Here is a 114570-nt window from a genome sequence, read left to right on the forward strand (position 1 = left end):
GGGAGAAGGAGGAGGAATTAGTTTGGGAGGAAAAGGAGGGGAGGATAAGGGGAGGAGGAGGATGAGGTGGAACGGAATGAGGAGAGAGGAGGAGGAGGAGAAGAAGAAGAAAAGGAATAATGGGAGAGTCAAGAAGGGGAAGGAGAAGGAGGAAATATATAAGGAGAGTCAAGGGGGGATGGAGGAAAGGAATAATGGAAGAATTGAGGAGGAGGAGGAGGAGGAGGGAGGAGGAAAAATAAAGAGAGAATAATGGGAGAGTCAAGGAGGGGAAGGAGGAAGGGAAGAAGGTGAGAAGAGAAGCAAGGGAACGGGGTACAAGGAAGAAAGAAGAGGGAAAGATAAATGATTCCTAAAAGTAGAAAATAAGATTTTGATAAGTACCTTTTCTTGGACACTATAATGCAATGAACAGTAGACAAAAACGGAAGTGTTCGTATATTTCTCAATAATACATTTAATATACCAGTAACGCACGATCTCAATTTCAGTGCATTGAATATGCTTAAAATATAATACCACTTATAAGGGTATTTGTTTTACAATATATATCTAAGCTGAACACAAACCGTTTAACAACCGACACAGGCAAACGAGAACAAGCAAAGTAAAGAAGAAACAGTCAAAGAAATTGAATAGATGGAAATTAGCCGCTGCTTACTACTGAATGGATCAGTATTTAAGATGACAGAAGAAATATGTTCATATTTCTATAATTGTTGGCATTATACAGTAACACTAAAAGTACTGCCACAGTAATGCATCAGCCCTTAAATAATGGACCTTAATACCTCATAGAGACCATGCATGTTGGATGGACAGAAGATACAACAAACGTTGACACAGCATAAAGACGAAAATAGCCAGATGAAGACGAATATTATTTCTGCATTCTTTTAAGAAAAAAAAACAAAACGACGAATCCACCATTTACACACCAATTACCGCAGGGGAAAATAAAAGAACAAACGCTTACAACCGAACTATGATGTTGCATGTCGTTTTAAATATGCAACTAATACATTAAAGGAAGAGTCATGCACAATATAAGATAGAAGTGGATGTATGTTTCTCGTGAAAATGGTGACCAAAGAATTCATAAGCAGGCCTCGGAGTGCCGTCCTGCGGCGGAGTTAACGGTCTCGAAGGTGGTAGGTGGTGTAATCGTTGGCGTACACCTTGATGTAGTTGACCTGCATGGCTGCATCCTCTCCGTTGTTGGTATCGGGGTTCCAGGTTGGGTACCAGGCGTCCTTCGCTAGATAAAAATCCTTGGAGGCAGTTGGGGATGTGTTGAGCCATGGCTTCGCGGTGCCTTGTAATCCGTCGGCGAAATAGTTGACGCCACCAACGGCCACATTTAGAATGATGTAGAACTACAAAGAGAGCAACAGATCGGGATTGTGTTATTAAACGCTTCTGCGACAGCCAACAAAACGACATTTTTTTTTTTTTTTTGGTACTAGCACCCCGACATGATTCGCATGTGCACTTTATTCTAACTGAACCACAAGCAACGGCCTAGTTTATGCGATAGCAAACGACAACAGCCACATCGGAGCGATGGAACGCAGTGAATAGTGCAGCTTACGATTTAATGATTGTTGAATGTCGATAGTGGCACTGAGCTGCAAAATTTTTGTAATACTGGATTGAATACTGATATATGAATATGCTCGATCACCATCTTCAAAAGCAGCTTTCGACTCCTGATGCCTTAAACAAAGAAGAAACAATTTGTTGAACCCTTCTACTTTTGACAAATATCGTTAGCGAGTATCACTTAGTGTCAGAACTGTAGAAATTAGGAGTTAATGCCAAATTAGGAGTTAATGCCAAATTAGAACTTAATGCTAAATTAGAACTTAATGCCAATTACCGACATATTATTGGTGTCTGATCACTCAGTCCAAGTAGATGTTTTCTTTTGTGTTCTGTACACTTCCAAATTAATTTGGGGTGAAATCATATGCATATAGAATTTATCTCATGTTGAGATCCCAACGTGTATTTTCGAAATGAGGTCAAAATGTGCCTGAGCGTTCGATCGCAGCAGAGTTTTCATCAAGATTCCGCAAGGATCGAAAGCTCCGACCTGTTTTGACCCCATTCATTCCACCGACTCACCACTGCTGAATAAGCAGTTTTCGAATGGATACACCCTCACAGCATCTCTCTCACAAATTGCCACATTAATGCATTTGATTTTGTTGTCTTAATGTACCTAAAACGGCAGTGCTCACTAAAACTACACCTTTACTGCTCAACTATAGTTCTACTATATAGTTGTATAGTTACATGTATTTATAAAAGAATGAGATCAACAGCAGAAAGATTGTCCATTATGAATACACAAAAAATCATCTGTGCCGTTGCTTGATCGCAAATTCCCAACACTATAATTGTATCTCTTTTCAACTCATTCACCTGTACGAAAGTATAACATCGGTATGAAAGTGACAACTCTGAAGGTTGATGGATTTGATGACATTCACTTTTTATCAATATGCAGAAAGAGCAAACGCAATAAAATAAGAATGGTATTTTGATAGGCAATTTTAGAGTCATGGACGCTATCTAGGCTACAAGGCATCGTCTTATAACAGTAGGGAGCTTTAGATTTGCGACGATTGCGTTGAGAGTTCTTCTTTCTTCATGCGTCGTATTGCAAAGCAGCTTTTAAATAGATTTCGCGATGACGTAGACTATATTAGTAAAATGGCGCCAACGTTGTCTCTCGTTCGTTCATAATGACATTAAGTAGCTCTCCGCGTCGTGAATTTGAGCGGTCGCTATAAAAATGGCCCAGAAACGATGTGAAGCTCAGACGACGCGAGATCGATTTCGCTGAGTAGTCTTGCGCATCCCCATGAGCAAGCGCAGATTTTTTGTTTTTTCCTGTACGTCCTCGTCGCAAATCTGACGCTCCCTTTGTTCTGTATTTGCACTGTATTTGATTTTGACTGGAATAAATGCTTGGTGAAAAGGTGTTAAAACTTAAACCTTTTATTTTGCTCTATAACCTCTAATAAGTTTTGACAAAAACTTTATTCTTGTTTATTTCATCTGTCCAAATCAACCAAAGCTTGAATAAGAATTTTTCGTGGAGTATGTTGATTGCGTTATCATAATGTGTTTCAGAATGTTTAAATGCCTTGCCATCCATTATTTCTTTGGTTTATTATGCCTTTCCCTCAACTCTTACGTACCTCCTGGTCGAACGGTGTCAACTTATTCGGGGAGTTGGCCCACGGGTTTTCAATGCCGGGTGCCTCGGTACCAAAATCACCCAAATCCCAAAACCCTGTTGGTGGGTTCACTGTGAGAATGAGATCGTCGTCAATGTAAAATCTGGAAACGGAAGATTGAAACAAAAAAAAAAAGATGGTTGAGCAGGAAGAAAAAAATTCGAGTGGTCAGTAACTGCTTATGATTGCAAGTGTTCATAAAATTGCACAACACAACACATGTCTTCTTTCATTTTTGCTCTCTGCAATTGACACAGCGCCAGAGAAAATGTAACACACCAGATGGAATTGGGTATTATCCGAGATCCCCTTTGTAAGGGGTGATCATTTCGCACTGATAATAATGACAAGAAGAATTCAGATGTATTGACAAGGAGCTGTATCATTTTACAAATGTAGTTGTTGTTTCATTCACGAAGCCTATTCATTCATTCATTCATTCATTCATTCATTCATTCATTCGTTCGTTCGTTCATTCGTTCATTCGTTCATTCATTATAAATGATTTAATGGACATATGATACTTTCTTTAGAAATTGAATGGTCTAGTTTGAAGGAATTTATTCCGTTATTTATTCATAAACGAGATAATCCATATAATTTCAATGTCAGCTTTCCGACATTCCTCACAAAGATGGGCGCGACGGTACAAGGGTTTCCTTTATTTAGAAATATAGCGATACATCACATGAATGAAATGTTTATCAGATGATTATATTATGTCACAATTAATATGATTGTTTGACTATAATAGATACATTGTAATTTCCTGTCACCTTTTTTTTTATGACACACTTCTTATATGGATGAAATCAGGATTGTACAAAATATGTGGGTTTGTTTCAAAAGTAGCAGGTATTTGATAGATAGATGCGATATACGTCATCTGTTATTTGCAACACGCCTAAAAGAGAAAAGAATATATGAAAAATAAATCAGACATCATACCCATATGCATTATGGTCAATCAACTTACTTCAGATCAGATGGAGTCCAGTCCAAAACAAACTTGTGGAAACTGTTTCCAAACGTTTCGCCATCGGCAAGATTTCTGAAACAAACGAAACAATAACAAGGATGGTAATGACGATTATGATAATGATAGTAAAATACCTATAATAGATGGTGGTACTAATAATGATCACGCTGTTATCATTATCACCATCACCATTGTTATTATTATTAGTAGTAGTCGTATTACTAAACTACTACTACTACTACTGCTACAGTTCACGTCTACGGGGCGAAAGTATATACAGTTTGTAGAGATAATATCACATTATGTGAGTTATGTAACAGTATACAAGGATACCTCGGTAAGAATGCGTATTTCAAGAGTTCTCTTCAATGGGTTCCTCAAATTCAGTGTATTTCAAGAGTGTGAGTAGCCTTGCAAACGCTGATGTGGCCATTCCCACCTCCTACCATAGTATATGATTTATCATTGACATCTGTCTTTAATCATCAAAATCAATGGTGTTATTATTAGTAATCGCAATCAATATTGCTAGTATACAAGTAGTTATCACAGTCAACATTTTGTTGCTATATAGTGATCACAGTCAACATTGTTAATATCATCATCGTAATCGTAAGTATAAGAAAGCTCACTTGGTTGCGTGGGTCTTTGGGTAGCCATTGTACGGCCAAAAGGGTCCCCAGTGCATCGTGGAACCCACCTGATCCACGCCCACTGATGTACCAGTTGCATCACGAAGATCAGTATTACCTGTCATGTGGACGAGAATAAGAGAGATATGGAAAACAAAGTCATAAAATGTGCCATTATGATGGCAATACAAAATTCAAATTTTGAGCTGCAGTACTGATAGTTCCTACAAGTGGTCGGAGGATTCACATGACAGTACACGCCATATTGAAGTATAAAGTAAATAATCAAAGTATACTCTCTAAAAAAAAATCGAGTGAAAATTTTCACTCTTTAAGGATTGAATACAAAAATGAGTGAATTTAGAGTGAAATTGGAGTGAATTTTTAGTGAAAATGTTCATTTTCACTCGTTTTTGAGTGACGTCAAGGATCACTCCAAAATCTACGAGTGATCCCTGAGGTCACTCCAAAATGAGTGAAAATGAAAATTTTCACTCGAAATTCACTTCAATTTCACTCTAAATTCACTCTTTTTTTTGTATTCACTCCTTCAAGAGTGAATATTTTCACTCGATTTTTTTAGAGAGATCATGCAATAATATAATCAAGCAGAACAGAAACTGTTTGCTTTGAATAAAAACATAAGACGACACGAAATAAGGCAAGTCATGGAATTTTGCATTTCCAGTATCAGAGTTTTAACGAAACAGTGAGCATAAATTCATAATCGTATATGTACACAGATTAGCTGGCGTAAAGACAATATTATGCACTCACAGACATCTTTTAAGCTTGCTCATGATCACCTCTGCTATAAGTGAATCTCCTTCTTCATCTAACTAAACAAAATCCATGATAAGGCTTCAAACAAAATTTAAACGGTTTCAAAGCAATAACTTTGAAACTATATAGAGAGGGGCTTTTAGTTTTTGGATCATCTGCAAAACTAATGAATATCATTGTCTTTAACATCGCTAAATTAACAGAACAGTGGGAGAACTGTGAAGCAATGACATTATCCCTTTATTAGATTTGGATATATTGATTTCATTACTGTTTCACGAAGTCTTTATAAAGTTGATATTCCATAACTTTCTGGGGTTGCTTGTCTGATTCCAATAAGCTTTTATCGTCACATCTTTTTAATTTCTTCGTATAATATAGGAAAGTCACCCGAGTGTGACACGCATTATCATTGTATAATGATGTTGTCTGGACACTGAATCATTTTGGATCAACACTTTCGGAGGAATGGGTGATACAAAAAGAAGTAGCAGCGAAGACGCTGTGGTGCTCTCTCAGCGTTCATTTGTTGCTCATGAACTGGCACCGTGTGTTATGTTAGCCACATGTTGCTAAGAACTGTAGAACCTCCACGCCAGATAAATTGGGAATTGGAACCTGGACTTCGTGGATGAATCTGCCATTGTCAAATACAATACAAGAATGCGGTATGAGTGTCTTCCTTGTGAGAAGAAAAGCGATGAGCAATCCATCGGAGGCTTAATTCATTCATTTAACTATCTGTTTAATGATTTTTTTTTCCGTAAACAAAGTAAGCGCACATCTTCACTGATGATTACGCATTTTGTTCATAATCTTTGTATAGGCGACCCCCTGTTATAAGTAAGTCCTGCAGTTTTCTTTCGTTATATCGAAATTCCGTTACAGCCGAAGAGTAAGGTGTATAAAGATAACCTATGTAGATGATACTTTGGGGACCTGAATTTTTACTTTGTTGTAATGAGAATTTCGTTTTAACCGTTTTTGTTCTAGCTAGTGCACTGGACTCTGGTCTATACTGTGGAAGTCTCACCTCGGGCCTCCACCAGATCAATCTCTCCCGAGGCGGGCCACTCGCCGTAGGCACCATGCTTAGGGAGCAACCAGATAGCTGCGAATGAAAGGTTCACAGAAAAGTTGTTTTTGTGACTGTACATTTGTCAAAGACTCAGACTTTGTCAACTACATTTAATTACTTGATCTTAAGATGGCGTTCCAATGTATTTCGTACACGGATTTATTACCATTTCTTTTAGCATATATGCAGCCATGCATCGTTGGGGGCTACGCCCGTCAGCAGCTTGCCAGTGTGGTGCACCAGAACAGACTGCTCAACACATCTTGAGTGAGTGCCCTGATCTCCGCCCTCCTGACAACATGGACCTGACACACCCTACTCCACAGACTGTAACTTGGCTACAACAATTGAGGGACATTACTTAGCTGCTGCTGCCTCATAAGCAAGAAGAAGAAGCATATATGAGACGGGCTGCAGACAGGAGGGGTCAACGGTAATCAATTCAATTCGGTTTTCTTTCACATCTCTTTAAGAATGTACACTGAACAAACAGATTAGAAACAGAATACGAATTGGACGGTAGTTGAGCTAGGAAAACAGTAAAAGAAAAATATGGCGGATATGGCGGATATGACGGAATGAGAAAAAGGTCAGTGACCTATCAGAGGTCAAAGTCATGGGCCTGCGGATATGAACTGCAGTTTACACATTCGGACGATAACATTTGTACAACTTACAAAAATAAAAAACACATAATGTTCATGTAGACATACAGAATTTGGGAAAGAGGCAAATGAACTGAAAACATGGCAGGATGAATGATAATAGCAAAGATCAAGTAGGAAGAGTGCACGCAGTAATAATCAGAGATCCACGTGAGAAGCTGATATACCTGGCCAGATCCAGTCCCCAGTAGGCATCTTAGCCTGTACTTCAAGTCGTCCGTATTTAAAGGAGAAGGAGTCCACAGTCCTGATGCGAGCAGATTGGATGGGATTGAGATAGTTATTCCCATTGCCAACCCGTTCACAACCATACCAGGCGTTCCCTGTGCATAGGTTAGCCGGTGATGCACCTGTGTGTTGGATACAACCAATCATCACCTTAGTACCTGGCAATAGTGCTTTAATGGTACAAGTATTACCGGTATGCTACCTTCACACCATGTTCCCGGCGGCCACGGTCAATGTTTCACGCCACCATGGACAAAACGCAACAAAACGTGACCAGGCCGTAACAGGCGGTAACTAAACTCTGACGCTGTCCGCAGTGGGGCGAGAGGGAAATAGTTTGTGACCTAGCCAGACACCGTGAGAATGGCGTCTGATAGCTACGTGTTCATTGGAGTGAGGACTGGACTCTGAGGGGGGGGGGGGGGGGGGTGGGAGGAAGAAGAATGATGATTCCCCCCCCCCCCCCCTGCCCACGGCGCGCTACGTACGTTTCGGCAAACTGGACTGTTGTGGCCGCCAAGCTCCGTAGTGTAAACATATAGCATAACAATACATTTGCAAAATTTGAAAGTGCAAAGTTGTTGGGGTTTTTTTAAGAGAGATTACGGCAGAAAAAACACGAACAACGACAATAACAACATCAATGATAAATGGTTTTTTTTTTTAAATCACTAAAATTTGGTAATGAATTCATTGTGTCTGGACAACAAAAAAAAAAACTATTGTCGACATATGCCACAATCGATGGATGGATTAAAGTCCTAAAGGACCTATCTTTCCTCTTCCGCTGCAATTCTATATTTGCAGTGCAAGTGGATTACGAAAGCTCTAAATGTAAATACACGAAGACATGCTGAGACTTGCAATAGGAATAATTCAAGCCCAGAACTTTGATATGATCATGATCATGAGTGGACGCTCATGTTTAGGAACACGGAGCTCCTTCCATAATTTCCTGCTCTTTCAATCTTATACTCACCCCAAAGACTCAATGTTCCCCAAGTCAAGTAACCCTCTCCAAAGTTATCTTCCGTCAGGGTCTGGCAAAATGTAAAAAAGAACAGCAAACAATTTTAACATTATGGACCAGAGAAACAATTCAGATAGTGTGGTAGTGTACGATGATACCCGAATGTTAACTGTGCTTTTCGTTCAGATGAGTAAATTGTTATATTCAAGAAGGGATTTAGGAAGATAATACATGACATTGTCTTCCAGTCTGGTGGTAACATAAATGCAAAGTAAAAGCGAGAGAATAGACAGGATTCAACTTACAATGACTCACAAAACTGTTCCTGACTATGAGAGTAAGCGTACGTACTGTATAGGGCTTATCAACAAAGCCTTAGCAAAATGTATGATTACAATCTGTTGATATTGTGCACTTAAAGGCCAATCTATGCGACGAGGAATAGGGGAGATTTTGGCACAGCCTGTGCGGTTGCTGGTCCTTATTCGTTCGTTATTCCTAAGGTACGTTATTCTGAAGGTTCATTAGTCCGAAAAAAAAAGAGATGTTAATACAGTTTGTGCAGGTACTGTTCTTTATTCCGAAGGTTCATTGTTCTGCAACGTTCTGAAGGTTCGTTATTCCGAGGTACGTCATAATCCGAAAACGAAATAAAGTACGTAATTCTGAAGGTCCGTTAGTACACACCTTCTTTTCATTTTCGGATAGCGAACCTTCGGAATAATGAATCCTATTTCATTTTCGGATTAAAACACACACACACACACACACACACATGGGTACATTGTTTAGAAAATTGTGTGTTTTGGAATAACGAACATTCGGAATAACGAACCTTTGGAATAATGAACATCACCCATTTGTGCTACCTGTGAGTCATTGAACCCATTCGTTACGATCGCCACCGTGTTCGTACACGACAATTAAATAAAACTTGCAGCAGGTTTTTGGCTTCTTTGTTTGCTTAGGTTTTTTTTTTATGGAACCAATGAAATGAGAGCAGCACGACATCAAAGAATGTGGAAGAAGTTGTCACATGAACGAGTAATACCCCTATTCCACAGAATATCATATCTTTTTTTCCTCATAGGTCATTCGTCGGAAGGAAAGTTGCCGCCCACCGAAGTGTATCGGGTGACAGTCTGATGAATCCAACTCGTGTTGGTCATCGATCAGGTCAGTATCAGACACGCCTTCCGACGAGTGACCGATGAGAAAAAAAAATTTCTGTGGTATAGGGGCATTAGTTACGCCAGTGTGAATGTACACCCCCATACACAACGTCCTACATACAATGTGGATAACAAGTTTTGGTCACATGATTGACATCCGTTCCATAAAAATATTTGTTGCCAAACACAGAAAACCGTGGTGTTACAAAATTACAAACTTCTCAATCATAGAGGATGTGTGAAGGTCTCGAGCATAGACGATATGACAGTTATGAGACCAAATTATTTATAGGTGCGTCAAGTTAAACAGCAGGTCAAGTACAATGTATAGCGTTTCTCCTACTTGACGCCATCATCTATTACTGCTCAATGTCATTGTTTGACTGCAATAAACGCATAAAGACGAGTGCCTTGATAGCTTACGTTCTCCAAGACCTATGTGACCGATGATAATAGATTTGTTTTCAAAAGGGAAGACACATTATCAAGTAATGTCATTTTTCTTCTCTTTCTTTTTTTGTCTACTCTGTCTTCGAGTTGGACAGAAGCAGAAAGGGGGGAAAAAAGGTTTATGAGTTATAGTCAACGGAATCATGTTGACTATTAAAGAGTTTTCAAGGGACTTGTTGAGGGTGATGAGTGATGATCATGTCAATCCACGTGACATTGGTGCACAGTCCGATCATAAAGTCAGTGGGGAGGAGGGGGCTGGCCGATGTTGGACCTACCGGCTTCAAAAATAAGACGCCATCTCGAACGTAGCTGTTTGATCGATTGTTTGTGTAGTACTCGAATTCCCAGTTCTGTGAAAGATAACAGACAGGATTGGATGAATACAATAGGTTATGATTGATAGGCTCTTACGAGTACCCCTTTCACACACTCATCATCATTATGTCTTTAGTACTCCTTGCAGAACGTATCGCAATGACAAAGTTTAAATTAGGTCGTATGTATTCAGATCCTTCTGTACACATCAGCAACGGTAGAGGATCGAAAACATTGCCTACATCATTGTAATCACTCTTGTTCTAACTCCTCATTGGCTAACGCAATTCTTCCTAAAGTTGAGAATTTCCCCACAATTCCGTGGCTCAGAGGGTACTAATGCCACTGATCTCAGTAACTGATGGTCAGAAACATGCGACTGGTAAACTTTAACAACACTGAGGGCGCCGTTTAAAGAGAAAAGGCAAATTGAGTTAGTCAGTAGGTCCTACTCGTCTTGTGTCAGTTTATTGTATCGTGGGAAAGTGATAAAGATTTGTCTATTAAAAAACAAGTTTATCTCTTTGATTATAATGATAACGTAAAATTTGATTATCACTTAGGTTTATGACTATAACGGTAGTTAAACAGCAAGATGCAGAAATGTTTATCATTGTTGATTTAAGTGTGATATGCCGTTAATTTCCTAATTATGCACACCCCTCTTCTTCGCTTTCTTTTTACTTTTCTCTCCCTATCTTCCTTTCTTTCTTTTTTACTTCCTCTCTCTCTCCATCTCTCCCTCCCTTTCTCTCCCCCTCTTTTTCTTTCTTTATTATATTGTTTTGTTGTGTACATTTCATCAATGGCACGCAATTCAGCTTCTGGGCTCCTACGTACCATTCTTGTTTTTACGAAATAAACCAATATCAATCTCTCTCTCTCTCCTTCCCTCTCTCTCTCTCTCTCTCTCTCTCTGTCTGTCTACCTCTCTCTTTTTTTGTCCCAATGCCAAGAACTAGTTCTTAATAGACAAGAATGAAGAAAAAGATGATAATGACTTACTCCACCTCCCCCAGCCGTGATTTCGTGTTCCCAGATATCGAGGTTGAAATCGTCGAACTGCTCGTTGAAGATGAGACCATCGCAGGGGGCCGTGTTCATGTCACATGACGCGTCACATGGGTAGGCGCTGCACTGGAGTGGAGTGGCTGTTGAGAAAAGACAGTCATCATCGTAGTGTAATCAGCTGTCTCACACATTTAACATTTTTTACATTAAAAAAAAATCAACACAAACCATGGAGTTACCATAGTTATCATGAACTGAGCACACACAAGCTCTGAAAACGACAGGCTATGAGGTAATTCAAAGTAGGTCTATAAAGAAATTCTTTTAATGACCATAGAAGTAACAACCTGGAAGTTATTCATTGTCGTGGAAGGAGCAACGTAAGTGGGAAGAGAAAAATAATATGATAATTCAACGTGTCTGTCTGTATGTGCATTTCATTGATACTTCCACCACGTAGATATCCAGATTTTGTGTGAGCTGCGTAATATATTTTACCAGTTGTGGCCATGATATAACTTTTCAGTGGGGGAGACCGGCAGGTTTGACGACATGGAGTGAGAATTCCAGAGCGCATATTAATATCATAACCTATGTTACTTTCGCTTATTTCTCACAAAAGGTACATTGGGTGTGCAGCACCCCCTCAAGATCATTTATAGAGATCATTTGATTTGAAAAATTGGAGCGTCTGCATATACTAAGATTGCTATTCTTTTTCCACAAAAAAAAAAGCCCATTAAAGGGTTCGTGATTTCGATTCCCTCTCTTCAAAGCTTCTCTTTGTTCTCACTTGTCTTCCTTTTCCTTTTCTATTGGAGCAAGTTTTGGTTTGCAGAGGACATTTTGAAGTTTGGTTTTTTTTTCGCGAAATACTCGTTTCAAAGAATTGAGTGAAAAAATGAAACTGTAAGAAAGATAAAGAGAGAGGGGGTACAGAAGAGAGGGACCACTGACAAGAATAGTGTGATGTTTTAAGGACAAACAAATCCACGTCCTCTTTCGGTCTTTGCCACAAACGAAAAGACAAAAAAAGTTTACTCGCACTCTTTCATTACTTTGTAATTCTATTTCATTGAACAAAAGTCAAAATGCCACATTTCCCTGTAGACAAATAGGCATTCATTGCTTTGTACATGACAGAACTTTCCAGTACTGTAGTTTTCGTATCTTTTTCCTGGTTGTACAACTCTTTTCCGGAAGATCGAGACAAATAAACAGATCATTTTATTTATCGCGTCACGCTCTCAAAAGCATCGTCTAAATCCGACCTCGTTACTTTTGCCAACAAGTAGCTATTAAAGAAAACAGTTCGGCTTGTCCCAAACTTTTCGTTAGCAGCTGTTTGGGACACGGAAAAGCAGACTCTCTTCTCAACTATCTTTTGTTGTTGCTATTTTTATGACCATTTTCAAAACGAACGGTATATAACAAGTCTCCTTCCACAAAAGAGAAAACCTTCTGTAAGGGAGCATACCATTACGATTTTAACATTATAGGCCCAGATCGTTATCAAACAAATGTGTAATTACAGTAGCTCTTTAATATCAGGCTTAGCTAATAATGTCATTTGAGTTACAACTTTATAGTCTAACAAAGTCATAACCATAAAAAAAAGATATGGCAAAACAGGCTGCTTATCAGACGGTAATTTGCACTTCAGAATGAATAGTCAATACGGTGTTTATGACGATAATGACCACCCTTTGAGATATAAAAGGTGATTTAACAAAACGTGTATGAATTGGCCCATTTTATCTACGTTTGTATTACGATAAGATCTCTAAAACTGGCGAGTCATGATGAGTTGAGATCTGAGAGTTCGTAAAGCACGACATTATATTTTATTAAGTTTATTTTTGGTTAAAACAAAAGAAATTAAAAGAAAATTGGGGTTGCATGCATCCCTTCAATTTTGCAAAGGCACCTCCCCTTTGCGGAGTTCCTGGATCCGCCCTGGTGTGTGTGTGTGTGTGTGTGTGTGTGTGTGTGTGTGTGTGTGTGTGTGTGTGTGTGTGCGTGTGTGCCTTCAAATGCTCGACTGTTTTAATTTCGTTATTACGATTTATTTCTAGTGTAAACCAAGAAAGCAGGTCAATGATTGTAATATTATTTCCCCTGCATGCCTTCTGAAAGAGACATGTCAAGTGCTCTTTAATTTTGCGAGAAGCTTGAAAATATGTTGATTTTTTTATACCTTGTTAATATCGTTCTACACAATATGTAAAATTACAAGCTGCATTAATTTTCTCATCCAGCAATGACTGCTCAGACACTTCAAAAAATTCATAACTTTCGAACTGATTGCCAAGTTTTCCTCACTTATGAGAGAATGTAAATTAAGGAATTAATGAAATATTAATGATTATTGACGTAATTTGATTAGTTACTCAGATATTAATTGTTTACTTAATCTAATTATTAATTTGATATTAACTATTTACTTAATTTGATTTATCAATAAACTTATACATAACTAAATAAAAATAAATGTTCGAAGCGGAGAAGTCAGGGAGGCATGACATAGGGCTTACAATGCTACAACAACACTAAATTCAGGGAAATGATAATAATAAAACTCCTGCTTATCAGAATGATGAGGAGCCAGTAGAAAACAAAAATTAAACAAACCAACCAGACGAAAAGTCAATACGCGCTGCAAAGCATCATGGGACAATCGTGACGTCTCCTGGCCAACCACTGCACACAAAGAGCGATCGAATGATAATGTCCTAAGTTTGTCTTTTCCAACCGCTGCCACATACAAGTACCAGGATAAGTACCACCCCCTCCCCCTCCCAAAGTAAAAATCGAAAGTCGCTCTTTCCTGGTTTTGTATTGTTTTGTGCGTATTTGTGTTGTTATGTTTGTGACAGGAATATCTCCCAGGAATAATCTGATCCAGAGGCAGGTCATTACAGCTAGATAAGACAGAGAAACGCTACAGCATACGGAGTATCGTTAAGGGGCAATCATTTCATAAAGGTTTTATCCCGTTTGAGAAGTCATAATGTTTTGATGGCATATTACTTGAACTGATTATGACTTAATAAAGTTGATTCAATTTGATCAGGTTTGTGCAGTTGGTTAAATTTTCCAAAGTAATCAATTCAACTGATGGGGTTTTATATTGGATTTGGTTCTATCATACTAGGTCGAAGGTGTTGGTAAATTGTGGGTTTTGGTTTTGGTGTTGTTGATGTTGTTGTTGATGTTGTTATTTTGTTTTGTTTGTTTGTTTGTTTGTTTGTTCGGGTTTTTTCGGTCAAGACTCACAATTTTTTTTTTTTTGTTAGCTTCATTACCGTGTCGACGTATGAGGTTAACGTGATCAAACAGTTTCAGATAAAAACAACAGCAACGAAACAGGACGCATAGATACTCTACCACGATACGTCCACGTGACTCGTAGACACAGGGAGGTGGCCCTGGTACACACGTTCCCTGTCATGTGGACACGTTATTGTTCGGACAACGGAGGAGCGCTTCGCTGCCACCAAGGAGCTGTGTTTGAAGCTCCTTGCTGCCACCAATGCTGCACACTCTATCAATTTCTTTCAGCTTCCAGTCATGAATAATGACTTAAGAAGAATACGACAACTGAATGGGTTCGTCTATTGGCCTTTCAATAATGGCAGCTCCTGTTGTGAAATATGCTTTGAAACTTGAAATACAAATATATACCGTCATCACATTACTGAATGAATGATTCATATACCTCAACACGAGTACATGACATTGTGTGCGAAGTGTTCAGTAGAGTGACAGGTGTGTGCAATATGAATATCAAGATGAAAACTTACCTCAGCGTTAAACTGTTTTAAATGAAAGCTGTGACTATGGAAGGAACATACTGCTGAGAAATTTGGGCAAATTTGGACAAATTGAATATGTCAATTTTGACCAGGTGGATTTTATCAGTGTGTATATGCGGGATGTCTTTTTAAGTGTTTGCTTTTTTTCGGAGGGGGTGAGGGTCAACAGAGAATTGAAAATACGCCTTCTTTCAAATTTAGCTGGGTAATGATTTTTTATCCAAATCAAGTAATCAAGGACAAAAAAGGCCTATTACAAGTGCACGGGAAGAGGAATTTAATATAGTATATCTTGCAGGTGGGTAAGAGCCTTTATGTATTTTCAATAAAGGTTAGTGTATAAACTACGATTAAGGTATTCATTGTTCTTCAGTAAGTGAGGGAAAAGGCAAAGATTTAAACACATCTTTGTACATCTAGAGACAATATATAACTTTGAAAGCTACAGTTCCAGGCGGGAGAAAAAAAAACACACTGTGACTGTGGAATGAAGTTTACACCTTTTTCTTCAGTTGAAATAAAGGGGGCAAAGCGACATGGGAGTTAACATGAAGTTTGTGCCTGGTATTTCAGCGGCAATCCAAACTTATAAGCAATATTTCCATTTTGCCCACGATTTGACGAAAGTGTCCCTTTTTTTCCAAACAATATGACCCGAATGTTCATTTATTGGAAATGCTGCCGATTGATAATCACAACGCTCTTGAGAAGAGCGGTGCCAACACTGTTCAGGCTACCCTGGAGATATATCGGATCACAGGAATGGTGTCATTACCACCACGGTTACTGAGTATACGGTCCCTTCGGTGATTGTTATTTCCTTGAAAAGAAGAGCCTTTCTAGCAACATTGCTTACCATTCTTTTCCCTGACTGCTAGGACCAGGGCGGTGACTGCGACCGCCGCCACTGAGAGCATGAAGACGACTCCAAGTAGAGTCAGGTACATCGTGAAGCTGCTCTCCGACTTCTTCTCCGGCACCAGATTACTCTCAGACATATTTATCGACTTCGACTTAGTGTCGTACGAACTCATCTTTGATTCTCTGTATTATTTCAGCGTCGTGCACAATAAATAACGATATCAAACAGGAAATCGGTACACTCGCGTGAATCCGACAACAGTCTTAGGCGGGATTCTTGCTTCAACCTCTTTATATGATATGGTACAATATCAGTGTTCTTCTGTTTCTTCCAAAAGAAGAATTAACAAGCCTCCTTGAAGTGTCCGACTCTATGGTTCTTCGCTCGTTTCGATGGTGTAAGATGAGATTAGAATAGCTGACTGTTTGACAACTGGCGAGAAAACAATCAGCTTATATCGATATCTTTGAGACAATGTGTCGCTGTCGCTCCAGTACCCATCCACGAGCATCACGACAGAAAAGGGGCGTGTCACAGCATACACATAATGTACCTACACACCTACCTTCACCCAGTGCACAGTAACGATTTGATTAACTCAAAATGCAAACTGAACAAGATAAGGACTGGTGTAGTTTCTCAATTAAGTATAATGGATTTTATGGCCTCCTTTTAGACTCAGGTCAAGCAAACAGAAACAAGGCAGGTTTTTCGGAAATATCAGATTCTGTGAAGGTTGATGAAGAACTTATTAAGTCAAGAGAAGCCGCCATTGATATCACATGTCATATTTTGAATAAATCTTTTATCTCCGTTCTTGGTCTCAAAGATATAATGGCCCCATCGCAATTGTTTATACTTGAATGGTAATTCAAGTGATGAATCTTCTTTCCCTCTGCTGACACACAGTTTTGTTGAGGTAGCACATCAAAGTTTGTCCTTATACGATCTACTTTTGGGGGTCACCCACATCCGGGTTTCGAAAGTGTAAAACCTCATTTTTCCATGCTCACACTTTCAGGATTAACAATACACCACAGCTACTTTGCCATTCCTTCCATCACGTTCCCTATCCCCCTGGGTGGACTAACTAAACCTCGCCTAAGTCGAAAAATTGCCTAAGTCGTTGAAATGTTAACTCAGATGGCTACAATTGGCTTAATTCTTGTGTAAGTCGATGGATATTCTCATGTCTCTTTGGATTAGATCAAGCCGAGTTTGACTGCAATTGCATCATTTTGTAATCATACAAACTATATAACCACAAACATACCAAAAATCACTCAGTTGACGGAGTTCAAGACCGTTTTTGTTTCAACCACATCGGAGTTCACGTGATTTGACAAGTTCACAACGTAAACAAAAGGCAAAAGAACGCGTGCGTGGCCATGATTCACCTACGTGACTCGTTTACACGTTTGCTATCATGTGCACGCGCGAATGTGCTCTAGATAGACAAGTTACTGGATAGGTAAACATTAAATTAAGACCGAGCGCTACGAAACGACTATACCCATATCCCTGCTGTCTATGAGCACACGTGGTAACATATCTATTGATGTATTTTTATGCCTTTACACATCAACATTTCGAACAATGGTTGATCCTGACAAATAGAAAACTGCTGGAAGCTTGCCCGACATTGCAACAAATAAGTGGATTCCAAGTAATGAACTGTGTTTAAGTGGAACTAGTGAAAAGAAACGGTAATTAAGGGGTTCCCAGGAAAATGTTATCATTGTAAATCGTAATACATTTTGTAATCAAAATTAGCCTGTTGTGAATGTATGCGTAGTCATACAACCTACGAGACATGCAGCCAACGAGAAAGACAAAAAGTAAAACAGGCCCGCTAGCTGAAATAGGTTTAACAGGCCAATGAGCTATATAGACACTAGGCAAAATTACAATGTCCACGAGCTGCATAAAGCCTCGTAGTGTCATGCCGAGCTCGTGGAACCTGTTTTTGTCTAGTCTCGAACCTTCGCGCTTTGTTCTCTTTGGCCCGAATTCACGAAGGTGGTACAAATGAAACCATGGTTTAAACCATGGACAAAAACCATGGAGCGCCAAGTGTCGCACGGAATATTTCGTTACGGAATTGGTTATTTCGTCAACAAAATGACCGTTTCGTTAACGAAATTATCATTTCGTGGACGAAGTGTTCATTTAGTTCCAAAATGTTGTCATTTCGTTACAAAATAATCATTTCATCGACGAAATGACTGATTTCGTAACGAAATATTCCATGCGACACTTGGCGCTCACGGTTTTTGTCCTTGGTTTAAACCATGGTTTCATTTGTACCACCTTCGTGAATTCGGGCCATTGTGTCTAGCTAGTGGACTTTATGACTCGTGAGCTGAATGTGGGCTCTATTCGACTCGTAGGCAGTATGACTCGTGGGTGTCGAACTCGTGAAGCGCACCCAAACGATTGGAATGACGTTTCAGGCAGTTTCTATAAGAGATGTAGGGAAATGAACGAAAAGGAACAACCTCGGTATATCACGAGACTCTTAAACCGAAGGTGTGGGTTCTGATCTTGCTCGATGTATGCATTGATCAATATTGAACACGCGATTTCAAATTTTCCTTACTTGCACGAACGGTTACCTGGAGAAAGCTTCGTAATGGTCTTGATGAAAGACCCTCCCCCCCCCCCCTCACATTGTTGGGTATGCTTAGATGCGCTCATCCCCTCCCTTCTAATACCCTATCTCAGAACTGCCAGAATTACTGAGCCCCCACCGACCCCATTCATACCATTTGCGTGCTTTCCACAAGCTTTTCCTGCCTTTGAGCAGGGAGGTGAGACTCAACTCCCTGCCATGAGATCCCCCTAATAATCTTTATCAATTACTATAATGCAATGCTTCTTCTTTGAGCTCTCATTCCAACTCCCTATCTCAAGGCAAGGGGGTGGGAACAAGGAGTCAATATTTCTACTTTTCAAACTGAAATAATCCTGAATGAGAAACAAGCTTTCAAAACTAGCAGGAATATTAAGCATTCCATCACGAGATTAACATTGAATAGACTTTTCTATGCTTTTTTTAAAGATATGTTATATTACCCCCTTCTCAGATTTATCAAGAGTCCAAAAAAGAAATATAGATTAAAAAACGCTGATTCATTAAAGAGATCTGGCTTTTTATTGTTTTATTTTGTCTTATTTTGTTTTTGTTTCTTGTTTAAGTTAAATCTCAGGCCCCTTCACGGTATTAAGGAATTTGCATGCGGTCCTTATGACCAAAGAGTGGGATGGGGGTCCCTTCTTTTTGCTATTCGAGTATTACCATGAATATTACTGCCTACTTAAGATTGTCGTAATTTTTCTAGAAGCGTTACTCACTATCCTCTTTCCTCAGGGCCATGACCAAGGCGATGACGGCCACGGCTGTGACAGCGAGCAGGAGGATGATACCAAGAAGTACCAAGTACATCGTCGAGCTGCTCTTCGATTTCACCTCTGGCACCAGATCGCTCTCCGATATCCCCATCGATTTCGACTTCGAGTCGTACGCGTTCATTTTTTTTTTCTTATCTCAGTCAGCGGGGTTTGCGATGAAAGTAAAATTGGCGACACAATTTGCAATCAGCGTCGTGAAAATCTTGCTCAGCGTTTTTATGTGATGTGATCACCAATGCTTTCATTCCAGAAGAAAACTGACGATTGTCATTGAAATGCCCTACTAAAGAAGCACTCGTCTCAGGTACATGGTGCGTGGTGGTTTTATATTGGAGAATCTCACTGTTTGACAAGCAAGGAGAAAACAGAATTTCACTTGTCAAAAAAAAAAACTCCTTACGATTCAGCGCAGTCATTCCACTACACGTCGTTGAGTGTTACGACAACAGAGGGGCGTGTCATGACATCTTCAACTACCACACCCACCCACATCCCCCAAACACACACACACACACACTCACACATCCACATTCAAACACACAAGCTATAGAATGCAAATTTGTCATAATGATATTGTAATGTTTATCAAGAAAGCACAATAGACATGATGGCCTCCTTTTGTACAGTCAACAATACAGACTTGTTCGGTTTGGGGGGTTTTATAGGTTTTTTGTGTGTTAATATTTGATGCTACTTATACGTTTACACCAGGTTATGATGACAGAAGCACTTGGCAATATTCCCAAAGAAACGTGATATAAGAGAAGTGCCCATAAGTATTTCTTCTTTCCCGCACAGTTAACAAAAAATCCCAAATATAGATTTGAAAAAAAAAACACCTTATCTAACATTGATCGATCCGCAATTGTGGCATTCGATGTAATGTCTCTTTACAAACGCTCAACTCTTACATGATTGTGACATCCTAGTGATGCTGATGAAATAGTATCCATAAACAAAAGTGCAGGGGATTTTTTCCTTCCTTTAAGAATTTCATAACTTACTTTGATAATCAAACTGGTATTCGCGTGAGAGAGGGGAGTTTAATATTCTTTTAAATATTGGGAGAAGGAGTGGGGACGACGGAGAGAGAGGAAAAGACTTTCGTCTTACATTGTTTACGTCACACGGTTGGGTCTGTGGGCAATGCTCAGAAGAAGGGGGTAATTTGTCGACGAAACCTTAACTTAATGATCGGATTTGTATTTTTCCAGGCGTACATGTAATTTCTTTCTTTCTTTCTTTCTTTCTTTCTTTCTTTCTTTCTTTCTTTCTTTCTTTCTTTCTTTGCTTGTTTGCTTGTCTATTTATGTAGCAAAAATTTCGGGAGCAGCAACCCCACCCCGTTCCACGGCCAGTGTATTTTCACCCCATTCTTCTTGATGTTAACAGGTTTGTAGGATCCAGTTCGAGATCATGCAGAAAAAGAGAAAAAATAACAGTGCATTGTTAGCCGCAGTTATATTATAGGCCTATATACGTTTCTTTGTGCCCACTACGTAGACAAGGGCAAACATAATGAGGTGGTACAGATCGGATAAGACATTAGATTTGTCGTGGCAAGGGCAATTCTGAAGATGGCCTGCCGCTTACCCGAGTCAATCATTTACTGCATTTCTCACAAGTCACATCTAACTTTATAAGATAAGATACAATTTTCCATGAGAAAAGGTCCAGCTGTACCTTGATGGTACCTCCGCGTGGAGCGCTAAGTGATGGAAGATAGATAAACTCGTTTCTTCTTTTTTTTTTAGTTTGTGCTAACAGAGGGTGGTCTAAGTCCACGATCCATGGATCGGGTTGAACTAACGTTTAAATATACACCAGAGTCCACTGCGTTTCAACATGTTGTTATGAAAGAGTTTCATAATGTGCAAATTTTTTGTTTTGTAACGGTTCAAAGGACGAATTTGGACAGAGAAGTATCGCAGTGAACTCTTTCAACTTGGACTGTGCCAACAATAAGGAACTCATCCTAATCAATAATTTGCGTGCCCTCTCTGAGTGGTATGGTGAGGAATTGGCTAATTTGCTATAACGTCCCCAGAGAACGATGAACGCGATAAGTGTATATATACATATCGTAATGACGTTTGCTTTGCTGGAACTGAGTTGATTGAATGCAAAATAAAAACCAGTCAGGGCGCTACCTCACAAACTTTTCCAGTGGTTTGACTGGATGATATTGAATACATAGCTCTCGATAAGCAAAACACCCTCAACAAAATAATATGTCGTTTAAAATTCAAAAGGTGACCAAAAGACGCTGATGTCACGGCGAGGTCGATGGACAGCTTGCACATACACCAGTGCATCCTCTGTACCATGGCCTCCTTCGTATCATTGGCTAGGTATTTAGATCAAAATGAATGAAACTACCTGCTTTCCTTTTTTACAAAGCGTATGCATCTCTTTTAATGGTTTTTTTTTTCTCTCTTGGACAGCAATTCAGACATCCATTTAAGATAATTATATTTGATATGTTTGGGGTCTTGAAACTAAATTTGTAGTACGTATATTTTTTTCCTCTTCTCTGTCCCTCTCTTTCTCTTCCCCCCCCCCCCTCTCTCTCTCTCTCTCTCTCTCTCTCTTAATCTGCCTTTCCATCTATCTATCTATCTATCTATCTATCTATCTATATATATATCTATCTATCTATGTCTTATCGACAGTCCCCAGCCAAGAATGCTTTTCCAAAGTATCTGTGCGTATGTGTGTGTGTGTGTGTGTGTGTGTGTGTGTGTGTGTGTGTGTGTGTGTGTGTGTGTGTGTTGGTGTGTGTCTCCTTAGAAAAGAAATGGTTCCGTGCGTCGAATTGATACCATGCCCGGACTATCCTTCGCATTTATTTTGCTTTTGTCTTAATTGGAACATGCTTGTCAATACTGGTGGCAGAGGATTGATCTTCGAGACCCAATTTTGCCCACCCCCCCCCCCTCCTCCTCCACCCCACCCCTCAGTATATAAGGCTTGTTGCACAATTCAGTAGGGCCTATACTGCAATACATCCTCAGGTGTCTTTTTGCTCTTACGTATAGGCCTATATCAATTCAATTTGATGTCCGATGAAGTCTTTGTGCCCGTTAATACTTGTTAATTACAATATGAATGTGTAGTGGAATAAAATCTGGGGCCTGTTTCAAAAAGATTAAGCATAAGTTTAAACTTACTCTTTAGATATACATTTGCGATTGATTGCAACTTGAAATCAATAGCAAATTTGCATTTCATATACAACTTTGCGATTGATTGCAAGTTACGTTTTTTTTTTCTTGAAATCAAGCGTAAGTTTCTTTATGAAACAGACTTACGCTAAAGATTTACTGAGCTACGTTCAATAGATCGAGAGTAAGATCGATCGTAACCCTTTATGAAACAGGTCCATGGAATACCTAGTCACTGTAGCAGTAAAACAAACCTGCAGCATTTCAGTATCCAGTTCTCCAATAAATCTTTGTCTCTCCTGCCTCTCTCAAAAAGAAAAAACAACAACCAGAACCGAAAAAAAATAGAAAACCGTTTTTGAACGAATAAAATGATACAGAGAAGAGAGACGGAGAGAGAAAGAGACAATCACAAATCACAGATTAACCTACTTCCTCCACCTCCACTGGATGGGGTGGATCCACTTCCCGGGCTTTGCGTGCTCGAAACGGGCTGGTTGGTAACAGGTGAGTTGGTAGGTTGGACGGGTGCATCGGTTGGTGCAGTTGTAGTGACAGGCGCAGAAGTTGGCTCTGGGGGAAAAAGTATACATACTTACATATATATATATATATATATATATATATATATATATATATATGTGTGTGTGTGTGTGTATATATATATATATATATATATAATATAATATATATATATATATATATATATATATGTGTGTGTGTATATATATATATAATATAATATATATATATATATATATATATATATATATATATCCGTATATGTATATGTATATGTATACAGTATGCATATCAAACATGAAACGAAACAAGAATTATGTTCTCAGTTATCGCATGGCACAACTTAAGAGAAGTCTTTGCTTATCACATTGGTTAAGTATTAGATTAGAACGGCAATTCCTATTAAGACAAGTTTAACAGACAGGGTGCCTATTCCATGTTCTAACCCGCAAAAGGCAGATGTGAGAGAGGGATATATATTTTTAAATTGAAGCTGAATTAAATATAATCTAACTTTGCAGTCGTTGTTTATTGTACAAGTTTACAACTGGCACCACCATGCCTTTGTGACAGAACACTGAAACATTGGTCAGTGTGTATACACAATCATTCTGAAACACTTATCATCGAAATGTATACATTTTACAGTCCGAGACAAAAAAAAAGTACACAAGTTTGCAAGTCGTGATTCACAGTCAAATTTCAGATGAAGAAAAATGTAAGGAGCCCGACTTTACTTAAACAGTATCAAATCTTTTTTTATTTCCCTGATGTAAGATACCACTCAAGGTTCAATTTGACTTTATGAGCAGAATCGAGCCCAACGGACAGGATGATTCTAAGATTAGATATTCATATTTTTTCGTTGAATATTGATATCGTATTGCAACCTGATTATCAAATTAGATTCGGAATGGATATCATCATCTCATAGCCTAATAGCCTAATTGCATTTTTCGATGATTTAGCAACTACAATTTTCCACCCTAACCACCAATAAATCAAATTATCAAAACGAACAAATTTTTGTTTGATGTGAAGAATGTGATTTTTTTCAATTCGATCAGAATTAAAAAAGATTTGAAGAAAAATTGACTCTTTCAGGTCGATGGGACATCTGTGAGGAAATAGATATTACCTCGCCAATCCAATAGGATAATTTTGGTAGCTATCAATTCTCTTTCATGTGATATGTCTGGTTTGAAATAACTTTTTATTAGTGGAAAAATTGAGCAAAGAAAATGGGATGCTATCGGGATGGAATGAAAGATATGTTGCCAATTGAAATAGCTTTAACATATAGTGAAATTTAATCTCATATGTTTCTAAAATAAGTGTGTCAGTCAGGCAAATTCAACTTCAACCAACTTATAGACAGACACATAAACAAGAAGCTTAAAGCTATCATTTTCAACTAAAATAACTTTTCGCTATTTTTATCCTACTGGATTTCCTTTTCTTTTAGGATTACTTAACTTCCATCAAATCAAACACATAAATTAACAAAATGCTCCCGCTTAGTAAACACTATATCGATAAGAAGCAAACACAACAAGCAAGCAAACTGGACAATAATAACAAGTGTGCCATGAACCAGTTTTCTACAGTTCTCCAATTGCATGGATGCCTGGACACGGTTCTTCTATTTTATAGTCACTGAAATATGTTTTCATTTGCCAACACAAGCTGGAGTACGCCTTCACTGCAAACTTTAGGAACCTTTAATATAGAGATTGCCATGAATACATCTTGTCAAGGAGATACTGCATTGCATTATTTGAATACAATAGCTCATAAGTCTATTGACTTGTCGAGTGCATATGAGAATGCATATGAAAAAGCCCTGAAATAGTTGAGAGCAAATACTGAAGTACAGAATCATAAAGGGCACGGGTGTGTTTTTATTGCCCTGAAAGCATGCGTACCTGGCACAGCCCAGGACTGCTCCAAGAGTTGGTATCCAACTCCGTTGTAGACCACATATACCCAGTAGTACACCGTGTCACCAATCTGTGGGTTTATATCGGTTTTCTCGTGGACCCAGTAGTTTCCTTTCAAAAAAAAAACAAAGAAACGGGAAAAACAGCAAAAGTAAACAGAAAATTATACGGACAAACAGGTGGATTATTCCGTCAAAGGAGACTGAGGAGCGACATCTGAAATAACTTTGTTTTCCATCATTCAGCGGGTTTCATTACATGCTGTTATGTCGTTCAAGACAACACAAGTTCTACCAGTTTAGCATCTTCTCTTGTCAGTCCATAAACAAACAAACGAAAAGCAAGAAAACAAACAAGCCAACAAATGGATCATTACCTTTGTAATCACTGGAATACCAAACAGACAAAAAGAGTCAGGCTAGTTTAGCCTACAAAGAGGGCAGTATAAGTTCATTATCATGATTACCATGGGTAAACCAACTGTGTAATTGCATTCAAAACAAAATGTGTCTTTACGTGCTCGTTTCCAGACCTTGAGTGCGGGGAAGCTGACACACTTTTTTGCAATTTCCTGAACCCATTCATATTTTTTTTTCTTTTTTGCTCGTAATCATCAAAATTATTTCAACGGAAAGGAAGAAAATTTTAAGAAGTGACAACAGCATTTGGAAAGTTACACGAATATAAATCATGTAGGTAGAAAACAGCTCATAATAGAGAGAACTAATCACAAGCAGACGATTCTGATGCCCACGGCTTGCAAAACTCCAGGAGATTAGCATAAGATGAATCAGGATAATGGTAAAACAAACAAGTACAAACAAACAAACAAACAAACAAACATGACAGTCAAAATTCTGCAACCTTACCTGTGGGTTCGGTCACATCATAGTTGTAATCACCAGCAGCAACACCGTTTAACGGTCTATTGATGTTGTAGTGGTATGCCACAAGGGATACCCCGTCTTCATCTGAAAAAAAAAAATGAAACATGGATGGTAAATAGTTAATCTGTGTTTATCCAGTCTTGACGCCTTAACTGAGATAAATAAGCGTTTCGATGCGAATTTTCCACAGTGGTCCATCACCTAGCGCTCAAGCAAAAAATAATGATAATAATAAATGAAATAGATGAAATAGATATAAAAGAAACAAAGAAAACGATAATAATGAAGATAATGATGGTGATAATAATAATGATGATAATGAAATCAGTACCTGAATGTCCTTGTATCTCAGGTAAAGGACTACATTTTGTTTTCTATATTTTGTTTTATTGAATGTCCGATTTTATAGGCAGTGTCCCTTTGAAAATATGTGAATTATGTCCTCCACCAATGTTCCCATTGCTTTTGTCTGATGTATCTACGCGTAACGTAATAACATAATATGTTACAGTCAGTACAAAGATATGCCATCAAAGCTATATTCCTTCAAATACTAGTTTATGAGTACGGTCTGTGACGCAAAGTTTTGGCCGCTGTTGCTAGAGGCATCCTTACAAGAAGCTATTAAACAAATCAGCTGCATACAAAATCAAAGATTATGTTGTGAGCATTATTGTCACGGTTATGATACCATTGTTATTGATTTATATGTTTATTCAAGTATCGTAGTAAGATTGTATATGCCGTATAGTGTAACGTGTAGTTCTCATCATTGGAAAGCACACTGAGACGAAAACATATAATGTGTTCTGTAAGTGAATCAATTATTAGTATCATTATACAATTGTACTGATGCGGCGCATAGCAAAAAGTATGTATAGAATAAACAAGGTGAGTGACCTTATACTTTGCTGTCTCGTTTGTATCTTGACATTATAACCATTCCATTACAAAGTGGTTCGTCTTGTTTCTTCAAAACCTAGAAATTTCATGTCCTTACTCCCTTCTCTCCTAATTTCAAAATTTTAAGATGTTTCGAAATTTGGAGTATTTCTCTTTTTGAGTTAATCAACTCTGGTTTATATCTATCCATTCCTTTGATCTGAATCGGCTCTATGGTACTTCACGATCGATTTCTTATACAACTGTATATAACTGTGTATCCATCCAGTAACTTGCAGTAAGCATGCAAAGAGATTGAATGTCTGATTCAATTTCAATTTCAATTTATTTCTGCAACTTTTTCTCCAGGAATACAATGGAGAAACGAAAATACATAACACCCATCTTGGTAAAATAACATTTTCTATATAGGTTAATCATGTGTTTAAACAAGCTCATTTCTTTACAAAATACAGTAAGTTGTTGCATTTTCACTTCCATGCCATGTTCCACGTGGTTGAAAGGGACGTTACATTAATGCCCCCATTCCACAGAGATTTTGTTTTTTTTTCTCATCAGTCACTTGTTGGAAGCAAAGATTGTTGCTTCGGGCCACCCACAGAAGTTTATCGGATCACCGTCTGATAAATCCGACACTTGTAATCGTTGACTATCAGGTCAGTGTCAGACATATTCCGCGCGATCCTCTTGCCTCATGAGACCAGACATGTCTGATACTGACCAGATAGTTGACCAACACAATTCGGATTTATCAGACGGTGATCCGATACACTTCAGTGGATGGCCGGAAACAAAAATCCTTGGTTTGGACGAGTGGCCGATGAAAAAAAGGAAAAAAAATCTATGTGGAACAGGGGTAAACAATACGCAATGATTTCCTGATAAAACGACTATTGTCATGGATTTATTCGTAAAGAACAAAAATACTTCAAATATTTGTGGGCCCCTTTCAACACGACTCTCCACTTTTTCATCATTCTTTGATGTCAACTCACCTCTGATACAGAAATACATTATTGCACAACCATGAGTGCTCTTTCCCCCCCCCCAAAAAAAAGAAGAGATTATTATCATCAGGATCACTACTCATTTTCAATTTAGTATTATTACCATCTTTTTTTCATCAAGTTAACATTTGCAAGCCAAGGTAGCATAAAAACAAGCAAATTATTTGCATGGATTTCACAAAATATTCCCAACATATCACTATTAGCTTCCCGGGTGAAGGAAATTTGTATAAATCACTGTAATGAATTCTCAGACATCTTTCTCCCAGTACTCAACAAACGGAAATGTAGGGCTGTAGAAACCTAAAGAAGAGATGGAGTTAACAGCAATCTTATTCGGTTTGATCACATCTTGATTTCGCCTCTAAAAAAAAAATATATATATATATATATATATATATATATATATATATATTTATTTATTTATTTATTTATAGTATACGCCAAACTCTAGCTACCCACAGACAGGAAGACAGTTTATTGATGACTCATTGCATAATGATCAGCCACGCTCTAAGGAAAATGATTTTTTCTTTATAACGGTATACTGCAATTATACCATTCGCCATCCCTGCTCATAAAAGATGAGCGGTACATTCTACATATTGGTATAGCCACGCAGACTCGCAAAGAAATAAAAATGCGCAAAGATTGATAACATTAAAATCAAAATTACCAGACTTTACGTATTTTTTACACTCATTTGAATTAACAAAGAACTGTACTTGAGGATTATATGATTCCAGTGTCATTTGTCGGAAGAGATCGAAGAAAAAAATATTCCAGTATAATAAATGGTACAATTTCCACAACATAGGACCTACAGCTCAAAATCAAAATTTACTTTTGTTTTATATGCTTTATCGTTATGTGAAATTTAATCATATCTACTACATAAACAAGTGAAATACAGTATACTTATCGTAAACATTATGTTAGCTTCAAAATGAATTTACGAATTACTCAGATAAACGGTGTTATCAAACCGCAATCATCAAAGGCACAAATGCACCTGTGGATTTTTACTTATTTTTATTATTTTTGTTGTTGCTGTAGTTGTGTGTGCATCCAGAGAAAACTGACAGGTGTTTTTATAATTACAGCCAAATGGAACTTCATCTCTTGAACCTAATTGGTATTAGCAAGTAGCAGATGACAGAGTCAGAGATTTTCATTTCATTTCATTTCATTTATTTATTTCATTCTTTCTTTTTTTCAGCAAAACATAACGCAGAATAAATCAGGAGTAATAACATACACAACATAGGCATGTATTCAACTTTTCATGACAGATAATGGTTAACAAATAAAAGTCATACATGCATACCGGCAAAATACAAAGTTATGTTTGGAGAAAAAAAAGAGAATTGAGAGGTCCACTGAAAAGCATGCTTGTATATTGTGAACCACTCAAAGGATTCTTATGAACATATTTGTTTCCGAAGACAGGACGGAACAAGACAAGAGAAACACAACAACATGACATGACTTGACAGAAGGGTATACCATTGAAAGGAATAAAGCACAACAGAATAACAGAAAGAAAGGAAAGAAAGAAAGAAAGGACGGAAGGAAAAGCCCACACGCTGAACATCGAAGATGCTGGGTAGTGCATTTGTGTTATAATTTAACATAAACTGACCCAGTTTAAAGAAAAACAAATCTTCAATTCTTAAAATCTTATATTTACTAAATAATGGATCTGCATGGGAACGTGGTGAAACGCCACAAATAATACGAAGTGTTGTTTTTTTTATAACGTTATCTATATAGTTTATCTAATAAAGTTTGATGGGCACTTCCCCATGCTAAAATTCCGTAATTAAGATAAGGTAATATTAATGAAGAATACAACGTCAACAAGGGTGAACCATCCTTTTTGTTTAATTTCTGGATACTCACGTGGATAGGCAAAACGGATTCCCTGGGGCGACACCAGCGAGATCTGTGGAGTCTGCACCTGGTAGCTGAGTGGGTAGACGACCTGCGTAGCGTCGGCACCACCATCGTGGGCGAAGAACGCGAACGCTGCCAGCAAGGCGACGAGATGTAGCTTTCCTTCCATGTCGACAGCACACTGTTGCCTTGTGAAAATGATGTTCAGCACCTGGCTGAAAACTCTTTAATTATTAGACTTATGTAACCTCTGTTGAAGCGTGAGAAAAGGTACGCACGAAACCATCTGCTATTTGTTTTAATTTGGTTTTAATAAGTTAACTGTGTATATTATGCTCTTCATTTGTTTGAAGTAAGGTGGTGAAGATAACTTTACTGTTTACAGCAGACAACAGGCACGGCGCAAACACCGACGCTAACGCATGTTTGATTCACAGCTGATTATGTTCCCTCACCCCTTATAGGACTTTTACCATCATTTAAAAACAACAAAAGGTCATATCTTGCTTCCTTGATGTTATTAGTTGTTGTTTTTTTGTCCGCGAGGAGACTGCAAAATACAAGTTTGGCTTTTCAGCACGTCTCCTCCATTTCCTGCAACTTTAATTGTAATTCAATTTCATCTGCCTATGTGATGCGTAGTATATGTTGTTAATTTCGGGTATTTTTCTTTGTTACTTGTACTTGTTAATTGTATAGATATTGTGTTATTTATTTATTGTATTATATGTGTATGCCAATGTTTGCATTATTGGAAATGAAATAAATGAAATTAGATATCTCTCATGTAATGTGCACACAATATCTCGAAAGAATAGATGTGAATAGGGAAACTTAACCTTCTCAAGACCACCGTCCCACTGTCGTGTTGACAGTGTTTGTAAACATCTCACCCACGGAATGACAGGGTTAACAGGAAAAAGAGGAAAAGGAGAATGTAGCATACGGAGTTTGCTTCGTAGACGTTAATAAAAATTCATATCGACAATGAATAGTTGGCTACATATTTACTACTGAGTATATAGCAGTGTACCTGGTTGCCTGCCTGACGTAGCACCGTATGTTCTGTTCTAGATTTGTTAAGACTGAGGTTTGAGGTCGTCGTCTAAGTCAAGCGATTCGTTTATTGATAGCGGTCTCCTCCACCTGTATTTAAAGATTTAAATATTTGCTATGAAATATATGTCTTATTTCACATGATTATAACATTTGTAATGTGAACTCTTGTTTATATTTTCATGACTTGTGAATAATATGTTTGGTATTGTTATACTTATTTTTCAATTCAATTTAATTCAAATGATTTAATTTCCATATAAAGTAATACAAAGCAAACATTTTTATACAAGTGGAGAAATAAAACTTACTGAAACTGAAACTGATTTCATGTTTTGATGTTGTTAATTTGGTGACACGATATTTGCTCCTATGACAATTGCTCTGATCTTATTTTCTCTAAGGACTTAGGGTTAGGGTTAGGGTTGTAATGGGGTTTTTGGTTTGGTTTGATGTGAGGATTCGGATGAGGATTGAGACCGTGTCACACCTTTCTGGGCAAGCCTTGCGTGCGACTTGCGAAGAACAATTTTTACTACCCGGAGGTCTCCGTTGATGACCCGCACATGACAGTTCCCAGCACGTATCTCACCCGTAGTCGCCCGGAGTTGCGCACGCAAATCTTTTTACCCGCAACCATGTTTAGGCCCTGCCACACCTTTCCGGGCATGCTACGCGGGCTTGTTAATGTAGGTATTTTTCCAGCATACCAGACAATTTCTGAGGGCGGACAAGGATTTGGGCGAGTCAGTGCATGGTCTTAAGGCCGTGTCACACCTTTCCGGGCAAGCCTTGTGTTCGACTTGCGAAGAACAATTTTTACTACCCGGAGGTTCCTCCACATGACCCACACATGACAGTACCTAGCACGTATCTCACCCGTAGTTACCCGGGGGTGTGCACGCAAATCTTTTTTACCCGCAACCATGTTTAGGCCCTGTCACACTTTTCCGGGCAAGCTACGCGGGCTTGTTGCGTCTAGGGATTTTCCAGCATACCGAACAATTTTGAAGGCGGACAAGGATTTGGGCGAGTCAGTGCATGTGTCTTACTTGCTGGACGCATTCTACTTAAATTCTACTGGCGGGTATACTGTGTGACCTGTGTACCAGTAGCGTGGATGCCGACAACTCAGTGAAGGAATTCCTCTGAAGGAATGGCAGAAGTCCCACAGAATGTCAGTGTCTTGGCTGCGTACGGAGACTGCGAAGTACTTGCGTGGGAGTTGCCTGCGAGGTGCTGCCGCGCTAAGGGCCTCCTACTAGCGTTCTGCGTGGACCTCTTCGGGCATCCCCGCGACTCACCCGGAAAAAGTTTTGGTCATGCTCAAAACTTGGCTGCGGTTAAATCGGACTTGTGTGCGCACCTCCGGGCAACTACAGGCGACTTACGCGCTAGGTACTGTCAGGTGCGGACCAACTGCGGAGAACTCCGGATAGCAAAAGGATTTGTTTCCCTCAAGTCAAGCCGCAAAACTTCCCCATATACGGTATGACAAGGCCTTGAGCATGCTCAAAACTTGTTCCGAGTGAGTCGTGGGGGTTCGCTGGCAGAGGTACACGCAGAACAGCAATATGAGACTCTTACCGGCAGCACTTCGCAGGTAACTCCTTCGCAGGTACCTCTCAGTAACCGTAAGTCGCGTAACAGAAAACGGATCGGTTTCAAAGTTCTCACGCAGGTCACACGGAATACACGCAAGTAGAAGCTCGCAAACATTCTAGTGCGCTCGCGGAATTCTCCTGCGTGCAGGAAAATCCCTCCTCGCAACAAGCCCGCGTAGCTTGCCCGGAAATATAAATAAAATATTTCATATAACTTGTTCATCAGTGACAAGTTGTGATGGCTGTTATAAGCTACAGAAATCCTTGCATCTGATTGACTGAGAGAAAATTTGTCACAGAAATGTGGCAGTTGTCTCTGGCAACAAGTCTTATGAAACCGGACCCTGGGCATGGTATGGCGCCTTTTAGTCTCGTCACTAGTGTAATGGTCCGCAACATTGTAAATTTGATAAATCGATTGAGATATATCTTCAGTCCCTAACTTTTAATGATTAATCGCTGATTCGATACCAATGGGGTATCACGTCTCCATATTTGCATTAACATCCACAGGACGAGTTTTATTGCCAATTGAGAATCAATAGTTTTGGTTTCATTTCTTTTGGTTAGAATGAAACTAACGATGATTAATCTACATTCAGTTGTTGACACCAAATGATTTGTGGTAAGGGTTATGTCCATCAATATTTTTTCCCTTGTTAAATTGCAATCGAAGAGGAAATTGTGTCAACATAAGGATGACAGCAAGAGAATGTGGCTTGGCATGTCACAACCGAATATGATTATCTTAAAACGCATTAAATGTGAAATAACACAGAACTTGGGAAGTGGACGCTCACATGTCCCTAGTCCCTCAAGCCGTGTTTGACTGAACTATGAGCCACACGATAAACTTTATTGTCGAATCCATTAAGTGTGCTCACAATAGAGTCATTTAATTGTCGTAATGTGCTAGTACTGGTCAGAAAGAAATCAAACGAATTCACCCCGTCAACTAGTAAATTAGATGATGAAACTTGTACACAGACCCCTTTACACCAACCAAAACGAGTTAAGACAATATCATTAGGTGATACGCTATCAGCGTATCACCTATTGTGATTGTCAAAATCTCTCTTTATTAGGTGATACGCTATCAGCGTATCACCTATTGTGATTGTCAAAATCTCTCTTTATTAGGTGATCCGAGAATCCTCTCGGATCACCTTCTGTATCTGTACTGATTCTTTGTTCTTCTTCTTCTTCTTCTTCTTCTTCTTTATTTCTCCGCAAAAGTTGTGTAGAGACTAGCTCAGAAAGTGCATTGCCTATGAATGTCAAACTTATACCATATGTGTATCATGTCCCAAAGACGACATGTCAAGTAAAATCGTAGTGATCAGTCGACCGTGACGTCACTATGACGTCATTATATGAAAACACATTTTCAATCATATCTCATTAATGGAGTGGAATTTCTCAATGAAATTTACGTCACATAAATTTCAATTCAAGGGAATTCTACCCATATTTTCAGAATTCCTCGCATCGTAAAGACGTGCGCGTACGCGCGCGTTGAAATATTTGTATGCTCCAATCAAGCTCAAATTTTTTTTGCATACGTTTCAGACCATTTGGAGCATTTTTTGAAAAATTGAAAAAATTGGACGGACGCGTACGCGCGCGCACATATACGCACGTACAGCTCATATGCAACAGAAATTTCCCGATTTTTTACATTTATCGGATGTCTGAAAAGTCAAGGAATATTTCTAGCAAGTTTCAAGTCAATCCGACTCAATATGACGTCATACGGGACTGTCAAAGTTGAAATTCCGCGCGCGCGTCAATGGCGATATACAGTACAACAATGCCCCAAAACCGCCAATTTTAAATCCGATTTTACTCGTCAGGATGGACGGTGACCCCCAATTTTCTTTACATATTCTGAAAGCTGATGAGTTGTACATGTCAGTTTATGGGTTGGCGATACTGAAAAAGTGATTCAAAGATATCAAATTTCTTAATAAAGTAAAAAAAGTAAATTTTCAAAATGACGTCATCAATTTTCAAGTTTACTTGGGCGTATCTCACTTATCCTTTGCCAATTTTCACCCAGATTTCAGTATGTTGTAGCTTATTAAATGTTCTTTCATTAATGTAATTACAACATTTTGATTGGATGGCGGCATCACCTCGTAAAAATGGATTAAATGTAATCTTGTCAAATTTGACCAGTTTACGTGTTATCTCTATGGGAGAGCAGTTTTTCTGGCAGTGAAAATTGACATGACTATCTTTTTCGAGCATTAGCTCACTTATGCTTCGGTGAATTTTTCCCAGATTTTAGTATGTTGTAGCTGAGACTTTGGGCTATCGTTAATGTGCCCTCCATTTTTTCATACGAGGCCGGCATCACGTCGAAAAACTTGGTTGAAAATGGCACGTGGCTTCGATGCAGCGTCATTTTGCTTAATACACAGGGCCTATGGAGCATGAAATAGGTCATTGCATAGCGCATCCGACTCGTAATCCTAAGGTCCCTGGTTCGAGCCTCACCCTTGCCAATATTTTTTTTTTCAAACTCTTTTTTTCTTCTTTTTCTTTATTTAGTCTTAATCTCCCTTCCTATTTTTATCTTTTTCTGATTTTTTAATGCTTCTCCTTCAAATTTCTATAAAATAACATAATTTTTTCTTTATTTTTCTTTCTTTCTACTACATTCTGTGCAATAGATGAAGAACAACAATGGTTATCAATCCCATATTTTGCACATGTTTAGTTCATGTCACCTACATTATTTCATAAAATAACAACTTCTTGATCAGACACCATCTTGGGTATGTAAATTAGGGTCAAATTTCATAAATGTTTCATCCTGTATCTTGGTGAATACATGTCCTATCTTTCCAATATTTTGCACACACAAAGATCACGTTACCAGGATCATTTCACAAAATAACCATTTCTTTCTCAGATGCCATCTTGGCTGTGCAAAGTGGGGTCAATGGTCAAATATACTTTATTCTGTATCTTCGTTATAGTGTATACGGAATATGGTACCAAAGATGGCAAACCCGACTCCCTTTTTTTTAAATGAGAATCCAAACATCACACGGCCAATGTCCATAACCACAGATGAACCTTTACGGTCATGCCTATTGGGATCAGGACTCAAATCATTGACTTTCGAAGAGATCGGATCACCTAATTTGTCAGTGTTGACAAATTCCGAGTCTAGTTTCTTTTTATTCTTCTTTCTTTCTGGACAATTTTGTGTCATCAATATCTCAAGAATGACATTACGGAATAACATGACATTTTCAGGGAACATGTCTCATGACAATATCTAGCCACAATAAGGTTTTCATGACAGTAACATATCTATGACGTCGTCTAGGCGCCATTTTGTGATTTTTGGACCATGTTACATGATCGATCATAACTTCATAACTAAAGGTCATTTCTGTATCATTTTTTGTGGACATAAAGTTCAGGTCACGTTCTATCTTACTTCCTTTGATGCTAATTACCTAGGACATCATTAAGTGCGCGTAAGCGCGCGTCAAAATTTTAAAAGGCTCAAAACAACTTTCCAATGGGAAATCTCGAAGTTTCAGACAATTTTATGCGTTTCAAACAATTTTGCGCGTGCGCGTCCGTCCGCGCATTTTCGCGCGCACAGCGCGTCAGCAACATGAAAATACACTTTTTTTGACAGATTTGGATTCCTGATACTTTGAGCAACAATATCCATTGATTTCTAATCGATTCCTACAAATAACAAAGCAATGCACTTGCGTCAAAGTTCAAATTTCGCGTGCGCGTCTATGTGCAAATATAGTGAAAAAACATGTCTTTGTTTATTTCGCCATAGCTCTTTAAAACGTCAGGTGACCCTATGTTTTTATTGCATATTACAAAAGCATATAAATTGGACATGACGTTTCAAGTATCATTATTTCCATAATTACATTATGACGTCATCATATCGTCATCTGAAATCAAAAAAGTGGAATTAATTTTTTTGAGGTACTGTTTCTGACATTCATTTGCTCGTATCTCTGTTGTTTAAGCTCAATATTATCCCAAATTCAGATATGTTGTACTTTGAACATTTGCCTTTCAAGTCCATGTCATGGTTTTGAAATTTGATGACGTCATCATGCTTTAAATTGTGTTTAAAGGTAAAGACGCAAAATCGGACAAGTTTACGTGTTATGTCTATGGGAGGTGATTTTTTTAGAAACCATGCATTGACTTGACAACGTTTAAGCACCTTTATCTCAGCTGATTTTGCTTCATTTCCTCTGAAACTTATTTATGTTGTAGCTGTGACAATAAGCTGCAGTAATCATGCATTTTATTCTTTGAAATCTCCTCATGAGGTTGACAATTTTGCAATTTAAAACTGAAAATGAGAATGGAATGCGGACCAAACGATTCCTGATTCATCTTTCACGTACATAAGCTTACGTTCCTCTAATTTTCTCGTCGAGACGTATGGTCGAGTGGTTAGAGGCGTCGTCTTAGAAACGTGAGGTTGCACACGTACGGGTTCGATCCTCACAAGAGCACGAAAGAAAATAATATATTTTTTTTACTTTTTTTCTTCAATAGAGTACTACACCTTCGTCCATGTAGAAATCACGTTTGCATGTAAACACACCTATACGCACACACTCACACAGTATACCTTTGTTTTGCGTTGGAGACTGCATTACTTCGACTGCTGCAAAATTATAGTTTTGCAGGTTGGGCTTTTCAAACTGATATAGTATACTGTCACAACATGAAATTTGTTCATATTAATTCAGTAACACAATGTAGTCGTGGTTACTTTGTGCTGATTTATACATGTAACAAGCTATACATTGTAAAAAAGGTATTCAGTCTTCTGTATTGATGATTATTTGTCAATTAGTGGTTTTTGTGGAGTTTCAGATAGTGATAAAAAGTATGGATGATAAGTGCAGCGATAATTCCTATAGTTAGTTCAAAGCTGTGTTACAGATGTTTGATACATACATTTAGCATTGTGTGTGTGTATATACGTGTGTATACAGGTTGGCCATATGACACATGCTAGACAATTACTCTTAATTGATTAGCAAACGTGATCAGCTATGGAACTGAATATGGTACTAATGTATGATGTTAATGATTCTGATTAAACTGTGACGAGTTTAAAGGGATAGCGTAACTGTGTGTAAAAATAAGGCAATTATAAGGATATTTTAGGGCAATTTGATAACCATGCCTATAATAATTTCATACAGGTACTAATGCCTGCCTCATATTCAAATGATAGATCGTCATGTCAATAGCAAACTGACAACGTACGATGAATGTGTTATATATTGAACAACTGTCTTTCAAGTCCATAACGTTCCCCATATTTTCCCGTCGAGACGTGTCGCCGAGTGGTTAAAGGCGACGTCTCAGAGACGTGAGGTTGCGGGTTCGAACCCCACAAGATCACGAAACAAAATAATTAGCTACTTTACTGTTTTTTTTTCTTCAATTTTGTATTACATATTCGTCCATGTAGAAATCACGTTCGTATATAAACGCACCTATACACACACACAGACACACACACACGCCATATCCCTCTTTTTTGTGTGTTGGAGACCACATTGCTTCGACTGCAGCAACATTTTGCAGGTTGACTTTGTCAAACCGATCATAGTATGTAATGACGACGACTGAGGTGTTGTACTTTGAACAATTTTCTTTCAAGACCATGTCATTGTTTTGTAATTTGATGACGTCATTACACTGAAAATTGTGATTAAAGGCAAGGTATCAAAACCAGCCGATTATAGGTTTTATGTCTGCGGGACGTATTTTTCCCAAGTTGCCAGAAATGGCATAGCGACCTCAGTCGTTACAAGGCCGCTTTTCCGTCTAGCAATGCAATAGATGTTCACACGGCCACGTTAGTTGAGTGGGCATTGACTTTCCCCCCGTTATATCTATACATTGTTGTTGTTTTTTTGTCTTACCATTTCCGTGGATGACCCGTGGTCGAGTGGTTACAGATACGGTTTCGCATGCACGCTCAATATAACTTCAAGGTGCCTATATCACATTCTTTTCTTTGTCGATCACAGATGACTGTCATCTCATGACCACAAGCGTATCACCTAACTCGTCCTCAATGTGACGAGTTTTCATGTCTCGTTTCTTTTTATTAGGTGATACGCTATCAGCGTATCCCCTATTGTGATTGTCAAAATCTCTCTTTATTTTTTTTTATTCTTCTTTCTTTCTGGACAATTTTGTGTCGTCAATATCTCAACAATGACATTACGGAATGACATGAAATTTTCAGTCAACATGTCTCATAACAATATCTAGCCACAATAAGGTTTTCATGACAGTAACATATCTATGACGTCATCTAGGCGCCATTTTGTGATTTTCGGACCTTGTCACATGATCGATCATAACTTCATAACTAGATGTCATTTCTGCATCATTTTCGGTGGACATAAAGTTCAGGTCACGCTCTATCTTACTTTTTAACGCTAGTTACCCAGGTCTTCATTACGCGCGCCTACGCGCGCGTCAAAATTTTAAAAGGCTCAAAACGACTTCCCAATGGGAAATCTCGAAGTTTCAGACAATTTTAAGCGTTTCAAACATTTTCTCGCGTGCGCGTCCGTCCGCGCAATTTCACGCGCAGAGGGCGTAACCAACATGAAAATGCAATTTTTTTGACTGATTTGGATTCCTGATACTTTGAGTAACAATATCCACTGATTTCCGATCGATGTTGACCTATAACAAAGGAATGCACTGGCGTCAAAGTTGAAATTCCGCGCGCGCGTCTTTCTGCAAATATAGTGAAAAAACATGTCTTTGTTTATTTCGCCATAGCTCTTTAAATCGTCCGTTGACCCGATATTTCTATTGCATATTACAAAAGCATATGAATTGTAAATAACATTCCTAGTATCAATATTGCCAGGAAAACGCGATGAAGTGATCATATCGTCATTTTGAATAAAAAAAGTGGAATTGATTTTTTTGAGGTACTGTTTCTGACATTCATTTGCTCGTATCTCTGTTGTTTAAGCTCAATATTATCCCAAATTCACATATGTTGTCCTTTAAACATTTGCCTTTCAAGTCCATGTCATGGTTTTGAAATTTGATGACGTCATCATACTTTAAATTGTGATTAAAAGTAAAGATGCAAAATCGGACAAGTTTACGTGTTATGTCTATGGGAGGTGATTTTTTTTAAAAGCATGCATTGACTTAACAACGTTTAAGCACCTTTATCTCAGCTGATTTTGCTTCATTTCCTCTGAAACTTTAGTATGTTGTAGCTGAGACAATAAGCTGCAGTAATCATGCATTTTATTCTTTGAAATCTCCTCATCAGATTGACAATTTTGCAGTTTAAAACTGAAAATGAAAATGGAATGTGGACAAAACGATTCCTCATGTATCTTTCATATACATAAGTTTACGTTCCCCATATTTTCTCGTCGAGACGTATGGCCGAGTGGTTAAAGGCGCCGTCTCAGAGACGTGAGGTTGCGGGTTCGAACCCCACAAGATCACGAAACAATTTTTTTTTATTTTACTTTTTTTTCTTCAATTTGTATTATATATTCGTCCATGTAGAAATCACGTTCGTATATAAACGCACCTATACACACACACAGACACACACACACGCCATATCCCTCTTTTTTGTGTGTTGGAGACCACATTGCTTCGACTGCAGCAACATTTTGCAGGTTGACTTTGTCAAACCGATCATAGTATGTAATGACGACGACTGAGGTGTTGTACTTTGAACAATTTTCTTTCAAGACGATGTCATTGTTTTGTAATTTGATGACGTCATTACACTGAAAATTGTGATTAAAGGCAAGGTATCAAAACCAGCCGATTATAGGTTTTATGTCTGCGGGACGTATTTTTCCCAAGTTGCCAGAAATGGCATAGCGACCTCAGTCGTTACATGGCCGCTTTTCCGTCTAGCAATGCAATAGATGTTCACACGGCCACGTTAGTTGAGTGGGCATTGACTTTCCCCCTGTTATATCTATACATTGTTTTTTTTTTTTTGTCTTACCATTTCCGTGGATGACCCGTGGCCGAGTGGTTACAGAAACGGTTTCGCATGCACGCTCAATATAACTTCAAGGTGCCTATATCACATTCTTTTCTTTGTCGATCACAGATGACTGTCATCTGATGACCACAAGCGTATCACCTAACTCGTCCTCAATGTGACGAGTTTTCATGTCTCGTTCTTCTTTCTTTCTGGACAATTTTGTGTCATCAATATCTCAAGAATGACATTACGGAATAACATGACATTTTCAGGGAACATGTCTCATAACAATATCTAGCCACAATAAGGTTTTCATGACATTAACGTCTCTATGACGTCATCTAGGCGCCATTTTGTGATTTTCGGACCATGTTACATGATCGATCATAACTTCATAACTAAAGGTCATTTCTGTATCATTTTTTGTGGACATAAAGTTCAGGTCACGCTCTATCTTTCTTTCTCTGATGCTAATTACCTAGGACGTCATCTAGGACACGTAAGCGCGCGTCAAACTTTTAAAAGGCTCAAAACAACTTTCCAATGGGAAATCTCGAAGTTTCAGACAATTTTAAGCGTTTCAAACGATTTTGCGCGTGCGCGTCCGTCCGCGCGTTTTCGCGCGCACAGCGCGTCAGTAACATGAAAATGCACTTTTTTTGACTGATTTGGATTCCTGATACTTTGAGTAACAATATCCATTGATTTCTGATCGATTCTGACAAATAACAAAGGAATGCACTTGCGTCAAAGTTCAAATTTCGCCTGCGCGTCTATGTGCAAATATAGTGAAAAAACATGTCTTTGTTTATTTCGCCATAGCTCTTTAAAACGTCAGGTTACCCTATGTTTTTATTGCATATTACAAAAGCATATAAATTGGACATAACGTTTCAAGTATCATTATTTCGATAATTACATTATGACGTCATCATATCGTCATCTGAAATCAAAAAAGTGGAATTAATTTTGTTAAGGTACTGTTTCTGACATTCATTTGCTCGTATCTCTGTTGTTTAAGCTCAATATTATCCCAAATTCAGATATGTTGTACTTTGAACATTTGCCTTTTAAGTCCATGTCATGCTTTTGATATTTGATGACGTCATCATACCTTAAATTGTGATTAAAGGTAAAGACGCAAAATCGGACAAGTTTACGTGTATTGTCTATGGGAGGTGATTTTTTTTTAAACCATGCATTGACTTAACAACGTTTAAGCACCTTTATCTCAGCTGATTTTGCTTCATTTCCTCTGAAACTTTAGTATGTTGTAGCTGAGACAATAAGCTGCAGTAATCATGCATTTTATTCTTTGAAATCTCCTCATCTGATTGACAATTTTGCAGTTCAAAACTGAAAATGAAAATGGAATGTAGACAAAACGATTTCACATGTATCTTTCACATACATAAGTTTACGTTCCCCATATTTTCTCGTCGAGACGTATGGCCGAGTGGTTAAAGGCGCCGTCTCAGAGACGTGAGATTGCGGGTTCGAACCCCACAAGATCTCGAAACAATTTTTTTTATTTTACTTTTTTTTCTTCAATTTGTATTCTATATTCGTCCATGTAGAAATCACGTTCGTATATAAACGCACCTATACACACACACAGACACACACACACGCCATATCCCTCTTTTTGTGTGTTGGAGACCACATTGCTTCGACTGCAGCAACATTTTGCAGGTTGACTTTGTCAAACCGATCATAGTATGTAATGACGACGACTGAGGTGTTGTACTTTGAACAATTGTCTTTCAAGACGATGTCATCGTTTTGTAATTTGATGACGTCATTACACTGAAAATTGTGATTAAAGGCAAGGTATGAAAACCAGCCGATTATAGGTTTTATGTCTGCGGGACGTATTTTTTTCCCAAGTTGCCAGAAATGGCATAGCGACCTCAGTCGTTACAAGGCCGCTTTTCCGTCTAGCAATGCAATAGATGTTCACACGGCCACGTTAGTTGAGTGGGCATTGACTTTCCCCCTGTTATATCTATACATTATTTTTTTTTGTCTTACCATTTCCGTGGATGACCCGTGGCCGAGTGGTTACAGAAACGGTTTCGCATGCACGCTCAATATAACTTCAAGGTGCCTATATCACATTCTTTTCTTTGTCGATCACAGATGACTGTCATCTGATGACCACAAGCGTATCACCTAACTCGTCCTCAATGTGACGAGTTTTCATGTCTCGTTATTAGGTGATACGCTATCAGCGTATCACCTATTGTGATTGTCAAAATCTCTCTTTATTTCTTTTTATTCTTCTTTCTTTCTGGACAATTTTGTGTCATCAATATCTCAAGAATGACATTACGGAATAACATGACATTTTCAGGGAACATGTCTCATGACAATATCTAGCCACAATAAGGTTTTCATGACAGTAACATATCTATGACGTCGTCTAGGCGCCATTTTGTGATTTTTGGACCATGTTACATGATCGATCATAACTTCATAACTAAAGGTCATTTCTGTATCATTTTTTGTGGACATAAAGTTCAGGTCACGTTCTATCTTACTTCTTTTGATGCTAATTACCTAGGACATCATTAAGTGCGCGTAAGCGCGCGTCAAAATTTTAAAAGGCTCAAAACAACTTTCCAATGGGAAATCTCGAAGTTTCAGACAATTTTATGCGTTTCAAACAATTTTGCGCGTGCGCGTCCGTCCGCGCATTTTCGCGCGCACAGCGCGTCAGCAACATGAAAATACACTTTTTTTGACAGATTTGGATTCCTGATACTTTGAGCAACAATATCCATTGATTTCTAATCGATTCCTACAAATAACAAAGCAATGCACTTGCGTCAAAGTTCAAATTTCGCCTGCGCGTCTATGTGCAAATATAGTGAAAAAACATGTCTTTGTTTATTTCGCCATAGCTCTTTAAAACGTCAGGTGACCCTATGTTTTTATTGCATATTACAAAAGCATATAAATTGGACTTGACGTTTCAAGTATCATTATTTCCATAATTACATTATGACGTCATCATATCGTCATCTGAAATCAAAAAAGTGGAATTAATTTTTTTGAGGTACTGTTTCTGACATTCATTTGCTCGTATCTCTGTTGTTTAAGCTCAATATTATCCCAAATTCAGATATGTTGTACTTTGAACATTTGCCTTTCAAGTCCATGTCATGGTTTTGAAATTTGATGACGTCATCATGCTTTAAATTGTGTTTAAATGTAAAGACGCAAAATCGGACAAGTTTACGTGTATTGTCTATGGGAGGTGATTTTTTTAGAAACCATGCATTGACTTGACAACGTTTAAGCACCTTTATCTCAGCTGATTTTGCTTCATTTCCTCTGAAACTTATTTATGTTGTAGATGTGACAATAAGCTGCAGTAATCATGCATTTTATTCTTTGAAATCTCCTCATGAGGTTGACAATTTTGCAATTTAAAACTGAAAATGAGAATGGAATGCGGACCAAACGATTCGTGATTCATCTTTCACGTACATAAGCTTACGTTCCTCTAATTTTCTCGTCGAGACGTATGGCCGAGTGGTTAGAGGCGTCGTCTTAGAAACGTGAGGTTGCACACGTACGGGTTCGATCCTCACAAGAGCACGAAAGAAAATAATATTTTTTTTTTAACTTTTTTTCTTCAATGGAGTACTACACCTTCGTCCATGTAGAAATCACGTTTGCATGTAAACACACCTATACGCACACACTCACACAGTATACCTTTGTTTTGCGTTGGAGACTGCATTACTTCGTCTGCTGCAAAATTATAGTTTTGCAGGTTGGGCTTTTCAAACTGATACAGTATACTGTAACAAAATGAAATTTGTTCATATCAATTCAGTAACACAATGTAGTCGTGGTTACTTTGTGCTGATTTATACATGTAACAAGCTATACATTGTAAAAAAGGTATTCAGTCTTCTGTATTGATGATTATTTGTCAATTAGTGGTTTTTGTGGAGTTTCAGATAGTGATAAAAAGTATGGATGATAAGTGCAGCGATAATTCCTATAGTTAGTTCAAAGCTGTGTTACAGATGTTTGATACATACATTTACCATTGTGTGTGTGTATATACGTGTGTATACAGGTTGGCCATATGACACATTCTAGACAATTACTCTTAATTGATTAGCAAACGTGATCAGCTATGGAACTGAATATGGTACTAATGTATGATGTTAATGATTCTAATTAAACTGTGACGAGTTTAAAGGGATAGCGTAACTGTGTGTAAAAATAAGGCAATTATAAGGATATTTTAGGGCAATTTGATAACCATGCCTATAATAATTTCATACAGGTACTAATGCCTCCCTCATATTCATGTGATAGATCGTCATGTCAATAGCAAACTGACAACGTATGATGAATGTGTTATATATTGAACAACTGTCTTTCAAGTCCATAACGTTCCCCATATTTTCCCGTCGAGACGTGTCGCCGAGTGGTTAAAGGCGACGTCTCAGAGACGTGAGGTTGCGGGTTCGAACCTCACAAGATCACGAAACAAAATACTTAGCTACTTTACTGTTTTTTTTTCTTCAATTTTGTATTACATATTCGTCCATGTAGAAATCACGTTCGTATATAAACGCACCTATACACACACACAGACACACACACACGCCATATCCCTCTTTTTTGTGTGTTGGAGACCACATTGCTTCGACTGCAGCAAAATTTTGCAGGTTGACTTTGTCAAACCGATCATAGTATGTAATGACGACGACTGAGGTGTTGTACTTTGAACAATTTTCTTTCAAGACCATGTCATTGTTTTGTAATTTGATGACGTCATTACACTGAAAATTGTGATTAAAGGCAAGGTATCAAAACCAGCCGATTATAGGTTTTATGTCTGCGGGACGTATTTTTCCCAAGTTGCCAGAAATGGTATAGCGACCTCAGTCGTTACAAGGCCGCTTTTCCGTCTAGCAATGCAATAGATGTTCACACGGCCGCGTTAGTTGAGTGGGCATTGACTTTCCCCCCGTTATATCTATACATTGTTGTTGTTTTTCTGTCTTACCATTTCCGTGGATGACCCGTGGCCGAGTGGTTACAGAAACGGTTTCGCATGCACGCTCAATATAACTTCAAGGTGCCTATATCACATTCTTTTCTTTGTCGATCACAGATGACTGTCATCTGATGACCACAAGCGTATCACCTAACTCGTCCTCAATGTGACGAGTTTTCATGTCTCGTTCTTCTTTCTTTCTGGACAATTTTGTGTCATCAATATCTCAAGAATGACATTACGGAATAACATGACATTTTCAGGGAACATGTCTCATGACAATATCTAGCCACAATAAGGTTTTCATGACAGTAACATATCTATGACGTCGTCTAGGCGCCATTTTGTGATTTTTGGACCATGTTACATGATCGATCATAACTTCATAACTAAAGGTCATTTCTGTATCATTTTTTGTGGACATAAAGTTCAGGTCACGTTCTATCTTACTTCTTTTGATGCTAATTACCTAGGACATCATTAAGTGCGCGTAAGCGCGCGTCAAAATTTTAAAAGGCTCAAAACAACTTTCCAATGGGAAATCTCGAAGTTTCAGACAATTTTATGCGTTTCAAACAATTTTGCGCGTGCGTGTCCGTCCGCGCATTTTCGCGCGCACAGCGCGTCAGCAACATGAAAATACACTTTTTTTGACAGATTTGGATTCCTGATACTTTGAGCAACAATATCCATTGATTTCTAATCGATTCCTACAAATAACAAAGCAATGCACTTGCGTCAAAGTTCAAATTTCGCGTGCGCGTCTATGTGCAAATATAGTGAAAAAACATGTCTTTGTTTATTTCGCCATAGCTCTTTAAAACGTCAGGTGACCCTATGTTTTTATTGCATATTACAAAAGCATATAAATTGGACATGACGTTTCAAGTATCATTATTTCCATAATTACATTATGACGTCATCATATCGTCATCTGAAATCAAAAAAGTGGAATTAATTTTTTTGAGGTACTGTTTCTGACATTCATTTGCTCGTATCTCTGTTGTTTAAGCTCAATATTATCCCAAATTCAGATATGTTGTACTTTGAACATTTGCCTTTCAAGTCCATGTCATGGTTTTGAAATTTGATGACGTCATCATGCTTTAAATTGTGTTTAAAGGTAAAGACGCAAAATCGGACAAGTTTACGTGTTATGTCTATGGGAGGTGATTTTTTTAGAAACCATGCATTGACTTGACAACGTTTAAGCACCTTTATCTCAGCTGATTTTGCTTCATTTCCTCTGAAACTTATTTATGTTGTAGCTGTGACAATAAGCTGCAGTAATCATGCATTTTATTCTTTGAAATCTCCTCATGAGGTTGACAATTTTGCAATTTAAAACTGAAAATGAGAATGGAATGCGGACCAAACGATTCCTGATTCATCTTTCACGTACATAAGCTTACGTTCCTCTAATTTTCTCGTCGAGACGTATGGCCGAGTGGTTAGAGGCGTCGTCTTAGAAACGTGAGGTTGCACACGTACGGGTTCGATCCTCACAAGAGCACGAAAGAAAATAATATTTTTTTTTTTTACTTTTTTTCTTCAATGGAGTACTACACCTTCGTCCATGTAGAAATCACGTTTGCATGTAAACACACCTATACGCACACACTCACACAGTATACCTTTGTTTTGCGTTGGAGACTGCATTACTTCGACTGCTGCAAAATTATAGTTTTGCAGGTTGGGCTTTTCAAACTGATATAGTATACTGTAACAAAATGAAATTTGTTCATATCAATTCAGTAACACAATGTAGTCGTGGTTACTTTGTGCTGATTTATACATGTAACAAGCTATACATTGTAAAAAAGGTATTCAGTCTTCTGTATTGATGATTATTTGTCAATTAGTGGTTTTTGTGGAGTTTCAGATAGTGATAAAAAGTATGGATGATAAGTGCAGCGATAATTCCTATAGTTAGTTCAAAGCTGTGTTACAGATGTTTGATACATACATTTAGCATTGTGTGTGTGTATATACGTGTGTATACAGGTTGGCCATATGACACATTCTAGACAATTACTCTTAATTGATTAGCAAACGTGATCAGCTATGGAACTGGATATGGTACTAATGTATGATGTTAATGATTCTGATTAAACTGTGACGAGTTTAAAGGGATAGCGTAACTGTGTGTAAAAATAAGGCAATTATAAGGATATTTTAGGGCAATTTGATAACCATGCCTATAATAATTTCATACAGGTACTAATGCCTGCCTCATATTCATGTGATAGATCGTCATGTCAATAGCAAACTGACAACGTACGATGAATGTGTTATATATTGAACAACTGTCTTTCAAGTCCATAACGTTCCCCATATTTTCCCGTCGAGACGTGTCGCCGAGTGGTTAAAGGCGACGTCTCAGAGACGTGAGGTTGCGGGTTTGAACCCCACAAGATCACGAAACAAAATAATTAGCTACTTTACTGTTTTTTTTCTTCAATTTTGTATTACATATTCGTCCATGTAGAAATCACGTTCGTATATAAACGCACCTATACACACACACAGACACACACACACGCCATATCCCTCTTTTTTGTGTGTTGGAGACCACATTGCTTCGACTGCAGCAACATTTTGCAGGTTGACTTTGTCAAACCGATCATAGTATGTAATGACGACGACTGAGGTGTTGTACTTTGAACAATTTTCTTTCAAGACGATGTCATTGTTTTGTAATTTGATGACGTCATTACACTGAAAATTGTGATTAAAGGCAAGGTATCAAAACCAGCCGATTATAGGTTTTATGTCTGCGGGACGTATTTTTCCCAAGTTGCCAGAAATGGCATAGCGACCTCAGTCGTTACAAGGCCGCTTTTCCGTCTAGCAATGCAATAGATGTTCACACGGCCACGTTAGTTGAGTGGGCATTGACTTTCCCCCCGTTATATCTATACATTGTTGTTGTTTTTTTGTCTTACCATTTCCGTGGATGACCCGTGGCCGAGTGGTTACAGAAACGGTTTCGCATGCACGCTCAATATAACTTCAAGGTGCCTATATCACATTCTTTTCTTTGTCGATCACAGATGACTGTCATCTGATGACCACAAGCGTATCACCTAACTCGTCCTCAATGTGACGAGTTTTCATGTCTCGTTAGGTGATACGCTATCAGCGTATCACCTATTGTGATTGTCAAAATCTCTCTTTATTAGGTGATACGCTATCAGCGTATCACCTATTGTGATTGTCAAAATCTCTCTTTATTTCTTTTTATTCTTCTTTCTTTCTGGACAATTTTGTGTCATCAATATCTCAAGAATGACATTACGGAATAACATGACATTTTCAGGGAACATGTCTCATGACAAAATCTAGCCACAATAAGGTTTTCATGACAGTAACATATCTATGACGTCATCTAGGCGCCATTTTGTGATTTTCGGACCATGTTACATGATCGATCATAACTTCATATCTAAAGGTCATGTCTGTATCATTTTCGGCGGACATTAAGTTCAGGTCACGCTCTATCATACATTTTAATGCTAATTACCTAAGACATTATTACGCGCGCGTACGCGCGCGTCAAACTTTTAAAAGGCTCAAAACAACTTACCAATGGGAAATCTCGAAGTTTCAGACAATTTTAAGCGTTTCGCGCGTTCGCGTCCGTCCGCACATTTTCGCGCGTAGTGCGCGTAAGCAAACTGAAAATGCACATTTTTTGACAGATTTGGATTCCTGATACATTAAGTAACAATATCCATTGATTTCCGATCAATTTTGACCTATAACAAAGGAATGCGTTGGCGTCAAAGTTGAAATTTCGTGTGCGCGTCTTTGTGCAAATATAGCGAAAAACATGTCTTTGTTTATTTCGCCATAGCTCTTTAAAACGTCTGGTTACCCTATGTTTTTATTGCATATTACAAAAACATATGAATTGGAAATAACGTTTCAAGTATTAATATTTCCATAATTACATTATGACGTCATCATATCATCATCTGAAATCAAAAAAGTGGAATTAATTTTTTTGAGGTACTGTTTCTGACATTCATTTGCTCGTATCTCTGTTGTTTAAGCTCAATATTATCCCAAATTCAGATATGTTGTACTTTGAACAATTGCCTTTCAAGTCCAAGTCATGCTTTTGAAATTTGATGACGTCATCATACCTTAAATTGTGATTAAAGGTAAAGATGCAAAATCGGACAAGTTTACGTGTAATGTCTATGGGAGGTGATTTTTTTTAAACCATGCATTGACTTGACAACGTTTAAGCACATTTATCTCAGCTGATTTTGCTTCATTTCCTCTGAAACTTAAGTATGTTGTAGCTGAGACAATAAGCTTCAGTAATCATGCATTTTATTTTTTGAAATCTCATCATCAGGTTGACAATTTTGCAGTTTAAAACTGAAAATGAGAATGGAATGTGGACAAAACGATTCCCGATTCAGCTTTCACATACATAAGTTTACGTTCCTCATATTTTCTCGCCGAGACGTATGGCCGAGTGGTTAAAGGCGACGTCTCAGAGACGTGAAGTTGTGGGTTCGAACCCCACAAGATCACGAAACAAAATACTTAGCTATTTTACTTTTTTTTCAATTTTGTATTACATATTCGTCCATGTAGAAATCACGTTCGTATATAAACGCACCTATACACACACACAGACACACAGACACACACCATATCCCTCTTTTTTGTGTTGGAGACCACATTGCTTCGACTGCTGCAAAATTTTGCAGGCTGACTTTGTCAAACCGATCATAGTATGTAATGACGACGACTGAGGTGTTGTACTTTGAACAATTGTCTTTCAAGACCATGTCATTGTTTTGTACTTTGATGACGTCATCACATTGAAAATTGTGATTAAAGGCAAGGTATCAAAACCAGCCGATTATAGGCTTTATGTCTACGGCGCGTATTTTTCCCAAGTTGCCAGAAATGGCATAGCGACATCAGTCGTTACAAGGCCGCATTTCCGTCTAGCAATGCAATACATGTTCACGCGGCCACGATTGTTGAGTGGGCATTGACTTTTCCCCCTGTAATATCTATACATTTCTTTTTTCCCTTACCATTTCCGGGGATGTCCCGTGGCCGAGTGGTTAGAGAAACGGTTTTGCATGCACGCTCAATATAACTTCAAGGTGCCTATATCACATTCTTTTCTTTGTCGATCACAGATGACCGACACCTGATGACCCCAAGCGTATCACCTAACTCGTCAGCGTGACGAGTTTCATATCTCGTTTCTTTTTATTCTTCTTTCTTTCTGGACAATTTTGTGTCATCAATATCTCAAGAATGACATTACGGAATAACATGACATTTTCAGGGAACATGTCTCATAACAATATCTAGCCACAATAAGGTTTTCATGACATTAACGTCTCTATGACGTCATCTAGGCGCCATTTTGTGATTTTCGGACCATGTTACATGATCGATCATAACTTCATAACTAAAGGTCATTTCTGTATCATTTTTTGTGGACATAAAGTTCAGGTCACGCTCTATCTTTCTTTCTCTGATGCTAATTACCTAGGACGTCATCTAGGACACGTAAGCGCGCGTCAAACTTTTAAAAGGCTCAAAACAACTTTCCAATGGGAAATCTCGAAGTTTCAGACAATTTTAAGCGTTTCAAACGATTTTGCGCGTGCGCGTCCGTCCGCGCGTTTTCGCGCGCACAGCGCGTCAGTAACATGAAAATGCACTTTTTTTGACTGATTTGGATTTCTGATACTTTGAGTAACAATATCCATTGATTTCTGATCGATTCTGACAAATAACAAAGGAATGCACTTGCGTCAAAGTTCAAATTTCGCCTGCGCGTCTATGTGCAAATATAGTGAAAAAACATGTCTTTGTTTATTTCGCCATAGCTCTTTAAAACGTCAGGTTACCCTATGTTTTTATTGCATATTACAAAAGCATATAAATTGGACATAACGTTTCAAGTATCATTATTTCGATAATTACATTATGACGTCATCATATCGTCATCTGAAATCAAAAAAGTGGAATTAATTTTGTTAAGGTACTGTTTCTGACATTCATTTGCTCGTATCTCTGTTGTTTAAGCTCAATATTATCCCAAATTCAGATATGTTGTACTTTGAACATTTGCCTTTTAAGTCCATGTCATGCTTTTGATATTTGATGACGTCATCATACCTTAAATTGTGATTAAAGGTAAAGACGCAAAATCGGACAAGTTTACGTGTATTGTCTATGGGAGGTGATTTTTTTTTAAACCATGCATTGACTTAACAACGTTTAAGCACCTTTATCTCAGCTGATTTTGCTTCATTTCCTCTGAAACTTTAGTATGTTGTAGCTGAGACAATAAGCTGCAGTAATCATGCATTTTATTCTTTGAAATCTCCTCATCTGATTGACAATTTTGCAGTTCAAAACTGAAAATGAAAATGGAATGTAGACAAAACGATTTCACATGTATCTTTCACATACATAAGTTTACGTTCCCCATATTTTCTCGTCGAGACGTATGGCCGAGTGGTTAAAGGCGCCGTCTCAGAGACGTGAGATTGCGGGTTCGAACCCCACAAGATCTCGAAACAATTTTTTTTATTTTACTTTTTTTTCTTCAATTTGTATTCTATATTCGTCCATGTAGAAATCACGTTCGTATATAAACGCACCTATACACACACACAGACACACACACACGCCATATCCCTCTTTTTGTGTGTTGGAGACCACATTGCTTCGACTGCAGCAACATTTTGCAGGTTGACTTTGTCAAACCGATCATAGTATGTAATGACGACGACTGAGGTGTTGTACTTTGAACAATTGTCTTTCAAGACGATGTCATCGTTTTGTAATTTGATGACGTCATTACACTGAAAATTGTGATTAAAGGCAAGGTATGAAAACCAGCCGATTATAGGTTTTATGTCTGCGGGACGTATTTTTTTCCCAAGTTGCCAGAAATGGCATAGCGACCTCAGTCGTTACAAGGCCGCTTTTCCGTCTAGCAATGCAATAGATGTTCACACGGCCACGTTAGTTGAGTGGGCATTGACTTTCCCCCTGTTATATCTATACATTATTTTTTTTTGTCTTACCATTTCCGTGGATGACCCGTGGCCGAGTGGTTACAGAAACGGTTTCGCATGCACGCTCAATATAACTTCAAGGTGCCTATATCACATTCTTTTCTTTGTCGATCACAGATGACTGTCATCTGATGACCACAAGCGTATCACCTAACTCGTCCTCAATGTGACGAGTTTTCATGTCTCGTTAGGTGATACGCTATCAGCGTATCACCTATTGTGATTGTCAAAATCTCTCTTTATTTCTTTTTATTCTTCTTTCTTTCTGGACAATTTTGTGTCATCAATATCTCAAGAATGACATTACGGAATAACATGACATTTTCAGGGAACATGTCTCATGACAATATCTAGCCACAATAAGGTTTTCATGACAGTAACATATCTATGACGTCGTCTAGGCGCCATTTTGTGATTTTTGGACCATGTTACATGATCGATCATAACTTCATAACTAAAGGTCATTTCTGTATCATTTTTTGTGGACATAAAGTTCAGGTCACGTTCTATCTTACTTCTTTTGATGCTAATTACCTAGGACATCATTAAGTGCGCGTAAGCGCGCGTCAAAATTTTAAAAGGCTCAAAACAACTTTCCAATGGGAAATCTCGAAGTTTCAGACAATTTTATGCGTTTCAAACAATTTTGCGCGTGCGCGTCCGTCCGCGCATTTTCGCGCGCACAGCGCGTCAGCAACATGAAAATACACTTTTTTGACAGATTTGGATTCCTGATACTTTGAGCAACAATATCCATTGATTTCTAATCGATTCCTACAAATAACAAAGCAATGCACTTGCGTCAAAGTTCAAATTTCGCGTGCGCGTCTATGTGCAAATATAGTGAAAAAACATGTCTTTGTTTATTTCGCCATAGCTCTTTAAAACGTCAGGTGACCCTATGTTTTTATTGCATATTACAAAAGCATATAAATTGGACATGACGTTTCAAGTATCATTATTTCCATAATTACATTATGACGTCATCATATCGTCATCTGAAATCAAAAAAGTGGAATTAATTTTTTTGAGGTACTGTTTCTGACATTCATTTGCTCGTATCTCTGTTGTTTAAGCTCAATATTATCCCAAATTCAGATATGTTGTACTTTGAACATTTGCCTTTCAAGTCCATGTCATGGTTTTGAAATTTGATGACGTCATCATGCTTTAAATTGTGTTTAAAGGTAAAGACGCAAAATCGGACAAGTTTACGTGTTATGTCTATGGGAGGTGATTTTTTTAGAAACCATGCATTGACTTGACAACGTTTAAGCACCTTTATCTCAGCTGATTTTGCTTCATTTCCTCTGAAACTTATTTATGTTGTAGCTGTGACAATAAGCTGCAGTAATCATGCATTTTATTCTTTGAAATCTCCTCATGAGGTTGACAATTTTGCAATTTAAAACTGAAAATGAGAATGGAATGCGGACCAAACGATTCCTGATTCATCTTTCACGTACATAAGCTTACGTTCCTCTAATTTTCTCGTCGAGACGTATGGCCGAGTGGTTAGAGGCGTCGTCTTAGAAACGTGAGGTTGCACACGTACGGGTTCGATCCTCACAAGAGCACGAAAGAAAATCATTTTTTTTTTTAACTTTTTTTCTTCAATGGAGTACTACACCTTCGTCCATGTAGAAATCACGTTTGCAAGTAAACACACCTATACGCACACACTCACACAGTATACCTTTGTTTTGCGTTGGAGACTGCATTACTTCAACTGCTGGAAAATTATAGTTTTGCAGGTTGGGCTTTTCAAACTGATATAGTATACTGTAACAAAATGAAATTTGTTCATATCAATTCAGTAACACAATGTAGTCGTGGTTACTTTGTGCTGATTTATACATGTAACAAGCTATACATTGTAAAAAAGGTATTCAGTCTTCTGTATTGATGATTATTTGTCAATTAGTGGTTTTTGTGGAGTTTCAGATAGTGATAAAAAGTATGGATGATAAGTGCAGCGATAATTCCTATAGTTAGTTCAAAGCTGTATTACAGATGTTTGATACATACATTTAGCATTGTGTGTGTGTATATACGTGTGTATACAGGTTGGCCATATGACACATTCTAGACAATTACTCTTAATTGATTAGCAAACGTGATCAGCTATGGAACTGAATATGGTACTAATGTATGGTGTTAATGATTCTAATTAAACTGTGACGAGTTTAAAGGGATAGCGTAACTGTGTGTAAAAATAAGGCAATTATAAGGATATTTTAGGGCAATTTGATAACCATGCCTATAATAATTTCATACAGGTACTAATGCCTGCCTCATATTCATGTGGTAGATCGTCATGTCAATAGCAAACTGACAACGTACGATGAATGTGTTATATACTGAACAACTGTCTATCAAGTCCATAACGTTCCCCATATTTTCCCGTCGAGACGTGTCGCCGAGTGGTTAAAGGCGACGTCTCAGAGACTTGAGGTTGCGGGTTCGAACCCCACAAGATCACGAAACAAAATACTTAGCTACTTTACTGTTTTTTTTCTTCAATTTTGTATTACATATTCGTCCATGTAGAAATCACATTCGTATATAAACGCACCTATACACACACACAGACACACACACACGCCATATCCCTCTTTTTTGTGTGTTGGAGACCACATTGCTTCGACTGCAGCAAAATTTTGCAGGTTGACTTTGTCAAACCGATCATAGTATGTAATGACGACGACTGAGGTGTTGTACTTTGAACAATTTTCTTTCAAGACCATGTCATTGTTTTGTAATTTGATGACGTCATTACACTGAAAATTGTGATTAAAGGCAAGGTATCAAAACCAGCCGATTATAGGTTTTATGTCTGCGGGACGTATTTTTCCCAAGTTGCCAGAAATGGCATAGCGACCTCAGTCGTTACAAGGCCGCTTTTCCGTCTAGCAATGCAATAGATGTTCACACGGCCACGTTAGTTGAGTGGGCATTGACTTTCCCCCCGTTATATCAATACATTGTTGTTGTTTTTTTGTCTTACCATTTCCGTGGATGACCCGTGGCCGAGTGGTTACAGAAACGGTTTCGCATGCACGCTCAATATAACTTCAAGGTGCCTATATCACATTCTTTTCTTTGTCGATCACAGATGACTGTCATCTGATGACCACAAGCGTATCACCTAACTCGTCCTCAATGTGACGAGTTTTCATGTCTCGTTCTTCTTTCTTTCTGGACAATTTTGTGTCATCAATATCTCAAGAATGACATTACGGAATAACATGACATTTTCAGGGAACATGTCTCATGACAATATCTAGCCACAATAAGGTTTTCATGACAGTAACATATCTATGACGTCGTCTAGGCGCCATTTTGTGATTTTTGGACCATGTTACATGATCGATCATAACTTCATAACTAAAGGTCATTTCTGTATCATTTTTTGTGGACATAAAGTTCAGGTCACGTTCTATCTTACTTCTTTTGATGCTAATTACCTAGGACATCATTAAGTGCGCGTAAGCGCGCGTCAAAATTTTAAAAGGCTCAAAACAACTTTCCAATGGGAAATCTCGAAGTTTCAGACAATTTTATGCGTTTCAAACAATTTTGCGCGTGCGCGTCCGTCCGCGCATTTTCGCGCGCACAGCGCGTCAGCAACATGAAAATACACTTTTTTTGACAGATTTGGATTCCTGATACTTTGAGCAACAATATCCATTGATTTCTAATCGATTCCTACAAATAACAAAGCAATGCACTTGCGTCAAAGTTCAAATTTCGCCTGCGCGTCTATGTGCAAATATAGTGAAAAAACATGTCTTTGTTTATTTCGCCATAGCTCTTTAAAACGTCAGGTGACCCTATGTTTTTATTGCATATTACAAAAGCATATAAATTGGACTTGACGTTTCAAGTATCATTATTTCCATAATTACATTATGACGTCATCATATCGTCATCTGAAATCAAAAAAGTGGAATTAATTTTTTTGAGGTACTGTTTCTGACATTCATTTGCTCGTATCTCTGTTGTTTAAGCTCAATATTATCCCAAATTCAGATATGTTGTACTTTGAACATTTGCCTTTCAAGTCCATGTCATGGTTTTGAAATTTGATGACGTCATCATGCTTTAAATTGTGTTTAAAGGTAAAGACGCAAAATCGGACAAGTTTACGTGTATTGTCTATGGGAGGTGATTTTTTTAGAAACCATGCATTGACTTGACAACGTTTAAGCACCTTTATCTCAGCTGATTTTGCTTCATTTCCTCTGAAACTTATTTATGTTGTAGATGTGACAATAAGCTGCAGTAATCATGCATTTTATTCTTTGAAATCTCCTCATGAGGTTGACAATTTTGCAATTTAAAACTGAAAATGAGAATGGAATGCGGACCAAACGATTCGTGATTCATCTTTCACGTACATAAGCTTACGTTCCTCTAATTTTCTCGTCGAGACGTATGGCCGAGTGGTTAGAGGCGTCGTCTTAGAAACGTGAGGTTGCACACGTACGGGTTCGATCCTCACAAGAGCACGAAAGAAAATAATAATTTTTTTTTAACTTTTTTTCTTCAATGGAGTACTACACCTTCGTCCATGTAGAAATCACGTTTGCATGTAAACACACCTATACGCACACACTCACACAGTATACCTTTGTTTTGCGTTGGAGACTGCATTACTTCGTCTGCTGCAAAATTATAGTTTTGCAGGTTGGGCTTTTCAAACTGATACAGTATACTGTAACAAAATGAAATTTGTTCATATCAATTCAGTAACACAATGTAGTCGTGGTTACTTTGTGCTGATTTATACATGTAACAAGCTATACATTGTAAAAAAGGTATTCAGTCTTCTGTATTGATGATTATTTGTCAATTAGTGGTTTTTGTGGAGTTTCAGATAGTGATAAAAAGTATGGATGATAAGTGCAGCGATAATTCCTATAGTTAGTTCAAAGCTGTGTTACAGATGTTTGATACATACATTTAGCATTGTGTGTGTGTATATACGTGTGTATACAGGTTGGCCATATGACACATTCTAGACAATTACTCTTAATTGATTAGCAAACGTGATCAGCTATGGAACTGAATATGGTACTAATGTATGATGTTAATGATTCTAATTAAACTGTGACGAGTTTAAAGGGATAGCGTAACTGTGTGTAAAAATAAGGCAATTATAAGGATATTTTAGGGCAATTTGATAACCATGCCTATAATAATTTCATACAGGTACTAATGCCTCCCTCATATTCATGTGATAGATCGTCATGTCAATAGCAAACTGACAACGTATGATGAATGTGTTATATATTGAACAACTGTCTTTCAAGTCCATAACGTTCCCCATATTTTCCCGTCGAGACGTGTCGCCGAGTGGTTAAAGGCGACGTCTCAGAGACGTGAGGTTGCGGGTTCGAACCTCACAAGATCACGAAACAAAATACTTAGCTACTTTACTGTTTTTTTTTCTTCAATTTTGTATTACATATTCGTCCATGTAGAAATCACGTTCGTATATAAACGCACCTATACACACACACACGCCATATCCCTCTTTTTTGTGTGTTGGAGACCACATTGCTTCGACTGCAGCAAAATTTTGCAGGTTGACTTTGTCAAACCGATCATAGTATGTAATGACGACGACTGAGGTGTTGTACTTTGAACAATTTTCTTTCAAGACCATGTCATTGTTTTGTAATTTGATGACGTCATTACACTGAAAATTGTGATTAAAGGCAAGGTATCAAAACCAGCCGATTATAGGTTTTATGTCTGCGGGACGTATTTTTCCCAAGTTGCCAGAAATGGTATAGCGACCTCAGTCGTTACAAGGCCGCTTTTCCGTCTAGCAATGCAATAGATGTTCACACGGCCGCGTTAGTTGAGTGGGCATTGACTTTCCCCCCGTTATATCTATACATTGTTGTTGTTTTTCTGTCTTACCATTTCCGTGGATGACCCGTGGCCGAGTGGTTACAGAAACGGTTTCGCATGCACGCTCAATATAACTTCAAGGTGCCTATATCACATTCTTTTCTTTGTCGATCACAGATGACTGTCATCTGATGACCACAAGCGTATCACCTAACTCGTCCTCAATGTGACGAGTTTTCATGTCTCGTTATTATTGGAGTTGAATGTGCCAACGCATGAGGATTAAAATGAATACTGAAATAGACTCCGTAAGAATATTAGTAATATAAAACCATTACTATACATTGATTTCATGCCTTTTTTATTTGTTTGTTTGTGGTACTGACCGCTTAACATTCACAATAAATCATTTCACTCCATTAAGCAAAACAGTGAGAGTCGAACTTGGTAAGTTAATTCGGATTCGTTGTTACCAAATTGTGACCACATCACCATTTTGAACACTCCATAATTACATACTCATTATGCAGCTTGTATCGATTCCTCTATTTCATCCAATCTATCACCCTGCTCCAGAGGGAACATGCGTGATGGTCTACGAGGAATTTTGCTGTCCAACTCGTTTTATCGGGAACACAGAGCGTATAATATTAACATACATCTTTCTTTCTGATTTTGCTCCACAGTGTGATTTTCCATGTGTGCAACAAGTGATCAATCTGTGCTGTGGAAAAGTTTGCTGGGAATATCTTAATACCAATGTCAGACTTCTCTTCACACTCGTCAGCTCTTCGTCTGTTTTGTTTTCTCTCTATCTATCTGTCTGTCTGTTTGTATCTATCTCTTTCTTTGTCTCTCTCTCTCTCTCCCTCCCTTTTTTATGGTTTCATGTATCATGTGGACAGTCATATACCTACTTCAAATTCCAAAGGGATTTGCTAATACCACTAACCATTTGTCTATGCGGGCCTGTAATTAGGACTATAGCTCTATCTTTCCCGTCAGATGGAGTGCTTTTAATGCCCTTCATCTTGCCTTTAAAAACGTTCTCGATGTACTTACTGTGCCATTGCAGTGCCATTTGGTGAATTATTGATCTTTTATAGTGTAACCGTTTACTGTAGATATATTCTAAAGCACGACGATAGAAGTTGCACGGATTTTTATTCATCGGTCATAATAATTATTCAATGCGTGTTCTATACACCTCCCACGTACCTACATAAAAATGTCCTTTTATTGGTGATCAAGTGGAAAGAATTAATTCTATATACTAGCAAAATAAATAGCGTGATAGGCTCAATTCTATTGATGGCATGATCTACCTTTGATTCGTGACCCAAATGCGCTTGGGAGAAATAGCGAGGACACTGCTAATCATTACAATATGCAATGACCATAAAGACAATAAAAGAATAAAGTACTAGTGGTGCATATTACTGCACGGACTCACATACCGGCAGGTGAATGGAATGGAATGTTTTCAGTCTGCCAAGATGACCAGATCTTAGCAACATCAATATCACAGTTAGTAATTCCATGTCACTCAAAAAGGAAGGACATAAAAAAAATATTGATCAATTGTTTATGCTGTACAGTGGAAAATATACACAACATGCACAAGAAGGCAAGTTAAAACATTCACACGAGTACCAATATACATCTAACACACCCTATAAATATTCATCCCCTCACTAATGGACATAACCATGCACAACTGCAATAATACCGACCACCGTCGACTCAAGGGATTACTCATGTTGATTACTTCTCGACATAGAGTCCCATGTATCACACAAACATCATGTTGTTCGGAAGTTGTGCTAACAATTATACTTACACCACGGGATAAATTCACTCTTACATTATTCCAGGATGGCTTGTCAGCACAACTGCTCATTCTGAAAATTATGCATCTTATATTGATTGTGTTTTTGATACATTGCATCATCATTTTAGTAAGTGTACATTAGAAGCAGTCGTACAGTTCTTAATTCATTGCAAACTTTCACATTTGCATATTCATCAGGGATCGAGTTCATATACACTTCCATTAATTTTACTTCCTATTGTCACTGACAGCATAGCTGCATAACAGGTGCATAGTATTTACAGGTTGTGCTGCTGACAGGGTTCATCAGAACATTATATTTACAGTGCAAGTGGTAAATTGTGAGGAATGAATAGTCGGTATGATAACGCGTTAGATATGGCTGACGAAATTATCGACCTTGGCTTATTATTAGGCACAAATATTCTTTTTTTTTGTACGATGCTTTCATGTTATTTCATATCTGTCCTTATCGAGCAAAACAATGAAGAAAATTCATATTTACTTTGGCATATAAAATAAAAATGAAATTTCAATACGGTAAAGCAATGTCACTGAATCTTGTTGAATTGTGATTTCACATATATTTCATGGAAGGACTGACTAATAGTATTACCCAAACGTAGAGTGAGCTGTTAAATGCTGAGACGCAATAGATTCGATCATATTTCTTCGGTGGCTACTGTGAAAAAGGAATGTATGGACGGCTGATAACAATATACACAAGGTAATGTTTCTTGTAGATCATTACAAAGCTTGGACAGGATCACTCCAATGGACGTGCTTAATTATTTGAAAGAGGGCTTGTGCTTGGTTTTTGTTCAGGACGACAGTGGAGCTATTGATCTACCGTTAGGTTGATATGAAATGATCATGCAATATCAATTAGCCACTTCGGAGTTAGTTCAAATGCACATTGGTACTGATGATCTTTCTTTCTTTTTGTTTTTCTCAGTCGGTTTGAGGCAGTTTACTCGTTTCAGAGCCACAAAATGCATAACTTTTAGATAACAATTTATGGGATTCATTATTCCTGTCCAAACAAAGAATGAACTGTTGTAGACCAGATGGCCAGAATGATCGGTCAATTAATACCTGCAAAAACATCCATTTCATTATTTTGCATTGAATGTATTAACAATCTCTTTCTATTGATATTACCAAATACCGCTTTTGCTGTCAGGTGGATGTGCTGGCAAGCAGCATTTATAAGGATTACATGAATAATCGTTACATCACAGATGCTTATTGCTCTGAATTTAAAAACCAACATGCCCATCGGTACGAATGACCCTTTCCTGCTCATGCGCAAAGTGGAACTGCGAACTGGCTTATTTTTGATGAACAGAGTCAAAAATAGTCATAATATGCATAAAATAATTAAATAATGTTCGGGCTAGTGGTCACGCGTCCACTTTGTAATGCGGAAGTCAAAAATAGGTTAAAATGTCGGCCTTGTCATCACTTCCTATACACTTGTCGTCGAGATCGCGAGTATTTTCCACGTCGCCATCGTTGGCGACTTCGGTCTGATCACCATCATACTGTTTGTCGTCCCTCATTTCGGTGTCGACATCATCTCTGTAATTCTCATTGAAGCGATCGCTTCCCTCGTCCCCTCTCTCTTCGTCGTATTTAGCGTCATCAACCTCCTCCTCATCATCGTTGTCATCTCTGTATGTCTCATGTTGACCATCGTTTCCCTCGTCCCCTCTCTCTTCGACGTCCTCAACACCACCCTCTTCCTCATCATCGTCGTCGTCATCGATCTGAGCATAGAATATGTTCTCGTCATCGATGAGTTCATCCCCCTCGGAGATGTTGGAGACCATGTCGAGCGACGTGCGGTTGTACGATCCGTCCACCCTGTCCTTGTTGCACGTGATATGGTGATTCATGATGCTGTAACATAGTAGGTAGTCGTCCTGTGATTTGATAACAAATTCGGAAATCCCGGTTTGACACGGATAAAAACCACAACCATGTCAAATTGATAATCATTAGATTTTCCTCGAACATGTTTCCATGAATCTTCAATAAAAGTTTGCACACATTTATAGGCAAATTAATGGTCTGCTCGCAAACGTTAACTCATTATATTCCTTAGTCATTGTCACCTTCACGCAATTTGATCAATTAAACTCATTAACTATAAATGGCATCATCCTTGTTCCTTGTCATCGATATAATTTTCTTTCTTCCTACCCGTGTTACAGTACAATATTTACTTCGTGTAAAATTTCCGCTCATCTTGCTCGAAAATTATTTCTCATATTTGAATCGCATCGTTTTGGAAATTTGCTTTAACCTATGTTTCTTTTCCTCTCGCCTTCTTTGTTATCTATTATGATGTTGACATAATCATCACTATTGCATGATTATGGATATGTATTACTTTCCTTTCTTACATATGTCGTTATTGTATGTTAACTACATAATATATTTTTCTTACTTTGAAAATATTTGAAAAAGTCATCATCATGAAAATGATTAAATTTCCTCATATTTTGATGTGTCTTGTTCTTGTAATCTACTGTTCATTAAAAGCTTTAAGTCTTGGAAACACTAAAACTTATCTTGACGTGTTTTTTTTTTCCAAATTTTTTCATCTTTCAATATTGACTATTATCCTTGTACAAGAATGCATCACGGTAAACCTTTTTATTACTGAGGATGTTCAACGCTTCGTTAGATTTTCATTACCTATTTAGGTTAGTCAATATCCCATCATATTTGAGGCTTCTTTGGGTTATTTTTGTCCCAGACTTCTCAGATAAGAAGTGAGTGACAGAGTATGATACATTCTAATTAATTTTCCAGTCATGTTTTATGTTTTTGATGAATTTGAATTACCCCCATACACTCGAAACCCTGAACTACAACAAAAAATAAAAAGCAATACCCACTCGCTATCGCAAAACTTTTCAAAGCATCCTCTTTTTCTTCTTCTTCGACTTGGGGAAATCCCCACTATGTAATATGATGCTTGGTTGCGCTCGAATGCAGGTTACAAACAGTGATGAGAAAAGACATTTAAGTCAAAGAGCGGTGATTTACAAAAGAAAACAAGTTGATATTTTCAGTGCAGGGTGGACTTGAACAAGCAAGCATTAGACAGCTTTGAATTTGTATGTTTTTGCCTGGTTCCAAAGTTGTGTTTTATGCAAAGTTGTGTTATTTATGTATTCTTCTTAATCATAAATGCTACTAATGTCTTCTTAGTTTCCATGTATTCTAAGGGTTTCTTGGTAATTTATTTTCAGAAATTTACTGACTTGTCATTCTGGAATAATTATTGCAATAAGGACTGTGTAAATGCGCACTTGCGTATGTATTGCATAGTACCATGCAACGTTAGAGTCCCTGTCTCCTTTTATAAAAACTCCTCAAAATCAGGCACACCATTGATAATCATCATGCCTGTAATATACTCAGAGCTAAGCCGTTTTTTAGTTTCTGTCAAAGTTCCGTGAATAATGTGACTATCAAAACCAAACTCATGACATAAATATGCCATAGTCACGTCAGCCATGACTGAAAGGTTTATCAAAATTATCACATTAAGGCATGATATCATCATGGGATGATACGTATATCCTATTGGGACAGTACATAAATAGATGTCGCGATACTTTGCACCAAGTTACAGCCTAAAGTAACTACCCATCCGAGTGCTCAAAATTTCCACGCATCAAAAAATGATTTGTTTTAGTTCTTCATCAACCAATGATTTGCTCTTACAGGTTATTATTTTGGTTTTGATGGACAATGCCGCAATCCAAAACTTACAAAGGACTGGATCATCTGCTGATTGTCATTACGTAAGGTCTTGACTATCTGAAAGATGTCAACCACGCCCTCGGCTTCGAGTTGGTCGATGCTCATTTTGATCACGCAGAACACACCTGTACGACCGATGCCGTTCCTGATGCGGTGAGGACAGAAATTAAAGAGGTCCAATGATGATTCTATGCGTCAATTTTTGTACTATCAATTGGTCACATGGTTATCACAACTCTTCAGCGATAACATTATGGGCTTATACCATAATTGGTCAGCAAGACCATACACATTATATTTCCAGTCTGTTTCCTACAGCATTCGGATTGAAATATGAAATATAGGTCTGCTCAAGCAAATTCTTGCTTAAATGTTACATAGCGCACAATTATCGATATATTATAGATCACTACGAGTATAACGATGTTCGAACATGAAATGAAATTGCAGATCTCATAGACCTATCACTTTGTGGCAAAGACATCGTGAAAATCTAACAGGGCCATCATGAATGATACTGCAGATTAAACAAAAAGAACAAACAAAACAAATGGGGAGAAGCAAGGTCTACTACACTCAGGGCCGCAAACTAATGGTATAGGCGGTTTACTTATAATATCATCAAGAAAAAGCTATATTGATCACTTAATCATCCATTGGAGAAAAAACAACAACTTACAAGCAGTGAACAAGAATTGGACTGTCGTCATCGTCATGATTCGTTGTCACGTGATGTAAGAAGTCGAGGATGTTTTGGCAAAAGCCGTCTGACTGAACCGCGACCCAGGATGTGAACTGAAACTGCTGCACAATTCGCGTGTCCTGTAAAAACAAACAAACAAACAAACAACATCGATTTAGTAACATTAAAGGAATCAAAAGCCCCTAACTCTTCGAAACATCATACCAACCGGCCATGAGTTTTGGGATGTTGAAATAATTACATTAAATTCAAGTGGCTATATTGGCCAGATTATATGTTGGCAAATCAGGACACGCCAGACACTTGCAAACTCAGCGAGATATAGCATCAATTGATTACACATGATCAAATCAGTTGCACATAAAGTTGATTGTATTCGAGATTTATTGATTTTATGCAGCATGTTAGTTAAGGTTCCTAATTACTGGTAAGTCCAACACTTTTCAACCATACATTTCCTGCCAGTTTTTCTGATGCTTTCTACATCTACCTACGCTGATTGTATGTTTTTATTTTTTTTTATTTGATTTACCTTACTTCCGCGTTATGTTCCATCCCGTTATCGTAACACATTAACAAATGTAGATATATTCATTATGGATAAGAATGAGGAAATGATTGGAAATAGTCTATTTTAAGGCATGTCCGTATTCATTTTAATACAAAAAACTACAGCACAAGGAAATAATCGTATATTTTACTGTCGCTCTTCAATGCTTTTATTGTTACCCTTGAATGAGCTTACCCTTCGACGCTTGAGTTCCAAAGTGCGTTCAACCCAGTGGTCCGACTCGACCTTACCAAGGACATCGATGGAGAAGGGGTCGGTGATGTTGGGATTGGACTTGTCCCAGTAAATGGACGCAGACTGTTTATAACCAGAGAGGACAAAAATCATTGGAAATATTCAACGTCAACCATAACGTTGAAACGGCTTGAAAGAATGTACATTGCATGGTTAGATGTTATTCTTCGTGCCACAGCTAGCTTTCATGGCTTGGGTTAGGGAAACTAAAGTGACATTCCTTATCCCTTACCTAAAGTTTGTTTTTAGTTCAGCTAGAGTAAGGCCTGCGTGGCTTTGTTATTGTTGAATATGATGACAGTGGGCCGACTGTCACGTCACGTGGTCATCCAGGTTTATTCTATTCACACACACGCACAAAACACACGCACACAATATCTACAGGTGGGATGTACACACACCTAGACTGGTAGGACTAAATTCGACAGGCATTAGGCGCATTTGCAACTATGTAGACAGTCTTCATCACCGCTCTTCAGCCTTAACCTAAGCAGCCCCACCTCCCTGAACTATAAGAAAACAGGTGATTCAATAGGAGGCGAGATAGCATGGCTTCCAGATCATCTGCCTGCTAGTGTAGCCTAAAGAATAACGCCCTCTTACGACGTAAGATTTGAAGTAGCAGGTCGAGGTGGCGTTTGGCAAAGGCAGCGACGAAGAGGGCGCATTGTGTGGAAGGGACTGAAGTTGGCAAAGGGTATGGAAACCAAACTGGAGGGTAAGGGACTTATATTTATATAATATCGAATGGCCTCGAGGGAGATACCAGAAAATATTCTTTCAGTGTGGGCAATATTTATCTGGTATCTCCCTCAAGGCCAGTCAATATCATTACTACCTATCCCCTAGGTAAATTAGGAAAATACAGTATGGGAATACGGATATACACTATGATATAGATCAAGCTACATTTGACTACCTTTAGATCATCACCAACATGTCGAATAATTGACAAATTGTTCATCAATGTACATCATTCAACTTCAACTTCCAAGATACATATGTCTAACATGCGAACTTCAAACATCTGAACGTTTTTACACTTTATTTTTGCTTCTGTTTCAATTTCTAGAGTTGTAATAACTGATGGTCACTGTGCAGTTATTGAGCACAAATGGACTAGTCATTGTTCGACGCGTAGTGCTGCTGGAGGTGGTTGACCTTGTATGGGTTGATTTATTGGCGTTCTTCTGAGGTGTGTGTAACCGACACACAGCGACGTCCTTGAATGTCCTTTCTTTGTGGTCGACCGGAATGTTTACATGTAAAGTGATTGGCGAGACCCGGATGCTCGTGATATGCTCTAATGTCGCCTGCTGACCTCCACGACCCTGCAAAATACCAACTGAATTGCCTCGCAAAACTACCTTGTATAGGTAATAATCCCCAACATTTCTCGCTGCTATTTGAGCGTTTTATAGAGGTTGCCGTCTACAAACAGGAATACCACCAATAGAATCATGTGGAATCCATGCATCAACATCAGAATAAACTTTCAGTAGTTGAGTTCCGTTCCTTTAAATGCATTTAGAGTGTTTGGTTTTGTTGGACATATTTTTTTTCTTTTACGTCGTTGCTTTCCTCAAATTACATGCATAGCTTTAGGATAGCTTCAAGTCTCTTGAAACTTTGTTAGCATTGGCCACCAGTTCCTTCGGATCCTTGGTTTTAGGCAGCCATAATAATCATGCATTTTTGATACAGTTCGGTTGAGGACGACGAGGATGACAGTGCTAAATTCAAGACTTTTATTGGCCATTTTTGCAGGGGTATCCGCCGCATGACCTTGATACCAACCTGTTCGTCCATGACGTCATTCAGCATGACAATAGTACTGATGCGGTAGTCGTAGATGAGGCTTAGGAAGTCAACCACGGTACTCGGTAAGGTCATCTGCGTTGTGATTATCCTCTCACGCTCCCTATAAGCCTGGCCAAGCAAAAGTAATAATTACATCACTGCTGACACCACCATACCAGCAATACGACTACCTTTTATGATGATGATAATGAGAGTGATGATAACAATGATAATAGTGATAACAAGGGTGTTTCTAGAGGACTAACAACGATATCAATAATGACGATGATGATGATAATAATATTGATAAAAACAATCATTATCATTATCATTATTATCGTCATCATCATCATTATAAGAAGAAGAAAATAGAATTACACAAAAAAATGTTTACAGAAAATTAATGTATATCACGAGACAATGACAATGCCAGTAAATAGACTAATAATGACGTTTGAAATAACAATGATAGTGTTATAAAGCTTGATTTGACTGGGGTATGTATAAGTGTAGGCACTGTTTATTAGTAAAATATTTCCAAATCTTAAACATTAATCTTCCATGTCACAATTAAAAATCAACTGAGCCACACGAATGCCATAGACTAAAGTGTAGAAATCGAAATTTACAAGAAATACTGAAGATTTGAAGCGTGTGAAAATATCACGAAAAGTCTAAAGTAAATTCAGTATGTACTATAACTAAAACAAAGCCTCGTGTTGACTTACGGATATAATACACCCTGTTTCTATAGACAATGCTGAATTCATATGTCAAGAATAGGGGAAGAAAATGCATGGGACTACGCATTCAAATGCAAGGCCCCAGGAGACGAGATCGAAAGCAGAAGTTTGAGCTTCAATTATATCCTATTTCATGGGTTCTCCCAGGAAGCAATAAAATTGTTAATAAGGAAGCAGTAATTATAGGACAGAAACTCTTAACTCCAATCTGAAGGACATTGGTATGAGGAAATTGCCGAAGTGCATCATGACTGCATGTAGCCACGAGAATTGAACGCGTGTGAAAGTACCAGTGTGTCTAAACGTGTGCTAGCGGATGCATAACAGTTATGTATATATGTATGTGTTCATGTAATTTACTATTTCTTTTCATTATTTTCGTTCTAGGGTTAGGCCCTGTGTGATTTGATAGTCATCGTATCTGTATCTCCCCAAACAGGATGAGTGGTATAAAGGAAAGTGCTAGAGGAGTGTGACGGCAAAGTTATTTATTACCTGACAGAAGGTGGCGTTGATGTACTGCGTCGAAGAATCGTAACTGGTAGTCATCAGTAGAGGGCGATGTTTATCCACTTGTCAAGAAATACAGGAAAGGGCCAAAGCGGGATTAACATTGCAACTCGTTTTAAGTTTTCACAACATTCATTTTTTTTTTAGATCAGAAGACGGCATTGCAGCAAGACTATCTTGTAACTGCTAGTAGTAAGCAACACAACAAGCATGGGCGAATGAATGCGATATCTAATGATGGAGGTTCCAATAATTGTCTTAGTTGACAGTGGTTGACATTTTTGCACACTTTGCCATAAAACTCTGAGAACACTCTGGGCATTGAAAAAAGGAGAGAGAAGACAGTTTGAATGAGAAGGAGCAACATTGGGTAATGATCTCATGAAGAAGCAACGAAAACAAAAATTTTCGTTTGTTTGTTTGTTTGTTCGTTTGTCCGTTCGTTACAGAGAGAAAGAACACACCGAGATAGAGAATACCTACGCAAAACTGAAAGAACTGTTATACACCTATGTTTTATGCAGATTGATTCCTTATAATGATCAATGATCATTTCGACCTGTATCTACCCAATGATGACGCCATGGGTCTCAAACAAAACCAGAGGCCTAGGGCTTGTTTTCTGCAAGACTTTATTAATAGGTAGGGCTACAGCTGGTAGTTCCACGAGATTTTACCGGTGTTATATGTTGTTGTTGTTTTGTTCTTATATTAGCGGAACACTTGGGATCATTTGATAACGTAATATTACATGGCCAAAGATATCTCGTGCATGTTTTCCATGACAGCACGAAACGGACAAAAGATGCTCTTCTCAGTCCTTAAGTATTAAACAATGAGAAGTGTCTTGCTCGAGGTATCAACCATCACTGTCAAAGGACTCGAAGGAAGGATCTCGGGTTTGACAGTCCGAGGTTGTATCAGCTGAGCCCCAAGAATTATAATGTAGTCTCACCGGAAGATCACTTGAATCAAAGAGCTTCTCAATCCACCTTACCTGGAATCACGTTTTGGTAGCGGTTCTTGGTCGTGTTCTCGGCCAGCCCTCCGGTCTGAACAGCATTGGATGGTGGCTCGTGGCACAAGGTGTAGAGGATCTGAAAATATAAACAAGTAGATGTCATATTCATCAGGATTTCTGCTATACTGCTAGGGTCAGTTAGTCAGATTTCGGCCGGTCAACTACACAATCCACTTCGGCTAAGTACGCCCAAAACTAAAAGGGAGAACATTATGGGGAGGAACGATAATCTATTTTGATAAACATCGCCCTGCACCTGGAACTGTTACACAGGGTCTACTTCTTGGTAAGGAGAGTCAACATCTGTCTATGTTCCAATATACAAAGAAGCCCCTTTTTATCACCTGGTGATGGAAGAACGGGATGCCAAACCCCTATAACAAGAAGTGTATTTTGCCTTTAAATGGTATAAATGATAGTTTCATGAGACGCCTAGACGTAAGGGATGTGAAACAAGACGATGCCATTGATACATTGCAAAGAAAACCGCATATGACAGTCACATGTTTCTCCCACTAGTTGTCATTGCAGTTAATTAAACCTGAGGACCCCACCACCACCCCCCCCCCCCTCCACCAACCTACCAATACATAAACCCGATGAAACCTGATGAAAAGAAAAGCTAGATGAAGTTTGTTTGTAATTTAATAGGGCTCTTATTCTAGTTACGTGTGCGGTGGCTACTGTTATCACTGTTTTGAGAAAGTAAAGTGTTAGAATTTCATTACTTTCATGTTTTACCCCGACTTTGTCGAAACCTCTAGCATTCGCTACAGCTGATTTTACTAATCAAATCAAATCTTATCAAATTCAATCTGAACCTCGTACAACTTGCGCACTTTCAAATTGGGAATGTGGTAAATATCCCACTTGATAAGCCATACTTGATATTCTTGCTCCAAGGGAATTTCTCCGGTGGATTTGTCTTTCTTGAGAAGTCTCCGGTATGTCTCGGCCATCTGGTCCACAGGAATCATGGTATTGGGATTCAGAATGTATTCCAAGATGGCGTCGTGAATAAACTCGTATTGTTCCTGTATCGAGAAGAAAATAACGAAACTTTGGGTTAAACAGATAAACAATACATACAAAACAAAACAAAAACGACTCTCCTCTCGTCGCGAAAACTAATACTCCACAGATAAGCTGTAGGGCGTATCTATTATAGTTTATGTCCATATCATAATAGCGTCTTGTGGGAGTTCATCTAAGAAACAAGCACTACAACAGTCAGCATTTAAAGGGATGGTACAGTATTGGTGGAGATGAGAATTGGGCTTTTAACTTTTTGCGAGATACCAAGAAAACACTAATGATATAGTACAGAGCATACCATTTTAAAAGGAATTCAAAGTTTATTTGATGAAAATTGGGTTTGGAATGACTGAAACATCCAAAAACAAAGTAAAACAAGGCGATTGTAGTAAAGTGTGGGTCCCATACTTTATTATAATCACTCTTTTTTGGATATCTCAGCCATTTCAAAACCAATTTTTATCAAATAAATGTTGAATTCCTCATAGAATTATATGCTCTTTCATATTTCATAAGAGGTTTCTCATTATCTCACCAAAAAAAATGTTAGAAACCTGAAATTAGGTCTCAACCAAAACTGTACGATCCCTTTAAAGAGAAGAATTGGGAGATCTGTGGTGTATCTAGCGGTGGGGGGAATTTGAAGGGACACATACTGGGTTGAGATCAAGGATAAAGTATAAAAGTATACTAATTTCGTCCTCATGATGACATGTTATGATGTGAAATGGATGAGTCATCACGCCCAAGTCTCACGATATTTTGGTAAAATTCATGCGAAAAAAAAAATCCTTCCAATAAAACCGTGTCATATTCCATCATCAAGTTCTTAATCTACTCTCGGTGAAAGTGAGTTGTTTTGGATTTCAATCCAGACGGCATTTGTAAATGTCTGGAATGGTGGTCGATAACAAAGACATGAAAGAGAAACACTTAATAGTATAGATAAATTTAGCACTCCTCCCATTTCCAGCATTTCCGTATACTGAAAATATTCTGTAGACTTATCTTTTATTATGTATTGTGATGTAATTTTTGTATTCATTTTTTGTGAAATATTTATATGTTCAGATGTTTCTGTTGGAAATGGAAAAAAAATGAATGAATGATGAATGATGAATGAATGAATGAATGAATGAATGAATGAATGTATGAATGAATGAATGAATGAATGAATGAAAGTGTCTGCAGGTTGATGAGGGAGTGGTCAAACCAACCGGTGTCTGGACCATCTGTGGACGGCACTGCCTCATCTGCCTCACGTAGTTGAAGATGTCTACGACACCAGTCAGGTCCGCTCTCTCCATCTCATTGTGCAGGGTGACCACCACTCCGGTTCTCCCGACCCCAGCACTGCAGGTTTCAAACAAGATAGAGGCTCAAAAAGTCATCAATTTCAACTTTTTATATCATTTTATTGATGAAAATTCAAAATTAATGTCAAGCCAATTTCCAGATTGTCCTTGCGATTAAACTTATGGGATACAAAAAAAAATCGTGATTGTATAAGTACATATCCAGAATAACGAGATCAATATTATTTCTACTATAGCAAAATGCAAGCACTCCTGTTGATAATGCACAAAATCCACTTTTAGATGTATATCTCCGACAATACTCTGAAAGTTAGACGTCAGCAAACCATCTTGCAGATCTAAACCATAGCCCAAAGGAACTAATGGACATCTATATAACGACATCTATCACGTGTATAGGAGTTTGGGATATTCGTGGGCCGGGAACAGTATGAAGGACAACTGAGACAAATCTCAGATTATATAGATAGTATAGTTTTGGTTTAGATGGGGGATTCAGATGTCAACTTTTTGAGAGATAGTTAGAAACCATTTAAAGAGCGTACAATTCTAAGAGGAGTTCAAAGTTTATTTGATGAAAATGGCTGAGATATCCAAAAACAAAGTAAAACAAAGTGGTCCTGATAAAAGATGGGTTTCACTTTTATTAGGACCTCCTTGTTTTAAGATATCTCAGCCATTTCAAGATCAATTTTCATTAAACAAACTTTAATTCCTTTTAGAATTGCATGCTTTTTCATATTTCACAAGAGGTTGCTCATTATCGCACAAAAAGCTGAATTCATGAAGCACCATCTCAAGCAAAACTTTACCATCCCTTAGAAAGTTCGGGTCTTGCCTGTCTTTTGAATATTCGATAAGGTGACTGAACGTAGTTTCCTATTATTCAATCGGCTCATTCTTTTTGACAGCTCACATTTTGATAATTATTGCACAATGCAACAAAAATCAAAATCCCACACAAGATGCCAGATAAACATCAAAGGTATTTTAGCAGTTACTGCCAGACAAACAATCTCAATCCGATGCCACTGATAATGCTCCCCTTTAGTTCTCATCTTTTCTTCAGATGGAAATTCCATCCTGTTATAATATCACTTTATCTTAAACAGAAAAATAGGAGAATTTGGTGAAAACTTGGGGAAACATAGGACACACAAAAAAAGTTATGAGAGAGTACGAAAGTTTAGAGTTCGAAAGTACGAAAGTTTAGAGTATGAGAGAGTACGAAAGTTTAGAGAGTACGAAAGCTCTTCATTGCTTTGTACACAAAATATCACACATTTTCATTTTTATTGAGAGAAAAAAAAATTCCTCAGACCTGTTCTTGGCATATGATAAGAGAAATCATTTTTGCATGTCATCCTCAGCGGATGAGTTTTGTGTGTGCCCAAATATTTGAGAAAAATAGAAATAAGCTAAATTGTATGTACAAAAAAATAATAATGGAGTGTTGTAAAAACGGAATAGCCAAGTTGTCATACTCTTCAAACTTTAACAGATACCATATTGTTACTGATCAACTTCTCTGTTTTTTCTGTTATACAAAGCAATACAATGTCAGGATGGAAGTTCCCTTTAAATTCCCAACTTTTTGTATATCTTCCCGCAACATACGATACAAGCTTCTGACTTATAGGGTAAGAGTTCGCCCTTTCACAGTCGCTTGTCATATTACCTGCAATGTACCAAAAGGGACGTGGTCTTTCCCTCACGTGACAGTTTCACCTGTTCGATGAATTTAAGGACGACAGACGCATTGCGGGGCACACCCTTGTCCGGCCATTTAACAAAGTGGAAATGATCGACCCTCCGGAACTCTCCTCTCTGTATGGTTGGATGGGTTGTTGAGAGGGCGGGGCGGGGCGGGGCCGGGGGTGGAAGGAGGTGAGGAGAGGAGGAGGGTTAACAGCACTGAACAGACACACACATACACACACAAACAAAACAACCGAGGAGATTAGCAAACATAACCAGATTAGAATATACTATTAATGTTCATAAGCTGTAAGTGGCTGCGATTAGGCAAATGATTTGATAAAATAGGTCAACACTAATTTAATCGAATCAACGTAGTCGTACGTGTATACATGATATATTATGACGTGTATCTTATTCTACCTTTGTATCTTATTCTACATGTACCATGTCTCATGTTGTTAATGTCACTGATCTCAGTGACAGGAAATTGACTGCCACTATTTCGTATCTATTGTTACTCTTACCTACATTGCATAATATCCTAAGCAAAACCATTGATCTACCATCTGTGATGCTTTGATCTCTGATGATTTCCGAGAGGTTTGCGAATCAACAGTCACTTTGGTAGTCTCAAAGTTCACGCAAACAGGCAAAATATATAATTCGATGATCCAGACATAAACAGCTCGTTACCTCTCACCTTTTCGATGGTGAAAGCTCGTCTGACATCATACACTCCGTGATTTTCCCCATCACAGAACACAGTGATAGTGTCGTATACCACTGAGCTTTCGCAGCCAGGCCAGTACTGCTCGCATTTGGTCTGTTAGTTGAAGTCATCGTATAGGTAACAGTTATGCATAAAACAAGCTTTAAAAAAAGACAAGCAAAACGTTAATAGAAAGGGGGGCTAGAAGGAAAAACAGTAGGCAGTAACCTTGTATTGCTCTATATATATCAAAACATAAATGTCTGTTTGTTTGTTTTATTTTTCTTCAAACACAATTCCATACATAAATCAAGATTCTTTTTCGTAATATCACCTAAAATATCAGTATGCAGATATGTGATAAAAGCGTGTGATAAAGTTGTATATTATAGAGGAATATGTATGTATGTATGTATGAATGTATGTATGTATGTATACACAGTACAGAATTAAGAAAATATTCGATTTTCGATTCAGCCAATAATGTCATTTGGTCCGAACCTTAAAAGTATCTGTAAGCACGTATATCATACGTCACTATTCGGTTTACCTTGCCCTTTTCCACCAGATTGGTCACCATGACAATGGTGTCGATTTTTTCCTGCCAAACCATTCTCCAGAAATCACTGGCAGACGCCACGTTTGGACCTGAAGACAACATGAGAAGTACATCCAAGAACACAAACAAAACTCGAGATAAGTATGTATGAAGAGACCCTGGTCACGATGGTAATGATTCCGAGTGATGAATACAGTTGCTGAAAGTAATGTTGGATGTACCTTTTGATCTCTTCATGGCTGAAAGGAAAAATCATTGTATTGTATAACTGTTGTTTTCAGACACAACTTTGTTGAAAGTAAATGGTAACACAGCTGTGGTGACATAGTTTCTTTTGATGAAAAGCAGAAACAAAGTACTGATATGAAAATCAGAATGAATGTCACTATCAATTCACCATGCATGTCCATCGCGGTCCTTGATTGACAACACATCGTTGCCAATGCTGCTATCTGCCACGTGTTAAGTCAGTGATCATTTTACCATTAAACAATGAGTGGTTCGATGATGTTTCCTTGTTTGATCATTTTTGTCCTTATTCGCTGCAAGTGTAGTATCTCATGTTAACTACAATGAAAGACTCATATTCTTTTTTTAGACGCATTTGGTCACATTCCATCGTTTCGGTTAGAGATATATCAAAGGCCTCCAGATCATTTAATTTATAACAGATCCTTCAATTGGCAATGTATCTGGATAAACAAATTTAATGTTTATGTCTCATACCGGCAAACTTTATGTCGTAAATGTAACCAGTTCCATGTAATATTTTTCGATATAAGATATATAGTGAAATTCATTATAGCCAACTTCATCATGACAAGATATTTGACCAAAGACTTTACAAGTTGATAGCATAATCGTATGTGCTGGTTTTTTAGAATACTTACTATAAAAACTATGGCTATAAGCTATATATCGTCGGTTGAGAATGATAAGGGCGTTAAGTGACCACAAAACCCATAGTGTTGGAGAAGACTTAAAGCCCTTCTCATTCTCAACAGACGATATATTCCGTAAAATATACATTGATATTTCATGCTATATTCATTAAAAGTATGGTAGGCGTTAATCACGCAATCAAATCATTGATCATTTGTAGGATAAACTGAAATTGAGTATAATTTTACGTTCAAAAGCAGCCATAATTGCCTGTTTCCGGAAGAACTCTAGTTTCTATAGCCAAGAAGCAACCAATCAGCTGTCAGATATATAAGTGGTTGTTGTGGGAACCACAGTCATTGCGATTAACAGTGGCATCCTACTTACGAAGATCATGGTAACAAAGAGGCACAGAGTTTAAAAAGGGAACACTATCACGTGACCTACCTTGTGACGCGATGTACGAGCAGCCTTGTGAAAAGCCCTAAGTGGAAACCAAACCACAGAAACACACACTTTGAATACATATTACACATGGACGATACCATATTATAAAAGCTATATAATGCTTAAAGGAAGTATGTAGTTCGTCTTGACTTTGTGGTATTGATTCAGGATACCCTCAACATCGCATAATGTGGCCAAATGAATATCTAAGTGCGTGTTTATACTTTTCTTCGGATTGCTTGGATACACCCACAAAAAAAAATAATAAAAGTACCTTCCAAACAAAGATTCTGCCAGTAACATTATCTGTCGATTACTGTTTAAGTACGAATATGATTAACAAAAAACATTGGACTGCATTTTCCCTGGACTGAGCTTGATTTGCATATTTCCATGTTACTTATATGATAAGCATAATGCATTGCAGGAAAATATGCATTGAATTATGCCTGGTCGGGGAAAGTGTATTCAAATATCTTTTGTTTATCCTTTACTTTAGCAGTGATTGACAGATGAAGTCCTAGCAGAATCTTGGTTTCAGTCACAGCATACATTTTTTGAAACATTCTATGATCAAAATTGACATACTATCATGTGATATATTCGTTTCGGTGTGTGTTCTGCTTTGTTTGTTTCATTTTCCGTCTGAGATGATGGCCGGATAACCCATAAATACAGTTGCACTATACCCCTAGGTTTTTTACCATGTTTACAGAGTCTCGTTAGATGCGAGCATGTTTCCATGTGTGTGCGCGTGTGAAAATGTATGTAAAATTACACCAAAACGGAAGTGTCACTTACATATACGTTGAACATGTATGTAAAATTACACCAAAACGGGAGTGTCACTTACATATACGTTGAACTCCTAATTCAAGTCGATCATTACTAGCACTAGAAAAGGGAAAATGTTTGGAACTACATTACTTCTACTTGTCTGAGCAAGTGTCGGGCACATTGTTCCATTGAGAATAGTGATGTATGCTTTAAAAAGAAATGATTGTTGTTGTAATGTATGAAATAATATGCAAACATTGATAGTTCCGTTTTGCTTACAGTCTGAAGTAAGATGACATCTACCATAATATTTTTGATTAATATTCTGAAATATCTTGTTTTTGCAGTTCGTATGCCATTCTTAATTGTGAACTGGCTGAAAAATGAACGTAGCTGACTTCAAAGCTGTTGATTGTACTTAAGCGCCTATTTGCATTTGTATTTATTGTATTTGAACCGTATGTTTTATGTTATAGCTTATTTCATTGATATTGTTTGTAATTTCTTACATTGATATAGCGGATTCTGGGTGCATACACTGGTCGGGGCGAAGGTCTCGGGCCTTTTCCTCGCCTTGCAACCAGCGGTATGCGCTTAGAATCACCACATTTTTTATATCATGTAATATGACTTTATCCGTGTAGTTTGTCTGTTGAAATTTCAAATGAATAGTATTTCTATTACTACTTCTACTACTACTACTACTACTACTACTACTACTACTTATTACATCGTATGATAATAATGATGATATAAATAATACTCGCGTGACTATAGGTTTTCCCGGCCAATTTCGCACTTTTGTCAGTCCAATTCCTAATTGCTGCATTCAATTTAGCAAAATTTAGCGTAGATGACATGTTCGGTAGGTCAATTTTATGATCTCTTCATTCAAATTCATTTTGGAGCATTCAAATTACCTTTAGCCTCATTCTAATTAACACTTTTTCGATTGAAATTCGTAAAACAAGCACCATTTCGTTATTCGTTCATTCAATTTAGAATGATATAGTCACGTGATCACGAACATGCCGCACTCGTTCATTCAAATTCATTTCTGGGCATCCAATTTAACATCTTTTGCAGTCAATTTAGCACGCACGTTTATGCTTTGATTCTTTCTTTATTTCTATTTTTTTGGTCAACATAGTTGTTGTTTTGCAAGCGTCATTACATTTTATATTTTCGTACTTATTTTAGAGATTTTGGCAACAGTTTTTTTTTCCTTCAGTGTGCTTAGTGATTTTTCCAGTATCATGTGGCCACAACTTATCTGCCCGTTGAGTGCTTTATTCCGAGTGTGTCGGCCAGTTCTAGGAAGTCAAGGTTATGATCATTAAATGTTCCTATAATTCTTTTTCTGTCTTCTTGAGAAATACGTCTGTATCTAACTTGTGCTGTCATGACTGTAAGAAGATGAAGTTAATCTGTAGTATTGGTACATGTAGGCCTAAAATGACATGTATGAAAGAAAAGGGGAGTTACAGAACAACAAACTCGAGTTATATGGTAAAAAATATGATACTTTTACTGCTTAACAGTGCGTGGATGAAACAAAAAAGTCACATAGAAATACGCGTTTGAATGTTATCACCTTTTCAAAAAAAGAAATAACATGACCTTAATTTGAATGAACATGTTAGGAATTTGACTGCCCATACGCGAAATTGAATGACTGAAATACCCCTCTCGGCCAGTGTTGGCGAATTTGAATGACTGAAGAGCACGTGCCAATTTGAATGCTCGTTTTACGAATTCGAAAGGCATATGTGCAAATTTCATTGATCGAAATGCTAAATTGAACGACCAACTTGCAATTTTGAATGACAGAATGTGCAGTGACGAGGATTTTCGCTAAATTGAATGAACCTTTTATCAAATGGACTGAGAAAAGTGCGAAATTGGCCGGGAAAACCTATATTAAAAAGGATATTATACTCACCGGGATGTGATTTGCGTTGATATAGTCACTATTTGGAATACCGTCGATGAGTTCGAGAACAACTCGAGAATGGTCGTCTGTTTAATGGCAAAACGAGAAATAGAAGATAAAAACATTGTTCTTAATACTCTCTCGCAGACAGCACCTAATGCTAAAAAGGGCAATCGAAAGTGAGATATATCACTTTTCGCTAATACAACGAACTCTGGGATTCTTTCGCGGGATTTAGCAATTAAGACAACAAACAGTTAGGAAATCATCCAAAAAAAATCATTTACGGTATGCATTGTTATATTGCCAAAAGTATTGATGTTTTTCACATCAATTACGACATTCGACACTCAATAAATCAAATAAATTCCGTGATTATTATACTCTGAGTAGAAAGATATTATACTAGATCTATTAAGCACATAAGACCCTGCACCGTTCTAGACACCAAGTGGATTCCTAGGTAATTTCGATCGTCGGCTTAGTCACATAATCTCAAAGTATTATTTCATATTACGAAGTGAAGCCGTGATCGAGTATCAGCAACATGAAAAGTTATAGTTTTCCCTTCAACCCTTTTCAAAGATTCTTGAAGAAGTTCCTTTGAAGTTTAGACCCAGTTATGTACTTACATGGCAAGATGTTTTTATATCGATTCTTCTTGACATTGGCCTCTATTTTGGCACAGCGTTGAGTTTTATGCGAGTTATCAGACAGATTCTGAAGGCAAAAGGGGACACGGGAAGAGAATGCAGTCAACCTTTTACTAAACACTTTGAATAGAATTATATTCACAACCATTCACAATACCTAATCATCAATTTATCACAACTCTTTCCTTTGCAAAGTAGCACGTACTGGTGATACAGTGCCGCATATACAAAATTTAACAATATATATATTTATAAATCAGAAGGTGGCAAAACACTTGAAACCATTGAAAGAAAATAAATCAACAGTCATATGCCCGACATAATCACCGAGTATCTATAACTGACGTAAATATATTAAACGATGAAAGAAAACTTTGGATGAAAAAAAAAACCCACTGTGCTTGCACTTTTAACCCTCAAGTCTTCACAAAGATTATATGTCCTTCTTCAAGGTAAAAACTATAAAAAAAAGTAGAATGGCAATTTGTGTCAGAATTAGCAGCTTTCTGTTTCTAAACCTTGTTTTTATATTCTTTTTTTTGGGGGGGGGGAAGGGGGAGTGGGGTGTTTTCCGGCAAATACAAGTATATTCCATTCACTGATTATGCGTTTGGTTTGATTGATATTGATTTAGTTCATTGTTTGTTGTTGTTGATGATGTCGTCGTCAGGTTTAGTAACGATAAATATTTTCATATTAAATGTGTCCTGGTGTAAAAGAAATAAAATAAAACACATTAAGTACATAAGTGTAAAGCTTCGAATAAAAATCTAAAGGCAGTGCTTTATCATACATGGATGGATCATTGCACATTGAGTTAAGAAGATCAATCTTTTGTGGTATTCTTCCTTCTGTAGGAATTGTGTCATGGACACTAGGCATATCTGTCTCGTCAGTTTGAAACTCACTGAAATTCGTTTGCTCAGTCATGCCAGTATTCAAACTAACATCCAATGACTCACACATACACATATACATACAAACATAGTTTGTTGCCTTGTGCGTGAGAGATCAAACTATAGGCGTGAGATGTACACGCACCGACCACTCGTCTTCGAATGAGTTGCTGTCTTTCTTCATTTCCTTGACGTGCTCGACAAACACAGCGACGGGAATGGGAGGGGGAGTCATATTCTCTAGATCACCGTCCGAATTTTCCAGCATCAGTTCGTCGTCGTTTATCGTGTCCCCTCCGTATTGGTAGTCTTCCTCAATCTTTTCCTGGCGTTCCTCCTCCTTGACGAGACCATAATCTGTCACGGGGGACTGTTTCGGTGACGAGAGCAAAATCTCCGCAGACTCTATTGCAACGTCAACTTTGGCAACAAACAAAAAATACAATGCAAGTATAAATAACATATGACGCTCTGTGAAACATGGGTAGAACAGCTTATCCCTCTTTGATGACGGAGTGACTTACCTTAGAAAATTTGTCATGTATAGGCCTATTATGTGCATTGAAAGTGCGTAATTTGATGTAGAATGTGCCTTAATTGCATTTTAATGGGTATCTTTTGTTTTGTTATCATTGTTCTCGAGAAGCTGTTAAACAATCCGTCTTTAATTGGTGACTACCACAGAGGATAAATATTGCCCTTATCATCGAGGATCAAGTGGATATAGCTAATGAGTCATTAACACATGATTAAGTTTGCAAAAACTAACTCCAGAAAAGGAAACCCTTCTTAAAAAAACACTCAGAAAAATATTCATGGACTGGTAATACGTGTACCATTTCAGTTCATTATGAAGGTTTTGAGAGGTAATCTTTCCGTTTTGTGGTAACTAATACTATGTGTACACATATTTTTTCTCATAATATGCAGTGTTTGGGGTTAAGCCTTCCATAGACAACGAAGAGTGTTATTCATTGCGTATTTCTGCATATAGAAGTGACAGCATAGTGGTAGAGTACATCACTGACTGTTTTGGTTTTTTTTTTTCATTCTCATCTATGATGAGTTCTGATAACAAGAGAGAAAAGACCTATTATAATCAGGTTTGTTTATGACTGGAACAAATTTCGTGCTGTGAAGTTATGAGCAAAAGTCTTTCCCTTTCCTTAAAGGTATGTGTGGCATTGCTTCATTATTGCCCTGTTTTATGAAGAGTTATAATTGATTGTATAGTTGATTTCTATTGTAAGTCTCGGTATATGGCAGCTTGTGTAGTAAGGAAATTTATAATCGATTACTTTTTTTTTGGATAAAACGGGGCCCAGGTCTTTGATAAAGGCTCACTTTCATGGAATTCATTAAATTGTGTGAGTTTTTTGCACGCTTTTCAAAAGCCTCTCATTTTTTCTTCTCTCTTTTTTTTTTGTCGTTGTCATTGTCTTTCTTTCTGTTTGTTCTTCCTTTCCTTGATTTCTTTATCACTTGATTGATTACCTTGCTTTATTTCAGTTTGCAGTATTTTTCCTGATTGCATTGTTTTACTTTTAGTGTCATTATGTATTTTCAACTGTTTTAATGCAATTGCATTTTGGTTGGAAATGAAATGAAATGAAATGAATAGCTTGTTTTTCTTTGACGTTCTTCTACGTCCGCTCTACCTTCTATTTTCTCAATTCCTCCCTTCTCCCTCCTCATTCTCCGTTTCATTTCATTCAATTTCATTTTATGTTATTTCAATTTTAATTTCAAACAACAATGCAATAGCAAATAAACATTTCAAAACACATAATTTACACAAAATCAATTCATCTTCTTCTGCTTCCCCACAGCCACACTTTACATGTATCTATTCGACCCAAAAAAAAAATGGTCAGAGCTGCCACAACTTCTGACCGAGACGTCAAAAGGAATGGTCATCCAAGTTGTGTCATGGAGTCATGGAGTTGTGTCACAAAGTTGAATAATACAGAGCTCTGTTTCATGAACTCTGTTTTCGGAACGGTATTCTTCACCAGTCTGCAGTTTCCCATTCACCTTGCCATAAGAATCTAGTTTTTGTATTTGACTATTACATAGACAACAAATAGTGAATGTTCCTCATTCATGAAGTGAAACAAGATTTCACATTAGATGAAAGATGAGACGCTCTATTCACTTACACGTTTCACCTTAGAGTACTTCATATTGCTCACGTCGTGCAAAGTCGTGTAATATTGCACTCGTGGCAACTCATTATGTCCACATAGGCAAACAGCCTTTGTCAGAGGTCCCGAGTCTTATCGACAGATATTTCGTTTACACAACACATTGCACAGAGATGCAATACATATATTATATGTATATATATATATATATATATATATATATAACATCATACACATGTATAAGTGCATATATGAATGTATAGATATAGATTGATAATTATACATAACTTATACATATCTACACATATGTATATATCAATATACGTATTTCAGCAGCCCCTCAATTTTCATTTCCATCAAGTCCTTAAAGGGGAAATCCAGTCCAAAAATAAGTTAGTCTGATAAAAAAAGAATAACATTTCACGAGTTCAACGACAAAAGATTGACTGAAAATGGATAAAAAATAAGGAAGTTATGACATTTTGACGTTTTGCTAATTTCTGCAAAACAGTTCTTGTACAGTGGATATGAATATGCAAATGAGTGAGCTGAGCACGTCATTTCCTCACAATTTTCCACTGAACGTGTACAAAAAATGACGAGAATTCAATGTTTCTGTCAATGAAGTCTTTAACATGATGCATTTGAATGAAAAACTGGAAATTTCAAAATTTTATGTACAAACTATAATTAATATGACAAGTTGTGAATGGGGATGACAATGTCACTTTCCCATTTGCATATTCATATTGACCGTTCAAGAACTGTTTCCTATAAAAAATGGCGAAACTTCGAAATGTCATAACTTCGTTTTTTTTTCCATCCGATTTTGATCAAAATTTTACCGTTGAACTCGTACTTTTTTTATCAGACAAAATATTTTTACTGGATTTCCCCTTTAATGAAATAAGATGTATACCTACTGATCATGTAACACTACAATATATGTTACAAGAATATACCATCATATTGACCTTTGTAACAATAATGATGATAATAATAATAATAATAATGTATTACCAATGTATATTGCTTTGAAATGAAAATAAAACATATATATATATATATATATATATATATATATATATATAAGTAAACACTTCGTGCTTACCATTGACTACTTCGCCGTTGACGGAATCGGAGCCATCTCTTCGGTAACGTACTTCAGGGAGTGATTGAGGGGCAGGTCTTCCTGGTTGACGCCGTTGTCGTTGTCTTTTTCGTTTTCTTATCCACCTTTTCAAGTCAACCACAATGAATGAAGACGTTGATGATATGAACTAAAGGTTGCTCTCACTATTCAAGAATGTTATAAGTCTGGATGACCTAGTGTAAAACCGACCAATTATCAAGAGGAAGGAATTATTATCAAGGAATTATGTGTAAACGTGATAAACCGCTTTCCAAGACAGTTAAAAAACACGTTTAAAATGATACATCTCTGATTTGCACTTTGCACCTATTTCTGGACGGGATTGTTTTCTGTTTTATATGCTTTATCATCAAATGAGATTTCATTTCATTTAAGAAAACAAACTAGCAAAATATAGCCAAGACTTTGATAACGTTCAAATAGAATCTGCAGATAGTAAGACGGTGGGATCGAACCCTGATCGTCACATGCGCAAAGTGCACCTGATGATAAAATTATTTTGTACAGCAATAGAAATCTAGCAACTGTTCGATCAATTACAACCAGCTGGAACTCCATCTGTTAAACCCTCTTGGTATAGGTGTTTGCATGAAATATATATATATATATATATATATAACTATACATCTATATACATCTATATAAAATATAAATAATAATGAATAAATAAATATATGAATAATAAAACGAGACGTGTTTTCTTCTTTTTATCTTCATTTTATTTGATCTCTCGGCCCTAGGCCTCAATTAGGATCTATTATTGTAACATACTGAGTACAGAACATGTTAATGCTATTGAAAATATTGTCGATAACAATGTATAATAAATGTCACGCTTATTACATTTATGGCATATATACGTACATGTATACAAATTTATGCAAAAGTATTCATTATAGAAACGTGACACAAATGACTGCAGTTGTTAATCCCATCGTCTGTAAAATAATATATAGATATATATTATTCTTAAGTAACTACATACATGTTGATGATGGGCTGTGTATTAGTTGCATGGCGTACCGTGACAGGTGGATAGTTTGACTGAGGGTGTACCTGAGTGTCGTGTGTTTGTATGTGTATGTATGTGTGTGTGGATGGGAGGGGCTTTGTTGCACAAGCCCTCTGTTTGTTGTTGTTTAAGATCAAACAAAAGCGGATTTTACCAGTAAAGGGCCAATCCAGTTACCACCACGACCAGCAGCACGCAGGCTATTGAAAGGAATGTGACCCCACCATTAGGTTGAGGAGGCCCATTGTCTGATGTAGACTTCGCCGAAGACATTGATGTTGGCATTTCTGTTGACATTGTTGTTTCTTTTGATGTTGGGGAATGATCAGCGTTCTGAAATCATTGGCCAGGGACTCGACTTATCTGTAGGCGAACGAGAGGAAACAAATCTTACCAGAATGCGCACAACTTGTTACATATAGTATGTGATTAATTCTACCGATGATTTTAACTATATGATTAATTCTATCTATAAATAAATGTACAATGGTATATTGATGCATTTGATATGAATATATTCTATTGGTATATTGGTACTGCTGTTGTTTCCCTCCAGTGTGCCACGTCCTGGCTTTTTAGTGGTACACTCTTTTCCGTCGTTATGTTTACTTTTTTTTTCGGTTACCATGAAAAGTGTGCATTGTTTCTTGTTTTTTTTTTTTCTTGTTATAATATCATTCGTGCATATACTGATATTGTGTTCGATGAACTTTCCTTATCAGATGAATGAAAGTCAAAATTGACAACTAATTGTACCGCTTTAAATCATGTTTTTTTCTTTGATGGAAATGACTAAACTATTGAGTTGAAATTGATTTGAAAAATTGAAACTCTAGGCGTCAATGTACTCATCTCAATTATCACATTCAGGGTGAAATTCGAAGAACTCAGGCAATAAAAAAGGCACATGGATACTTAAATGCAAAGGAGGGTGCTAAAATGAATTGACCTGTTAATAATAGAAACATTAACAGTCAATTGATTCTATAAAATGCACAGTTCAGTGTGATTCTGTGCCCCATGTTCTTTAGATTGGAAATCCATCTACAACCCCTGTGGAGACGGCCCAGTCCCAAATTAGATTGAGAAAAACGTCGGCTTCTGAATCTGTTAGATCGAGATTTTCAATCCAGTTTCATCTCAATCTGAAGATTATTTAAAGAGAGTTACTAACCACTCCTATTGTTCCCTACTCCTTTCTCCTATTATTATTATCTCACATGAATTCTCGAAAGCGAGAATTACGAAATAAAATAGGTGTCAATGTATGCACTGTGTGAAAAAAAAACGGAGGGACCCACTAAAAAGACAGAGCTTGTAGAGTGTGGGGCCCCTCTTGTATTAAAAGCCCGATGCAAAAATTGAATTGAAAACAACAACAAATCGGCACAAACAGTTTGTCACAAAAACGTTTTGCAGCCCACTAAGAGACAGACGAACAAACAGTTATACATAAAACAAAAACAAACAGAGTAATGAGCATAAAACAGGACTGTAACAGCAACAAGACTACTTGTAGGGAAAAAACTGACTAGACGACACAAGAGGAAACAAGGCTATAGCGTGATGAAGAGGTAACAAAATAGACAGGAATATGCAACAGAGACAACATCCTCGGAGATTTGAGGAAGAAAGAGAAGAAGAAAAAGAAGAAGAAGAAAAGAATATAGAACAAACCCTTCAACTGCGAAGTATAGGTTAAAGAAGATCTTATGGTCAAGGCTTAAGCAATAGTAACAATAATAAAGAGAACGGCAATGCAGATATTGCAGACGAGTAACAAAGTAAGCCTATAAACTAATCTGATTCTGAGAGTCGTCATTATAAGATTGTAAAAGAAAAGATTTTAATCTCCTTTTAAATGAGTATATAGAAGGAGCAGATTTTAAATCATGATTCAGGGAAATCCAATAATTTGGTCCAGTGTAAATAAGTGTATTCTTTGCTAGAATCGTTCGAAGAAGTGGTAAATGAAACTCGTTAGAGCGTCGGGTGGGGTAATTATGGAATGATTGATCTTTTTTGGAACATAGAACGAAAGATAGGTGGGAGTAAACTGTTATCATACATATGCATAAATTGACCTAAATTACATAAAAATAATTCGTTGATTTTTAATAGCTTATAACAGTCAAACAATGCATTTGTATGTGAACGCTAGGAGAATTAGAAATGATACGGAGGGCTTTCTTTTGCAGTAATAACACTCTATTCAGCAGCGTCTGATGAGTATTGCCACAAGCTAAAATTCCATAATTAAGGTAAGGAAGTATCAAAGAGGAGTATAACACTAGTAAGGTCTTTTCATGAATATAGAATTTCAGTCTGTTCATAACACCAATATTGCGAGAAATAATTTTGCAAATATGATCAATATGTATTTTCCAAGAAAGTTTATTATCTACAAAAATACCAAGAAATTTAAAATATGACACACTTTCTAAATCACAATCATTCAGAACTATATCTGAATTCAAAGAATCTACAGTATTGCTGAAAAGCATATATTTTGTTTTTTGAACATTCAATGATAACTTGTTAGCTCTGACCCAGTTGGTCACTTTTTTCAATTCCGTATAAACTTGTTGAACAAGAACATTCAATTCAATTCAATTCAATTCAATTCAATTTTTATTTCCATTTCCATTGAATAAACAGAAAAAAATATATACAATACATTTACAGAACAAATTTATAACAATTTCAAAGAAAACGTACAAGTGGTCACGAGTAACAACAGAATTTCGTTTCTAAGGTATATACCTAATACAAAGATTAGAATGGAAATGGAGGGTCCCACTTAAAAAGCAAAGCTTGTAGGGTATGGGACCCTCAAAAAATACGTACACAAAGTCAAAGAAACCAATGTCAACTGACATGAAATTAACTTAGGAAGGGGAAAAAAAGAAGAAGAAAAAAAAAGAACAAAAAAGGGGGAAATGAGACTATGGTACAACACGCGCCATCGTGGACACAAGCATACTGTACTTCATGATTAAAATGCAATAACAAAACAATACAACGCTCCCTGGTTTGAAATTGCGATTGATTGGGTGCATATGCCGGTATGAATGCATAGGAACGGATATAAGAAAAAAAGAGAAAGAGAATAGACTCACTGTTACTGGTACAATAAAATAGATATCTGAGGTAAACTTATGTTAGACAGATTGTTTTCCTTAAAAGATGATTTCTGTGTGATATCTTAATACTTGTAAAAACAAACAAACAAACAAACAAACAAACGACTTGATTGAGAGAATGAAACCGAAACTAATTTGGTTGTATATCATAAGATTTCAACAGAAAGAATTTTAATTTGTTCTTAAAAGAATTCAAAGTTTGTGCTGTTATTATGTCGTTGGGAAGTGAGTTCCAATACTTAGGCCCCTCGTAGATGAAGGTTTGCTGAGCCAGCAAAGTCCTAAAAAATGATAAATGAAATTCGTTGGATTGCCTTGTAGGATAATTATGAACAGATTGATTTTTTGAAAACATTGATTCAAATATATATGGAAGATTGTTTTTATTGTAATTATACATAAATTGTCCTAAATTAAACAAAAACAAATCTTTAATTTTAAATATTTTATTTTCAAAAAATAACGGATCAGTATGAGACAAATATGCAGTGTGACATATAATATCAACGCAGTGACTTCTTTTGTAGCAGAAGTAATTTATCCAAAAGAGTTTGATATGTATTTCCCCATACAAGAATACCGTAATTTAAATAAGGCAATATGAGGGATGAATATAATGTAAGCAGGGACGACAAAGGAAGACAAAATTTAATCTTGTTGATTATACCGATGTTTCGAGAAATAATCTTACATATACTATCAATATGAAATTTCCATGAAAGCTTATTATCAACTGTTATTCCCAGAAATTTGATATAAGAAACATTTTCCAGTGGTGTGCCATCAAAAATAATATCAGCAGGTAGTGCCTCAATGGAGTTGCTGAAAAGCATATATTTTGTTTTTTGAAGATTGAGAGATAATTTATTAGCTTTTATCCATTGAGCAACTTTTTCTAATTCAAAATTTAATGTCTTTACTAGGGTAAAAGGATTATTATGCGAAAAAAAACAAATTTGAATCATCCGCAAAGAGAATGAAAGAAAGAATATCTGATGATTTACAGAAATCATTCATATAAATAAGAAACAGAAGCGGACCTAATAAACTTCCCTGTGGGACCCCACATTTAACATTTAACATTTGTGAATTGCAACCATTTAAAGAGACATATTGCTTCCTGTTCAAGAGGTAGCTCCTGAACCACTCCAAGACCTTCCCACGGACTCCGTAATGTTGCAGTTTATTAAGTAAAATATCATGATTAATGGTGTCAAAGGCCTTGGAGAAGTCCAGGAACAAACCTATGAGATGTGAAGATTTGTCGATAGCATGTGCTACTTTTTCAACAAATCTCAATAATGCATGTGAGGTGCTATGTTTTTCTCTAAAACCAAACTGAGTATTTGAGAGTATATTATTGAATTTCAAAAAAGTAAGAGTTCTTTTGTAAACAATTTTTTCAAGAATTTTGGACAATGTACATAACAAAGAAATTGGTCTATAATTATTAACATCTAATTTGTCACCTTTTTTAAACAAAGGGATGACTTTTGCTATTTTCATACTTTCAGGAACAATACCATAAAAAAGAGATAAATTGAATATATGAGATAAAGGATCCGCACTTGAAGATATTACCCCCTTCAGCAGAAAATTACTGATGTCATCGTGTCCAGCACTTTTTTTGGAACGAAAATCAGAAACAATATTGATTATCTCCTGACTATATGTTGGACTAAAAAACATTGAGTTTAAATTTGGTGGAACTAAAAATTCAGAAAAATGTTTATTTGAAGATGGAATTTTGCTTGCAAGATTTTCCCCAATGGAAGAAAAGTGATTATTGAGAATATTACAAATATAATGAGGATCTTCATGAATTTTATCATCAGATCTAATTTTAGTAATATTCGACTTGTTATTTGATATATTCATTGCTTGCTTTAAAACTTTCCATGTATTTTGCATATCATGCTTATAAAATTGTAACTGCTTAGTATAATATAATCGATATCGTTAATCGATATCGTTATGAGCAAGAAAACACTGGTATCATCAGCAAAGTGTATAAAAGAAAGTAACTCTGAAACAGAGGAAAAATCATTGATATAAATTATGAATAACAGCGGCCCTAATAGAAGACTTCCCTGTGGAACGCCACACTTAACATCTCTTATAACTGAATTATTATCTTTAATTGAAACAAACTTTTTTCTGTTTAATAGCTAAATAACTCTTGAACCACTCCAAGGCCTTCCCGCGTATTCCATAGTGCGATAACTTATGTAGTAAAATGTTATGATTAATTGTATCGAAGGCCTTGGAGAAGTCCATGAATGTACTAATGAAATGAGAATGGTTATCAGTTGCATTAACAACTTTATCAATAAAATGTGACCCTGCACCACAAAATGAACAAAAAGTCACCAGACATGGATTTTTAGTTAAGGTCAGATTCTGAAAAAACAGACTCTAAGCTTGAAAATGATATATAACTCAATCCAAATGGACTCTCCTTACCTATCTAAATATTGGAAAGAATGAACACACCCTCGATAAGTGTGAACTGAGAAAAGAGGCTCTGAAGAACAGGGCCTATTCAAGCGTTTAATCTTTACCAAGCCGCGCTAGCTGTGCGATGAATGGAACAAATAGCTGGATGATTACCGCCAGAGCAACAACAATGAAGGGATTAACAGATTAAGCTGAAATTGTGCATGCCTTATTAACACATTCTGTTGATAATAAATGCCAACTTTCAAAGCAGTAGAATTATCCCTTCTAAAGTTATTGGAATTGAAAGTGATGAGCATGGACTTAAAAAATGAAAAGACTCTTTGAGAAACACCTAATCACACTATTCCACTAAAAAGTGTTCCGGAAAAGCTGCTGATAACCCAATTTTATTTTCGTTTTATGATCCCAAACTTAAGTATGATGTAGAAGAAGACTTGCTCTTTCAGAAAATATGAAAAAGTCAAGATTGGCTAGGTTGACCTATTTCACCTATTTTCCGCTCTCACATAAAATCAGTGCGTGCGACTCTTTGTTCGTTTTGTGATGCACGGTCACAAATGAAGAACTGCGTGGATGGTACTATGTTTTTCTCGAAAACCAAGTTGGCAATTTGTGAATATTTTGTGCACATAAGAAAAATTGATAATTCTGGTGTAAATTTTTTTTTCTAAAACTTTCGACAATGAAGATGATAAAGAGATTGGACGATAATTGCTGACATCCAGATTATTACATTTCTTAAATATTGGAATTAATTTAGCCAAATTCATTTCATCAGGAAACATACCATTAGAAATTGACAGATTGAAAATGTGAGCCAAGGGATCTGCAACTGATGATATGACACCTTTAAGGATACAATTATCTATATCATCATAACCGGAACTACGTTTGTGTGTTAAAGAGGATTCAATGTCGATAATATTTGTTGGAGTTAAAAAGAATAGAATTGGGGTTACACTGACCTAAAAATTCAGTAAAATTCTGTTCTGTAGCCGGAATACCGTAAGCACGCGTTTCACCTATTTTTGAAAAAAAAAGAATTAAAAACATTTGCAATATCAACAGAGTCATCAATTATTTCACTTCCATACTTCCATAGACTCGCTCTCGGTCAAAACCAATTGCTATTGTTTTAATTGTTTTCTCCTTCTTTTCTGCTTGTGAGAGATCTCTTTCAGCCACGACCACTCTAGTGCATTAATGTTTGATCTCATTATATGATAATTAGCGTCATCCCTGCTGATAGAACACAGGTTCCCAGTGTGAAACATGAAGTGAAACACAGTGTGATTCACTGTGTGAACACATTGTGAACACGGTGTGATGTCTTTTCACACTGTTATATAGAGTCAAGCGTTAACATTGTGAACACATTGTGGATCATCAAGTCACAGTGTGAACAGAACATACTATGTGAACACTATGAAAAAAAAAACCCTCACAACTATGTGAAATCACCTTTACTGTTAGATTCGAGCGTTTTCGCATACTAGTAGTCGACTATGTGAACACATTGTAAAGACACTGTGGGACTATATTATGTTCCCTCCAGCATGAATTATTGTTGCAATTAACACCATTACTATCGAACTCATTAATACACAATACGTACTGTCATTATCACTACAGTAATAGATCATTTATCATAATATATCATCTTTATGGGCCTTTTCAAACTAGATAACAAATTGTATAAGCATTCACGTATGGAAATACCCACACAATCGCCTGGTTCTCCTTGGAGCTATGATGTTACTTTGCTGGATCTGTGGTAAAAACGACTTTTCAAATCTATTCAATTTAGATACATTGTAGTACAATTATTGATTCTAAGTTCTTATCCGCTGTAAAACTTGAGAAATTTTCTTTTTGTGAAAAATAATAATTTATCATTATAACTACAGATTATTTCAGTACTCTGTATTATCGTAAATTATCACTGAATGTACAGGTATACTATACATTCATCAAGGACATATCAATTACCGCAAACACTTCTGTCTTTAATCAGTATTTACAACAGGGAGATGTGAAACACAACACACATTTTGATTCTTATACTTCAGGCACATAAACACACAAGCAAACCCACGTGCACTCATGCACAAATTACACTCACACAAACACACGTGAAATCATTACACGTTGCACGGACCAAGAGTAACATGCACTTCACTCACGTTCTCACTTCTATTGAGTCCCTTTTTTATATTCCCCTTTTTCCTCAGCTGTCTGTATGTTTTGATATGTTTAGAGTTTTGATATATTGTTTATGTCATTTGCGTTCATGAGTCCTCATCAAGAACAAGCAATAGCTTATAATGAAGATATGCATTTCTCATCTTGTCAATTGTAACTTTATTGCAGTATCACACCCCTCTTTTTTAGGATTATGAAATGATGTGTTTTAAATCAATTGATCTATGCTATGCTATGTGATTGTCGTAACGCTCATTTTACTCTGTATCAAAATGTGTACGTTTTAATTTTTATTTGAAAAAAAAATATGCCCCAATAAGAACACAATCAAGTCAAGATCAAGCATACATATTTGCGAAAGAGCTCCAGGGTGATAGTGTCATCAAGATTATCTGATCGCTCTGTATAATCATATAGAAAAAAAAATACGTTCCTAGAGATAAAATACAGCTTTAACCAATATAAACGACATCATCTTCAATATGTTATTATTGCTGTTATACATGTAACCCAATACAAATCTGGGTGAGCAGGACAGAATCTATTCTTCTCGAATTCATGTTAAAGGCATGATTTACCACTTGCAGATGAAACAAAAATCCGGCATTAGTGCTTCAAAATAGATCTAAAAATTAATGTGAGTTAGGGATAGAAGCATCCAATGTAAAAATTTGAACCGATATCACCGATGTTAAGTATTGTTAAACATACAAAATGTGAACAATAGTTATAATAAAAATATTTCCAGACTAAACCGTTTACAGTTGTTACATGGTAGTATGTTTTGTGACACAACTGACCTACACTTATACACCAAATGTGATATCATTAACATTTTTGTAATCACTGCTCCCAAGGATAAACAGGGCCTGTAAAAGGGGGGAAATATCAGTGAAAATTAGCGTGCAAAGCTGAAGGTGAATTATGAGGTAATGAAATAATAACCTTTTGACTTGATATAGGATGACAGTGATCAAAGGCACTATTCCACATAAACACGAAAATGCCCAGAAAAAAAAAAATCGTATTTTGCTCTCTAATTTCCCGCACTGCATCACTTTGTTTTCATTTGTTATTGTATTTGGAGAAATTACCGCAAGAAAATGCAGAAATAAACCAAACTAAACTTCAAATTTTAACTCACATTAAACTCACTGTTTAATGTGAGTTAAAAACGCAATAAGAATACATGCGGTATAAAACATGGGCTATGCATCCACACAAGAATGTACATTTGCGGTGGTTCTCACGTGCTGCAAGGCGATAGACATGTTGTTTCTGTATGATATGCCATTATTCAGTGTTACAATTACGTATTCTTGAGAACGTAATAACGAGCGAATCATTCAACACGTACTTATCAAGTAAAAAAACCCATTAATGAAAAAAAAATCGGTATTCCAGGCAAGCTTTGTTTATGCAGTTTGTATACATGCAATAGTACATTAGCTTCGTTTTGGTATATCTGTACAAGATTTTTGTGTTGTAGATTCGTGTGGTGGCATTAAGCATTACATGCTTTTATGCAAGTCTAGTTTCTTTCTATACATTGCTGTCGAATAGAGATTGAGAGCTTTTTTAGAACAGACAACACATCGCTGGTTTTAATGTATCCTGTCTTTATTTTTACTGGTGCGTAGTATAACGTAAATATTGAATAGACTTGCAATATAGCGTGTTTTAACAGCGAGGGTAGCCGTTTACAGTGTTTCCAAAGCCGTAGACTGCTTTTTACACAACTGACCTGCGTATGGGTACCGCCGCTAAAATCCGCGTCCTGTAGCTCTTCCGTCCTGAAAAGATAGCTCTCTACACAGTATCGACCCGACGATTTGGAAGCAATAGTAGTCAGTAGTAGTCATCGACGTACACGTGTCATGAAAACGCACAAACACGGAATTTATAAACTTGATATTTTTTTCCAATGTAATCGCTGCTTTTTCTCTCTTCACAGAAATCGTAGCTGTGCTGTAAATATTTCATTTGCATGTGTTTTTGGAGCAAAATCGGATTTTCAGATAAAACTTCCTTAGAATGGAAGTCCAATTTAGGGGCGTTTGGAGTCGGTCCCCCTTGATATTAGAAAGGGCTAAATTCGACGTGCTTTTCCCGTGAGGCGTACTGGCGCTGTGGCATGTGGATACGACCCGAGTTCTATTCCCGCATAGCATAGTGCTTACGTCCTTCGACAAGATGTTTTTACCCACCATGTCCCTCTCGACCCAGGTGTATAAACGGGTACCTTGCAACGCTAGGGTAATAATAATGGCAGGGCCCTCTGGTAGAGCAGTGGCAACACTGAAGAGGCTACCCTCGATAAATAAGACCTCATTATTATCATTATCATACTATTGAAGTTGTGAAGTATCATAATTATATTTTTTGGTCATTGAAGGAGATTAAGGGCTATTACCTGCGAACATTTTTGAAATGATGAAGGGAAACATGATGCTCGCTTCGCGGATTTTTTTTTTTCTTTTAACAAGAATATTACACCTCCCGCGTTACAAACATTAAATTGGGTCCCGTGTGTGTGAGAGACACTACTCATGCACGTAAAAGATTCTGATTCACTCATTCATCGCAAAGAGCAGGTATGCATAACCTGACATTCTTGACATACAGGGCACTGGACTGTATTTGCCATGTTTGTTGCCATCTCTTTTTGGTCAATACTTTGATACTTTTGATTTTACAAGACCAACAACACTAAACTGAATGATTTTCTTTTACCCGCTGAGGAGGTAAACATCTGCTATAGTGATTTAAGCAAAGAGAAATATTCTGCATTATGAATACAATAATGTGTCGTAATTCCTTGGAATACATTTTCTTTTTTGTTTCAAAACTCTATATGAGTAGCACTGGCGAAGCCAGGGGGGAGGGGGGGCGATGGGGGCGGTCGCCCCCCCCCCCCCCCTAAGATTTGGACCGGGGATTTGGGAGGCGGAAAAAAAAAATGCGTGTATACTGTATGCATGCACATGAAGCGGGTCTCCTTTGCAACCTTTCATCAAATAAGATATTTTTTTTTCAATATTTCACTCAAAGTGTGCACCAGATCGTTGAATTTCAATTCAAAATATGCAAAATCTCTCGTGCTTGGGAGGGGGTATCCCCCTCCCAAACCCTCCCCCTCTGTGACTCTTTCCCTAGCTAAGTTATACACTTATTATGAATAATTCTGAGTGCACAAGACTTATCACTTATATTCCGAAAACTCAAGGTTCCCTCGTGTATAAGGGGAATTTCCCCTTTTAATCGACCCTTTCCTCCCTCAGCCCCCCCCCCCCCCATCTTTTTTTTTTTTTTTTTTTGGTTTTTTTTTTTTGGTGATTTCCCAAATGTTGATTCCATCAAATATGCGTATACGAGATATCACAATTTCAACCTAAAAAGGCAAAAGCTCCATCGGAAGGGAAGGGTGGAGATAACACTCGCCCACGCTTTCTCCCTGCTCGTCCCCCCCCCCCCCCCGCCATGCATAGAAGTAGACTGTGGCTATACCCAGATCGCTTTATTTCAATTCTAAAAACGCAAAAGCTCCACGAGCGGGAGGGGGAATCCCCCTTCCCCTAAGCTCTACCTCACTAGACTTTATACATACACACAGATGGTGCACATTCGGAATAAGAGCTAAATTCCGTGATTTTAACACTTCGATGAAAAAGTATTGCACCGAAAATTTGCACCAGATCGCTGAATTTCAGGTCTGAAAACGCAAAATCACCTTCGTGTGGCAGGGGATATGCCCCTATATCTACACCTTCGTGTGCATGCTTTTTCTGTTTGATTGCTGAACAGACAGCGTTCATGATATTCAGTGTAAGAATTAATACAAGAAGACTAGTGTATTTAAATTATACCATTTTATAGGCAAATTGTTCAATGATAATCTACGCTAAAATATACTGCAACCTTAAACAAGTGGGACTGTTTCAACTCGTTAAAACACGCAATAACATGTATCAAATTGCACGATTTGCAATATCAAAATGCAAAAAGTTCTCACCGTAGGAGGGGGGACATCCCCCTCCAACACCCTCCCCTTCCCCCCCCCCCCCCCCCCGCTCGCTCCACTCGCTCGGGTTCAGTCGCGTTCATGATATTCAGTGAAAAGAATTAATACAAGAAGTGTATTTAAATTATATCATTTTATAGGCAAATTGTTCAATAAATTAATAATCTACACTAAAATATACTGCAACCTTAAACAAGTGGCACTGTTTCAACTCGTTAAAATACGCAAAACAAGCATCAAATTGCACCATTTGCAACATCAAAATCCAAAAAGTTCTCACCGTGGGAGGGGGGACACCCCCCTCCCACACCCTCCCCTCCCCCCCCCCCTCGCTCGCTCCACTCGCTCGGGTTCAGTCGCGTTCATGATATTCAGTGAAAAGAATTAATACAAGAAGTGTATTTTAATTATATCATTTTATAGACAAATTGTTCAATAATAATCTACACTAAAATATACTGCTATATACCTTAAACAGGTGGGACTGTTTCACGTCGATAAAACGCGCAAAAACATGCATCAAATTGCACCATTTGCAACATCAAAATGCAAAAAGTTCTTACCGTGGGAGGGGGGACACCCCCCCCCCCCCTCCCACACCCTCCCCTCCCCCCTCGCTCGCTCCGCTCGCTCGGGTTCAGTCGCGTTCATGATATTCAGTGAAAAGAATTAATACAAGAAGTGTATTTGAATTATATCATTTTATAGGCAAATTGTTCAATAAATTAATAATCTACACTAAAATATACTGCAAACTTAAACAAGTGGCACTGTTTCAACTCGTTAAAATACGCAAAAACATGCATCAAATTGCACCATTTGCAACATCAAAATCCAAAAAGTTCTAACAGTGGGAGGGGGGACACCCCCCTCCCACACCCTCCCCCCCCCCCCCCTCGCTCGCTCCACTCGCTCGGGTTCAGTCGCGTTCATGATATTCAGTGAAAAGAATTAATACAAGAAGTGTATCTAAATTATACCCTTTTATAGGCAAATTGTTCAATAATAATCTACATCAAAATAAACTGCTACCATAAACAAGTGGGACTGTTTCACGTCGATAAAACGCGCAAAAACATGCATCAAATTGCACCATTTACAACATCAAAATGCAAAAAGTTCTTACCGTGGGAGGGGGGAAACCCCCCTCCCACACCATCCCCCCCCCCCCCCCCCCTCGCTCGCTCCGCTCGCTCGGGCTCGGTCGCGTCGCTCCCTCGCATACTAACCGCCCCCCCCCCCCCTAAGATTCAATCCTGGCTACGCCCTTGATGAAGTAGCAACATCAGACCTAAACCTGTATGCACGCATGTATATACTATACAGTATGTATGTTTGCACACACACATACATACTTATTATATATATGTATGTGATGTGTGGGTGTGTGTGAGTGTGATATCTTCTTCTGAAGGCATATTGGTTGCATGTCACTTGAACACTATATAGATTGATAATAGTGACGCAATCAAAATTTGAATAAGTATGTCGTTTGCATTACAAAAAAAGAAACGTCTGCTATTCATAAATAGATGGAGTATACATTTTGGCTAGTCTGTTATTTTGCACAATCAACAAACTTCCATCAGATCAGATTAATGTGCAGCCACAGAAGATACTTCGTCTGTATGTTAATGCACGGCATATTCCTATTAATCAACTCACGCGAGACTGAGATGCGTGCATGTAATCCATTTGGTTCCAGTTTGTATCGATCACAGCGGATGTCGCTATAGAAAGTGCTTAAGAATATTTCATCGTGCCTCTCGGTTTCCATCTGACACTTCCGTGAAGTTGAAGCTTGGTAAAATGTATAAGTTATAAACACAGACACCATGTCCATTGATTCACCTCGGAGCAAGCTACACATTTTGTCCTTAAGGAAGGTCATGAGGTCATTTAACTGTCATAATAATGATATGCAGGTACGCCAAAAATAATAATGATAATAAAATAACATTTTAACATCAACAATAATTAGATAACACACACGCACACACACACATCTATATAGACTCACTTGGTTAAACAATAGCTTGTTGATTCTTTCTCGCTTATGACGACTCATAAAGTACATTCACATTTAAACTTATCATATCGCATGCCAGTATGTTTACGATTGTTTAAGAATTGCATGATCGTCGAATGTCACTATATTTACGCCTGCACAAGAACACCTCCCAAAGTAGGGAAACGTTCTGATCAAAGGGGACAAAATATATATTTTTTTCTGTCACAAATCCAGCAACCGTCTTATGATATTCATTTGCTACCAAAATATCTCACAAAAAATATGATATACAATACTACAGGTTTGTTGCCGACCGCTCTACAAGATTTTTGTGCTTTGAACTATAGGGCCTACTACACATTACGCAATACGATGTTATGAAATTGAAGATAATCCTGATATACCATCTAAAATGTTAAATGGAAGGACTATGAATAGCTTTCGTACCAAAAATTTGGTCATGTTACTTACCTCAACTTTGCACTCGACAGAACATTTCCTCTTTGTATCCCACTGTATGATACTGGTAACATTAAGCTTATCAAGAGATTAAGTGAACCATGATCTGACTATCAGTAATCATATATTGGAGACGTTGTAATTCAGAATGGCGAAAGATAGAATAAATAGTCATACTACTTGCTTCCTTGAATTTGTTTACGAATGTACGAAACGTGAATAATCCGGGCGGTCTCCCAAATCCCTGCCAACGCATGCACTATACTAGCGGAGATGCTGCGCTGCGTCTGACTGGTTCACTATAAAGGCGGGTTCGACGCTACAGCTAATAAAGCGAGACGCCACGAGCAGCAGCACCCGGTGGGGGCGTTGCAGGCCATGCTGGATCCAGAATAAAAGTTTAACTAACGAGATTATTTCTGAAATTGAGATTGCATGTTATATAGGCAATTTGAATTTGGCACCTGCAAAATAAAGGTAACAGGAGATATAAACTTAAAGTAACCGCGCTTCGCGCAATTTGCGACATGGGTGATTACTCACTATTTCATAATCATTCGATACGTGTATTACAATTAAGCTAAAAGCAAAGAAGCTATGACAATACCGAGCTAGCAGTAGTTGATAGGAATTGGGAGGGACATAGTGTTTGGAAGAGACTTTGTTAATACACAGCAAAAATATCATTCATAATTAAACGTTTTGATCGTGATTTACGTTAGGGGACAGAAAGGTCACTAAAATACACAGACCAATGTTCATGCAAAGCAAAGAAAAGCAGCAAACTGTTTGTCGTCAGCATTTGAGTGGTGCGACAAAATAATACTCGGAATTTTTAGACCTGCCGCCCGCATATGCAGATCGGGTCCGCCGTGCACAAGTATATCAGATTTCGCGTTATTCACACACTGCGTTTTCCTTTTCCCACTAAAGCCGCGGCCCTGGTTAGGGTTTGCAAGCCTTGAAGATATCGAAAACAAACATATCTCATATGGTAAACAGTTGGTATCAGGATGAGCAACCTCGCGCTGCAAAAAGTCCGGTGTTTGACATGAAACACAGAGCTGGTGTTAAATTTTCGGTGCTCATTTGTGGTGTTAGATCAACACCTCAGGGTGTCACTTCAAAATATAAAATTGTTTTTTGAATAGTATCTTAGTTAGGCCACCCCTACTGTTTTTCTTGTTGATTTTGAACTTCAACAAGACGATCAAGAATTTTCCGATAAAGTACTTGATTTAAAAAAAAAAATGGGAACACATTTACACCAAAGTAAAACCAGTTGGTGTGGTCTCCTATTGAAGCTGGGCGGGTGTTATACCATTGACATTAACACCAGCCATTTCAAATCAACACCATGCGGTGTCATTGTTGAATTAACACCAGCGCAGTGTTAAAAATATCACCAGCGGCAGTGTCAAATTAACACCACGAAGTGCCAGATGAACACTTTCCAACACCATCACAACATACTTTCTACACCTGTGGGTATGGTCCTCTATTGACACTTGATCGGTGTTAGATTTAACACCCGTGGTGTGAAATCGAACACCGATGTTTTTGCAGTGCATGGATTAAGCAACCTCATGGCTCTAAAAGAAGAAGTGAGAGAGAACGTTAGACCTGTTTATTTAAAGACTGAATGTTGTTTATATTCTTTGGGAATTTAAGCGACAAACCACCTACTATCGAGATGAAAATAACTTGTGCATGTTTGTTCACAAGAGTTTCATTTCATTATGATGATTTTGGTTGTTGACTTTGTAGTCCTTCCCCACCCCTCGGAGTAAAAAAAAAAACCAACAACAACAGTAATTATTGTCAGGTTATTACAACAAACAATGATGGAGGATACAACCTTTTTTTTTTTCATTTTATGTCACAAAATGTCATATAGTGAAGACTGATTGTTCAAAACGGAATTCGTTAGACGATGACATCAATGCCGTGACAACTTGTTGCCCTTGGTCATTATAATTATATGTCATATAGTTTATGTCTGGCTATGATAAAACCCCTTACCTGTCTGGTCGCTGTCTGGTTTACCTGATGAATACGTAATAAGTACTCAATCACGCTCAATAAGCACTTAATGCATATCTAATACAAACTTAGTGTATAAACAACCATAAAAGTTAAGTCTGAAAAAAAAAGCAGCGGGAAGGACGTTTAGACCATGCTTCCTCTAAAATGCAGCAATATAAAGATTTCTTCTATGTTTGATTTGATGTGATTTGATTTGATTTTCAAATTTTAATAATAACTAGAGAAGCACTCTGAGAGCGCAGACCTCCACCAAGCATGCAGCTCATTTCCACCACTGATCTTGTTCTTCCATAGAGATATCAGTGATTTCCACCCATACGTACTTATAGCATTGTGTGCTGACAGTAATGACAGTAATTTATTCTAATGTCACCACATTAGGGTATTGGAGAACGCAATTTCAACATATCAACATGAAACATATTTACACTTTGATGCATATTTTTAACACTTTTTTACACTATTACACTATTACACACATTGACCATTGACACTTAATCCAGTATGAAACTTATTTACACAATATGATGAAACATATTTACGCTGAAGTATAAAAACATATTTACACATAGAGGAAAAAATATGTGTATTAAAGATCAATTCTTAAAGCCTTATAGATAAGAAATAATGTGAAATTATTTGGCATATTAATACATCTAAAGGTGAACTTTAATAGTAATACAGTGATGCGCAACAAGGTACCAGCATGCAGCCACAGGATACAAAAATTAACAAAAATTGTAAAATTTTGTACATCATATATACGACAAAGTAGTAAAAAAAAAAACAACAATTGCTTGATGATTAGTCAAGCTATTTCAATTAATTACATGAGTATAGAAGATTGAAAGCGAAGCATTATGGTATTGCAATATTTAGCCAGATTTAAAAGTGTGCCTAAGTTGGTTGTGTTAAATGATGATTAAAGTCGCCCGATTTCCCAATATAGAAATCTTTTGTTACGTCATAAACTTCCACCTACGCGCAGCCTGAACTCACAAGTTCATTGACCCTACCTGCCAAAATATTCAAAAATCCATCATAAATTCCAAAAAAAAATAAAAATCGGATCAATACCACATTTTTTTTCATCTGTCACTTGTATCATTCTAAACCTTTCCTGCAAGTTTCATCCAAATCCGCTAACTACTTTTTGAGTTATTTTGCACACGGACAAACAAACAAACAGTCAAACAAACAAACCAACGGTAACGAAAACATAACCTCCTCCCCTGGCGGAGGCATAAACTTATAATGCAAACAGTGAAACAGAATATGATACGAGCATTGCATTAGCTGACGTAGACTCGCCTCTGACAAGAATATCAAAGTGAAACAGTATTCTATACAGCAGCTCGCGTTGCTGCACTTACACACTATCATGATGTACTATAGCAAACGGTGGTAAAATAACCAATCATGTATCTTCAGTGCTAATTTCCCGACATGAATGACGAGTATATAATTTCATGTTACATTCCCACGTCGTTGTTTCCATTGTCTGTGTGATACTGCCTGCAAACATAATAGCCCTCTAATTACACGACCTTCCTGTGAGAATTGCTTCGCTTGTTAGGACTGGAAAGTTTGCAAAGTCTCAAGTTCTTGCCGTATGAACTTTCAAAATTCAATGGAAATGCTGCATCTTGAATCCTTCAACAAAATGGGTGTCATCGAGAGTAAAACGAGTAATATGATCAGTATTCTCATAGCTTGGAAAACGATAATTGCGCAGATAATTGCAAGATAATGAGTCATATCGTATTGCAGAGACACAATGAGCTAAAAGCCCGTGTCATCCACCACCTCTTTAAAGTTCGTTTTGCTCACCAGTTTGCTTGCTGGCAAAGAGCATTCACGTTAGAGTATAACCTTGGTCTCATACATGATGATATGTCCTAATCTTATTCCACAGAGAGGTTTGCTAATGGTTTAGAATACTAAGGAAAATATAAGAGAATCCGCAAAAATACATAGAAGATCAAATGGATTTCAGGATTGGTATTCAGGTAAACCAGCTGATATTACTTCAACTCTTTCATTTTCCAGGATTTCTTTTTCCCTCAAAAGTCCTTGCACTGGTTGTAAAAGGCTGTAAGCATTTGGTAAGGTTGTGCAAGTATTCCATATATCTCTAAAGGATAACAAAGTTAATGACAAAGTAAACATCAAGTAAAAAGAAAAAAATAATAATTTAACAATTTGTTTTCACTATTAAAAAGAAAATCAAAAAGATACCCAAATGCATAAACATCAAAGGTGCTTAATCACAAACGAACTCAAATAATACAATGTATATTAGTTTAAGGAGTGAGAAATTGCTATTCCACGCAGTGTATAAAGTTGGTAGCGCATTTCCATTCAATATTGTAATTTCAACATTTAGAATGTATACGTCGGTTATGATAACAAGTGTGTCATCTCATATTAAGTTATTCCCTCTTGATGTTAACTTTTTTATTTTCGTGAGAGATGGCAAATTGTTCCGATATCCGTTAGCTCTGCTTAGAAAGTTTGTCTGATACGTGTTCTTACTACTACCGTATACGCCTGTTTTAGTCGAGGTGAGGATTTAGCTTTTAACATTTTGCGAGATATTCAGAAACCACTCTATGAGATGTCAATGAGCATGCAATTCTAAAGGGTATCAAAAGTTTATTTGATGAAAATTGGTTTTGAAATGGCTGAGATATCCAAAAACAAGGTGAAACAAAGAGATCCTAATAAAGTTGTGGCCTGTCGCCTTTTATTATTATCACTTTTTTGGATATCTCAGCCATTTCAAAACTAATTTTCATCAAATAAACGTTGAATCCTTCTTAAAATTACATTCTCTTTCATATTTCATAAGAGGGTTCTCATTATCTCACCTTGGAATGGTCAAAACATGAATCCCCACCTCAACCAGTACGGTACAGCCCCTTTAAAGTGCAGTTTTCTTCTTCTTTTGTCTGTCTTCCAGCGAGGCCAGGATGTAATGTAGGCCTATAGGGGAAAGATCGCTTCGTATAACTAATCCTCATTGCCGAGTCTGGGACTGGCGTTGTGTACGGGCCAGAGGCAGAGAGGGGCGTCGCGTGTTCGAAGGACTGGCCTTCTGAAAAACTTGCGCAGATGGGTACATTCAATATTCAATATGCTTTGAGGCCATAGTGCTTCTACTTGCGGTAAAAAGATGAAACAAGGAAAAATATGAACACGGCTGCTGGCGTGCTTAACATGATGTCAACTTGGCTGTCTCACTTCTGATCTGCCTGTACATGTAGTAGACGCCGGTACAGTGTCGAACAGTGAGACGGTCTCCTTCTGGAATTAAAGGCGCTGGAGCCTGGATACTTTCTTTCAAAAACATTAATATATAATCGATGAAGTGGTTATTGTTGTCTCACCACTTACCATTTTGGTTTGCTATTTTTGTTTGTAGACGCTCACTCTTCGATGCTTTGAATAGCCGTGGACAGGGATGATTCCGTAATTGCGGGCCGCGTCTCAACTCAGCGTGAAGTATTCACAGATTCACGGTAACACGTCTTTTGTGATGACAATATCGTCACTTTCGGCAGAAACACCACATTCAGGATCCATGGTGGCACTGATCGGTTGTACTACTCTCAACATGCTGGAGTTCAAGAGATTTGTCTTAATCGTTCGAGATGTCCATGTCAATCAGCTTAATGATAGTTACCTGTCGTGTTGTTTGACTGTGTGACTACAGACCTTGTAGACTGTGCGCACTTGTACTTTAACAGTACAGCACCTTCGGTATTATTACTTCCCCAATTTACAGCTATTTTGAATCGTAAAGAGTTAAAACGGGAGAAGTCGAATTTAATTACGTCATGTCAATTCTGTGAGTTTTCTCCGTTTACGCTACATTCCTTCATTCCACCTTTGGCTAAGATGTATGGCCACATTTTTTCTGTTTTTGTTTTGTTTTGTTCTGTTTGTTTGCTTGTTTTTTGTTTTTGTTGCTGTTTGTTTGCTTGTTTTTTTTTTGATTTTGTTGTTGTTTGTTGTTGTTGTTTGTTTGTTTGTTTGTTTTGTTTTGTTTTGTTTTGTTTTTGGCAGTGCGCACGTTTGCGTCCTACCATGTGTGTGCTCTGTCCAGTAATTATTCTGGTAAAATCGATGAACTTGATCCCTTTGTGGATTGTGTCATAAGTTTTCACACTTTGATTAGATTAGCGGACTTCTTTGTTGCCTTTGGACTGTTGCCTACTTAAATCATACCACCGAAAGGGATTCCTTAGATTTTATGCCCTTCATTGTCACATTGAACTGGTGATGAACTACCCACTTTTCAACAAGTCTGAAACTACTTCTATTGTGATGACATTCTTTTTCTCTAATAACGAAGTCTCAGGTCTGCTGGAAGTCATACATCAGGATATACTCTCATACCTTTTCAGACGATTTTCACTTTTATGTTTGCAGAGAAAACACATGACGATCCCCTTATAATGTCTCACTCTCGGATCGTGTGTACGAGGGTGTTTTCAAAACTATTGAGATATGTGATTTATCATTTTGAAGTAGACCTCCAACAAGGAAGTAATAAAACAATCGGTAAGGACTTGATCACAAGGACGAGTTCATCGCATCAACCAGCAGCCTATATTATTAAAATGATTTTTTTTTTTAAATCTCTCATCATGCTTCTTCTCGCGATATAGACAAAACTTTGACGAACTGCAGTGGCATGCACCCTCATTAGAATTTGGATGATACTAGTATTTAGTAATATAGATATTGCCTTTTGAGTGATCCACATTTTACAATTCCTGCTTTTCAGTGGACCATTCTTTTTCCATATATCGCCATTCTGTTAATCTTGCAAAGTACGTATTGCTGTTCTTGGCTATTCAACTAAATAATATTGTACATATATATTTATGATTACTTTACTATTCACACAGCATCACATATTTGGACAATCTTAATTTGTGTAAGGAATTTGCTTTGTAATTTGTTTCATTTTCTGTTGGATGGAAATAAATGATAATTGAAAAATTGAAAAAAGGACAGTGAAGTATGAGCATGGTATCCACATTTTTACAACATGAAGACAACTAATATTTGGGTCGAATTCTACCTGATTGCATGATATTTCATGGCCTCTTGTAGACTTTAATCATCTTGAAGGGAGTACTAGAAATACAGGGTATGCAACTTCCATGATAGATATAATGGATTAAAATGTAAAGTGTTGCCATTTTAGGGATACGCAAAGTATAGCCCCTTGTTGAAAAGGGTGCACGTCAGGATCTATATAGACACCCACGAGTCATACACGTCCACGGGTCATTCAAACCATGAGTCATACAACCCACTTGTAATGTTCAGGAGTTCAACATCAAGTAATAGAGGCCTACGAGCTATACAGTCCAAGAGTTAGACACTAGGTCTGGTTTGTCCATTATCTATAGTTCGTGGGCCTATTTCATACTTGAGTTTCTAGCTCTGGGACCGATTTTACTAGGTGTCCAGCTCGCTGGCTGTGTGACTCGAGGGTGTATGACTCATGGACCTTCAACGTCTAGCTCTTTGGTTGTATGACTCGACTGTGTCCACCTTGTATAGGATGACCCCGTCAAAAATAGAGTCCTGATATGTTTCTCTACGTTTACTTATCCGCTAAAACAGGATACTCCATAGTAACAACATTCGTCATAACATGCCTACTTTGCGGTAGACAATGCTTTACAATAATATCGGTCATTCCTGCGCAAAATAGAAATAAAAGACAAAAGAAAATGCACCACAAGCATATAAAGTATTGTTCTGTGTCAAATTTTCGGTAGCTATTTTGAAACTAGGTCTTGAAATTAGGTGAGGAGAGTAGCATATGACCCCATTTCATCCATTATAATACCATGCAATATGAACATCCAGTAAAAGTTTATGTCGGATAAATTGATGAGATGAGTGCGTGTTGGGTGTTACACAAGAAAACCCGTAGAAGTCAATGGCACTTGGATACATTAATAACCAAATTACAAACCTAGCTCCTCATAGGCCCATTTCAAAGAAGGTACTTGAAACTAAAGCTGTTGAGAAAACAGAAAATTATCAAAATATTTGAATTAATTCTAATGATATCTTCAATTTCTATTGTTCTCCGATTGATGATGACACTGTTAAAAATGAAAATGGTGTTTATCTGTTTTTGTATTCAAATTCTTCTTGCCTGTAGTGTCATTCCATACGATCTGGAAATATATGGACTTCTTTTTTCTTTTCTAATCAGACATTTAGACCAAAATACATGTTGGTTCAGTTTTCTCGTTATAGTTAGTACTCAGTTAATAGACTTCTAGAGCAGTTCAAGCATCAATTCAGTTTTTCGGCCGCATGCAAGATTATGGACAATAGAAACGCCACGGGACACCACAATAAGCCTGCCAGCGAGCTGCGTTTCTGACAATGATGTGATATATGGTTTTTAAAAAAAAGTACACATATTCCTAATAATATTCATTCCCCATTTAGGACATACTGCAGCAGTGACGATGGAAACTGTTAGAGTCCACTTGTAATTAGTTTCTCCCAAATATATGAAATCAAAACAGGCATTACAAGTTTAGGTAGCAACTGATCTGCATGCTTTAATGCCAATACAAAATTAGCAAAGCTCATGTTCCTTACAAGATTAACAAAAAAAATATACACGGCTTGCTCACAAGTCTGGAGTAAAAAAAAAGCTGAGGGTAGCGACAAGGTGAATATAAATCTAAAGTCTTAGTGACTATGTAATCGCTCGATGTTTTTAGGTTCCTACTCTGTGCTCCGTTCATGTACTGACATATACGATACAATGTATTAATGAAAAAGTTGCTATCATTTCCACACCCACCACCTGCACATAAAACATATCCATGTACACATTAACACACTTATACACACACACGCACACGCAAACACACCCACTCACAACGACATGCTTGCTCATATATATGCCGATATACTCACGCGACAATGACTCCACGGATCAACCACCGAGTCTATGTTGATCACTGATTTTTCGCCTACGTCCTGCTACCGTCAGATTGACCGTCAAAGAAGTCACAATAACTGAGGCTGGGACTATTTATCCTTCCGTATACCAACGTATATCAAAGTATCAAACTTCCTATAAAATCGCATTCTCTTTGCCACTTTGCCCGTTAGCTTTGCAAAATGTAAAATATTCAAATCGTTCAATAGTGCTTTTATCCACTTGGAGCACGGCGGTTCTTTTCCTCCGATTCGAGTAACCGCCCAAAAGGAAGTTTAGCGGCAAATATCACAGCAGCAGCACGCATGACTCGCCACACTGCCCTCGGAAGCTAACACGAACCGAGAGAAGAAAGTGGATTTCATGTAGGCCCTAAGTTCGATCGATTAATGTAATATGAAAAAGTAACTCACAGTTTCAATCTGTATACCGCGCTGCCAAAGTGGTTGAAGGGGTGTTTAAAGGGATGGTATAGTATTGGTTGAGGTGAGGATTCAGCTTTTAACATTATTTTGCGAGATTCCTTGGAAACCATTTTAGGAAATGTTAAATAACATATAATCCGACAATAGAAGAATTCATATATCTTTGACGTAAATCGGTTTTGAAAAAGCTGAGATATACAAAAACAACGTAAATCAAAGCGATCTTATAATAAATGATGGGTCCCACCTTTTATAAGGCTTGCTTTATTTTTGATATCTCTGATATCTCAGTCATTTCAAAACTAATTTCCATCAAATAAACTTTGGATTCCTCTTAAAGTGTAATTATGCTCTTTTATATCTTATAGAGGTTTCTCACTATATGAAAACAAATACCATGAAAAACATTGGAAACCTGAAGCCCCATCTCAACCAAAACTGTATCATTCCTTTAAAGAAAATCTCACTTTGAAGTTCAGGCTCATAAAATAAAAGGAGTATACAAACAGTACAAATAACGTAATTCCATACTTTGTTTCAATTAGGCAATTTATCACATCTATGTTGATTTTTTTAATGAGCTCTTCAGTTTGGGTTTTCTTTAGTTTTCCAAGGACCTAGCATATCTTTATATAAAACTTGCCTCATGCAGTCTAAGTGATAAAAACCGAAGCAAAGGCTACAAATGTACGCAACCATAAATATCCTGGCGATAATGACTACAATGTCAATTAAGTAGCAGCCTTGAAAAGATTGATCGGAAAAAGGAGGAAATTTGAAGCTGTCCATGAAGCGATTTCTTGCTTAATTGCAAGCATTTAATTGCTTCCTCATAGTCCCAGTAGACTGAAAGTTAAAAAAAAAAATTGTAAGGTCTATAATTCGGTATACGAGTCTAATGTCTATATCTTGTATTGGAAGGACCATGCAAGGTTCAATGAGATCAGCGTCCGAGTATGAGCCCTAGTCCGATTCCATGGTTGTTCCGAGTGTGAGTCCCAAATTCTAATTTCAATTTTAATGTCAATTTTTTTCGCATTTTCGATAGAAAAATACATAAAATAAAACAAAATATATAATAATGCACAATGTCCAGCTTGGGTATATGTTAAAAGAATACAAACATAGTAGGCCAACATAGCTGTCGATGTGTCATTTTCAATCAAAGTAAAAGAATGCCATAGAGAAATACCATGGAACCTACTAAAAAGCAAAGCTTGTTGGTGTAGGTGCCAACAAAAGCCTAGTTTGAAGAACAGGATGAGGAGCACGGGTACAACTAAAGACCAAACTGAGGAATAAACAAAAGAAAAAGAATGACTATTAATACTCGGGGTATATACAGAAGATTCTTCTCACATAATATAATAAAATGAGAACAAGTAACCACATGCTACCCACTATATAGCATTTGCTCTAAAAGCAATTTTGACAAAGGAGTGATAATGTATGACAGCAAATGGGAGAATGAGTCCGAGCGAGAGAACAAGACCGAAAGCAAGTCCGAGGTCGGGTCCGACCCGGCTCGTGGCTGGTTCAAAGTGCGCACAAAAAACACTCATACACGAAAATCCCCTCGCAAAAAATGAAATACAACCTCGCACACCGTTCTACATACTTTCTTTGTTATAAATATTTATCCACTTTCAAACAAACAATATTAGAATCACGGCATCATTTCACCTTTGTATATATATGTACATTGTACTGTACAAACGAAACTGAATAATCCTTTTAAAGATAACTGAAATAGTTGTACATTTTCATGTTTCATTATAACAAATAAAGTGGCAATAGTACAGCAGTTATCGAAAAAAAATAATGGAATAATTTCTAAAATAAAACCCATCCTCAAAACAATAAGCCAGTTCACAGTTCCAGTCTAAGTATGTGCAGACAAAGGTCATTGCAGACCTCTTGAAATAGATATGCAACTGAAGCATTCAAAACCCGACTTCATGACAACTGTGTTATAAATGAACCAGATGCAGATTGGTTATATTATGTGCAGGTGAATGTGCATTCTTTTAAGCAGCATCAACAAAAGTCATTCATGCAGCACTGACATGTAAATTACCACTTCCTGCATGGCTTCTCCAACTGCTCTTCTTGAAGACTATTCCATGTTTTGCAAAGACTGTGGTTGGAGAAGTCATTGAAGGCTAGTGCTAACAATAAACTTGCTTATTCTCCCCAGGGAACCTAACCACTCTTCAAAACCATTAAACTACTTTACTATAACTACCCAAAAGAAAGAAAACATAAAAGACCCACTCCGCCCTTACATAATTACGTATCCTTTCCTTCCCACCCCTACCCATTACAATTTTACAATTTTTACTGCCATATAAACACAACAACTCATAACAAAAAAAAATAAACTAGAGATTGTAATTTGTCATCACTGACAAATTAAGGTGATCCGATTTTTTTTTTATCAGTGATTCGAGTCCTGATCGCAATAGGCATGACCATACAAGTTTCATCTGTGTTTAGAGACATTGGCCGTGTGATGTTTGCATTCTCATTTAGCAAAGGGAGTCATATCTGCCATGTTTGGTACCAAATTCTGTATACACTATAACGAAGAAACAGCAACAAGTACATATGACCTTTGACCCACCTTTGCACTCCCAAGATTGCATCTGATGAAATAGTGGTTATTTTGTGAAATGATTCTTGCGACATCGTCTATACGTGTGCAAAATATGGGAAAGATAGGACAGGTATTCACCAAGATACAAGATGAAACATTTATGACCTTTGACCCTAATTTACATACCCAAGATGTTGTCCGATCTAGTAGTTGTTATTTTATGAAATAATGTACGTGACATGAACTAAACATGTGCAAAATGTGGGGGTGATAGGGCGTGTCTTTCTTGAGTTATTACAAAGAAAGTTGCAGAAAAAAAGAAATATCTCAATACATAGAAGATAGGCTTTATTTCCAACCAAGTTTTTTATCGTGATTCCGACATCGTATGAAAAAAACGAAGGGCAACTTATGATAGCGCAAAGTCTCAGCTACAACATATTAAAATCTGGGAGAAATTTACCGAAGGGTAAGTGAGCTAGTGCTCGATAAAGACAACCATGTCAATTTTCACATTAAAAAAAATCCCTCCCATAGAGATAACACGTCACACATCTGACCTTTGACCTCAATTTGCACAGACAAGATGGCATCTGAGTAAAAAGTGGTTATTTTGTGAAATGATCCTTGTAACATGGTTTTTGCGTGTGCAAAATATGGGAAAGATAGGACATGATTTCACTATGATACAGGATGAAACACTTATGACCTTTGACCCTAATTTACATACCCAAGATGGTGTCCGATCATGTAATTGTTATTTTATGAAATAATTTACGTGACATGAACTAAACATGTGCAAAATATGGAAGTGATATAGGCCGTTTTTCTTGAGTTATTGCAAAGAAAGTTGCAGAAAGAAAGAAATATCTCAATACATAGAAGATAAGCCTGAATTTCAACCAAAATTTTTGACGATATCCCGACATCGTATGAAAAAACGAAGGGCACAGGGACGGTAGCGTAAAGTCTCAGCTACAACATATTAAAATCTGGGAGAAATTTACCGAAGGGTAAGTGAGCTAGTGCTCGATAAATATAGTCATGTCAATTTTCATTTCCAGAAAAACTGCACTCCCATAGAGATAACACGTAAACTGGTCAAATTTGACAAGATTACTTTCAATCCATTTTTACGAAGTGATGCCGTCATCCAATCAAAATTTTGTAATTTCATGTTTGAAAGAATATTAAATAAGCTACAACATACTGAAATCTGGGTGAAAATTGACAAAGGACTAGTGAGATACGCTCAAATAAACTTGAAATTTGATGACGTCATTTTGAAAATTTACTTTTTTTACTCTATTAAGAAATTTGATATCTTTAATCATTTTTGTCAGCATTGCCAACCCATGAAATGACATGTACAACTCATCAGCTTTCAAAATATGTAAAGAAAATGGGGGGTCACCGTTCATCCTGACGAGTAAAATCAGATTTAAAATTGGCAGTTTTTTTGCATAGTTGCACTGTATATCGCCATTGACGCGCGCGCGGAATTTGAACTTTGACGGGCCCGTATGACGTCATATTGAGTCGGATTGACTTGAAACTTGGTATAAATATTCCTTGACATTTCAGACATCCTATCCGACTGATAAAATGGGAAATTTCTATTGCATATGAGCTGTGCGTGCGTATATGCGCGCGCGCGTACGCGTCCGTCCGATTTTTTCAATTTTTCAAAAAATGCTTCAAATGGTCTGAAACGTGTGCAAAAAAATTTTGAGCTCGATTTGAGCATACAAATATTTCAACGCGCGCGTACGCGCACGTTTTAAGGTATAGATGAATTTTGAGAATATGAGTAGAATGCGTTTGACTTGAAATATATGTGACGTAAATTTCTTTGAAAAACTCCATTCCATTAATGAGATATGATTGAAAATGTGTTTTCATATAATGACGTCATAGTGACGTCACGGTCGACTGATCACTTTGATTTTAGTTTGATTGCTGTCTTTGGGACACGATACATACATGGTATAAGTTTGAATTTGATAGGCATAGTACTTTCTGAGCTAACCTCTGCACAACTTTTGGGGAGAAATAAAGAAAGAAGAAGAAAGAATCCGTACAGATACAGAAGGTGATCCGAGAGGATACTCGGATCACCTAATTACCAATATAAACAAACACACACACACACACACACACACACACATACACCAAAAACCCTCATTCACAATCCAAAATGATACACTGTACGCACGCGCGCGCGCGCGCACACACACACACACACACAAACAAACACGCAGAGAGTACAAGAAATGTCATGGACCAAAATTAAAGGCTTCGAAAAATGTGCCTGAGTCCATGGACCTAATATTAGGTCCATGCTGAGTAACAGTTTTCCGAACAGACCTGTCTGACTGACAAAGGTGGTGCATGCGGTGCCTACAGCCGCTCTGTGCTTGTTCTCTCAGATTTCCCAAAGCACAATAGCGAATTTCGCTTTGTACTATTACCATATTCTTTGTATATCCTGAAACTGAAAGTTCCTGTTGTTTGAATAGGTGGCATGTATTGGAGAAAGGACAATCTGTTTACGTCATGCGATTGTGGTATTCACTTATTCGACCAGTTTTTTATGATGTGTTAACATTGTAATTTTTTTTCTTCCACTTGCATATTTATTATACTATATCATACGCATCGACCAGACAAATACAAATCCTTACATCTGTATTTAAAAACAAGGCGTTTTGGAAACAACAAATTGTCGTGTCTAAAAATATCATATTATTACATATCAGTATCAAGAAAACCGAATAATTTCTAAGACATCCTTTTTTTCTGAAACTCGAGCTACTTACAATTTTCTTTTCGGGCAGCAAATTATCTTCTCTTTTCTTCATTTTACTATCCATGGACTGATGGATTTTGTCTTATTTTCATTTGATTTTTAAACCAGAAATACTTGCAAATCTGTCAATATTATTCATTGTGGTAAATAAATCCTTCTCAATATACCGTTTAGTGTATCATCCTCAAATTTTGTGAAACATATCATCTGTCTTTATCCCTTTGATTGAATTAGGTCCTGAGATCATAATTGAACACCTCACAGCATATCAAAAATGTGGAGAGAGAGAGAGAGAGAAAGAGCCACCTTACCTGCAACCTCTTTCTATCTTCAATCGCTCGGTAGAGAAATCATTTGGGGGGGGGGGCATTTCATTAAGCGTTTCGTCAGGTATTTGTTTCTAACAAATTTG

General features: G+C 37.4%; 2 protein-coding genes across 2 annotated transcripts; both read right to left on the reverse strand.

Moving 5' to 3' along the window:
• Positions 1–450: 450 nt before the first annotated feature.
• LOC139716281 (beta-1,3-glucan-binding protein-like) lies at positions 451–30110 on the reverse strand. Its single transcript, XM_071627847.1, has 14 exons — positions 29948–30110; positions 26118–26219; positions 25234–25359; positions 19566–19610; positions 16206–16391; positions 11529–11674; positions 10484–10558; positions 8593–8653; positions 7553–7735; positions 6676–6753; positions 4860–4977; positions 4225–4299; positions 3210–3351; positions 451–1376 (listed from the first exon to the last, which is right to left on the reverse strand). The coding sequence occupies exons 1-14, from the start codon at positions 30108–30110 to the stop codon at positions 1134–1136; spliced, it is 1743 nt and encodes a 580-aa protein (XP_071483948.1). The 3' UTR covers positions 451–1133.
• A 31733-nt stretch (positions 30111–61843) lies between these two features.
• On the reverse strand, positions 61844–108583 carry LOC139716282 (receptor-type tyrosine-protein phosphatase epsilon-like). Its single transcript, XM_071627848.1, has 19 exons — positions 108304–108583; positions 85147–85355; positions 83939–84063; positions 80829–81103; positions 79767–79854; positions 79144–79220; positions 76425–76461; positions 75087–75184; positions 74528–74650; positions 73805–73953; positions 72028–72163; positions 70660–70809; positions 69752–69851; positions 68740–68816; positions 67499–67630; positions 65642–65764; positions 64873–65015; positions 64203–64338; positions 61844–62338 (listed from the first exon to the last, which is right to left on the reverse strand). The coding sequence occupies exons 2-19, from the start codon at positions 85287–85289 to the stop codon at positions 61844–61846; spliced, it is 2607 nt and encodes an 868-aa protein (XP_071483949.1). The 5' UTR covers positions 85290–85355; positions 108304–108583.
• Positions 108584–114570: the final 5987 nt, after the last annotated feature.

This window comes from Diadema antillarum, unplaced genomic scaffold (assembly GCF_040938485.1).
Source record: "Diadema antillarum isolate AM-2024a unplaced genomic scaffold, OU_Dant_1.0 scf00000063, whole genome shotgun sequence".
Lineage (NCBI taxonomy): Eukaryota > Metazoa > Echinodermata > Echinoidea > Diadematoida > Diadematidae > Diadema > Diadema antillarum.

What these genes read in the sequence shown, in the direction of transcription:
- LOC139716282 (XM_071627848.1), bottom strand. Translation starts at nt 85,289, where the DNA reads ATGTCAACAGAAATGCCAACATCAATGTCTTCGGCGAAGTCTACATCA. An exon ending in ATATAAAAACATCTTGCCAT is followed by an intron (nt 79,221 to 79,766) that starts GTAAGTACATAA and finishes GCCATTAAACAG; the next exon opens with ACGACCATTCTCGAGTTGTT. An exon ending in CCTTGGAGCAAGAATATCAA is followed by an intron (nt 69,852 to 70,659) that starts GTATGGCTTATC and finishes TTATATTTTCAG; the next exon opens with ATCCTCTACACCTTGTGCCA.
- LOC139716281 (XM_071627847.1), bottom strand. Translation starts at nt 30,110, where the DNA reads ATGGAAGGAAAGCTACATCTCGTCGCCTTGCTGGCAGCGTTCGCGTTC. An exon ending in TGATGTGACCGAACCCACAG is followed by an intron (nt 25,360 to 26,117) that starts GTAAGGTTGCAG and finishes TTTTTTTGAAAG; the next exon opens with GAAACTACTGGGTCCACGAG. An exon ending in GCGTCTTATTTTTGAAGCCG is followed by an intron (nt 8,654 to 10,483) that starts GTAGGTCCAACA and finishes ACATTTTGCCAG; the next exon opens with ACCCTGACGGAAGATAACTT.